Source organism: Misgurnus anguillicaudatus, chromosome 9, assembly GCF_027580225.2.
Source record: "Misgurnus anguillicaudatus chromosome 9, ASM2758022v2, whole genome shotgun sequence".
Classification (NCBI taxonomy): domain Eukaryota; kingdom Metazoa; phylum Chordata; class Actinopteri; order Cypriniformes; family Cobitidae; genus Misgurnus; species Misgurnus anguillicaudatus.
The window spans coordinates 12308137-12452315 of record NC_073345.2 but is presented as its reverse complement, the minus strand read 5'-3'; the positions used below and the strand labels follow the sequence as shown (position 1 = coordinate 12452315).

General features: G+C 36.4%; 9 protein-coding genes across 12 annotated transcripts; 6 read left to right on the top strand and 3 right to left on the bottom strand.

Moving 5' to 3' along the window:
* The first annotated feature begins 20718 nt into the window (after positions 1 to 20718).
* On the top strand, positions 20719 to 24722 carry lig4 (ligase IV, DNA, ATP-dependent). Its single transcript, XM_055180502.2, has 2 exons — positions 20719 to 20976; positions 21338 to 24722. Exon 2 carries the CDS (start codon positions 21350 to 21352, stop codon positions 24077 to 24079), a length of 2730 nt encoding a protein of 909 aa, XP_055036477.2. The 5' UTR covers positions 20719 to 20976; positions 21338 to 21349; the 3' UTR covers positions 24080 to 24722.
* A 2064-nt stretch (positions 24723 to 26786) lies between these two features.
* On the top strand, positions 26787 to 37473 carry cdc23 (CDC23 (cell division cycle 23, yeast, homolog)). The gene is made up of 16 exons (XM_055179179.2): positions 26787 to 26945; positions 27524 to 27596; positions 27759 to 27896; positions 27982 to 28024; positions 28367 to 28472; positions 30666 to 30798; positions 30883 to 31060; positions 31262 to 31359; positions 31444 to 31525; positions 31945 to 32098; positions 32180 to 32299; positions 32389 to 32464; positions 32752 to 32813; positions 32906 to 32984; positions 36800 to 36919; positions 37117 to 37473. Exons 1-16 carry the CDS (start codon positions 26836 to 26838, stop codon positions 37282 to 37284), a joined length of 1740 nt encoding a protein of 579 aa, XP_055035154.1. The 5' UTR covers positions 26787 to 26835; the 3' UTR covers positions 37285 to 37473.
* Positions 37474 to 37476: 3 nt separating this feature from the next.
* On the bottom strand, positions 37477 to 55815 carry kif20a (kinesin family member 20A). Its single transcript, XM_073871144.1, has 19 exons — positions 55637 to 55815; positions 55149 to 55329; positions 54646 to 54759; positions 51913 to 52032; positions 50805 to 50943; positions 50542 to 50717; positions 50359 to 50464; positions 49728 to 49940; positions 49487 to 49598; positions 48485 to 48559; positions 48245 to 48388; positions 47993 to 48161; positions 47769 to 47918; positions 47520 to 47659; positions 47323 to 47425; positions 43584 to 43854; positions 43309 to 43396; positions 42880 to 43021; positions 37477 to 38481 (listed from the first exon to the last, which is right to left on the bottom strand). The coding sequence occupies exons 2-19, from the start codon at positions 55317 to 55319 to the stop codon at positions 38128 to 38130; spliced, it is 2787 nt and encodes a 928-aa protein (XP_073727245.1). The 5' UTR covers positions 55320 to 55329; positions 55637 to 55815; the 3' UTR covers positions 37477 to 38127.
* Positions 55816 to 56635: 820 nt separating this feature from the next.
* LOC129423059 (uncharacterized) lies at positions 56636 to 61979 on the top strand. 2 transcript variants are annotated; one of them, XM_055179176.2, is made up of 7 exons: positions 56636 to 56813; positions 57246 to 57307; positions 57431 to 57525; positions 59355 to 59465; positions 59746 to 59972; positions 60116 to 60179; positions 61139 to 61979. In XM_055179176.2, exons 2-7 carry the CDS (start codon positions 57277 to 57279, stop codon positions 61175 to 61177), a joined length of 567 nt encoding a protein of 188 aa, XP_055035151.2. In that variant the 5' UTR covers positions 56636 to 56813; positions 57246 to 57276; the 3' UTR covers positions 61178 to 61979. The 2 variants fall into 2 exon arrangements, with proteins under 2 accessions (XP_055035151.2, XP_055035152.2); XM_055179177.2 differs by lacking the exon at positions 56636 to 56813 and having other exon boundaries at positions 57266 to 57307; positions 57431 to 57529.
* A 419-nt stretch (positions 61980 to 62398) lies between these two features.
* Positions 62399 to 75966, bottom strand: lipia (lipase, member Ia). Its single transcript, XM_055179173.2, has 11 exons — positions 75786 to 75966; positions 75130 to 75193; positions 69420 to 69790; positions 65575 to 65683; positions 65383 to 65484; positions 64649 to 64738; positions 64321 to 64488; positions 64127 to 64216; positions 63275 to 63383; positions 63001 to 63174; positions 62399 to 62700 (listed from the first exon to the last, which is right to left on the bottom strand). The coding sequence occupies exons 1-11, from the start codon at positions 75786 to 75788 to the stop codon at positions 62616 to 62618; spliced, it is 1365 nt and encodes a 454-aa protein (XP_055035148.2). The 5' UTR covers positions 75789 to 75966; the 3' UTR covers positions 62399 to 62615.
* A 668-nt stretch (positions 75967 to 76634) lies between these two features.
* On the top strand, positions 76635 to 80642 carry rbm11 (RNA binding motif protein 11). Its single transcript, XM_055179175.2, has 5 exons — positions 76635 to 76849; positions 78670 to 78826; positions 78918 to 78981; positions 80003 to 80096; positions 80276 to 80642. Exons 1-5 carry the CDS (start codon positions 76766 to 76768, stop codon positions 80519 to 80521), a joined length of 645 nt encoding a protein of 214 aa, XP_055035150.2. The 5' UTR covers positions 76635 to 76765; the 3' UTR covers positions 80522 to 80642.
* A 77-nt stretch (positions 80643 to 80719) lies between these two features.
* tmprss15 (transmembrane serine protease 15) lies at positions 80720 to 103598 on the top strand. Of its 2 annotated transcripts, none has more exons than XM_073871142.1 (24): positions 80720 to 80859; positions 81226 to 81521; positions 81636 to 81772; positions 82000 to 82067; positions 83408 to 83547; positions 83638 to 83679; positions 86160 to 86285; positions 86594 to 86702; positions 86796 to 87047; positions 89601 to 89749; positions 92539 to 92644; positions 92785 to 92935; positions 93290 to 93431; positions 93901 to 93990; positions 94120 to 94248; positions 96172 to 96309; positions 96391 to 96501; positions 96588 to 96714; positions 96831 to 96926; positions 100713 to 101030; positions 101515 to 101696; positions 102051 to 102146; positions 102374 to 102513; positions 102837 to 103598. In XM_073871142.1, the coding sequence occupies exons 2-24, from the start codon at positions 81401 to 81403 to the stop codon at positions 103014 to 103016; spliced, it is 3150 nt and encodes a 1049-aa protein (XP_073727243.1). In that variant the 5' UTR covers positions 80720 to 80859; positions 81226 to 81400; the 3' UTR covers positions 103017 to 103598. The 2 variants fall into 2 exon arrangements, with proteins under 2 accessions (XP_073727243.1, XP_073727244.1); XM_073871143.1 differs by having other exon boundaries at positions 80796 to 81521; positions 100713 to 100762; positions 100841 to 101030; positions 102837 to 103592.
* Positions 103599 to 103739: 141 nt separating this feature from the next.
* poglut3 (protein O-glucosyltransferase 3) lies at positions 103740 to 109875 on the top strand. Its single transcript, XM_055179172.2, has 8 exons — positions 103740 to 104173; positions 104401 to 104595; positions 106333 to 106616; positions 106952 to 107162; positions 107249 to 107445; positions 107534 to 107728; positions 107824 to 107928; positions 108912 to 109875. The coding sequence occupies exons 1-8, from the start codon at positions 103969 to 103971 to the stop codon at positions 109038 to 109040; spliced, it is 1521 nt and encodes a 506-aa protein (XP_055035147.2). The 5' UTR covers positions 103740 to 103968; the 3' UTR covers positions 109041 to 109875.
* A 3957-nt stretch (positions 109876 to 113832) lies between these two features.
* adrb2b (adrenoceptor beta 2, surface b) lies at positions 113833 to 118052 on the bottom strand. 2 transcript variants are annotated; one of them, XM_055180519.2, is made up of 2 exons: positions 117814 to 118052; positions 113833 to 117609 (listed from the first exon to the last, which is right to left on the bottom strand). In XM_055180519.2, exon 2 carries the CDS (start codon positions 117597 to 117599, stop codon positions 116358 to 116360), a length of 1242 nt encoding a protein of 413 aa, XP_055036494.1. In that variant the 5' UTR covers positions 117600 to 117609; positions 117814 to 118052; the 3' UTR covers positions 113833 to 116357. The 2 variants fall into 2 exon arrangements, with proteins under 2 accessions (XP_055036494.1, XP_055036495.1); XM_055180520.2 differs by having other exon boundaries at positions 113833 to 117602.
* Between the last annotated feature and the right edge of the window lie 26127 nt (positions 118053 to 144179).

Below are 144179 nucleotides of genomic sequence, written 5' to 3'. Positions count from 1 at the left end.
ATTGCTATAAATATATATTTTTTAATTATACATAAAACGGAAAAATAGACAAATTGCTAAACCAATAATTTTTTTCCATACAGATTCATTGGCAACATTTTAAATCATTGCCAACATTTAAAATCATTCCTAGCATTTTAATTTATTGCCAGTATTTTAATTTAACTGTGGATTACAGCGGGAGGTGGTGGGACTTTTACACATCAAGATTTTTTCTTTCAGGTAATGACTTGTTTGTCTATTATTCTTTGTACCTTGCATAATTACTATAAATATTTAGAAAATATATACATAAATAGTAGGGATGCACCGAATCCAGATTTTTTAGGTTCGGCCGAATCCCGAATCCACCGTTTAAGATTCGGCCGAATCCGAAACCGAATACCGAATCCTACTCGCATCCTTATTCCATTAACACAGTAAAGCACATTAATGAAGTAAACAACGTCCACAGCAATGTATTTTTCATTTTATTTAATTTTAACTGTACATTATGCCAGGATTACAAGTTGGAAAACTATTTTGACAATAACCATAAGCCTATGCATAATAAAAGCGATGCGTTGCGACACGCTCGTTTTTCCAATAAGCAAGCAGCTCCGCGCTGAAAACTATATTTAACTTTGAGTGAGAAGCTCCGCTCGTCAATGTCACAGTCTTCACACGGCCGTCCAATTACAGTGGAGGAGGGGCGGGACATTACCACAGCAACCAACCGGCTCACAGCTGAAGCATCACTGCGACCAAGCGCTCGGCTGAAAAACAGCTGGCATTTGGCGTCCTCAAGGCGTTTTCAGCCGTGTTTAAAAGTTTTGGTGTGTCCAGACCCTAAGGCTTACCGAAAGAAAAAGCTCATCTCCACGTCAGGACCCGATGTGTGTAATCAACGGCCGCGTGACGTCGACCAGCGTAGCGCAAGCCTAGGGTTCGGTTCGGTGGAAAAAAAATCTAGGATTCGGCCGAACCCGAACCCCGTCAAAAAGCCCAGTATTCGGCCGAATCCGAAACCGAATCCTGGATTCGGTGCATCCCTAGTAAATAGGAAAGATAGACAAATTGCTAAACCAAGAATTTTTTTTCATACAGATTCATTGGCAACATTTTAAATCATTGGCAACATTTAAAATCCTTGCCAGCATTTTAATTTATTGCCAGCATTTTAATTCAGCGGTGGATGACAGCGGGAGGTGGTGGGACTCTTATGCATCAACATTTTTTTCTTTCAGGTATTGACTTGTTTGTCTATTATACTTTGTACCTTGCATAATTGCTATAAATATTTTTTTTAATTATACAAAACTGGAAAAATAGACAAATTGCTAAACCAAGAATTTTTTTCCATACAGATTCATTGGCAACATTTAAAATCATTGCCAGCATTTTAATTTATTGCCAGCATTTTTATTCAGCGCTGGATTACAGCGGGAGGTGGTGGGACTCTTATGCATCAACATTTTTTTCTTTCAGGTATTGACTTGTTTGTCTATTATACTTTGTACCTTGCATAATTGCTATAAATATTTTTTTTAATTATACAAAAATGGAAAAATAGACAAATTCCTAAACCAAGAAGTTTTTCCACACAGATTCATTGGCAACATTTAAATCATTGCCAACATTTAAAATCATTGCCGGCATTTTCATTTATTGCCAGCATTTTAATTCAGTGGTGGATTACAGTGGGAAGTGGTGGGACTCTTATGCATCAACATTTTTTTTCAGGTAATGACTTGTTTGTCTATTTTACTTTGTACCTTGCATAATTGCTATAAATATATTTTTTTAAATTATACATAATGGAAAATTAGACAAATTGCTAAACCAAGAAATTTTTTCCACACAGATTCATTGGCAACATTTTAAATCATTGCCAACATTTAAAATCATTGCCGGCATTTTAATTTATTGCCAGCATTTTAAATTCAGCGGTGGATGACAGCGGGAGGTGGTGGGACTCTTATGTATCAACATTTTTTTTCTTTTAAGTAATGACTTGTTTGTCTATTATACTTTGTACCTTGCATAATTGCTATAAATATATTTTTTTAAATTATACATAGAATGGAAAAATAGACAAATTGCTAAACCAATAATTTTTTTCCATACAGATTCATTGGCAACATTTTAAATCATTGCCAACATTTTAAATCATTGCCGGCATTTTTATTTATTGCCAGCATTTTAATTCAGCGGTGGATGACAGCGGGAGGTGGTGGGACTCTTATGCATCAACATTTTTTTCTTTCAGGTAATGACTTGTTTGTCTATTATTCTTTGTACCTTGCATAATTATTTTAAATACTTTTTTAATTATACATAAAACGGAAAAATAGACAAATTGCTAAACCAAGAATTTTTCCCATACAGATTCATTGGCAACATTTAAAATCATTGCCAACATTTAAAATCATTTCCGGCATTTTGATTTATTGCCAGCATTTTAATTCAGCGGTGGATGACAGCGGGAGGTGGTGGGACTCTTATGCATCAACATTTTTTTCTTTCAGGTAATGACTTGTTTGTCTATTATACTTTGTACCTTGCATAATTGCTATAAATATTTTTTTTAATTATACAAAAATGGAAAAATAGACAAATTGCTAAACCAAGAATTTTTTTCCATACAGATTCATTGGCAACATTTAAAATCATTGCCAACATTTAAAATCATTGCCGGCATTTTGATTTATTGCCAGCATTTTAATTCAGCGGTGGATGACAGCGGGAGGTGGTGGGACTCTTATGCATCAACATTTTTTTCTTTCAGGTAATGACTTGCTTGTCTATTATACTTTGTACCTTGCATAATTGCTATAAATATATTTTTTTAAATTATACATAGAATGGAAAAATAGACAAATTGCTAAACCAATAATTTTTTTCCATACAGATTCATTGGCAACATTTTAAATCATTGCCAACATTTTAAATCATTGCCGGCATTTTTATTTATTGCCAGCATTTTAATTCAGCGGTGGATGACAGCGGGAGGTGGTGGGACTCTTATGCATCAACATTTTTTTCTTTCAGGTAATGACTTGTTTGTCTATTATACTTTGTACCTTGCATAATTGCTATAAATATATTGTTTTTAAATTATACATACAATGGAAAAATATACAAATTGCTAAACCAAGAATTTTTTCCATACAGATTCATTGGCAACATTTTAAATCATTGCCGGCATTTAAAATCATTGCCGGCATTTTAATTTATTGCCAGCATTTTAATTCAGCGGTGGATTACAGCGGGAGGTGGTGGGACTCTTATGCATCAAAATTTTTTTCTTTCAGGTAATGACTTGTTTGTCTAATATTCTTTGTACATTGCATAATTACTATAAACATTTTTTTAATTATACATAAAATGGAAAAATAGACAAATTGCTAAACCAAGAATTTTTCCATACAGATTCATTGCCAACATTTAAAATCATTGCCGGCATTTTAATTTATTGCCAGCATTTTAATTCAGTGGTGGATGACAGTGGGAGGTGGTAGGACTCCTATGCATCAACATTTTTTTTTCAGGTAATGACTTGTTTGTCTATTATACTTTGTACCTTGCATAATCGCTATAAATATTTTTTTTTAATTATACAAAACTGGAAAAATAGACAAATTGCTAAACCAAGATTTTTTTCCCCATACAGATTCATTGGCAACATTTAAAATCATTGCCAACATTTAAAATCATTGCCACCATTTTAATTCATTGCCAGCATTTTAATTCAGTGGTGGATGACAGCGGGAGGTGGTGGGACTCTTATGCATCAAAAAATTTTTCTTTCAGGTAATGACTTGTTTGTCTATTATTCTTTGTACCTTGCATAATTACTATAAATATTTAGAAAATATATACATAAATAGGAAAGATAGACAAATTGCTAAACCAAGAATTGTTTTCCATACAGATTCATTGGCAACATTTTAAATCATTGCCAACATTTAAAATCCTTGCCAGCATTTTAATTTATTGCCAGCATTTTAATTCAGCGGTGGATGACAGCGGGAGGTGGTGGGACTCTTATGCATCAACATTTTTTTCTTTCAGGTATTGACTTGTTTGTCTATTATTCTTTGTACTTTGCATAATTGCTATAAATATATGTTTTTAAATTATGCATTAAATGGAAAAATAGACTAATTGCTAAACCAAGAATTTTTTTCCATACAGATTCATTGGCAACATTTTAAATCATTGCCGCCATTTTAATTTATTGCCAGCATTTTAATTCAGCGGTGGATGACAGCGGGAGGTGGTGGGACTCTTATGCATCAACATTTTTTTCTTTCAGGTATTGACTTGTTTGTCTATTATTCTTTGTACTTTGCATAATTGCTATAAATATATGTTTTTTAATTATACATAAAACGGAAAAATAGACAAATTGCTAAACCAATAATTTTTTTCCATACAGATTCATTGGCAACATTTAAAATCATTGCCAACATTTAAAATCATTCCTAGCATTTTAATTTATTGCCAGCATTTTAATTTAACTGTGGATTACAGCGGGAGGTGGTGGGACTTTTACACATCAAGATTTTTTCTTTCAGGTAATGACTTGTTTGTCTATTATTCTTTGTACCTTGCATAATTACTATAAATATTTAGAAAATATATACATAAATAGGAAAGATAGACAAATTGCTAAACCAAGAATTTTTTTTCATACAGATTCATTGGCAACATTTTAAATCATTGGCAACATTTAAAATCCTTGCCAGCATTTTAATTTATTGCCAGCATTTTAATTCAGCGGTGGATGACAGCGGGAGGTGGTGGGACTCTTATGCATCAACATTTTTTTCTTTCAGGTATTGACTTGTTTGTCTATTATACTTTGTACCTTGCATAATTGCTATAAATATTTTTTTTAATTATACAAAAATGGAAAAATAGACAAATTGCTAAACCAAGAATTTTTTTCCATACAGATTCATTGGCAACATTTAAAATCATTGCCAGCATTTTAATTTATTGCCAGCATTTTTATTCAGCGGTGGATGACAGCGGGAGGTGGTGGGACTCTTATGCATCAACATTTTTTTCTTTCAGGTATTGACTTGTTTGTCTATTATACTTTGTACCTTGCATAATTGCTATAAATATTTTTTTTAATTATACAAAAATGGAAAATTAGACAAATTGCTAAACCAAGAAGTTTTTCCACACAGATTCATTGGCAACATTTTAAATCATTGCCAACATTTAAAATCATTGCCGGCATTTTAATTTATTGCCAGCATTTTAAATTCAGCGGTGGATGACAGCGGGAGGTGGTGGGACTCTTATGCATCAACATTTTTTTTCTTTCAGGTAATGACTTGTTTGTCTATTATACTTTGTACCTTGCATAATTGCTATAAATATATATTTTTTAAATTATACATAGAATGGAAAAATAGACAAATTGCTAAACCAATAATTTTTTTCCATACAGATTCATTGGCAACATTTTAAATCATTGCCAACATTTTAAATCATTGCCGGCATTTTTATTTATTGCCAGCATTTTAATTCAGCGGTGGATGACAGCGGGAGGTGGTGGGACTCTTATGCATCAACATTTTTTTCTTTCAGGTAATGACTTGTTTGTCTATTATTCTTTGTACCTTGCATAATTATTTTAAATACTTTTTTAATTATACATAAAACGGAAAAATAGACAAATTGCTAAACCAATAATTTTTCCCATACAGATTCATTGGCAACATTTAAAATCATTGCCAACATTTAAAATCATTGCCGGCATTTTGATTTATTGCCAGCATTTTAATTCAGCGGTGGATGACAGCGGGAGGTGGTGGGACTCTTATGCATCAACATTTTTTTCTTTCAGGTAATGACTTGTTTGTCTATTATACTTTGTACCTTGCATAATTGCTATAAATATATTGTTTTTAAATTATACATACAATGGAAAAATATACAAATTGCTAAACCAAGAATTTTTTCCATACAGATTCATTGGCAACATTTAAAATCATTGCCAACATTTAAAATCATTGTTACCATTTTAATTTATTGCCAGCATTTTAGATCAGCGGTGGATGACAGCGGGAGTTGGTGGGACTTTTATATATCAAATTTTTTTCTTTCAGGGAATGACTTGTTTGTCTAATATACTTTGTACCTTGCATAATTGCTATAAATATTTTGTTTTTAAATTATACATAAAATGGAAAAATAGACAAATTGCTAAACCAAGAATTTTTTTCCATACAGATTCATTGGCAACATTTAAAATCATTGCCAGCATTTTAATTTATTGCCAGCATTTTAATTCAGTGGTGGATGACAGTGGGAGGTGGTAGGACTCCTATGCATCAACATTTTTTTTCAGGTAATGACTTGTTTGTCTATTATACTTTGTACCTTGCACAATCGCTATAAATATGTTTTTTTTAATTATACAAAACTGGAAAAATAGACTAATTGCTAAACCAAGATTTTTTTCCCATACAGATTCATTGGCAACATTTAAAATCATTGCCAACATTTAAAATCATTGCCACCATTTTAATTCATTGCCAGCATTTTAATTCAGCGGTGGATGACAGCGGGAGGTGGTGGGACTCTTATGCATCAACATTTTTTCTTTCAGGTAATGACTTGTTTGTCTATTATAATCTGTACCTTGCATAATTGCTATAAATATATATATATTTAATTATACATAAAATGGAAAAATAGACAATTTGCTAAACCAAGAATTTTTTTCTTACAGATTCATTGGCAACATTTAAAATCATTGCCAACATTTAAAATCATTGTCACCATTTTAATTTATTGCCAGCATTTTAATTTAGCGGTGGATGACAGCGGGAGGTTGTGGGACTCTTATGCATCAACATTTTTTCTTTCAGGGAATGACTTGTTTGTCTAATATACTTTGTACCTCGCATAATTGCTATAAATATTTTGTTTTTAAATTATACATAAAATGGAAAAATAGACAATTTGCTAAACCAAGAATTTTTTTCTTACAGATTCATTGGCAACATTTAAAATCATTGCCGGCATTTTAATTTATTGCCAGCATTTTAATTTAGCGGTGGATGACAGCGGGAGGTGGTGGGACTCTTATGCATCAACATTTTTTCTTTCAGGGAATGACTTGTTTGTCTAATATACTTTGTACCTCGCATAATTGCTATAAATATTTTGTTTTTAAATTATACATAAAATGGAAAAATAGACAAATTGCTAAACCAAGAATTTTTTTCCATACAGATTCATTGGCAACATTTAAAATCATTGCCGGCATTTTAATTTATTGCCAGCATTTTAATTCAGTGGTGGATGACAGTGGAAGGTGGTAGGACTCCTATGCATCAACATTTTTTTTTCAGGTAATGACTTGTTTGTCTATTATACTTTGGACCTTGCATAATTGCTATAAATATATTTTTTTAAATTATGCATTAAATGGAAAAATAGACTAATTGCTAAACCAAGAATTTTTTTCCATACATATTCATTGGCAACATTTAAAGTCATTGGCAACATTTAAAATCATTGCCAGCATTTTAATTTATTGCCAGCATTTTAATTCAGCGGTGGATTACAGCGGGAGGTGGTGGGACTTTTATATATACATTTTTTTCTTTCATGTAATGACTTGTTTGTCTATTATTCTTTGTACATTGCATAATTGCTATAAATATTTTGTTTTTAAATTATACATAAAATGTATTTAGCGGTGGGTGACAGCGGGAGGTGGTGGGACTCTTATGCATCAACATTTTTTTCTTTCAGGGAATGACTTGTTTGTCTATTATACTTTGTACCTTGCATAATTGCTATAAATATTTTGTTTTTAAATTATACATAAAATGTAAAAATAGACAAATTGCTAAACCAAGAATTTTTTTCCATACAGATTCATTGGCAACATTTTAAATCATTGGCAACATTTAAAATCATTGCCAGCATTTTAATTTATTGTCAGCATTTTAGTTCAGCGGTGGATGACAGCGGGAGGTGGTGGGACTTTTGTACATCAAGATTTTTTCTTTCAGGGAATGACTTGTTTGTCTAATATACTTTGTACCTCGCATAATTGCTATAAATATATATATATTTAATTATGCATAAAATGGAAAAATAGACAAATTGCTAAACCAAGAATTTTTTCCCATACAGATTCATTGGCAACATTTAAAGTCATTGGCAACATTTAAAGTCATTGCCAGCATTTTAATTTATTGCCAGCATTTTAATTCAGCGGTGGATGACAGCGGGAGGTGGTGGGACTCTTATGCATCAACATTTTTTTCTTTCAGGTAATGACTTGTTTGTCTATTATACTTTGGACCTTGCATAATTGCTATAAATATATTTTTTTAAATTATGCATTAAATGGAAAAATAGACTAATTGCTAAGCCAATAATTTTTGTCCATACAGATTCATTGGCAACATTTTAAATCATTGGCAACATTTAAAATCATTGCCGCCATTTTAATTCATTGCCAGCATTTTAATTCAGCGGTGGATTACAGCGGGAGGTGGTGGGACTTTTATATATAAAAAATTTTTCTTTCATGTAATGACTTGTTTGTCTATTATTCTTTGTACATTGCATAATTACTATAAACATTTTTTTAATTATACATAAAATGGAAAAATAGACAAATTGCTAAAACAAGAATTTTTTTCCATACAGATTCATTGGCAATATTTTAAATCATTGGCAACATTTAAAATCCTTGCCAGCATTTTAATTTATTGCCAGCATTTTAATTTAGCGGTGGATGACAGCGGGAGGTGGTGGGACTCTTATACATCAACATTTTTTTCTTTCAGGTAATGACTTGTTTGTTTGTTTCAGGTAATGTACTTTGTACCTTGCATAATTGCTATAAATAGTTTGTTTTTAAATTATACATAAAATGGAAAAATAGACAAATTGCTAAACCTAGAATTTTTTCCATACAGATTCATTGGCAATATTTAAAATCATTGCCGGCATTTTAATTTATTGCCAGCATTTTAATTTAGTGGTGGATGACAGTGGGAGGTGGTAGGACTCTTATGCATCAACATTTTTTTTTCAGGTAATGACTTGTTTGTCTATTATACTTTGTACCTTGCGTAATTGCTATACATTTTTTTTAAATTATACAAAACTGGAAAAATAGACAAATTGCTAAACCAATAATTTTTTTCCATACAGATTCATTGGCAACATTTAAAATCATTGCCAACATTTAAAATCATTGCCAGCATTTTAATTTATTGCCAGCATTTTAATTTATTGCCAGCATTTTAATTCAGCGCTGGATTACAGCGGGAGGTGGTGGGACTCTTATGCATCAACATTTATTTTTTTCAGGTAATGACTTGTTTGTCTATTTTTCTTTGTACCTTGCATAATTACTATAAATATTTAGAAAATATATACATAAATAGGAAAGATAGACAAATTGCTAAACCAATAATTTTTTTTCATACAGATTCATTGGCAACATTTTAAATCATTGCCAACATTTAAAATCATTGCTGGCATTTTAATTTATTGCTAGCATTTTAATTCAACTGTGGATTACAGCGGGAGGTGGTGGGACTTTTATACATCAAGGTTTTTTCTTTCAGGTAATGACTTGTTTGTGTATTATTCTTAGTACATTGCATAATTACTATAAATATATATATATTTAATTATACATAAAATGGAAAAATAGACAAATTGCTAAACCAAGAATTTTTTTCCATACAGATTCATTGGCAACATTTAAAGTCATTGGCAACATTTAAAATCATTGCCAGCATTTTAATTTATTGCCAGCATTTTAATTCAGCGGTGGATGACAGCGGGAGGTGGTGGGACTCTTATGCATCAACATTTTTTTCTTTCGACTTGTTTGTCTATTATACTTTGTACCTTGCATAATTGCTATAAATATATTTTTTTAAATTATACATAAAATGGAAAATAGACGAATTGCTAAACCAATAATTTTTTTCATACAGATTCATTGGCAACATTTCAAATCATTGCCGGCATTTTAATTTTTTGCCAGCATTTTAATTCAGCGGTGGATGACAGTGGGAGGTGGTGGGACTCTTTTGCATCAACATTTTTTTCTTTAACCCTTAAACAGGCAAGAGTGGAAAACGATGAGCAAAAAATCATTTCATGACATTTTTTGTATCATCTGGACTTATGTAATAGATATTCATTGGAATTTTTAAAATATTTGATATATTCAGGATTTTATGAGTTGTATCTCCCGGGATACATTGCCCTATTAAGGTATAAAAAAGGATTAAGTCATCAAAATTAATTTTTTATTTGCAGCAAAAATTATGTGATTCTGACTTCCTCTCTTGCTCTAAAACATGCCATATATATTTTTTCATCCATTTTAAACTGTGTAAACAGGTTTACTAGTAACATTGCATGTAAATAACACAACTAAATGTAGGTAGGCCTAACTAAGAATGAGCAGTTTTTGAATGTCTTCATTGGCTTCGTTGGTGCTTTTTCTGCTCCACCTGCAAAAAATATATATTTTTTAGATAATACTAGTTTGGTAAATTATTTAAGAATTGATTAATTTTGCATACTACCTGAACTACCCCTCAATGTAAACTATATGTGTCTATATGTGTTTCATGCAGAGGCCTCTTATTGGCTGCAATTTAGAGGAATGCATGCCTAGCATGAGGAAAATTACCTACATTTCTTGGTTCAAATACACCACTGCACTGTCACAAAAAATTTCATCTTCATCACTTTTCTCCAAATCTGAAGAATTCATTGGTATTGGCTCTATAACTAATATTCCCTATCATTCCTTATACCATAAAATTAGCTGTTGTGAAGCCGCGAAAGAAAATGTCCAGTTAAAATGCTAAGATGCAGTCACCTAAATATACGAATATCATTTTCACCTGCAAATTTGATCATTTATTACATTTTTTCAACTCAAAATACAAAGATAGGCCATATTGTGGTTAATCCCTTTTTTATACCCTAATCAGGCAATGTATCTCAGGGGATACGTATATTTCAAAATGTGCTAAATAACAATATAAACAACATATAACCGAATTTTCTTCTTCAGCACCTTAAGACAATGCTCACAATTAATATTAGCAGTATTAATATTTTTTTTTAAAGAAGAAAAGTAAGATTAATATTCATTTTCTTACCACAAAATCTGACTGTCCTGCAAAACCGGTGGCCATGTTGGATTTAGGTCGGGCTGACCAATCAATAAAAAAAACTTGAAGAAAATAATGTTACCCACATATTCAAGACAGACCAAGGTTTGATAACTGATAGAAGGATTTGGCTGAAAAATCTTTTTTATGCCCCAAACAAGACACTGAAGAGAGCGTATCCCGTGGTGCACATTGCCCGTTTAAGGGTTAAGGTAATGACTTGTTTGTCTATTATTCTTTGTACCTTGCATAATTATTATAAATACTTTTTTTTAATTATACATAAAACGGAAAAATAGACAAATTGCTAAACCAAGAATTTTTTTCATACAGATTCATTGGCAACATTTTAAATCATTGCCAACATTTAAAATCATTGCCGGTATTTTAATTCATTGCCAGCATTTTAATTCAGCGGTGGATTACAGCGGGAGGTGGTGGGACTTTTATATATAAATTTTTTTTCTTTCAGGTAATGACTTGTTTGTCTAATATACTTTGTACCTTGCATAATTGCTATAAATATTTTGTTTTTAAATTATACATAAAATGGAAAAATAGACAAATTGCTAAACCAAGAATTTTTTTCTTACAGATTCATTGGCAACATTTAAAATCATTGCCAACATTTAAAATCATTGTCACCATTTTAATTTATTGCCAGCATTTTAATTTAGCGGTGGATGACAGCGGGAGGTGGTGGGACTCTTATGCATCAACATTTTTTCTTTCAGGGAATGACTTGTTTGTCTAATATTCTTTGTACCTCGCATAATTGCTATAAATATTTTGTTTTTAAATTATACATAAAATGGAAAAATAGACAAATTGCTTAACCAAGAATTTTTTTCCATACAGATTCATTGGCAACATTTAAAATCATTGCCGGCATTTTAATTTATTGCCAGCATTTTAATTCAGTGGTGGATGACAGTGGGAGGTGGTAGGACTCCTATGCATCAAAAAAATTTTTCAGGTAATGACTTGTTTGTCTATTATACTTTGTACCTTGCATAATCGCTATAAATATTTTTTTTTAATTATACAAAACTGGAAAAATAGACAAATTGCTAAACCAAGATTTTTTTTCCCATACAGATTCATTGGCAACATTTAAAATCATTGCCAACATTTAAAATCATTGCCACCATTTTAATTCATTGCCAGCATTTTAATTCAGCGGTGGATTACAGCGGGAGGTGGTGGGACTCTTATGCATCAACATTTTTTCTTTCAGGTAATGACTTGTTTGTCTATTATACTTTGGACCTTGCATAATTGCTATAAATATATATTTTTAAATTATGCATTAAATGGAAAAATAGACTAATTGCTAAGCCAATAATTTTTGTCCATACAGATTCATTGGCAACATTTTAAATCATTGGCAACATTTAAAATCATTGCCGCCATTTTAATTCATTGCCAGCATTTTAATTCAGCGGTGGATTACAGCGGGAGGTGGTGGGACTTTTATATATAAATTTTTTTTCTTTCATGTAATGACTTGTTTGTCTAATATACTTTGTACCTTGCATAATTGCTATAAATAGTTTGTTTTTAAATTATACATAAAATGGAAAAATAGACAAGTTGCTAAAACAAGAATTTTTTTCCATACAGATTCATTGGCAACATTTAAAATCATTGCCAGCATTTTAATTTATTGCCAGCATTTTTATTCAGCGGTGGATTACAACGGGAGGTGGTGGGACTCTTATGCATCAACATTTTTTTCTTTCAGGTAATGACTTGTTTGTCTAATATACTTTGTACCTTGCGTAATTGCTATAAATATTTTTTTTAATTATACAAAACTGGAAAAATAGACAAATTGCTAAACCAAGATTTTTTTCCATTCAGATTCATTGGCAACATTTTAAATCATTGCCAACATTTAAAATCATTGCCGGCATTTTTATTCAGCGGTGGATTACAGCGGGAGGTGGTGGGACTCTTATGCATCAACATTTTTTTCTTTCAGGTAATGACTTGTTTGTCTAATATACTTTGTACCTTGCGTAATTGCTATAAATATTTTTTTTTAATTATACAAAACTGGAAAAATAGACAAATTGCTAAACCAATAATTTTTTTCCATACAGATTCATTGGCAACATTTAAAATCATTGCCAACATTTAAAATTTTGGCTGGCATTTTAATTTATTGCCAGCATTTTAATTCAGCGGTGGATGACAGCGGGAGGTGGTAGGACTCTTATGCATCAACATTTTTTTTTCAGGGCTGCGTTCAGCCCCGACAAAACGTTGCACAACGTTGAACAACGTTTATTAAACAGAAACGGTGATGTGTTGAACGCCCTGTTGTGATGACGCAAGAGTTGCAACTACGGTAGCTGAGAGGCCATTCGTTGTGTCCTTTTTAAATGTTTCTGAAGCCTGATGAAATCGTTATAAATGTGTGTTTAATACTGTAAAAGACCCTCAATGTTACAGTCACTGACCTTGCCGTCCAGAATGAAAGACAACATTCCAACTTGAACCCATTGAGCGAGCTGTCTCTTTACTATCGCGTGGTTTTATACATCTTGCCGCTGATTGGGCCAACATTTCCGACACACCCACCAAACAAGAGAAAACGCTTCTAAAACCTGTTGCATTCCGTTGCACACCGTTTCCAGGAAACATGTCGTTCAACCCGGAAACCGTAGCAAAACGTTGTGCACCGGTGTGAGATTGAACGTGCCCCAGGTAATGACTTGTTTTGTCTATTTTTCTTTGTACCTTGCATAATTACTATAAATATTTAGAAAATATATACATAAATAGGAAAGATAGACAAATTGCTAAACCAATAATTTTTTTTCATACAGATTCATTGGCAACATTTTAAATCATTGCCAACATTTAAAATCATTGCTGGCATTTTAATTTATTGCTAGCATTTTAATTCAACTGTGGATTACAGCGGGAGGTGGTGGGACTTTTATACATCAAGATTTTTTCTTTCAGGTAATGACTTGTTTGTGTATTATTCTTAGTACATTGCATAATTACTATAAATATATATATATATTTAATTATACATAAAATGGAAAAATAGACAAATTGCTAAACCAAGAATTTTTTTCATACAGGTTCATTGGCAACATTTTAAATCATTGCCAACATTTAAAATCATTGCCAGCATTTTAATTCAGCGGTGGATGACAGCGGGAGGTGGTGGGACTTTAATACATCAAGATTTTTTCTTTCAGGTAATGACTTGTTTGTCTATTATTCTTTGTACTTTGCATAATTACTGTAAATATATATTTTTTTAATTATACATAAAAAAGAAAAATTGACAAATTGCTAAATCAAGAATGTTTTTTCCATACAGATTCAATGCCAACATTTTAAATCATTGCCAGCATTATAATTTAGCGGTGGATGACAGCGGGAGGTAGTGGGACTTTTATACATCAAGATTTTTATCTTTCAGGTAATGACTTGTTTGTCTATTTTACTTTGTAGTTTGCATAATTACTATAAATATTTAAATATGTTTTTTATAAATATTTTTTATGGAGGGACTTTTATCCATAAATTAAATTTTTCTGTCAGGTAATGGCTCATTCGTCTATTAACTCTTCCCCTGCCATTGACGAGTTAACTCGTCAATTCAGAGAAAATGCTTCCCTGCCAATGACAAGTTTTTACAGCAATCCGTATTTCCACTATTTTCCACAAGGTGGCGTTCTTACCAAACGTATAAAACACTGAATCAACCCCTTAGAGATTAGATGAGTTTGAATTGTTTGGCCTATCAAAAGTCCTTCACAAAAATACAATTATCTCAGGTTTTTGCTTAAAAATTGGTATTTTTGACGAAACCAATATTTGACAGGTGCTAAAAAGAGAACAAATTAATGTAGGGGGAAACTTTGTTTTTTGAAAGCAGAGGGTCTGTTCTTTCATTTCATATATTGTATATTTATATATATTAATCTCTATATGTTACCTTTGGGTTCTATTTTATCTAGACATGGAGTATCTTTTCATTTATATGCTGATGATGACACGTACTCCCAAAAGTGCTATTCCACCATAAGATATAGTTCCTCTTTTAAATCCGCTTAGAAAAGCGCTACGTTTTATTTTGTACCACCAAACTTGCTCGTATAACTACTCGTCTTAAATAGGAAAAACCTTGATGTGTTTGGTCTCTTCTAACTTTATCTCTAAATGGTACCATTGAATGAATGGGGCTAAGCTAAATGCTATTGAAGTGTCGCAGCGCGCTCCAGCGCTTACGTGCACGCACACAGATGATAGAGGGATGTATCAACAATTCTTAGTTAAGGTAATAACATATTTTAATATTGAAAATGAGTAGACTATTCCTTTAACGTAGGAATATCTCAGGAGAGCCGGCATCAAGACGTTTTATTGATGAACGTCGGACTGTCAAGGAGTCGCACAAATGAAAGTAATGTTATTTTCTGCAGTTCATTTAAGATTATATTATGACACTCATGTTTTTGATACTTTTAATAAAATGTTCAAGCGTTTTTTATTGTCATGTTTTTGTTTTGAACCGCTAGTTAAGGCACTAGCTAGCAGCTAAGTTATGCGCTATTTGTTGAGCTCCGCTCAGGCAATCGATACCACAACCTGAGACAACGGCATCTTCTTTGTTTGTCAACACCTGTTTGTTTACGTAGCAGCCAGTTAACGGCAAGGGAAGGTGACGCAAGCGGTAATCTAGTGGTGTCTCATTTTTTAGACAACCGATCTATCTTACCCCTTTCCCCTTTACTCGATGCACTTTTAATAAAGATTAATGTTTCTATGGGTGAAATGCTCCTTTAAGATGCGATTGTTTTGAAAAAAGCAGGAAGTAAAGCTCTCTCTTAACACTGGAACCCACCGTAATGATAAGTCTATGTTTTTTATTCGGAGTCGTTTGGTGCTTGATTACAGACAGCCCTCTCACAAGTCGTCATATTGTTTGGTTGATCTGTCACGTGCGCAGCTCGTACATTCACGTAACCCCGCTGCGCGCATCAAAAGGTTTGTACGGCGGCAGATGAAGGTGAGTGGTCGTGCAACTGACTTCTTTACCTTTTGAATCGCGCTCAGGCGCGATTGCGCTCACACCGCAGCCTTCCGTGAATGAGCCCTAGTGAACAGCGCACCGGCCCACCTCTGCAACCCAGCCGCGGCGCGATTGACCAATCCGCGCCTGGGCGTGGAACAGAGCGATCACACTTGTCAAACAAACCAGGCTTTGGGGGTCAAAAGCACCCAAGCGCGATTTGGTTTGGATAGTGTGAGTGCGCCCTTACCCACGGTTCAAAGGCTTGCAAATCTTAACACTCAAGTGATTTTAAACAATTTAAAGGCGGAGTCCACGATGTTTGAAAAACGCGTTGGAAAAGGAGACGGGCCGACTACCAAAACACACATATAGCCAATCAAATCAAATCAAATGCCTGGTTGCATATGTGTGGGGCGGGTCTATCAACAGAAGGTCCAGATTCTATTGGGGTAGGGGCGTGTTTGTTTAGGCGATTTCAAATATCAACATTGGCTTTCAAACATCATGGACTCCGCCTTTAACTGCAAAAGTTGCTAAAGTGAGCAGCTTTCTGTATCCACAGACATATATGCGGTTGAATGTGTCTGGTCCAGCTCCAATCAGAAGTGATCATCCCTATGCCCTTCAAAAATCAGAACTCTTGATGTGTAAACTTTAAAGATAGTTGCACTACTGTGTCGTATACTGTAGGCCAGGGGTCCCCAACCCAGTGGGGGCCGGTGACTTCTTTTCTAGTGCGCTCGATGCGAAGTTCGTCACAACATGTATGAACCCCGTCATGTGTGTGGTTCCTTTTTTCAAAATATGTGTTCTGCCCGTCGAGAGATCCTGTGTGCATCACGTGTCTTGTCAAAATAAGTGGCTGCTGCAGACGCATCTAAAGGGTTTATGATAAAAGAGACGCTCACGTTTGCCAGATACTTGTGTAATAATCTCATGCGTAATCACAGTTTACTGTTAACAGAGTGTCTTGCGTGTATATTGTGAACGTGAGCATCTCTTTTATCATAAACGGTTTTGACGCATGTGCGGCAGGCACTTATTTTGACAAAACACATGATGCACATGGTTCACATGACACAACAAACACATATTTTGAAAACACAAGAAACACACATGACACTCCGAACACTTATTTTGAATTAGCGCCCCACGGATGAGCAGTCACAAGTCGCCACTGCCCCTACCTTTTTTACACCTCAAACCAGTTTCAGCTTAAAAAACGCTAACCGGGGGGTTGCTGACTTTAAACAATGTGCTAAAAAATCCTCCTTGGTGAAATTGTGAAAGTTTTGAAAGGAAGAAAAGAACCAGCCATTACGAAAATTAATAATGACTTTTTTTAATAGACATGTAAAACCATATTTTGGTGGATTGTTTTCCTTTCACAAGTTTGCCTGCCCTTTTAATTAATTATTTAAAATGCTTTCCAAGATTTGGTAAGTTCCTTGTGCACCTTGGGAAAGAATGGTACTGGGGCGGAGTGTGGCTTAGCATCACGGCCCACCCTGAAACCACTCATCCAGCCTTGAATGCGTTATGAAGGCGGTGCACTGCAGCCCAATGTTCTTGGGTGCCCGAGCAAGCACGGCTGCCATCTGAGCATCAGCTTTATCCTTCACGCCTTGACCGCCCAAAAGCAGGAGCTCCATGGGCTCATCCTTCATATCAGCAGCAGAAGGTTGCCTTTTGATGCTGCAACAGATAACTCGCCCTCTGCCCGGAACAGGGACAGTAAGCCCACCCGAAGGTGAAAAGGCTGCCTCCTGCTCCGAGCCAACAGGTGAATTTCAAGCGTGGCGGGGGGCGAACAGGTTGCAGGTATTTAGCCAGCAATGAATCGCTCACACAGGTCCCCATATTAACCACACTGCTTTCCTCTGAAACCAAGGATCCATAGATGTATCCTTCACAGCCTTGGCTATCCAAGATTCACTGTGCATCTGTGACGTCAGGGTATTTTGAAATAAACATTCAAATCTGTAGTTAAATAAAAGTGTATATTTTGCAAATTAAAGGTCCTTGTGACTATTGAATTAATAATGCTGTAATATTGTGCGTGTTGCGGTTTTCTTTTGTATATTTCTAAGTTTGGTGAATTATACATATTGGATAGTTTAATATGCATCAATGTGTTATATTTTCTCAAATAAAATAAAAAATCTGCCTCCATATTTATTTTTAAAAGTCTGATCAGCAAAACTGGGGCTGGGAAAATAAAATGAGAACAAATTAAGAAATGATGAGCATATAAAAATAGAAAAGAACAAAGTTACAAATAAAAAATGATCTAACAGTATTTAGGTACATAAATAGAATCAAATAAACATTAACACTGTCTTCTTTATTATAAAAACTAAATATAATTAATAATTTTAAAGATACAGAAGTGATTTTCCTTTGTTTTCTGATGTTTAATTAATATAAATGACAGTAACATTAAGCAGATAAGAACTACTACTTTCAGACCAACACAAAGATCTGACTTCTTTATGAACTGTTTGCATTGACTTTAAAGCAACACTATGTAGTTTCCATGTAAAAATTGCTTACAGCTCCCCCATGTGGTTGAAAAGTGCAACAGTGCCTGGTATCAGACACTCTTCTGCAGGCAGGGGGAGGGGGGGGGGCTGTGTTTCCTACCCTCCACCGCCACTTTCAGAGTGTGCTTGTAGCAGCTAGGAGGCTGCTCAGGTTGCAGCAACAGTACAATTTGTCCAGTTAAAAGTTGTTCTATCACTGAAATAATTTTAGAGACATTATTTAAAGGTAAAAAAACTACATAGTGTTGCTTTAAGACATAACTGAAGGTTTTTATGAGCATAGATGCAAAGACTATGTTTCGCAATTTTATGTGTTTGCATGCTCGCGCGTTTCCGTGCGCCCGCTTATGAGTGTGCGTTCATTTGAGGATGTGTGTGTGTCATTGTCTGTGCGCACACACAACAGCTCACTTTAACATCTTGCGCTCAAATTGTTTTAAATCGCTTGAATGTTAACATTTGCAAGGTTTAAAAAACACATGCAAAAGTTAACTTTCTATAAATAGTTATTTATTTCTGAATGATGCATATTTGAGCGATTAGTATAGAGACTATAATTAGGCTATCATTTATGCGTGATTTCTTCTGCTTTCCTAAGAAAATATTTTATGTTTGCATGCTCGCGCGTCTCTGTGCGTCCGCTTATGAGTGTGCGTTCATTTGAGTATGTGTGTGTGTCATTATAGTATTATTATGATGAAATAATAGTTTGAAAAGAATAAAAAAAACTAACCTTAAAGATACTAAATATTCTTACAGTCACTGAGGTGAAAATAATCCACACGCAGACAGAGACATTAACTCGTCTGTCAATTCCTCCAGAAAACAGCGGGAGGCGCACTTTAAACATTGAGCCTTGCCTTCAAAAGGATCCAGACCCTGCATTGGGATGCATTCCATGTTTTATTTTGAAGTGATGTTTTAGTTTGCCATGTCTGTAGTCCTTTGTAGTTCTTTTGCTCCATTTGTCCTTGTCTGATTGTCTTCCCAGGTGTGTCTTGCTATCTTGTTTACCCATGCATATATTGCCCTTGTGTTTCAGCTTTCCTTTGTCAGTCTTTGTTAATATGTGTTGGTTCCCTGTTCCTAAGATTATTTTGTTTCTGTTTTATTTACTTTGTTTTATTCATTAAATGTCTGCCTTCATCTGCCTGTCCTTCCAACCAATGTTACAGTGTGAAAATAATATATATTTTTTCCAAATGAAAATAAAAAATCTATATTGAAGTAGTGGTACTACTTGTTATTATTATTATGTTTTAGTGTGTATTTATTACATTACACATTTTCTTTAGAGGACAAAAAATTCAGCAAAACAAGTAAACTGTAATTGAATATGTATTGTCAGGTATATGTTTAAAAAAACTAGACAAATGCAGGTGATGTGAATATAAACATTTTCATTTAAGCAATGATTGATGCATCGGTTAATGAAATGATTTTGTTTTATTTACTTAAAACAACATGAATTAATTAATAAAACCATCACAATAACGGAAAACATAAAGAAGCCCATAATAAGTATTTTTCTAACAAACTGTCACATATTTACTGCCGTCTCAAGACAGCTGTGGCAATTCTGCAGCTTTATTTTGATGAAACTGCTGAGCACTTTGTGGGATATCCTTGATTCCAAGGTGTGTAGGCAAGTGCTTCCTCGGGGATATAGTGGCTATCTTGTCTAACTGGACATACTACTACTTTCACGAACTGTTTTCTGCTACTAGGTAGTAGGTAAGTAGCCGGTTTCTGATGCAACTTAAGTGTACGTACGTCCGAATCTCGCGAGAAATAGACACAAATCCCGTTGATTCGGGCATACTATGCGTTCGCCTACTGCTTTTTGCCTACTCCATAGTATGGAAGTAGGCGGTTTGGGACGCAGCCGTAACCTCCGATCTAACAACAGATGGCACTGTCACCGAATGAGTGGCTTCGTCCACTAAAGGGTTAAGAACTAAAGACATTACGTCATTTCCGTGTGTTTCATTAAAAACATACTGACGTTCAACGATGAGGAGCAAATTACGTTTACCAAATTAATTTTGTACAGTTGTAAAATAAAATAATAGAATTCATGTGATAATTAAATGGTTTCATATTAAATATAAACGTTGATTTATTAAATAAACCAATGATTTAGACATCGCTTTGAACGTCGTTGTGAATAATACGGAAGTTAACTTCATCAATCGTCTTCATTCTCCCACAGGTGAATAACGTTTTGTTTATATTTCTTGTTGAATACATATTATTGTTTGTTCTGACCAAACAAAAACGATTGGGTCATTTTTAAGGAACCAGCAAATATTTCTAAAGTTGTCTGCGTGATGTTTAATGTTTGAAGCTTGTCAGATATTCTTTCTTTATATTATTAATGGTGCAGCGTAATGGCGTAAAACATGTTTGTTTCTATCTAACGTTATACGTTTAACTTAAAAATGTAAAAATCTTTCAAAATAAAAAATCTTATGATAGTAACTGCAAAATATTCGTCTCGAAAGGAACAGTGTTTATATTTCAGTTAAAGTCTTTATGTATTTTGCATTAATTAATTTATTTGATTCTCACAGCTTTCAATTACAATGATGGAAAGTTCATCAAAAAGTGATGCCACAACACCAACATCAGTTGCTGCGCAGGTTCCCTTCATCAACCTCTGCACCGTTCTGGAGAAAATCCAGAAGGCCAAACTCCGACCGGATAAAGCCACAATCCTGAAGGACTTCATTGATTCCTGGAGGAATTTCCATGCAGCACTTCACAAGAACAACACGAGCACCACTGACTCATTTTACCCGGCCTTACGTCTCATCGTGCCTCAGTTTGAGCGAGAGCGAATGGCATACGGTATAAAAGAGAACATGCTGGCCAAACTTTATATTGACGTTTTGGGTCTACCTAAAAATGGGTCTGAAGCAAACAAACTTCTACATTACAGAGCCCCGACTACATCCCAAGGGGAATCGGGCGACTTTGCCCTCATGGCCTATTTTGTCCTCAAAAGCAGGTGCACAAGTAAAGGCAACCTAAGCATTAAAGAGATCAATGACTTTTTAGATTCAGTAGCTATCAACAATGCCAGCAAACAGAAGGATCAGGTGAAAAAAAGCCTTTTACAGGTGATAACCCAAAGCTCGGCGTTGGAACAGAAGTGGCTTATTCGAATGATCCTTAAGGATATGAAACTTGGCATTAGCAAGGAAACAATCCTGAAGGTTTTTCATCCAGATGCACCGGAATTTTACAATGTCACCACAAATCTGGATAAAGTGTGCAGGGAACTTCATGATACGTCTGTGTCGCTGAGCGAGGTGTCCATTAATATGTTTTCCGCTTTTAAACCTATGCTGGCCGCCGTTGCAAATGTCGGACAAATAGAAAAGCAAATGGGCAACCGGCCGTTCTACATCGAGACCAAGCTTGATGGTGAACGCATTCAGTTGCACAAAGCTGGGGATGTATACAAATACTTTACGAGGAACTCTTACGAGTACACGCAACAGTTTGGAGCCTCTCCCCTGGAGGGTTCGCTCACACCTTACATTCACAACGTCTTCAAACCTCATGTCGTGAACTGCATACTGGACGGAGAGATGATGGCCTATAACCCTACGGCTGAGACCTTCATGCAGAAAGGCAGCAAGTTTGACATTAAAAGGTTGATGGACGACTCGGACTTGCAAACCTGCTTTTGTGTGTTTGATGTCCTTTTGTTAAATGACCAGAAATTGGGAAATGAACCGCTGAAGAAGCGTTACGAAATTCTTCACACCATCTTCACCCCCATCAAAGGTCGAATCCAGCTGGTGTCTAAATCCGAAGGTAGAACCACACAAGAAGTGGTGAACGCTCTCAATGAAGCCATTGACAGTCGGGAAGAGGGGATTATGATTAAGGATCCCATGTCTATCTACAAACCGGATAAACGTGGTAAAGAATGGCTGAAAATTAAACCTGAATATGTAGATGGTCTGATGGATGAACTCGATCTGTTGATAGTTGGTGGCTACTGGGGTAAAGGCAGAAGAAGCGGAATGCTCTCGCATTTTCTCTGCGCCGTAGCCGAGGAGCCGAGTCCTGGGGAGAAGCCGACGGTGTTTCACACTATCTGTCGCATCGGATCGGGCTACACTTTAAAAGAGCTTTATGATCTGGGGCTGAAGTTGGCCAAGTATTGGAAAATATACAACAAAAACAGTCCTCCGGCATCCATCTTGTGCGGAACGGAAAAACCGGAGGTCTACATAGAACCCCGGAATTCCGTGATCATACAAGTCAAAGCGGCAGAGATCGTTTCCAGTGATATGTACAAAACCAACTGCACTTTACGTTTTCCCAGAATAGAACGAATCCGAGAAGATAAAGAATGGCACCAGTGCATGACATTGCCTGAACTGAGTCAATACCGTTCCAAAGCTTCTGGAAAGCTGGCGTCCAGACATCTCAACTACCAAGAGGATCAGCCTGAAAAGAAAAAGCGCAAAATAGTGGTCAAACCCAAGAAAACCATCGGTGTCATTGACCACTTCAAATCTCAGGATTTATCAGCGGTCACCAAAGAGACGGATATGTTCGAAGGGGTGGAGTTTTGCGTGATCAACGGAAACGACGAACGTTCCAAGGCGGAGCTTGAGAAGGACGTGGCCCGCTGCGGAGGCATCGTCGTGCAGAACCCTGGAAAGGATACGTACTGTGTGATCGCTGCTGTGCAAAACATGAGAGTGAAGAACCTCATCTCCTCAAACCAACACGATGTGGTGTGGGCCACTTGGCTTGTTGAGTGTTTGGAGAAAAAGCAGGTTGTGCCGTGGCAACCGCGTCACATGATCCACATGTCACCTCCCACAAGGGAACACTTTGCCAAGGAATACGATAAGTATGGAGACAGTTATTACGTCGACACAAATGAACAGCAGGTCAGGGATGTGTTTGGAAGGATTGGACCCGTAGATGAATCTCCATCTGTGGCACAGATAGAAGAAAAGTTTGCCTGGGATGACTTGCTTACTAGCATTTTTAGGCCTTATTGCGCATACTTTGATCGGTGTGCCGACTTAGGAGATGCACAAACCCTCATCCGGGGTACACGTCTGGACACTCGAGCTTTAGAATTTCGATTCCATGGTGGTACAGTTGTGGAGGAACTGAAGGAAGGAATCTCGCATGTCATAGTAGATGGAGAGGGAAGGATTCTGGACCTGAAGACGCTGAGACGTCTTTATACTAAGAAGTTCAAAATCGTTCGGGAATCGTGGGTGACCGATTCCATCGAAGCAGGCCATGTAGTGAATGACATTGACTACCTCGTATAACAATGATGTCTACTTCATAAAATGTAAAAACACTTTTAAAATACAGGTTTTAAACAATTTTAAAATAATAATAAAGAGCCTATTATCATCAGAATTTCAATGACGAAAAGCTTTGTTTTCACTATGGGTGTAATTCTGCCTACATGTTGATGTGTTCTAAACAAATTGACATGCAAAATAAAATATAAATTTTATTGTATCCTGATCAGGAAAGTTAAAGTTTAATTATTAAATAAAGTAAGTTGAAGATTTTGGAAAATGTTTTAAATGTCACAACATGCTAATGTAACTGCGCTATATTACAGTACACCCTGTATGTTCCTTTAGTTAAAATTATATACAAAATTAAAGTAAATTTGATCCTTGAATCATTTAGTAGTTTTATCGTTGCTGTTAAAATGTTCTTTCTCTGTTAACTTCATGACTACTGATATCCTTGAAATTCATTCAGTTTTTCAAACAAACAAAATTTCTTATTGTCTGTAATGTGAATGACTGTGATGTTTCCTAGTTATATCATTTCAAGAGCTATTGGCGAGTTGTTAAACGCAAGCACTCTTAACATTGTGGTTGTTCCTGTAAATGTAATATCAGTATTTATGCTTGGTAATTGGAGTAAGCACTTCATAAAAAAATCTCCCTATATATGTATGGTTAATTTTTTGCTTCAATCATCAGAAAAAAGGTAAAAAAAATCCTTTTAAATAGTTTCGAATAATTACCATCATTGTGCCTTTGTTTCCGAGAGTGCACCTTGCACACTAAGTGATGCTTTGCATACAGTTTTTATTGTCAAAAATATTTGCCTACCTTATCTTGTATTAAAATATTTTATTACAAAAAGTAACATTCTGGAGGGTGTTATGTAAATGAAACATGATTATATTTTTGCTCAAGTGGTCTAATTTCCATATAATACTTCTTGGAAAATGACCTCTGTAAACTCACATAAACGTTTTCAGTAGTTTCCACAGAAATTTAAGCAATGACTTTGCTTAGATTTGGCAAAAATCTTTTCATAAAATGAGATCTCAATTTATTTCTTAGATTCTTCAGACCAAATTGATAGCTCTTGTGTCTTAGATGTTTCCTCAAGTCTAGGGACATTTCATGTTGCTTTAACTGACTTTAATATTTCAATTATACTCCACAATATCATACATATTAATTTATAATCATTATATAATTATTTAGGGCACAGTGACCATAAAAAGGCTTTTTCATTGTGTACAAAAAAACAGCAAAGCTCATTTTGGGTCATTCGTATATTCTTTATTTAGCTAATCAATGAATAAATCTCTTTTAAAAACTCTTTGTAAACAATTAAATGAATATTTTAAAGGCCAATAGTCATTTTTTTCTGTTTTAAAATAGCACACTGTCTCCAAACACATAAATGCAGCTATTGCAACAACCATTTCAATGTAAGAGTCTATTTTTATCAGTTAGTTTAGTTTTATAAAAGGCTTTCTTCAGTATTTTATTTATTGCATTTATTGGCTGATGTAGCTTGGTTTTATTTTGTTTACTAAAAGAGCTTCAGGCACAAAACTGTTACTCTTCTGCTTATTTAATCCATGTAAAATAGAAGTTATTACTAATTCAGTATTGGCATATTTATCAATACAAACAGAAATTTAGGGAAACACGATCAGTTCTGAGGATTACATATGTGCTTTTTTGTGATGGTGAATCATGAAACTGGCTTTGGAAGTTACATGCTTGCAATACAACTGATAATCTAACATCTATAAAAAGTTATCAATTAGTTACAGCCATTTTTACCATAATTAGTAAAATAACATAAGCCAAAGAAGTAGCGTATAAAAATCTCAGCTATAATATAGCCTATTGTTGAGAAACTAAAAGAAAAGACAATTTTTATCATAATATTAATTTAAGTTTTAACACTTGGATGTTAACACTTGCATTGAAACAAGCTGCATCAGTATTCATAAGGCATTTTTTATTCAAATGAATGCATGAGAATAATACTAACAAGTACCAGCAACAATAAAGCAGATATTTTTCAGCTAATCTCTTATTATATCAGAACTTCAGGGCTTTGGTCAATTTTATTATTGATTGATAAGTCACATAAATGTTTGTGTTACTTTGCCAAAACTTTCCAATGCTTTCTAAAAAACTTCTGTAATTGAAACTGTGAAGCATTCAAATAATATTTCACAGTGTGTTTTTTCCCCCAATATTGTCTGTTATGTTTCTTTAGTCTAAAAAGTAGACCTGCAAGACCTGCAAATTGCTCCATTGATGAAATATGAGCAACATAAAATTCAGTCTTGTCTGCTCCATTTTCACTATTAAGTGTGGCTTTCAGTTCATTTTCCAGTGCATTTAAAACTGTGGCTTTATCCACTATGATGTCTAAATATTTTGCTTTATGTTTAAGACCTGAGAGACAGAAATCTCGGATGAGGTTGAAACAGTAAGTAAAACCTAAAACACATGTACATGGATCACTCGTGTAAATGTTAATAATATAATTTTGATTTAAAATGAATTATATGAAATGAATGAACAAAAAACTATAAATATTTTTTTTTTACAAATTACCATGGTATTACCTCCTTAACAAACAAACAAACAAAAAAAAGAAGTAAAAGCAACAATCAATATATTTTTAATAAGGTTTTTACATCGCAAATTAATTCATTTTCTCCCAGTCTCGTAAGCCAGTCGTCTGACCAATCACGTCTTGCGCTCTGGTGACGTCCACGTGACGTATATATGAAAAAATGGCGGCTACCCGTAGCAGTGAGTTTGGTGACTTGGTTCAAATAAAAAAGCAGCTTATTTCCATCATAGCACAATGCAAGGAGAGAGGACTCGTCCACAGCGTGAAATGGTAAAAAAAGCTTTGATTTATCATTTAACGTAAGTGTTACAAATACAGTTAGTGACGTAAGTGCGTTGTTTTCTCGGTTGACAGTTAGCTAGCGTGACAGCTAACGCAATGAAATAAAGAAACAAATTATAGCAAAACCTAATTGTAATGTTAAACGAATTGCATGTTTATGTGTCATGTGTGCTTTGAAAACGTTTCAGCATTTCAGGGGCATTTTCTGTAGTCATTTGCAAAGAAATATAACGGTGAATGTATCAAAATATATAGTACAATCTGATAACATTACATGTAAGTTACCATCGTAAAACACCATAGTACTTTTTGTAAAACAAGATTATCAGCTTACTACCATGTTCTGTGACCAAATAGATTGTTCACATTTATTTATTTATTATTATTATTTTATTAACACGACTAAATTACTAAATATAATATCTTGAAATGAGGCAAGTAAAAAGAAACACACAATAAGAAAGTTAATAGTTACATACCACATCATTTAATAAATAGGTCTACATGTTAAATGTCTAAGGGAATTTATATTCATTGGTCTGATTTTTGAAATTTGTGTGTTACAGGGCATCTGAACTGGCATTTTCTTTAGACCCTCTTCCTCTGAATGAGATCCCCCCACAACCTGACTTAACCGAAGTCAGTCTTGAGTTTTACTACCAGTTTTTTGCACTCGTAAACTTGTTTGTCATGTTAATGTTTTGTTAAACTTATTGCAACACTTCAGTATTTTTTCTCTGACTTCATTTACTGCAAATGGATATGTTTTGACCTAATCGGGTTTTTTTTTCTTTCTCCAAGGAGGATGCTCAGGATTTGGATGCTCTTTGTCTGGCCAAATCATATTTTGACTTGAAGGAATATGATCGAGCTGCGTATTTTCTCCGTGGCTGCCGGAGTCAGAAGGCATATTTTCTGTATATGTATTCACGCTACCTGGTAATAGAGAAATGGCTTGTGTTTTTCTTTACTTCCTTGTTTTAAGAGGGAATGTGGAAAAATATCCTGTTTTTCCTTCTCTCAGTCAGGGGAGAAGAAGAAAGATGATGAAACAGTGGACAGTCTTGGTAAGAGAGAACCTTTAAATCTTTTAAACATCATTTCCAGCACACATGGTGCTCCTGTATAGCCATTTTTATGCGCTAAATCTCAAAATTTAATACGATAGCTGAACCCATTTGTTGACTACCTGGTCTGGTGCCCCTCCCAACCCATGCACACACACATAGATGATTCCACTATCAGTCGACTTTAAGCAAGATTTGACAGTTCTGATTTGAATATGTAAATCCTTAGTCGGTGGACACACCTAATACCTTGTAATGCACTGCAAGTCGCTTTTGATAAAAGTGTCTGCCAAATGCACACATGATATATGGTCTGCTTAATAGACTTGTATCTGGTTGCAGGTCCTTTGGAAAAGGGTCAGGTCCGAAATGAAGCTCTGCGGGAACTGCGAGTGGAGTTGAGCAAAAAGCACAGTGCAGGGGAGCTGGATGGATTTGCACTTTACCTGTATGTGAAAGCTAATGTTCATTACCCAAAAATAGGAGAAAATGTTTAATGCAAATTATAATACACAAGTAACTGTGCATCATAGCAAGGGAAGTAAAATGTGATGTACACCTTCAAATTAATATAACATTTTTTTTGTCTAAACCTAATCATGGTCTTGTTTTAAAGAAGACACTTTAAATTTTTTACATTTAGTGTAAAAAATAAAAGTAATGCAAAAAGTATATATTTTATACAAAAAAATCAGTTGTTTAGTTGTTTTACCAACAACGGCCACTAGGTGTCTGGTTTGCTGCATACTCTTGTCACAAATTAATAAATTACTGTCACTGCATTATTATAACTGATAAAAGGTTTTGAGATATGAAGACTACATTATTAGACCTTAGGCATAAAAAAATTTGTTTGGTTCCGGTTTCCGACCGACTGCCAGTTTATGTGTGACCTCAAATTTATTTTATGAGCTTGGGGAAGAAGTTATACACATTAAATAAATACACAAATAAAAAAACTTTGAGGCGAACTTTAATTTACCTTTTAGTACAGCACCGTTTTTGTAAAGCACGCGATGCAACGTCCTCCAGCGATGCTAACAAACAAGACAGCTATACGGTCGTTAAGACAATCGTTCACCCATCGTTGTCGTCACTTACAAAAGCACTGGTAACTTTTGGTGTGCATTCGAGATGCTGTTTCGTGCACAGTAACGTAATCTTTTGCCCCCGCGGAAAGTTGTAACTTACAGACCAAAAAAGACGAGCTGAACAACGTTATGCAAATGGGCTTTTCTCTTCCAGAGAGCACAAACCAAGGTTCATTTTTGCTGACAGTAAGTGAATTATAATATTTGAATTTATGGTATTATGACCAGGGCTTGACATTAACACCCGCCAAATGCGGGTAGATTTCAGCCGTGGCGGGTAAGAATCCCACTAGCCACTTTGGCAGGTTGAATATAATTTTTTAATTGTAGTTTTCTTAAAAGTTATGCGAAATGATAAACAATACGCAATGCGACACTGGGAAACTACAACTCCCATGAGCACTCTGCACCCAGCGCAACGCACAGAGACCGTTTGTTGAGAGACGCGCACGCGATGAGCATTTGAAATTCAGTCTGCATCTAATTTAGCAAGTAAATTTGCTCGAATTAAAGTCATTTTAGGATGCCAAAGTCAAGTTTAATCATATAAAATTTATTTTACCAGCAACAAAAATTTGGCCAGTGACAATGCTGAGTGGCTAGTAACTTTGAAAAACAACTAGCCACTTTGGCTGGTGAGCAAAAAAGTTAATGTCAAGCCCTGATTATGACATTTGTTAAAGAGTTCCACTTTTATACTTTAGCCACAGACTCACGTACGATATTTTTCATATCATACAGTGTTTCCCACACATAAGTTAGACTAATTCTAGTTAGACGGATTCAACACCGGCCTTCATATTTGCGTTTTGTTATTTATTTATTTGTTTTACTTTAAAACACGCAGTGTATTCGTTCAGCTGCATTTACTGTTCCTGCTCTCTCTCGCTCACTCGCTCTCTTTCTCTCTCTCTCTCTCTCACGCACGCACGCACGCATGCACACACTCTCACACACTAAAAATAGATAATCCGTGGAGATGTGGCTCTGCGCTGCGTGAGACAAACGCGCAATATAGCCAAAGTCACCTCAAATATATCCGTTATTCAATTGAAATATTTAACAATTTCCTACCTATCCCTTGCTGCCACTGGAAAAAAATAAAATAAAATAAAATAAATTCCCTACCGACCCATGACCTAAACTGACAACCAACCAGAACCAAACTTTTTTTTTGCCTTATCAACAATATATGAAGAGTTTTGTTGCAAAACGAGATAACTCCGTTTTTTTTTCCAGAAATCTCGTTTTTTGGTTGTGTATTCCAATTAATATCAATTCAACTGCAGTTGGTTTGTTTTGATTTAAACCTTCATAACTTAAGTAGCACCAAAAAACAAAATAATAACATGATGACATAATAATAAACATGTTTTGACAAAAATTTTTAAGATTTGCAACAAAACTCTTCATATAGGTTGTTGTGATAGATGAAAATTTACATGCAAAATACTAAATTTAACTCTGTTTTCCGGAATCCTAACAAAAGATCTACAAAAAAAAGTTTTCTCCCCAAAATAAGCTAATGCGCATCCTTTATTTCACGGCAGTTATGGTGTAGTTCTACGCAAACTAGATTTGCTGAAGGAGGCGGTGGAGATCTTCGTAGCCGCAACGCACGCTCTCCCTATGCACTGGGGATCGTGGCTGGAGCTTTGCAACCTCATCACCAACATTGAAATGGTACGTCTTTATCAATCCCATCATGCCTCGTATGCACAATAAGTAGATGGATTTTCATCAGCTTCTCCATTGTGTCTTTCTCAGCTGAAGTCCTTGTCTCTGCCAGACTGCTGGGTGAAGGATTTCTTCATGGCACACATGTACACTGAACTCCAGATGATCAAAGAGGCACTCCAGAAATATCAGACTCTTATGGAGGCAGGGTTTGGCAAGAGCACCTACATCATTTCACAGATCGCTGTGGCTTACCACAACATACGAGGTACTTACCGTGATGGAAAGATTTCAGTTATTTGTTAAAGTCATATGAGACTGAGGCTGTGATGTTTTAATAAGGCTTTATGCAGCAATAACACATGTGTATCTACTGTAGCTTGAAGGAATTAATGGGGAACATAAAGATTTGACTTGAATGTGTCCGTAATATATATACAGTATGGTAATAATGATATTACCTCCCCAGATATCGATCAAGCATTATATCTGTTTAACAAACTGCGGGAGCAGGATCCGTTCCGCATCGAGAACATGGACACCTTCTCCAACCTCCTCTATGTTCGGGTGAGATCACTTGAATGCATTTATGATGATGTTTTTAAATACTTCAAATGAGTGTTGTAGGTAAATGAGAAACTTTTCTTTCGGAGCATGAAGCCTGAGCTCAGCTACTTGGCCCATAATCTGGTGGAAATCGATAAATACAAAGTAGAGACGTGCTGTGTCATAGGTGAGTATTTAACTTTAATGCAGAACATCACATGAACAAATGTGAACAAATACACTTTAAAAACATTGCATGTTGTTTATAGTACAGCATATTTATATTTTTAGATGTGTCAGAGTAAAACGGTCAGTGGACCATTGCCTTGGTCGTAATATATTGATAAGTTATCGCGATGCTAATGGTCTAATCAGATTCACTGGATTATGCTAAGCTATGCTAAAAGTAGTAGCGCCAGACCCGGAGATCACCTGAATGGATTCCAAAACTTAAATTTAGGGGAGCTTGATGTTTTTGGCATAAAAGAAAAATCGATAATTTTGACTCATACAATGTATTTTTGGCTATTGCTACAAATATACTTGTGTTACTTAGGACTGGTTTTGTGGTCCAGTTCACATATTTGTTTTTCTTTTAACCAACAGGTAATTACTACAGCTTGCGGTCGCAGCATGAAAAGGCTGCTTTGTATTTCCAGCGTGCACTGAAGCTGAATCCACGCTGTCTGGGTGCCTGGACCCTCATGGGTCACGAGTACATGGAGATGAAAAACACATCCGCTGCCATTCAGGCCTACAGGTACAGTACATCTAATTTACAAGTCTCTCCTCGTAATGTGTCTCTAAACCATATTCATCAACAAATACCTCCATCTTTTAGACACGCAATTGAAGTGAACAAAAGGGACTACCGCGCCTGGTACGGACTCGGTCAAACCTATGAAATCCTAAAAATGCCTTTCTACTCGCTTTACTACTACAGGAAAGCCCATCAACTCAGGTGAGCACAACAACGTGTTAATCTGTCAATTCAAAACAGTGTTTGTAATGGACCTGTTTTACATTGAGTTTACGTGTGTTTGGTTTCAGGCCAAACGACTCTCGAATGCTTGTGGCTCTTGGTGAATGTTATGAGAAACTGTCTCAGCAGGTCGAGGCCAAGAAGGTAATTGGCTATGATTTTTTTTAGCACAGTATATAGACCCTAGCTAAAGTCGTTTTTTTGTGATTTACTGTTTACTACATGATATTCTGTAAAAATATAACCTTGATATCTTTAACATTGACTGAGTAAGGCCATGTCAAAGATTGAAATCAATCAACTTTGATGCTCCTAATCTCATCATTATATTTTGAGATGTTAACCTGGACTTCAAAGAGGGTCACATTTTAAACCAATAGCATTTTGGATTGTATCTACAGTTTTATTGTGGTTGTTTTCTGTGTGTACAGTGTTACTGGAGAGCATATTCTGTTGGGGATGTTGAAAGAATGGCTCTTTTGAAGCTGGCAAAGTGAGTGAATGTTTGTGTCCTTATGTCAGCAGTAAAAGTTTTAAGTGCGTAGGCTTTTATTTTGTTGTGATCTGTTGTGCGCTTGTTTTTAGGCTTCACGAGCAACTGACTGAATCTGATGATGCTGCACAATGCTACATTATTTACATCCAGGATATTTTCTCAAGTGGAGTAAGTCTTTCTTATACATAACTGGGGGGGCAGTTGTGGCCTAATGGTTAGGGAGTCAGGCTTGTAACCCGAAGGTAGCCGGTTCGAATCCCATGGCCAGCAGATTGAGGTGCCCTTGAGCAAGGCAGAGGTCACGTTTCAAGTAACATCTTATCAATGTTATCTCACATTCATAATCATAACTAATTATTTGGAATAATTACTTTAAAGCTTAAAAAGATTCCTGAACGTGGCATTGCGTGGTTGTTTACACACATTTTATTCATCAATATTTTATTGGATTATATATGTGATCCTGGACCACTAGTGTTGTAGTCAAGACCACCTAAACCGAGAACAAGTCATGACCAAGACAGGTCGAGACCAAGTCAAGACGAAGACCAAGTCAAGACCAGTGCAAGTCACTGCGTTAAAACACTTATGATAAATAGTGGAATATGCATATGATTAGGCACTTCTTGTCTGTGTGTGTGTGTGTGTGTGTGCCATCAGAGAAGTTGATAAAATAATCACAGGCGTTGCAGATATGTGGGAATTTAGTGTTTGTTCACTTTTATTTGCTTATAGACAAAGATAATAAGCTGAAATCAACTTAACCATTTATTCTTTCCATGGCTTGCCATCCACTTAACACAATGCAGGTGTTTTTAGTAATAAAATTAGAAAAATTGTCATTTTGAGAAACTTAAACAATGCTTAAACAATGCCAACATCATATGCCAAACCTGAATAAACTGCATAAAATTAATTATAAAAAAATTAATTTGTGATGTGCCATCAGTTGTGGTCTTGACCGGTCTTGAAATAAAGTCCTCTTTGTCCGAGACGAGACTGAGTAAAAATGCGGTCGATTCCAAGACCGGTCTCAAGAACTACAACACTATGGACCACAAAAGCAGACTTCAGTAGCAAGGGTATATTTCAAAATTATTTGATTTTTCTTTCATGCCAAAATCATTAGGATATTATGTAAAGATCATGTTCCACGAAGATATTTTGTAAATTCAATTTCCTACAGTACTTTTATTTTTGTGAATGGATGCAGTTGCTAAGGACATAATTTGGACATCTTTAAAGGCTTAGATTATTTTCAAATAATTGTCTATATATAGCCAAATATTGCCCTATCCTAACAAACCATACAACAATGGAAAGCTGATTTATTTTTATTATACTGCTCATTGAATGCTTGATTCTGATTGGCCAGTCGCGACATTTGCAGGTTGGTTATTCCCAGATAACAAGCACTCAAAATTAATAACACACGGAAACACGGTTGCTGGAAATCAATTCGATAGGTACCGTTTAATATTACACAAAAATATGTGTAATTTTAGTAGCATATGTGACATTATATTTACAAATAATTCAACCTAATAGGCATTTGAATGTCTTGTCTTATTTTTATTTTTCCTTGCGAAAGGTCTGCTTTCGTTAAAATTGATCTAATAATATATTTCAAATCAATATTTTAAGGGACACTCCACTTTAAAACAATAGGCTCATTTGTCAGCTCCCCTACATTGAAATGTTTGATTTGTAACGTTTTTGAATCCATTCAGCCGATCTCTTTGGGTCTGGCGCTAACACTTTTAGCATAGCTTAGCATAATCAATTGAATCGGATTAGACCATTAGCATCTCGTTAAAAAATAACCAAAAAGTTTTGATATTTTTCCTATTTAAAACTTGACTCTTCTGTAGTTACATCGTTTACTAAGACAGACAGAAAATTAAAAGTTGTGATTTTCTAGGCAGATATGTCTAGGAACTATACTCTCATTCTGGCGTAATAATCAAGGACTTTGCTGATGTAACATGACTGCAGGAGGCGCAATGATATTACGCAGAGCCTGAAAATAGTCCCCTGCTATTGAAAGTTACCAAGGGGACTATTTTCGGGCAGTGCATAATATCACTACGCCTGCTGCACCCATGATACAGCAGCAAAGTCCTTGATTATTATGCAACTTCTAATTATCTGTCGTACACGATTTAACTACAGAAGAGTCAAGTTTTAAATACGAAAAATATCAAAACTCTTTGGTTATTTTTGAGCGCGATGCTAATGGTCTAATCAGATTCAATGGATTATGCTAAGCTATGCTACAAGGGGTTCCGCTAGACCCGGAGATCAGCTGAATAAATTCCAAAACAGTAAAAATCAAGTGTTTAACTCTAGGGGAGCTGGAAAATGAGCATTTTTTTTTTTTAAAGCGGAGTGTCCCTTTAATGTTCCTAACCTTAACTATGAAGTAAATAGCTATGTAATAAGCAGGATAATGTATAGGCAGCTTATTGGGAAATTTAATGATGATACAACCTCTGCTATGCGTCGGGTTCTGATCACATGGTCTTATTGTCAAGGCTTATTTCTGCGTTATGTGCAATAACTACTATTATCCCTTACATATGGGTACATTTTTTTTCAACCAAAATTTTATATGACTATTGAAGTTTTGGGGTTACATATAAAAAGAACTAGAGTATTAGTGCATGTGGCCTTATTTAGCAGAAAAGAAACATTCGCAACTAAAGCATTCTTAGATTTTTAATAAAAAGTGTTTCTTAACATAATTTATTCAAAATATTAGTACTGATGTATTGTGCATTATGAAAGCACTGAAATGTTTTGAGAAAGTGAAATAGTTATTTTCATATTATTACATTTCACAAGACTTTTTAAGATATTAAATAAATCTTTGGTGTCCCCAGAGTACATATGTGAAGTTTTAGCTCAGGTAACCCATATATAATTTATTATAACATTGACACTTTGTTTGTTGAAATTGAAACTCTAAAAATTGTGCTGTCAATTGTTCTCTCTTTGCACTAAATGGCAGTGCAGTGGTTGGATAGTGCAGATTAAGGGGCGGTATTATTATAATAAGAACCCCTTTTGACATCACAAGGGGAGACAAATTACTGGGTTGATCTTTTTCACATTTTCTAGGTTGATAGAAGCACCAATTATAGCACTTAAAGGAATATTCCATTTTCTTAAAAGAAAAATCCAGATACTTTACTCACCACCATGTCATCCAGGATGTTGGTGTCTTTCTTTGTTCAGTCGAGAATAAGTTGTTTTTTGAGGAAAACATTGCAGGATTTTTCTCATTTTGATGGACTTTAGTGTACACCAACACTTGACTCAACACGTAACGGTTTTTTCAACGGAGTTTCAAAGGTCTATAAACGATCTCAAACGAGGCATAAGGGTCTTATCTAGCAAAACGATTGTCATTTTTGACAATAAAAATAACAAATATGCTCTTTTAAACCACAACTTCTCGTCTAGATCCGGTCCAGCGCGACCTAACGTAAATGCGTAGTGACGTAGGGAGGTCACGTGTTACATATATAAAACGCACATTTGCGGACCAAATGATCTAGACGATCTAGACGAGAAGTTGTGCTGTAAAAGTGGATATTTTTTATCGTTTCGCTAGATAAGACCCTTATGCCTCGTTTGGGATCGTTTAGAGTCATTTGAAACTCTGTTGAAAAAAACTTACGTGTTAAGTATTAATTGTTGGTGTCTATTAAAGTCCATTAAAATGAGAAAAATCCTGCAATGTTTTCCTCAAAAAACATAATTTCTTCTCGACTGAACAAAGAAAGACATCAACATTTTGGATGACATGATGGTGGTGAGTAAATTATCTGGATTTTTCTTTTAAGAAAATGGAATATTCCTTTAAACATGGAAAAGTCAGATTTTTACGATATGTCCCCTTTAAAATGGCACAATTTTTAATCACATGTTTAAATGTATTCAGACTTTAGAGTAATCTGATGAATATTTTTGTTATTTAGGAGCAGTTGGAGCACGCTGAAGTGAGCACCGCTCTAAGATACCTTGGCCAATACTACTTCAAAATCAAACTCTACGATGAAGCATCCCTCTGTGCTCAGCGCTGCTGTGACTACAACGACGTATGTTTCTTTTCACATTCACAAAATGTGATTGACAGAAAGGATTTGTTAGCAAATAAGATTAATTAGAACATGTACCTCTGGTTTCACAGACGAGCTTTAAGGCTACAAGACACCTGTTTGAGCTGTCTGGAGTTCCACGTCATTCATAAAGGTTTATTAGTCGTCTAACTTGTTTGTTAATCGTCTTTTCTCAGGCACGCGAGGAAGGCAAGGCTTTGTTGCGACAGATCTCTGCTGTACGAGAACAAGGAGAGCCTTCTTCTACAGACCTGACCTTACCCTGCGTCTTTAATCCTCTGTCCAACAACACGACTCCAGTCAGAAGAGTTTCTCCATTAGATCTGTCTTCTGTTACACCTTAACAAGTGTGAATCAAGGATCACATTTGTCCCGTTAGATGGCCAGACATCGTCAAATTCTGCATACTGAAATTTTTGAACATTGTATGTGGATGTCAGCGATCAGATATGAAAGCTCTTCATGGAAAATGTAAATAACTTTTGTATAGACAACCGTACACATTATACTAAATAAAACCAAACTGAAGCGAACCATAGCATTGAACATGGTTTATTGCAAAGATCACACAAGTAGTTCTGGTCTAGGAAAGACAGACATTTAAAAGTGACAAACCAAGAGACAAAAACATGCAACCTTCAAACTCATGCAAAATGTGCAAAAGAGCAGCCAAAGCAATAATGTAGTGCTTTCACTGATATAACCCTATACATACAGAGAAAACATGCCAACAAAAAGCATGCATGTTTATTTGGTCACTGCCAAAGAAAAACAAGGTTTTATTTTAAAATTAAACTGCAAAAACATCACCCATGTACATGTTTTTAAAAGAATAACAATGAATATTGTTTGTATACACACACACACTAGATGTATGAATGGAGCTATTTTCTGTTATACGTACAGTCAATTTTAATTTGCATAAGTATAACATGCTTGAGTATGACAGCTTGTCATGTATCATACAAGTCACACCTAAATTACAGTAGTGCATTACCATAACAGAGCTTTTACTGTAAATACACAGGTATGCAAGCAGTTAAAAAACATCTAGACCAAGAGAATTCTTATCAAAATAAGATGCACTTGTAAGTAACAAGGCCACCTGATTACATTATAAAGCTTGTGAATAAAACAAGTATATACAAAAATGTAAAAAGATTAAAACGGTTTGATCGTTAAAGCTCTTAATATTTGGCCCTGCGTCCGACCGGAGTGGATGGAGGTGATGGCTGCCGCGAGCGCAGGATGCGAGTGTAGGGAGTAGTGACCTCGGGCCGCAGGCGTGTCTGTCGTACTGGGGTCTTTGAAGGCGTGCGTGTGGGGAACAGGGAGCGGAAGAAGGCTCGTTTCTCAGGAGGCTGGTTCTCTATGCAGGCTACAGCTGTTGCTCCACAGCCTCTCTTCTTGCAGGAGCCAGGGGTCATGGAGGCCTGGGGTGGCATCTTAGATCCCTGCAGTTGCGCCAGGGTCTCGTCTTTCCTGCGCAGGTCTGCTTTGACCAACTGCAGGCTGGTGTGCAGCTCCACCAGCATTTGGTCCTGGCAGATAGAGAAAGGAGAAGGAAAGGGGAGCGGACAGGGTTAGAGAGACCTGAGGGTAAAACGTGAGGCTGGAAAGTGGAGTTGATATGAGCTATCTCAGTGTTTTTAATTCATTCACAGATTAGATGAGAAGAAAATAGCACCGAGTGGAGGATTAAGAAGAAGAAACAGCATAACAGTATGAGAATAGATCAGAAGTAAAGCATGCGAATCAATAAGCTGGGAATCATTCTTGTGTTACTGTGCGGATTTTGTACTTTGTATAACTTAAAAAAATCTAAATTAGTGTAAGAGGCTTTAGGGTTAAAGAGAGAATATAGAAAGAAATAAAGACAGGAAAAGATGTTTGTGCAGTATAAACTTAACTATGCAAGCAGCACATGAACGTCAATAACTGTAAGAATGATAACTTTTACTTTGATGAACGGTCATAGTACACTAAAACAAAATCACATGTGATCACAAATGTAAGTTGTTTAGTCTATTAGGGAATCTGGGCTGAGATAAATGGGGTTGGGAATCGAAAATCAATCCTTTAAATGGAAATGTAAAAAAGCATGTTCGCCGTATCAATTTTATAGAGTGGTCGTGTTTGAGATACTGTGCAGCTAGAGTCTGTTCTGAAAACACACGCCGACACATTGTTTTTTGTATAATAAATATGCAAACTTTCCTATCCACCTTTGTCTCGAATGCGGAAGTAAGTGATGTAACGCATTTCCTTTCCGGTGCGAGACTTTCAGTTCAATAGCCAGCCGGTAGAAAACAGTGTAGTGGGAGCACGCATAAAACATCATTTAAACAGTTAATATTTACTACACCTGCCATGTATGAACCAGTGTAAGGATGAAATTACGAAGTGGCTTGATATATGAAGATATATTCAATCATTAAGTGTTGTTGATGAGGTGACGGGTCTTCAATGCGCAAATATAAAAGCACAGAGACATACCAGTATTTTTACAATGCGAAAGTCAGTCGAGTGTTTGTGCATGGATTTTACCAAGACTTCGTGTTTTTAACTTTTCAGGGACTGGTTTAAAATCTCACAACTGTCCCTCTGGTGTGAGTTTTTTTTTAAAGCCAATTTTTAACGGACTTGTTTATGGCAACATGTCGAGTCTCACGCGGTCCGACACAGTCAGAATTATCTTTCTAATTCAACACACTGTAAGTTATTTGAACAAACCATAATAAACATATTAAACTACTACATGTATTGAGTATCATTTTTGTTTTATGAAAATATTATTACATTGCTTCTTACGCACTAAGTTGAGACATGAGCTTATGAAATTGTTTGCTTACTTTTTAAAGTATTTGCTTTTTCATTTAAAAGCATAAAAGTACCCGCAAACACATTACGAACTATTATAAACATTAACTAAGCAGGTTATGTCATATATAGTCTGTACTGTAATCGCATTTTGTAATAATATTCAGTAGCAGAAAAATAAATCGGCATATATTTTTATCAGCATAATATTAGTTGTTTTTAAACAATTATTGTATTTAATGTTTACTGCCATTTTCTATGAAAGGTTTTACTGGATGTATTTGTAAATACAGATCATGATTGCATGTGCGCCACATACACATTCAATTCTTGTGCATGTATTATGGTTAAAAATTTTTTTTGTAGAGATTCACTGCACTTGTATTATGGCAACTCCTAACTGCACAAATTATGTCGGTCTTCCTGGATTTCATAATAAACATTAAAGGACAAGTTCAGTATTTTACACTTAAAGCCCTGTTTTCAGATTGTTTATGATGAAATAGAACGGTTTTGACTGAAATTTCGAAATATGCGGCTGCCCCGAGAATTTTTGGGTGTTTGTGTTTCAGCTCCTACCTTTACAATGGGTTTAATGGTGCACTGGAACAAGCCTTTCTAAAATGCATTAAACTTGTGTTCACAAAGACGTGAAACTTATCGAGTGGTCAGGGGTGTTCACTGATATACTCAGACAAAAATCGCTGCAAAAGATGCTTTCCAACAGGTGTTTTAGCATTCGTTGTTAACTTGTGGACCTATTTTTACAAACGCCCCACACTCGTATATTCTTCTGCTTAGAGCTTGAATAATAGACACTCCAGCCCAGGTGGGGGCGCTAATCCACCTTTACCAATTGCAAGAATAGAAACAAAGTTCCCGGCGTGGAATAATATCGTACCTCACAGCACAACTAATACAAGTCAATGGAGTTGGCAAAAACTACGATAAAACCTGTTGGAATGCGTATTTTGCAGCGATTTTTGTGTGAGCATATCAGTGAACACCCCTGACCACTCGCTGAGTTTCATGTCTTTGTAAACGAAAGTTTAATGCATTTTAGGAAGGATTGTTCCAGTGCACCATTAAACCCATTGTAAAGGTAGGAGCTGAAACACAAACACCCAAAAATTCTCGGGGCAGCCGCATATGTCGAAATTTCAGTCAAAACCGTTCTATTTCATCATAAACAATCTGAAAATAGGGCTTTAAGTGTAAAATACCGAACTTGTCCTTTAAACAGCCAGCCAAAAGGCACACTTGTGTCCTTCGCAATAGACTACCATTAGTTTTAGTGGCTCACCGTAAGTCATAAACCAGAAAAACATTTACGTCAAGAAACAGGTGGATAACAAGACTTTGGTTACTACAAGTATTTACTTGCCCATGAATGTACTATTTTGCATAACTGTCAGCAACAAGTACACCGTAAAACATGCCTTTTGGACCCAGTGCATTTTTATTAGTGTACATTTATGAGTAGTGTTTTTACAAGTATATACTTTTTATTTCAAATTCTAAGTTATTGATGACTTTTTTTACCACATTTGAAAAGAGTCTGAATCGATACAATTTAAGCCCAACCCTAGATGACCATCAATACATGACCAAATACAGTGCCTTTCAAAGGTATTCATACCCAATTATCTCTTTTTTTCACATTACAATCACAAAAACATATTTTTCAGGATTTTAAAGGGACACACCACTTTATTTGAAAATATGCTTATTTCCAGCTCCCCTAGAGTTTAACATTTGATTCTTATGGTTTTGGAATCCATTCAGCTGATCTCTGGGTCTGGCGGTACCACTTTTAGCATAGCTTAGCACAATCCATTGAATCTGATTAGACCATTAGCATCGTGCTAAAAATGACCAAAGAGTTTCAAGATTTTTCCTATTTAAAAGTTGATTCTTCTGTAGTTAAATTGTGTACTAAGACTTTTCTGGGCAGATATGGCTAGGAACTACACTCTCATCCTGGCGCAATAACCAAGGACACCGCCGCCGTAACATGGCTGTAGGAGGCGCAATGATATTACAGTGCTCGAAAACAGTCCCCTGCTATTTAAAGTTACCAAGGGGACTATTTTCGGGTGCTGCGGAATATCATTGCAGCAGTACGGCAGCAAATTCATTGATTATTACGCCAGTCTGAGAGCATAGTTCCTAGTCATAATCAGCCTACAACATCGCAACTTTTAATTTTCCATCAGTCTTAGTACACAATGTAACTACAGAGGAGTCAAGATTTAAATAAGAAAAATATCAAAACCTTTTGGTTATTTTTTAACGAGATGCTAATGGTCTAATCAGATTCAATGGATTGTGCTAAGCTATGCTAAACGTGGTAGCGCCAGAACCGGAGATCAGCTGAATGGATTACAAAACAGTAAAAAATGTTTAACTCTAGAGGAGCTGGAAAATTAGCATATAAAGTGTCCAATATTTTTTACAAAAAAAATAATTGAAAAGTGTTGTGCATTTGTATTTAGCCCCCTTAACTTTGATACCCTCCAACTAAAATCCAGTTGAACTATTTGGCCTTAAACATTCACCTAATTAGTAAATGGAGTCCTCCTGTGTGTAATTTATTCACAGTATAAATACAGCTGTTCTGTGAAGCCCTCAGAGGTTTGTTAGAGATCACGAGTGAACAAACAGCATTATGAAGATTAAAGAACACACCAGACAGGTCACAGATTAAGTTGTGGAGAGGTTTAAATCATTATGGGGTTACAGAAAATATTCCAAGCAGTGAAGATCTCACAGAGCACTGTACAAGACATCATTCGAAAATGGGAAGAGTAGGGCACAACTGCAGACATGGTCATCAACCTAAACTAACAGGCAGGGCAAGGAGAGGAGAAATACCCCAAAAGATGTGCAGATGTAATTGCAGCAAATATTGGTTCTACAAAGTATTAACTTAGAGGGGGCAAAATACAAATGCACACCACTCATGTTGGTCGATCACATAAAATCCCAAAAAAGTCCATTTTTGTTTGTGGTTGTAACGTAAAACCTTGAGTTGGTATGAATACTTTTGCAAAGCACTGTATACCTCACCTAGTACTACCTCTCCTCAACATTAACAGCATAATGTATTTGCATGTTACCTGTTTGGCGAGTTTACTGTCGGCAGATGAAAGTGCGTGACGCAGCTTCTCGCCGTCTGTGTTGCGGCAGCAGGCTCTCTCTCCAGACTGCAGCTTAATGCCCAACATCTGTAACTCGACCCGCAGCTGCCTTAGATTCCGCATGCGAAACACAGAAACATTGTCTAAACACACTGTCCACTACATCTTAAAAGAGACCCTGAACCAAGTCTATAAAAAAAATCTGTTTTAATTGTGTAATAAAAGAAATGCATTCAGCAGGCACTTTAATCCAAAGCAGCTTACATTTCATTACAAGGTATACATTTTATCAGTATGCGTGTTCCAAACTCACAACCTTTTGTGCAGTTAACACAATGCCACAGAGTGAGCTACAGGAACAGTATGGTCCAATGATTGATCGATTGATCTTAAGTAGTACTCACCCGCTGACCCTCCTCTAGTTTTCGCTCGGCTGTAGTCGTTACATTGCTAGTGGTGCCAGTGAAAGGGACGTTTTCTTGGCATCGCTTCAGTTCTACAAACACATATTTTGTCCAGTTATTCACAGTTTTCCACTTCTGAGTCAATAACCATTGATAGAGTTCAAAAACAAAACTGATTTGTAAAATGTAAGCGGCTCTGATTTGTCGTGTGAACTAAATTAACCTAATTATGATACTTAATGTCAGAAAGACTTTTCGTAAATCGCATGCAGAATTTACCAAGCGTTTTGAGACGCAGTTCTGTTTGCTTGAGGTCCAGGTCAGATTTACACTGCTCCAGTTCAGTTTTACATTGCTCCAGCTCAGTTTTACACTCCATGAGTTCTGCGCTCTCTTGATACGCCTCGTGTTTGTTTGTTGAGGCCAGGCGGCGGGAGCGACGTGGAGCGTTAGCTTCCGTCAGAGGTGGGAACATGGGAACCGGGGCTATACTTCCGTCTTCCTTCTCCTTAAGAGCAGCAGCAAGTTCTTTGATCTCTTCGTCTCGTTCCTTCAAGAAACAAAATTGAAAAAATAAAACTAGGGATGCAACAAATAATTGATAAAATCAACAATGAAATTTCTTGTCAAAGATTAGTAGGTCTGTAATATCACATGCTTCCCCACCATTAGGCAACGCTGGGAATATAATAGCTCAAGCTGAGCGCTTATAAAGTTAAGCACTTTTTCTTCATACAACTCCAGCTTCACATTTATCAGGCGCTGCTTTTTCTTACCATGCAACCAGCTTGTTTGAAAGCAAGGCAGTGTTGCCAGGTTTGGCTACTTTTAAACGGTTTCTGCAGGTTGATGTTTTCTGCGAGCTAGAGTTAATTAGTTGTTGGTATTTAGGCTGTAAATAGTCATTGGGATGATTTTGGACTAGTTTTAAATAGCCATTGAGCTGGTTTTGTTACATGGATCTGGTAACCTGACAGGACAATGACGGAAGCAAAAGCACAAACGAACGCTGGTTAATAATGGTTTAATTAAGTAAGTTTGTATGCGTTTAATTTATTTATAATTTTTTTAAAAGTATGAACCACAAACTAAGCATCTAATGCTGCGTTTACACCAACCGCGGTAGAGGCGTGAAGCGCGAGCGATTTCAATGTTAAGTCAATGTGAAGATGCTTTGACGCGCGTCTGGAGGTCCCGCGGCGCGGATGAGGCGTTTGGCGCGGAAGGCGCGTTTCCGACTCGCTCGCGCGAATTGACCGTTGTGCGCGGTATGTGCGAATAGTGCATTTCGTGTTTTACAAGTCTTGGCGGCTGACGCCCAAGTTGAAAAATTTGAACTCCGGCAGAAATTTCGCGCTGCGTTAGCCAGTGACGTTTAACGACCCGTGCCGTTTATTTTTCCCCTATAGTAAGGTTACCATATACAAACTGGTAACTCTCTCGATAAATGCACAATCAACATCGGTCATCTTGCAAACAGACAACTGCATAGCACTTGCCCCACCCACAAGAAGCGGATTTTGCCTCTGACGCGCGTCAAATGCTTGCTTTTCCCGCGCGTGTACACGTGCAAATGCATTCAAACTGTTAAAAACGCGGCATACTAGGCGCGGTAGACACGATTTTGACGCCTGAAATGCGGTTGGTGTAAACGCACCATAAGGGGGAAATCCATGTTTTTATTAATGTAACAACGCACGTATATACATTTTAATATCATAATGGCTTATTTATTTTAATAATAATGAATAATGTTAATTCTCATTAAGGTCTAAAGTTGAAGATTGAGATGAGTTTATCAATCTGTGGCAAAGTTTCCTTATCAGCACATCCTGAAGGCTCTATGGGTTTTGTTTATTTATATTTTGACATTTAAAGATGTTTTACTATTCGAAAGCTTCACAAACTTTATTATTTAAGGCTAACCAGACTCTCGTACATTCATTTCATTTGTACAGAGAGTCTGGTCACGATCCATTGCAAAGCGTTACTTCCGTTAAGGAGGGTCCTCTTTTGAAGTTTAAAACTATTGGATCTGCCCAGAGTCGCTATGAATCTGCCAAAACCAATCGCTAACGTTTGGTCGTGACGTATGTCATGCGCCGAAACCAGCCGGAAACAACAAGTCCGAATGATCAGACCAACAAAACTTAGCAAACATTGTTCTTGCTCCGGCTTTAACTTCTGTATATTCGGCAGCTTTGCAACAACGGACCAAATAGCTTTTTCGCACTTCTTTCTCCGCTGCCATTACTGAACTACAACTCAAACTGACGCACAACGTCATCGTCCTTAGCCACCCACCTCTGTTCGCTGATTGGACCTACAGATTTTTGCAGGAGAAAACGAAACTCTACACAGCAGTCCCAGACGTAGTGCTGAAGCGAAAATTAAGCGGAAGCACGTAGGAGGGCGGAGCCAGGCTAAGAGCCGTGCAGTTAATCGTTTTTGGATTTACACATTTCGATGGCAAAAACCAAGATAATCTTAGTTGCTCAAAAATGCATTTCAAAAAAAGGAAAAACATATATAAGTCACACTGGACTAAACGTCGCGTTTATTTAGAAAGTGATTTCACAAAATCCAAGCCGAAGAACAAGCATTTAATCTGGAAAGGCAAGTTATTCAACTAAACAATAGCACACAGAACAACAGGCTGAATAGGTGTCCACACGTTAAAGGCGGAGTCCACGATGTTTGAAAAACGCGTTGGAAAAGGAGACGGGCCGACTACCAAAACACACTTATAGCCAATCAAATCAAATCAAATGCCGGGTTGCGTATGTGTGGGGCGGGTCTATCAACAGAAGGTCCAGATTCTATTGTTGTAGGGAAGTGTTTGTTTAGGTGATTTCAAATATCAACATTGGCTTTCAAACATCATGGACTCCGCCTTTAAGGTAACATTTATTCAAACACAATAGCCTATTATTGAACATACCTGGGAGGCTGAATAGGCTAAATTAACACGACAAGCCAAATCAAGTTTAACAAGCTCCCGAAGTCATTCGACATCACTGAATCCATTGTATTACATAAATACAGGAGCAGCATAGAGCAGACTCTCACAGCTGTAGATGGTAATGGTTTCTCTTGGTTAATATGAATTAATTTTGACACATAAATCGCACCTGACTAGAAGTCGCAGGACTAGGCAAAAAATATATATATTTTTCGATTCTCAAATAGCAGAATCGATTTTTTCTTTCATATTTATTTCCGCATACATGAAAAGCAATTCCCACACACTATCTGCTTGCTAAAAAATCTAATAAATTGTTGCGTTGCAACATTTCGATCGACTGATCTTCCTCAGGCAACTTTTATTTATTTCCGCAAACATTGAATGTAAGATTAACGTTAATCTAATTACTAGTCTTCTTCACTAGATGTCACCCTCTTTTTTGCCTTGCGAGATGTTACCAAGGAGCAAGAGGCGAGCCTGTCATTCATTCATTTAATGTTTAAAATGGTGGTTTCAGGTGCTTCATCGACGTTGATGCCACCCTTCACATAAAAAGTCAGCGATATGGAAGCATTTCAGATTTCACAAGCAGGACGACGACGATAGTATTATGGCTTTTAATTTCTTTTTATTAATTACCCACTTGTAAACTGCGGTTCACTGTTCTTTTTTATTAATATAGTATTTGTATTAAAACTATATTCATGGAGTTGAATCGAGAATCGAGTATAAAAACTGACCCGAGAACCAGAATCGAAAATTGAATGGAATCGATTTGATAGCTTGTGAATCGAAATCGATCTAGAACATCTGAATCGATACCCAGCCCTACGCAGGATCAGCCAAACTATGAAAAAAGTGTGACAATTTATAGTCCGGAAAATACATTATTTATGTCTTTATCAGATTAATCTAGCGAAAAAAATATAAATAATAATAATCCAATTAATTCATTATGAAAAAAATAAAACCACCACGGATCATTCACTTAAAAGACACAAATAACAGGCATTACTTTACACAATTGTTTTGGTTTGTTGACATGTGACTGACCTCTAACTCTTGGCTGTAGTATTTTTTCAGGCTGTTTTTCAGGTTGTTAATCTTGTTCTCGCACCTCTTCTCCATCAGCTCTCTCTCATTCTCCAGCGTCTCACTGCACCACAAGGGAGAAGTTAAAAATATCCAACTACACAAACACAACTTCACAGTGATAGTACACATGGATGTATATCACTTCGGTTGGCTACCTGAAGTCGTCCTGCATACGGCTGATGACCTCCATCATTTCGGTACACACCTCATCTCGAACCTTAGCCTCCAGTTCTTCTTTCTCCTGCCGCTGACGCAACACCTCACGCTTGAGAACATCGATGGCCTTTAGGAGGGCCTGTCCAACACAGATACAAATACATTTTAGAAAGTGCAAACAGGAAGCAATGGTAAACTCCCACACAATTACTGTTGATGTGTTATGCACCTAACTGAACTGGATTTACCTCGGGATCAAACATGGTGATATCTCCTTCCTCGTCACTCTCCTCCTCTTCCTCTTCTAGCAGAGTTGTGTCATTGTGGTGAGCTTGCTGCTCATTGAGCAGGGACAAGATGTACGCCACACGCGTCTTACTGCACGGGCCGTGTACCAGCTGAAGGAAAGATCATCAAACAGTTGAGTACTTGCGTGCTTGATTCACAGGAAAACACAAAAGCGTATTTTTACCTGTGTGGCAATGGCCGAGAACTTCAGCGCTTGGAGAGTCTCGTCATAGGTGGAGGCACACGGGTTAATGTTGACCACCATGCATGAGCGTCCACGACCACAGAAGAAGCTCTGGAGGACCCTGGTTAACTTACTGTCTCTGAATGGAACGACCAGAGGAGGGCGTGACCTGTGGAGAAAATTTTTTGTAAGCAAGTGATGACACTAAACGGGTGTGTGATGTTTCAGATATGATAGTCGGATGGCACTCACTTATTGGTCTGATTGTGTCTCAGAGCGGTGATGCAGCGTCCCAGCGTGAGCAGGGAGGTGTTGATATTGTTTGCCTCTTTCATTCGCTCTCCATTCTGTTGGTCTTTACAGCGCTCCGACCCAGCCAGATCACACACCGAGAGCCTGTCGGAAAAGAAAGTAAGGCATTTAACATGACATGATTCTGGAGTATTTCAAAAGAGTAGTTTTAAAAAGAAATCTGAATGGACTGAGACTTACTCGCTGACTCGGGCTGACTGTTTCAGATCTGCTTGTGGATGGACTTGCAGAATGCGGATGGTAAAGATACTATGACTAAAAAAAACAACAAAATATAATATGATCATGCTTCTATTCATTTTGTTTTAATACAATGCTAACCTTATTTTTAGTCAGCTATAATACACTGTGTTTGTAAAATAGAAAACATCTTTTACTTTACATCCTCACAGTTCTGACATTTCCTTGCACTAGAGAGGTTGTTCACGCACAGAGGGTTAAAAACAGCTAGTGTGTCGATCCCGCTCCCTGGCATGCAGGAAATTTTAGAGTTTTAATGATGCGCTCGGATTAATGGCATCAGTTTAAAGAAGGTTGCGGTCATGACAGTGTCAAAAATGAGAGAGTCAAAAATGAACAAATAAATAAATTAGTAAACTACTGCCCCAGCCCCAATACTATTGTGTATCGTCAATCTCAAAGGCTGACTATTGGATCTCAAAATGGGGCATATCGTCCAACACTAGTGGACATTATCGAGTGCACTTATTCAATCCCATAATTCACCGTAAATTAATGCATCTACAACTGATGTATGCTCATTGGACAGCGCTTCCGGCGCTTAGTGTCCGAATTCACTCATTTGTAGAGAATAGTGAAAGAGGGTATAAGGGGCTATTTCGGACACATCCTTTTGTTACTGCTGTGATACAACACATGTAGAATGCTTGCTTATCCGTTCACACAAATCTTGCTCACCACAGACAGATGTGTGATATAGGTCTTGTATATATATATATTTTTTTTTTTAAGCATTAGAATGAAAAATAATAAAGAATGACTTCTGTGCGCTCGCTTTTGCTTGCTTTGTCACTTTAGTTTTTCTTCTTGTGCACTGGTTTGCTAAGCCAAACAGCCAATCAGAATTATCCGACATGGTAAATCGGCAAAAACACTCGGCACAAAAGCCGACCGTCAGCTTAGTGTGTACCTAGCTTTCTAGTTATAACTTTTGTCAGGTACCTGCGGCTGGAGTTGTGATTTAGTTGAGTGCTGGCAAAGCTTTGGTTACGTCGTCCAACTTTAAGTACTTTCCACGCCTCTTCTGCACTGCGCACGTGAATCCAAGTCAAATCTAATAAGAGAAGGTGAATTATTCAACTGATTTCCATTTCTCTACATGTATTCAAAATAAATAAAATCAGTCAGATGAAATTAATGTAAGAATAAGTGATAAAATAAGCACTAAAGTGTGCAAACCTACCCTTCACGAAGGGGTTTCCGTGTTTGTCATCGCTGAGGCGTAGGGTTGCTCTCTTGTGGGATTGAAGAGAAGGTGGAGCATCAAGGAGATCGTAAAGAAATTCGTTGTAGATCTCGTAAAACGAGACCCATACTGAGAACTGCACCCCGTCTTCAAGATCCTCACCACCACTTAGGGATAAGCCGTTGGCCTCCAGACAAACACCATCTGAATCTGGAGAATAAAGACAAAGTTGTCAAATAAATTGTCATTCTAGTAAAAAAAAATCCATAATTTGAAACAATGATACTAACTAAAGACAGCTGAATAGAAAAACCAGGCTAAATCCTAGTTAGAGGCGGGGTGCATGATTTTTGACAAACACTTTGGAAAAGGAGTCGGCCAGAGTACCAAAACACACTTGTAGCCAATCAGGAGTAAGGGGCGTGTCTACTAACCGACATCACTGCCTGGGTTGCGTATGTGTGGGGCAGGGCTATCAAAAGAAGGTCCAGATTCTATTGGGGTAGGGGTGTGTTTGTTTAGGTGATTTCAAATGTCAACACTGGCTTTCAGAGATCATGCACCCCGCCTTTAACTTAAGAAATGTTAAACATGTAAAGTGAGATTATGTATTAGCTCAGATCCTCACCTTCCAGCTGTGTTGCTATGTGACTGGTAGCTGAGAGTCCACTAATACCGCTGTCCCAAGACAAACCACCACGCAACCTGGACTGATGTCCACCTGAGCTCTCATCCTAAACACAAAAGTATAAAAATACAGTAAGACACAGATAAATGATTCATCATTCTAATTCATCGTTTCTCCTTTTACCTCTTTTAACAAAGCTTCACGGCGTATTTCCTCAGCACGGATCTCACCGCTGCTTAGTTTACGGATCTCCTGGCTCAGTACAGGCTTGAGGTCCATGGCAGAGTAAAGCCGACCGGACAGCTTAAGAAACACAGATACCAACGCTCGTGGCAACAGACCTGCTTCTACACCTGTGCCTGTTCAATGAAAGCAACAACAATACAGGTTATCTCAAAGTACAGCACAGATCAAAATGAAAGCGAAGGCAGTTTTGCAATTCGTACCCTGTATGGTGTAGGTTTTGCCCGAGTTGGTCACACCATAGGTATAAAGGAGACGATTCTCTCCACGCAGAACATCTCGTATCATCTCTCGTATGGTGTGATCATAAACTTCCTGCTGCAAAGTTTGTGGTCCAAAAATCTATAGGGACAAAACACTCTTCTTTAGTAGGGGAGTATTAGTATTTTACCAAACCCAGCTCAAAGTCATTTTTATTTACTACATAAAATATGACCTTGTTATTTCTAATATTAACAGAGTAAGATCATGTCAAAGATTAAAATCAATGTGAAATCAATCCAACTTTGATGCTCTTAAAGGCGGAGTGCACAATGTTTGAAAGCCAATGTTGACACTCGAATCACCCAAACATACACACCTCAATAGAATCCGGACCTTCTTTTAATAGAGCCACCCCACACATACGCAACCCCGACAAGGATGTCAGTTGGTAGACACGCCCCTTACTGCTGATTGACTACAAGTGTGTTTTGGTAGTCGGCCTGACTCCCTTTTCCAAAGCGTTTTTCAAACATTGTGCAATCCGCCATTGTGCACTTTAATCTCAATATTAGATAATGAGACTTCACATTGGATTTCACAGACGAGGTCACAAATATGTAACAAACTAAAAAGATTTCTACGGAAGTTAGAATGGTGTCATAGATTTTAAAATTTAACGCCGATTGTTCATTGTTATGCATCTAATAATGCTAGTAAATGCACGTAAAAATCATATAAATGCATTACACTAGGTTTTATTTATGTTTACATTACATTAAAGGCGGAGTCCACAATGTTTAAAAACGCGTTGGAAAAGGAGACGGGCCGACTACCAAAACACACTTATAGCCAATCAAATCAAATCAAATGCCGGGTTGCGTATGTGTGGGGCGGGTCTATCAACAGAAGGTCCAGATTCTATTGGGGTAGGGGCGTGTTTGTTTAGGTGATTTCAAATATCAACATTGGCTTTCAAACATCATGGACTCCGCCTTTAACATTGCCCTGCTAATGCAATGCTTTACCAGTTGAACAACATAAATACAGCTTTTAATTCCATCTGTAAAATGCATCTAAGCCTCAGTTTAACTTGGGTGGATGCATTACCTTAGTAAAAGTAAACTTGTGCAGGCTTTGAGCGACCCCTCTCTCTGCGTTCTTCATGTTGTTGGAGTCTTTAGGCGCTCGAAGAAGCAGACTGTCCTCAGACTGCACGTTTACACAGCCCTAAACACAACATTGGAAATTACTAAATTAATAAAAATTATTGATTGACCGACATGTTTAATGGATGATGTCAGTACTGATGGCCGATATTAAGACAAATGTAGTAACAGTAAATGAGAGATAAACAAAAATATTAACAAAACATATATATACACAGATCTGACACCTCACAGTACTGTTTTAAAGACACAATATGTAGGATTTCCACCACAAGAGGTTGCTATTTCACAATTACAATTTCTGACACTAAGCTGTATAACCATCTGCCACTTCCACATTTGTGGAAACTGAGGATAGCAGAAATGAGAGATGAGTTTAAGGGAGTTTAATCCTCACCCAGTCAGGTCTCAAACATTAGAGGAAAAATCTCAAGTAAACCTCTGTCAAGTCTATAGAAATTCATTGTTGCAGAAAAAAAAAAATCAACAGATGTATGTGTTATGGATGACCGATAGGATTTTTTTAGGCCGATACAGATTTAAAAAGACAACTTTTGACCGATGCCGATATTAAACACTTGTATAAAATACTATACAGTTGGTCTGCTAGTTTATTTCTGCATCAAATTATTTTTACTGAACATGGATTAAATCTAATTAACATTCAACTGACCAACATAATAAGACAGGCACAAATTAAGCTAAAACAAATATAATAAGACAGCCTGACAACCTTCAAAGGTGGTTTTTGCTATTCAGCATTTATTTTATTAACATCATTAACTCATTTTTTACATATAATGGATTTCTTTATGCAGTTAATTAATAAACAATCCTTTCTCGTGCTATTGCCGATATGCCGATGGTTTCAAATTCATAAAAAAATCGGCCGATAAATATCGGCGGCCGATACATCGGTGCATCACTAGTATGTGTTATACTGTTCTGTATTTTCACATCTAAAATTAATATTTAGTGTATAGCTGACACATTTGGCAGTAACTATGAGAGATTATTTTAGTATAGCAGTCATAAAATGACTGGTTTCTTAAAGTAGTGTTACTGTAAAAATATTCTTGTAAAAAGTTATTAATCATTGTTATTATTGTATAATGTAAAATGCAAATTTTCAAGAAAATATATTCTCTGCTGTCATTATTTCCAAACCTTTTATGCCTCCAAACATGTTAACAATGTTCATGTTAAGTATAATGAACATGACTTAAATATTTTGAAATACATGTTGGAATAGTGGATTAAGCAAAGGACATTGTATAGAAGTGTTAGGGGCCAGTCACACCAAAAAGCGCTTTAAACGCTTGCAAACGCAAGGCGCGACGCACTGCCTTTAAAAAAAAAAAAAGAGCAGTGCGACGCGGCTTTTCATATTGCTAAGCAACCACCGAGTCAGCTGTCTTGTCAATCAAATATTGAAGCGTGAGCGCTCTTTTGCTGTTAACTGTCATATTAGCAGAAACTTTAAAAAGAGGACGCTTGCTCTGACCTTGTTTGAGGGTGAGAGGTGCACAAACACACAGGAGAGCGAGCGAGTGGTGTCCGGTTCTTCAAAGCAACTGTTAACTTCCCTCCCCACAACGTAAGGCCCGCCTCTCCCGATTGGACAATGGAAAGACGCGAATGACGTCGGGCGCTTCTCCGCTCTCAGCGCTCCTTCAAAAACGCGTGCGCGGCAGGCGGCAAAAAACCGCAAGGTGCTTGGCGCGCATAAACAGCGCGCAAACGTGTCCTGTCCATAGAATATCATTCAAAAAAGGCACCTGCAACTGCCATAAACGCTTTTGGTGTGACTGGCCTTCAAAAACGTCAGAAAAAAATAGGGGGCATGTGCCCCAGTAGAGCTTTATATCTAACAACGCCCCTGCTGAGTCCCTTATTTCTAATTTTATGTAAAATTTCCCTTTTTTCAATGACAGACCTGCAGTACAGAAGGTTCAATTAAGCCTTAAAATGTAAAAATTCTTTATTAAATTTTATGTACAACAAATAAAGTTACTGAAATTGTTACTATTATGAAATTTTATCTGAAATGTAAAAAATAACAGTTTAATTTTTATTTGAAACCCACCCCCAAAAACCGTGATGTGTATTGCATCGCGAACCCAGCATCGAGATACAGATTGAACCGTGAGTATAGTGTATCGTTACACCCCTAGATACAATACACTGCGCTACCGTGAGCGAGACAGTATATTGGGATATTCCTTGTTTTGGGAATAGAATAGGACATAATTTTAGGAAAGCTGTCATCAAGAACAAATCACCATATGCAAACCTTGGGAAGTACTTTCTGTCACTCTTGAAGTTAAGAGATAAGACGACAGCTATCTTGCGGTCAGGATGTAAACTCAAACTAAACAACTGCTATGAATCATACGAATCGATATTGTTTGCAAATCGATACAGTATCGACAAGTAAAATAATCTGATATGCATGTATATTTTCTGACACCCCTGTATAATACAACAGAACATAACAGAAAATTTGTTGGCTGATTGAAAAGATTTATAAATCCAAATATCAACTGATATATCAACCACTGCAATTAGTCTATCACTAATAAAGACTAATCCAGAGACCAGGTCACAACACCCAAAAACACCCCACCCAGTTTTCCTCACCCATACAGGCGTGCCAAATTCCTCATGACTTTACCTGTTCCTCTCCCCGCTCTTTCTCAGCTTCGGTTAGAGGACGAATCCGCAGGAAGACCTTCAGTTTCTCTGATCCATCATCGGCGCTTCCTATTCTGCTCACATCGCTCTTGATCTGTACAGAGCAAAAATAAACAACAACCAAGAATATAACGGCTGTGAAGTCATCACAGAAGAACTATTCATAAAGCAGTTTGTTTTACCAGAGGAAAACTACATAGCTCACAGCAACTTGTTATGAAAAGAAGAACTGTCAAGTTTAAGCCACCAGGAATGACTTTGAGTAAACAACAATGCCAATGCCAAGTGTCAAGGCATAATGTGACAATTCAGCAGAACTGAACATTGCAATGATTACTAGATACAGCCTGTAATACAGTTAGATAGATACCACTTGCATTGATGTTTGGTTAACTAATGTAACGTTAATAGCATTTATACATTTACAAGTGTTACATTTATAAGCTTGACTATCCTCATGAGAAGTCATAACAGCAATCATACCACTTTAGTAGAGTCTGCAGCAGGGGCTATGACGGAGATCTCCGGCAGGTGAGACACAAATCGCTGAGATTTCACGAGACCTCCGATATCAGCAGCCGTGGATTCAAATACAGCCCCACATTCATCCTCATCGGACAGTATTCCGCACGGTGACGCCAACGTCAGGGCCATTACAACAGATCTAGACACGAAAACATGAACGATTGTCCAATCACGACATAGGCATTACATGAAACGTTTCAACTATTTATAAGCAAATACAATAGATTCAGGTAACTTCAGCCAGCTAAGTTAGTTGCACTAAAAATTAAACCTGCAAACAAGACATCTTGACATTATTAATAATAACAAAATACGTAAATACTTTAAACAATCCCTTTCAAACTGAAGCAAGAAAGTAAAGTGTACGTTATTTGGCTGAATAGAAGTTAGCAGATTAGCAGTTAGCATAGCATATCGTTAACGTGATATATATTACAAAACGTTACCTTGTTTGATATCCTCGGGCGAAAACCACGATGCAAAACGCAATTTAACGTATATAAAAATGACCGCGTGAGCTGAGCTAAATTAATTTAAAAATCTGATCATGTAAACTGTACGGTGCCTTACTGAACGCATCTGATCTGTTCACCTGTATTACACACTAACCGTTACTGAGACGACAACAAATTCAAAGACAGCGCTCTACCCTCTCCGCCAATCAGCGTGTAGCAGTGCTCCAGCTGCTGACCAATCAATCACTTGCGAGAAAAAATGTACCTCTGATTGGCTAATATTGCAACGTCGCCCCTCCTTAAGAGGTGTTCCGGGGACGTTTAAAACATAGGGCGCTGCGCAGACGGATCTGCACATGCATCAGATACCGCGAGAGCGCTTGGAAAGTACAGATTACACAGACAGCTTTTGAATCGCTCTCGCGGTACTTTGATGTCATACCGGTCGGTCTGCGCAGTGAATCATGAAGTCGAACACCACTCATGTCATCATGCTACGCGTTTACGTTCTTTTAAAATCCAAACTTTCAAAAAAAAAAAAAAAAAAAATTCAAAACTTTCATTTAACGTTATTTCTTTAATTATTGCACCTTTATTCCACGAATGTACATTTATGGATTTACACAACATCTATATTTACTTAAAACATTAATATTTTTATTAAGTTTGTTTTACTTTCATATCAATGTTACGTGGTTATCCCTGCTGACATTAATGTACTACTACAGTGTGTTGTAATTGTCCATGTCTTGGTTTATGTCCAAGTCCAATCCTAGCCAGCTGTTTTTGACTTATTCAACATAACATATATTTAATAATATAATAAATATAAATATAAATATAATGTAATGTAATATATAATTTGTACCCTCTATGTACACATACATTTTTTTGAAAATTTGTGGGACATATCCAAGAGACAAATGTTTGGGGCATGTGCATGACTCTTGTCTGATTGGTGTTTTGGGGGGCTCCATAAAAGGAGTGAGCATTTAGATAAGCTCTTGAGAAGCAAAGATACAGCCCAGTGTCAATACAGAAGAGCTGAAGAAGACCATCAGTGTGAAAGAGAGAGTACATAATAAACCACCATTAAGTATTTTGGAGGAAATTCTGTGGAGGAAGTTTAAAGAGCTGTTTTGTTTTTATTGCACATACACAATCACAGGTGAGTTTACAGGATGAAACCTCTAACCTTAGTGTTTATGTTAGCCTTTAGATCTAACTATTTTAATAACATTCACATTTTTACATGCAACTGCATTATAAGCAAATTCTCTTTATTGCTTAAGATTGTTTGTATTTCTTGAGTTGGATCAGACCGGAGTGTGAGATATTCTGTCCCCGACTAAACTTAGTCCTGACAATAGTCTCTGTCATGGTGGTGTACAGTTTCAACACAGTGAGAGCAGTTGGTGGACATAGGAGCTATATATAAATACATGTAGTGACTAAAGTGCTGACAACAAGGTGACTGTGTGTAAGCTGTCTTAAAAATAGTTGGAATCAAGCACCAGTCGCTTCTTATTTCAATAAGCAAATGCCTTTATGACAGACAAGGCATGACATTTCTAAATATCTCTCTTTTTTATTTTCTTAGAGATCCATGAGTCCATTCTTTTCTTGTTGCCATGGGCAACTACAACTCTTCACTGATTTCTGGTAAAAACTCTTTTATCTGTGATCTAAGGTTTATTTACTGACCATTCCAATAGCAAAGAATTGCATTTAAAAGCTATAAAATGTACACACTGGATAATTCTTCCACATTCTGTATCTCATTAGAAGTTGAAGAATTCAAGTCCATCATTTCAACTTTGGAGAGCCAGCGTACTCTTATTGAGCAACACAGACTGGAGAGCACACAGACAATAAATCATGTCAGTAAGTAAAATCCTCCATAATAAAAGATTTAGGCTTAATCATTTTAAATTTCAGTCTTACAAAACATCAATATTTTATATTAAAAATGATTATATTAAAAGCAATTCTGTAAAGTTCTTTATTGTTTACATTGATACAAAGAATATATTTGTAATCCTGTATGTGAAATCCATGCTATATGTCTCATAATGTAATGATAAGATGAGAAGCATCAAAGTTTTATTTCACTCTTTAATTGTACATTAATTTGAATCTTTGACATGACCTTACGTACACAATATCAAGGTTATATTTTAAATATATAGTTAAATAATTTAAATTGATAGAGCAGATACTAAGATTACTGCAATTGTAGTATGTAATTGAATACCATGCTTGAATACCATGTTTAGGATTTAAAATGTAACATAACTGTCTATAACAATAAGCGGAGTTTTACATTTGTGCTTGGAGGGCACCTACCGGCAAACAAGGGTACTGCATAATGTGAGATCAGTGCGGCTTCATTGTTTTTTAAATGCTTTACATGGATTAAAGATTTTAACCATTTTAATAATCATACACAGCAAAATTTATTTTCAAAAAGTAATTTTCATATTTCTATTTCATTAATAGCCATTAATGGGGTGGCAGTTTATGTCTATGGGTATTTCTCAAATTAAGGGCCAAATTGGGTTGCTGCAATTTTGAAAATCAAAATTCCAAAATTGACTTATTGGTATACATCAAATTATCATTCCTTAAGTCATTATGAGCAACATTATGAGATTGGTTGAGAAATGTATGATTTTTTTCCAACTATCAGTGCTTTTAAAACATTTTGTGGTTTCACATGGAATCTAATTTATCTTGAACTTAGTCATTTACGTATCTTCTGATTCATCAATTTACCCTGGCTTGGAATATAAGCTTATTTAAGTGAATGCCATATATCAAAGCTTTTTAATAGTGATCATTTCGACTGTCCAACATTGTCAGAAATGTATAATTGTAGGATGCTTTTGTAATTTATACATAATTTATTGGCAAAAATATGTATGGTGCTGGGAATGACAGTGCTGGTAATGACATTTTTGTCAAAAAACTAGCCCTACTAGCTAAGATTATGACTAAGCAAGTGTAGCTTTCTACATGTAATGTACACCATTTAAACTATTAAAGTGATAAAAAAACATTTCAAAAACGTTTAAAAATACAGAAATACAACACATATGGTAATGACGCAGAATAAGTGTACATGCCCAACACAAAGAATAAAGAGTAGATTTACTTACTTTTCTGGACATCAAGCCATCAGTCCATGTTCTTCACAATGTCAAAGGTTACCATGGCTACCAAATAAACTTTTGATGAAAAACAGTGGGAAAGTCCCTTTATGCAGAGCGTGTTGGTACTGACAGCTAAACCTTGGGACAGGTAGAAATTAAGCAAAATAAAGTACAAAATGCATATATATGCTTAATCTGTGCATGTAGTTTATTATTTCAAGTAACATTTCATTCATATGCATATATTTTTTATTAATTTGTGATAAATAATGTTTGATATGGCATAAGATGTGAAAACACTCAAAACACAGATATTGTACCATAACACCAATAAAATTATTAGTAAGACCAGCCATAAAAAAGTCTAGGCTTATTTTTGTTTATACTAATTAATGGTGCTCAAATGTATTAGATTTGATTAGTTTTTAATAGAATTACACCCTGAGGACATAAATAGGCCCGAATTCTGGGAAATACCCCTATAACAACATGTCATTCTGAGAACCTAACACGTAACTCTAGAAATAAACAATCCTCAATTCAGTCTTTCCCTGCAGGCCATTGCTGAGGAACAAAAAGGACAGGAAATGAATGAAGTGAAGCAGGAACCAGACCTGCTGGCCCTCAAGTTTCTCTTTATTAACACAGACACACCTGATGACATCACAGTAAGTCAATAGCAATCTGATTCTGAGACAACAGACAATGACAACTCTAAATAGATCACTCGGTCAGATCCTTATGTGATTACCAACACACAGAATTCATATACATTTTGGCTGGTGTGGTCGTTGTGGATGAAAATTATTTATGGAAATGCAATCAAACATTTGTTAACCTCCTGATCCAGGTTTTTTCTAAACTGTTGGAGCTAAATTCTGTAGGACAGTGGCCCTCCACGATCACATCTGAATAAGTCTAATATGATTGTTGTCTTAAATGATTCAGGAACCTGTCCAGAATGGGAACCCTGCTCCAAAGCCAGTGGATGTATCTTCTTTATCTCCTGGCAGTGATATGGCTTCATCCCTGCCCGCTCTGCTCTCTGCTGCTCTCTCTGGATCATTACCAGCTAAATCCAGAGCAGCCCCGCAGGGCCCTGTCACAGTGGAGCAGATGAAAGTGCAGCTTCAAAAAATACAGGATGAACTGGACCTGCTTAAAGCTCAGCATAAGTAAGTGCAATATAAATGCACATATGAACTAAATTAAAAATTTCTTGATTTTTTGTAAATAATTGCTTATATGCTTATACTATGCATTATTTTTCGGAATGTGTTTCTCCTCTCTCTCTGTAAATGTACGGATGCTGATTCAGAAAAGAGATCAGACTGTTGATGAATGAACTGGATGAGGAGAAGAAGATGCGTTTGTCACTGCAAGTAAGGGAGATGTAAATTCTTTATATAGAAGTATCTATCACTGTTTCAAAACAATAATCTATCAGAATAGCACTATCAGAAAAAATGGTCCATATGGAGCGGTACACGTTCAAAAACGACACCTTTGTACTTAAAGAGTTAATATTAGTACAGAATGTATACATATCTGTACACTGAAAAAAATTATTCATTGAATTTAATCAATTTTTTTAAGGTGAGTGGTTGCAATCGGTTTATTTAAGCTACATTTAAAGAAAAAAGATTAGTAAAGTAAAATAAAATATAAAACTTTTGTTTGAATGTAGCTTAAATAAATTGATTGCAACCACTTACCTTAAAAAAATTGATTGAATCCAATGAATCATTTTTTTCAGTATACTTAAATGGCACATATAAGGACCTTTTTTAAAGAGTACCGCCCCAGGAAGAGACCCATTTTGGCCATGTTTTTCTGAAAGTGTGGCTGCCTCCACAAAGTATTTAGACACTTACTCCACACTTAATGTATATGTAGTATAATATTGCATTAGATTGGGATCTCAAGGACCCTTTAAGATAATACAGTAAAATACTGAGTGTTGCATTTAAAGCCTAACCAATCAAATCCGACCATTGTAAGTGTATGTGTAAAGCTATTTATTTATAAAACCATTAAATTCATGTAGTTACAGTTCCAAAGTTTTGAAAGCTTTTTTGAAGTAAACAGTATATGTATTGTTCAATAACTTAAAACCTGCTTTTGCTAAGTAAAAAAAATTAATACAAATTTGTAATATTTATAAATTAATACAGGTTAAAGGGTGGCATAAATGTCCAGATGCTTTTTGGGGCCACTGACTGTAAAAATATAAAAAAGCTTCAGAATAGGACTGTTTTTAAGAAAGAAAAATTATACCTTAAAGTTTGGTGATACTTAAATAGCGTATGTCTTTACTAAATCTTTGCTCTTTTCACCTCAGATTGATGTAGAACGCATTAAGAAACACTTGTCCAAGTGACCCAACAATTTCAAAGCAAAGTGTACAGATATGCTACTGCATAGGCGGAGTTTCAAGTTTGTGATTGGGGGCACCTACCGACAAACTAGGGTACTGCAATACTTAGCTAAAGTGCTGGTTCATGGTTTTTAAATATGTTTTAAATTAATTTAAACTATTTTAGCCTTAAGTTACACAGTCTACATATTAAAATATAAAGATAAGACAAATAAAATATGAATTCGCATATGTTTTTATTTCATTAATAGCTCAGACAAAATCAAACTCCGGCTATGTGCTACTGAGACTCTGAAATGATGGCAAATGGAAATGTGCAAATAGAATATATGAAGATTTTGTAAAACACGTTATGTTAATGCCTTACATTGCATTTTATTTATATGCTTTTTGATGTTTTTGACAATGGACAATGACACGCAGACATTAGGCTTGTTCGACTTCATGCGGCGCCGCTAGAACTGACAGGCGGGTGACGTCAAAGTGCCGCGAGAGCCAGACGAAATTACACTTTGTGTGATTTCTCGAATCGTTCTCGCGGTACTTCGACGTCATCCGGCTGTCGTTTGTTGTAGCGCCGCATAAAGTCGAACAAACCTAATAATAACCTGAAGCTGATCAAATTCATGCATTTTCTTTATGCTTGAACTACTTATTTTAAACTCTAAGTTTCATTTATTCTGTGTTTTATGTCTAATTTGTTATAATGGAAATTTAACGTAATATCTATTTTTAATTTATGGTGTGGATAAGGAAAAATGTATAACATATGAAGCAATACAATTAAATATATTACACAATTTTGTTCATCTTTGTTTGACATTGATTATAAATCTATTTTACTCTGTGTTTTATTACGTTTAAATTTACACATCATATGATAAGGCCTGTGTAAAGTCATTTCAGATAATTGTTTCTAAACACACTATAAATGTTAAAAATAAAACGAAGAATGTTACAAAGAATCTCGAGAATCCATTCGGGTTGTATTTGGAAGTTGAGAGAGCCAGAAGCTTTTGTGGGCGTGGTTTCAGCGCCACAGCAGACACTTTTTTTCACAGCAGACTAATTTCTTTTATTTCTTTTAATCGTTCAAATTTGGCAGGGCGGTGTTACAAACTGAGAACTCATTTATTATCAGCCTTTACACTTACTTTTATAGCCTATGTGAATCCATAAATATTATTAATATAAAGTTCATATCACACAGTAAACAGAAAAATGTATATTTACAAAAATATTTATTTGCATTACATAAAAAAGCATCTCTTCTGTATTTTCATTAACAAAATAAAACACAAAACATGAATACAAAGTATAAATCTGAAGACATGACCCTAAGAAAATGAACACTTTTAAGTTAAAAACTATAAAAGTATCAAAAAAACACGTGTGTCATGCGAATACATGGTCTTCACACATCTACACTGTTGTATGTGGATCAGAAGTTTGAGTCTTCACAAGGAATCGGTCTGAAAGTCACATCTTTATTCTCTTCCAGAAGAAGATCGTAGCGACACAGAGGCCTGTGCAAAAGCAAAGCAACCATTTTAATATCTGTTCTGTTAGATGAATGAAACCATAAAGCCAACTTTCTCATGCCAGGAGTCGGAGAGCGGGGTATAAAAGGTGCATTAAATGATTTCATACAAAGCTGTGATATTCTGCAAAACAGGTGCAAACAGTACCCGAGATAAAAATGAGTACTATAACGATTCCTAAAAATCAAATTAAATTAAAATCTTAGATCCACAGCAATAACTTAATTTAAATTAACTTTAACATGCATCACACTGTAGGCCGTCCTAAATAAAGGAAAAACTGACCTAAGCTTGCTCTGTAGAGGAGTGAGACGTATGCGAAGTATCCGAAGTTTGTTTTTTGGACAGAGTGCTTTCGCTGTACGATACTTCACAGTGATCTGTTTAACAGACTGGATCTCTCGATCAAACTGAGCATGAAGACTGGTCTCCACAAATGTTTCAAACATAAAGGCCTTACTAGAATAGAGATGACAAACATTTGCATTGTTTAACAATTATCGTCATCGGTATAAATAATGTCAGATATGAGAGTGGAAGAGAGATCTCACAGACTTACTGCTTGAGTTCAACTTGTGATTCTTCATTTCCATCTTGTAATTTAATTGTTAAATAACCCCAATGTGTTTTCTGGTTCCATATCACAATATCAACCTTGTAACCGAACCCTGTTGGAGTCAAAGATTAAATGAGATACAGTTTCATAAAACATACTCGAGCTCTCAAAATCTAGATTATGTCTTGTATAAAAAAAGTAAAAGCTTTTTATAACTACTTTTAACAAATAAGGAACACACAAGTCTACAATTATTATTAATGCATTTTATGAACATTTGTACTTTAATTTTTTTTATCACTAGTAATTTGTTAAAAGGGACATGTCATGAAAGTCTAAATTTTTTCCATGTTTAAGTCCTATAATTAGGTCACCAGTGCTTCTAGAAAATGTGAAAAAGATCAACCCAGTAACTTGTGCTAAGCATGTGAAAAAAATAGGTCATTGAAATTTTGCTCTCCTTGTGATGTCATAAGGGGATAATACCAACCCTTAATCTAACCACGGCACACCCAAAACCAGCATATTTTTGCCCACACCTATAGTGGCAATTTTATCATGCTATAATAATGATCTATATGATATTTTGAGTAAGAACTTCACATACATACACCAAAGATTTATTTGACTTATTAAAAAAGTCTTGTGAAATGTCTCCTTTAAATTCATTTTTTTTCATGTCATGTTCTTTACACAGGAATTAATCACAAAAGGCTTTAAAAAGTAACAAAAATTGTAATGGTTTTCAAAAAAAAGGAGCAAAAATGTAAGTAAACAGATAAATTAAATTGTTATACTGTACATATTCTTGGAGTAATGCTTAGTAATGCTAAATGTAATCGAAGAGATACTCACTGCAATACGGAGAGGCGGCATTTGTTTGGAAATATGTCCGTGTTTGGTTATACTTCACCAGGAACTCTTTCCAGTTGATAGAATCAAAACCTGGACAATAATAAAATATTAAAGTTTCAGAGATGAAAATGAATCAAATTATACACATGCAAATTGATTGCATGAATACATGTAGTAAGAAAGTTGAAGCTCACCAAAAACAGGGCATTCGTCAAAGCCAAACTTCCTACAATCCATGCACTTCCCATCCAGGAAGTCTGTGTAGGAGTCACAAGGGTAGGCAATGATGGGACAGGAACCATTTATAGAGCTCATATAAAGAAACACTGACCTTTGGTGGTCACACTTGAAATATCCTGATCCTATAAAACAATTGGATAGGAAATAGTATATTATTCTATGCAGTGATGCAGTTTTATTTTTACAACATTACCTACAAAGGCCATGTTTCTTAATCTAAATGGACATTTAATGCACAGTATGTGGGTCATACTGTTCAATACTATAATGCTATAAGCGGACCTGAAAAGATGGTTTTGGGACATCCTGGCTGATCCGCTCCACCATTTGCATAGTAATCAATGTGACCCAGCAGATTCCTGTAACCTAATGCTGCAAGATGGTAAAGACAATAAATTATTATTATGATTGACCCTTAAAAAAAATGCATGCACATTTTCTTTAAAGTCATTCTCAGAATATGAGGACAAACATTTCCTTGCAATAGTTATTTATATTTAGGGTGCCAGTTTCCCCGGACACGTCCCGAACATGTTTCCGGGTTCGTTCTCCGGAAGTCGCGTTGCTCGACCGCATACGTCATCCAGGTTCTCACATTTCAGTTAAAATACATTAGAAAATTAAGATTTATTTCTTTTAAGACATACAATCATTGTAGTTTCATTCTTACCTTGAAATGTAACGGTTGCTTTGCTGAAATTAAACCCGAAATATTAAACCTTGATGACGTATGCGGTCGACCAACACGACTTCGGGAGAACGAACCCGAAAACATGTTCGGGACGTGTCCGGCGGAACTGGCACGAATGGCCACCCTATTTATATTATATTGCATTTCTGTCAAGAGATCCTTCTTAAAGTTACACAGTGCACCTTTAATTCAAAGCATGAACATTTTGTAGATCAAAAAGTCAACATCTTTTGAGAATGACAGTATTGTCATATTCAGTCCTCTGCTGTTTTTGCATGAATGATGCATAAAGAACCAAATAAAAGAACATGTGACAGACACATACCATCCATATCTGTGTGTAGAGCCTCCACAAACTTGGCATCAGATGGGTCGAGACGATCACTGATTGGCTTATGATTAAACTGTGGCCCTGCTGGATCCAATGCTGATAACATGCACATGTTTTTAGTTTACAGTCTCATAACCAATTACTGAACTGATGACAGACTGGTTTAAAAAAGCAGACATATCCCACCTGTTATCCTGCCAATTTCACCATTAAAATTGGCCCCAATAAAACCTGAAATATGGGCTCCCAGACTAACACCAATCAGGTGTATGGAACTGAGGACGGTCCCGTTTCCCTGCAATGACACACACATACACTATTGTTCAAAAGTCTTAGGCCACAACCACCAGCTTTGTTGTTTTAGTAAAGTTTTAATGTCCATCCATAGTTATTATTTACTATTTTTATTGAGATACAAATAGAAGATACTGCAATTATAAAAAAACAAAATGCTCAGAACTAAAATGTCTTCTTCAAGCATCAGTCAGTATTTAGTGTGACGTCTCTTGGCACGTGCACATCTTGAGCTTGTTTAAGGTGACTAAAGTCATTTGATTAGAATTATATATTTAATACTACATATAAATGTCCTGTATTTTCTGGTTGTATTTTAATAAAAAGACTGAGAAATATTTATATTATGATCACTATACCATTGCAAAAACAACAAATCTAATGGTGGCATAAAATTTACATTTTACACCAAGTTATGAATCAGAAAAATAATTTACAGCAAGATCATTAAAGATAGGTGGAAACGAATAATGCAAATAACTCCCTTTGCTTCTTTTCATGGTCTTAGATATTATTAGGTTGTCACCCCTCCACATATTATTATTATTACTATGTCAACATAATAAATAGGCTCTGCAATAAAACACTTTGAGATTGAACCTTGTGTTTTTTTCCTATGCAAGTCTTCACGTGGGTAAGTTAATTATAAACAAATGATTATAAAATGTCTGCACACTTTAACTGTTAACAGACAAACTGCACTTGGTTATTGCAAATTTCTACAGATACCCTAAAGGGGTCATACTGTATATTTTTCCCATGATGTCTACCTAAGATTAATACGTTTTTGCTTCACAGCAGTTTTCCACTTTCTTGATCCATAGATTAAAACACCCCTCTGCATGTGAATGAGCTTTTGTCTATAGCCCAAGATAGTTGATGTAACAAGAATGACCACTGCTATTCCTATAAATAGGGGACAATGACTGCGTCCAAACACCCACACTTGCGGTCTTGGCCACTCGAAAGCGCGTGCATGCGATAGGAAAGGTAAGAAGTGGGCAAGACTGTCCCATGTCTTAAAATTGGCAAATCCCTTAACCCACACTACCGCTTCGGAGTGTTATTCAAGGCTAAACGTATCCCATCATGCATCATGTTCTGGTTGTAAATTGTGAGACTTTTGCCCAAACCTTGCGATATGTCACGGAAACTTTTAATTGCAAGTTAATAAATAGATATAACATATTTTGGTAGTAAAACGAAAAATATTGCACATTTCTTTGGTGCAAACATTGTTATGTATTTTGTAAAACATCTGCAACTGCTTTTATCACATAATTAGAAACAACATTAATTGTGTCATTCTTCAGGGACTACTTAATAAACAATGAACTTTAATAAAGCTACATTCACAAAATGAAGAGTTTTTTTACAGATGCATCTTCTTATTTGAAGAAAATTTAAAAATATATAAAAACAAATAAGTGCAAATTGCTGCCACTACCTGGGTTGACATGTTTACACTTGCTAAGTATGTTCAGTTTTATGAGAAAAACATTCCAGGATTTTTCTCCATTTAGTGGACCTTAACAGTTTTACAGTTTCAATGCAGTTTAAAAGTGCAATTTTAATGCAGCTTCAAAGGGCTTTAAAGGATTTTTCTATTTTCTTAAAAAAAATCTAAATAATTTACTCACCACCATGTCATCCAAAATATTGATGTCTTTCTTTGTTCAGTCGAGAAGAAATTATGTTTTTTTAGGGAAAACATTCCAGGATTTTTCTCATTTTAATGGACTGTAATAGACACCAACAATTAACACTTAACTCAACACTTAATTTTTTTTAAACAGAGTTTTAAAAGACTCTAAATGATCCCAAACGAGGCATAAGGGTTTTATCTATAGCGAAACAATTGTCATTTTTGACAAGAAAAATAAAAAATATGCACTTTTAAACCACAACTTCTAGTCTATCTCTGGTCATATGATGCGCTAGCACGATGACGATTGTGGTTTAAGTGCTTTTTTTGTCAAAAATGACAATCGTTTTGCTAGATAAGACCCTTATTCCTCGTTTGGGATCGTTTAGAGACTTTTACAACTTTGTTGAAAAAAAAAACTGTTAAGTGTTAAGTGTTGGGGTCCATTAAAGTCAATTAAAATGAGAAAAATCCTGGAATGTTTTCCTCAAAAAAAAAAAAAAACAATTTCTTATCAACTGAACAAAGAAAGACTTCAACATTTTGGATAACATGGTGGTGAGTAAATTATCTGGATTTTTTTTAAGAAAATGGACAAATCCTTTAAACGATCCCAAACGAGGCACAAGGGTCTTATCTAGTGAAACGATTGTCATTTCCCCCCCACAAAGTACTTTTTAACCACAACTTCTGGTCTTGCATTAGACATGTGACGCGCAAGTGCGTATTACGTAATTGCGTCGAAAGATCATGCACAACGTATACGAAACTACCGCTCCAGTGTTAACAAATCCGGAGATAGAGGACCATTCCGATGTTGTTGTATGTGAAATGATACTAATTAATGTCTTTGTGTCAGTATATTGTTTAAAATGGTCTGCAAGTGTGCATTTCATGTATGTAACACGTGACCTTTCATTGAGATTACGTAAGGCCGCGCTGGCACGACACACGGCTAAAGTAATAATTTTAAGACGGGCTGCACGATCTCTGAAAGCCAATGTTGACATCTGAAATCGGTTAGTAGACACACCCCTTACTGCTGATTGGCTACAAGTGTGTTTTGGTACTCGACCCGACTCCCTTTTCCAAAACATTTTATTTTAAAAATCATGCAGCCCACCTTTAAGGCCAAAGTATAGTTCACTTTTCACAAGTACGCAAGGGTTCGCATACAGTGCATGTAACAATTTTGGTCATCAGAAGAGTGCACACGTGCTCTTACAGGAGAATGTAGTATGTAGCCCAGAAGTTGCACTGCATTTTGTCACAATGCGTATGCGTCGAATGTCTGTGTACACGTATGAGTCAAATAAACTATACTTTGCAAGGCTGTGTGTTCGACCGTGCGCATACATTCGTGTACACTTAAAAAAAGCGACTATACTCGGGGCTTAACACCGTAAAAAGTGGATCTACTTAAAAAAATTTTTTACGTCATGTTTCTACAGTAGCCCTAAATAGACAAACTGTTCAATAGAGCGCGTTTCATCCCTACACTGTCTCAGATGGCGCCATGTTTGTCCTGTGGCGGCTACCATATGTTTTGAAATTGAGGGGTGAGCTGTTGGTTGCAATTCGCAATCTCACCACTAGGTGCCACTGAAATGTACACACATCACCTTAAAAAATGAAGTTTTATGAACCTATTTTCACACTTTCAATTTTCTCATTTTAGCTTAAAGGAGTAGTCCACCCTAAAATTGGGGTCTATTGATTGTTAATAGTAGGAAAACAATTACTATGGTCAAGTCAATGGGGGCCATTTTTGGGTGAACTACTCCTTTAAAGTGAGAAAATGTGGTGTTTCCAATAAAAGTATTTTTTTTAAGTTTATCCAACTTTCACTTTTTACAGTGTAGTGACAACAACTGTAGGGACAGATATGTATACATTTGTTACTAGTATGTATCTTTGAGATACTAATATAAACTCTTTAGGTGAAACCATCCCAGTGACAGCTAGGGACCATTTTTTTCTGACACTGTAGAGACAAGCATCCCATGATGGTGACCAGCTCATTCTGAACATACTATAATGATCCCAATCCAAAAAAATACAAAATCCCACCAAAACAAAATCATAGCATTACCTTCATTTTATTGATGAGGTCTGTAAGCTGCTTTGCCACCACACGTGTGTTTCTCACCACTCTCAGATAGTTGACGTTGGTTGCACCGCGGTTCCAATCCACCACGATGGCGTTCACATCACTGCGCATCAGAATAAACTCCACAAACTTGTACAGCCAGACCGGGGGCGAGCCGGTGGGCCGGTACCCGTGTATGAGGAAGGTGGTGGGGCGGATGGGGTCAAAGTGAGGATTGTTGAAAGGGTTTTCGTGAGAGAGCAGCTGACCGCAGGTGACATTGGCCCGCGTGTAAAGCAGCAATCGGACATCCACAGCCGTTCCGGCAATGGAGTCTTTAAGATCAAGGTCTGTCATCTGCAAACATTCCTCAGCTGTAAGAAAAAAGGTAAGCTATTTCATGCATTCTGACTTATTAACACTGTTAAAGAGTTGGATTGCTCATGCTAAACATAGGCAAAGTGTCAAAAAAGCAGTTGGACGTATGACATGAAGTATTTCTTTGCCTTAATATGCACTTTACCAGGGGTTCGTACAAGTTTCGGAAATTTTCGTAAATGAAAGATTCATACGTAACAATCTTGCTTTATTTATCTTATGGGCAGTTTCAGAGCAGGAAGTACAGTGGAAGTCCTTATATGGGCACTTCACCCATAATAGCGTACACACACACCAACCAAGAGCTAACACGAAATCAGCGTTACCAGAGAAGTGTGTTGTTGTTTGTGAGAGAAATTCAAGCTTGTTCAGCTTCCCAAAGAACCCAACATTATGGAAACAAGGCGGAGGTTTTGTTTATTTATGTGTTTGTTTATGCGTGTGGGTTTGTTTAATGCTGGATTTCATTAAAATGGGGTGGTGACTTGAACACTGGGAAGTTGTCCACAGATAGTGGGATAATGTTTTGTGTGTTGCTTGTTCGGGACTCGATCCAGCCGCGGTACGCCTCCAGGTACAGCTAATCTGTCTTTTATAAATCTGATCAAATTAAAGACTCTTCAGACTCTTCACTACAAGGAGGTTAACAGAAGATTAGCAGAAACACTGTGGGCTCTATTTTACACCCGGCGCAATGCGCGACACAAGTGTATTTTGCTAGTTTCCACCCTGCGCAATTATCATTTTCACGTTTAACGCTTAAATTCTTTCAATTCTTTATCTTTTGTTTGTTACAAATAAAGTATTTTTGGAGTACAAACCTTTTCTTACAAACTTGTAAATTATTTTTTGATGATATTGGATAGCCATACATTTAAAGCAATTACAAGTCTGCTTTTTTACTTCTATGACTAAAAGAAAACGGGTTTTAAAGGTTTTAATAAAAAAAAAAACAATTTCAATACAAGTGAAAAACAACACAATTATTTAACATTAATCTTAAACTGGGGATCTTCTTCCTCTGCTTAGTTTTTCAGTTTAGAAAGTCCGTCATCTAAATAGGGATTAGACATAGCGCCAGCGCAACTGGCTTTTAAAGGTGATGAGAGCTGAGACTCTCATTGGTTTATTGCACGTTACGCCCAAAATACTCCCATTACTCATTAAAAAATAAGACCAACCCTTTTCTACCATGCGCTCGGTGCACAAACCATTTTCCCGTCGTTAAATTAGGAAAAGTGGATTCGGACACGCCCATTTAGACGTTGCGCTGTGCGCTTTAGACAATACGTTTAGATCGTTAAAATAGGGCCCTGTGTGTTATGTGACCTTTAAAAATGTTTTAAGGCTGGTTTCTAGCTAGTCCTTGAGTAAAATGTATTGTTTTATAAAATGTATAGGTTCTTAACAGCAATGCCATGGAAAGCTACTTAAAATCTTCGACTGAATGCTTCTACACCGCATTCCAAATTATTATGCACATGCCATTTTTGTTTATTTTTTCAATACAGTCAGTTTACAAATTTTATTTTACCCTCAGCAGTTACATGACAGTGTGGATGTTATTCTATTTAAATGAAAGATATCTTAAAGGTGACATAGAATGATTGAACAGAGTATTTATCCTTGTTCTGTGATGTGACATGTAGACAAAAATCTTTTTGTTTGGGTCTGTAATGCCTTAGAAGCTTCCTAAAAACCTCTCTCAGATAGCTCTATTAGGGTGGGGGATTTTAAACAAGTGGTTTTGCACCTATTTGGCTCCCCCTACTGGCTTAAGTTGCAATCTCATTACTGATTTGCTGACTTTGCTGCCACTCAAAAAATGTAGCCAATTATTTTAAAGTGGAGGGGCAGTTAGATGCCTGTGATGTCATAAGCATCAGTTTTTTAGATTGGGCCGTTTTCTGGCTGACATTTCTAAAAGAGGAATTTCTATGAGACTGAGATGTTTAGCATGTGTAACACTTTTTGTATGTTTGTGAATGCGGGTAAACTACCATTATTCAACAAAGACAAGGTAAAAATGGTTTTTCATTCTCTGTCCCCTTTAATACTTTGAAAAATATGGTTTCAAATTATTATGCCGAATGCACTTTAACCAAATTTATAATGATATAATGGATTATAATCAGGTATCTGTCAAATGTGCATCTGTCAAATGTGTAACGTATTTACACAAGTTACAATATATGAGCATATATTTGAGATGACTTTAACTCTCCCATTCATTAAACTTGTAAGTGCAAGTATAGGTTTTGTCTTTATTTCACTTGAAGACGCTAGTATTGCATAAGTTTGATGTTTCAAATTATAGTGCTGCCTATTTCACAGATCTTTCATATAATGATGCACCACAGTCTCTTAATAGGACTAAAGAGAATCAGAGGATGATGGAGGTCACACCTTGATTTCTTTCTTATTTTATGCCCATATGAATTAAAATAGTAACTTCCCAATATTCCAGTCTAAATCATTACTCTGGCACCTCTCCCTATGTTACGATCTTATTTGAATATAGTGGCTATTCACCAACAATCCAGAATGACATTTATCTATACTATTCAGTGTATTATGGCATGTCAATGAATAAAACTGTGTGAAAATAGTCTTCTTGTATTCTGAGCTCACAGCAAATGCTTTATTTTTGCAAGTTTTGGTTTGGTGGAGGGGTAAAAATACAGCTTTATGCACTAAAGGATCCAGAGGGATTCTTGTGATTCCAGAGACACCAGCAGGTTTAAATACATGTTTGCTTTTTAACTGTGGCTTTTTATTGCTGCCTTTTCCTAATATTTACCTAAAAATATTTTTATATAGTCAAATCTTTCTGTACTATGAATCACTCATGAATCTTATAATAGTTCAATGATTTCTGTTTATGTCCAAATATAAATTGTTACAGGAAATCATTGCTTTTTTAAGATAATGCACACTTTTTATGTCTTTAGAAAGATATTTTTTCACACTCAAATTGCTTAATAATTTGGAACAGCATATTTTGCATATTTTTCAAGGTATTACAGTTTTGCTGCGTTTCTCACATCACTATTTACATTTGCACAACAGTAAGTTCAACCTCCACAACATTTAGTCATTCGTGCACATCATAGTAGCAGTTTCTCAATCCTTCGAACAAATTGCAGATGCTTTTGGACATGCCTCAATAGCTTTTATACAATTCTCTGCTGTTTTATAACATTATAATTTGCTTATGGCATGTCAGTCAAAATTAACCATACTTGTGAATGCTGAATAGTCATTCCATATAAAGGAAACTGAACAATTTCTGAAATTATGTGGCCAGACAGAGAGGAATGTCTGGATGTTGTTGATGTTCAGTTTTAATATGTACTGCAATATTGTTTACAGTTGTGCACAGCTCTACCCAAAGGGAGTTTATGTTTGTTTTACAGTTTTTTACAGACGCTAGGACACATTTCTCAATACTTAGGTCACTTTTCAAAAACTCTTCACACAGTGAGCACAACAGAAGTCTACGTGGGCTAAACTGAGGATCAATTATCATTGCTTTGGCACAAAATGCATTCAATGACTACATCTCTCAAATTTCATGAATTCTTTTCTCACTCAGACACAACAACTGCCAAAACTCTTTATACATACAAGCCAATTTGCACATGCTTACATACTGTTTTCAAAACTGCTAAACTTACGTTCAAAACAATAACATAATACAAAACTGAATAAGACCGCAATTTGCTACATTTCAACAGTTATATTTAATGAAATATATTTTAAATCTTAAAATTAAATGCTATAAAAACAATTGGACAAGCCACAGCTGTCCAGAGCCGAGAAGATTAGAATTACTATCGTATCTATCTGTATCAGTGGATGGTGTGTATACAAATTCTTGCATTTTGGAATTATGCAGTGGAAAAAAATAAACTTCTTAAAATATTAACAAATTCTGCATCATGTCTGATTCATTCCAGTAACATATATTGCAGTGAATTATAAACAGAGATGTGTCCTTGTATAATGCTACATGTTGTTAGTGTTTTTTAGGTCATTGTTTTGTGGGTGATAAAGTGTGTTTGTCGTCTGTCAACCTTTGCTAGAGTTGATTTGAGACCTGAATAAAGTGTTTTGGTAGTTGAATGTGAAATGAACTGCTTTGTCAAGCTGAAAGTTTGTTAGAAGAACTGTGTGAAGAGTTTTGCAAAAGTGACCTAAGTATTGAGAAATGTGTCCTAGTGTCTGTAAAAAAACTGTAAATAAGGGTGTATTTACAATGCTGTGAACAAATTAGAATTGCATAGAGCATATACAGTAAAATGTGAAACATACATATTCAGTGTCTTGTACTCAGTTACCACACTAAATACAGTAATCTGTAACTTTACTGTATTTTTCAAATAGCTGTGCAAACAGTATATAGTGCTGTCTTGAGCATTTTCAGGTAGTGTCACCAAGATCGTACTTTTGCATTGAAAAACATTTATAGAGTTAACTGTCATAATGAAAACATGACAAAGCCATTTGACTATCTTGTTCATAAACAATGGTGTCCAGACTTTTCATCTTGATGACACCGACACATAAATACTTTTGAGGAATGACTTATCCATTTAGCAGGTTATTAACTAGGTTTTGTAGTTTGTACTATTTGTTTTGAGAACTGTTGTGCATATAAATAGTGATGTGAGAAATGCACCAAAGCAACTGAGAAAAACTGTAAGGTATCTTTTGACATTTTTATTTCATTTAAATATAACAACATCCACACTGTCGTATAACTGTTGAGGGTAAAATAAAATGTGAAACTTACTGACTGTATGTGAAAAATAAACAAAAATGGCATGTGCATAATAATGTGGAACGCTGTGCATGAGAAACCAAAAAGAGGTTTTCTTATCTTTTTATATTAAAAAAAACTGCTTGCACTAAAAATAACCTTTTGTGAAACAGAAAGGTTTTTCAGATGTCAAAGGTTCTTTATGAAACCATGAAAATACAACCCCCTCCTCCGGACATCCTTTTTGGCCACTACTGTACTTCTGTTACGGTTTAAAAGTTTGACTCAGTGTTATGGTTAACCACTGTGTGGGATAAATAGTGGACACAAAATCATTTGTCAGCCTTATGATATGAAGAATGTCACATGGTCAATGTGGTACTCACTTATGACATACTTAATGTGACATACTTAAACAAAAAATACTTCATGTTTCTTTAAAAGATTACATTTATAGATTTGGCAGACGCTTTTAATCCTTACAGTGACTTACAGTGCATTCATATCTAAAATACAGAAAAAAGATCAGAAAAGGCAACAAGACATTTTGATATACATAAGATTCAACATTACCTGTGTAAGTGTCAAACGCCACCAGCATCACATGTAAGAGCCCCAAAAACATCATCTTACGGACCTATAATAAGAAGCACAGAGAAAAAAGACAGAAAGTCTTCCTTCAAAAGCATTCCTCTTCATTTCTCTTTCCTTTATATATTTGCATCCATTATTGTTTTTCTTAGTCATCTAAAAAACAACTTTGACATTTTTAAGTCATAACGAAACCACAGGTCTTCAGATGACCCCAGCTCACACATTACCTTCAGTTTCTATATAACTCAGTATTGTGCAGTGTGGGTGTCATTGTCTGGTTATTTACATTTTGGGGACTACGGCATATTCAAACCTCCCAGCAGTAAAAGAGGACAAACTGGTTTTTCCCTTTTGCCACAGGGAGTGTATACAAATGTGCCTTCCGAACAAGCCGAACAATAACATGAAGCTTATTTATCTGAAATCTTCAAAACTGATCGTACAGTATTCACATAATCTAATAAAACAATAATGTAAACAGCCAGACAAACACAGTCATATCCTCCCAATGGCCATACATGCAACATTCCAACAGATAAAACGCATTTTATAGGTAATATATATGCATCAAACCGTAAAGATTTTGTTCCCAAAGCTCGAAAGGCTACTTTCCAGGAAAACAGGACACATCTTACCATGGTGGATCTGGCAGTGTGGTTTCAGCTGCTCAAACTTCATTTAAAGACACCAGGAAATAACATAGACTACTGAAGGACAACTCCTCCCTGACTTTATCAGGACAAGCTCCACCCATCAATCCGACATACTTTCACCTACAGGTGGCACATTCCTGAAACCGGATACAGACTTCAATACCTGTTGTGAAGAAAAGCAAGACAGTCAAGCAAGCAGATGAGCAATTCACAATAGGAGACCCACACACACTTTCTTAAACATGTGTGAAAAAAACAACACAATCAATGTTAGTTTAGGGACAACACAATAAATGTGTGAGATATAAATGTGAGAATACACACATCTCTGTTATTATTGGAACAACACAGTTTGTTTTAACACAAAATCAACACAAAATGTGTTTAAATGACACATGGTGTGTTAAATAGCATAACACAAAAAAATGCATGAAAGTACTTGAAATGAATCATATAAAATGCTTGTCTGTTTCTTTAAAGAAATATTTTATATATGAATAATATAAAATGCTTGTCTGTTTCTTTAAAGAAATATTTTATATATGTGTGTGTGTTTTGTCAGCTGCAATTTGTACAGTGGTAACTAAAGTGTCCTGCTACAATTACATTTATACAAATACCATGCTTTCAAATACATTTAGACATTTGACAGACAGCTTTAACCAAAATGACTTAAGAGTGCATTTAAGTTATAAATGTATCTGTGTGTTTGCGTCTTGGGAATCGAACACCTGACCTTACGTTGCTAACCGGTTGTGACCTACGCCAAGTGTGATCATTTAAGAGCTTCACTCTGGCGCCATCTGTTGGATCAGTGCGTCACTGCACTGTCGCAATTTGATATAAACTAATCACGACATACATGCTAAACCATCTTTTCAAAAAGAGGGATTGAAAAGCGAACATCAGCCAATAATAATAATAAAATTTAAACTAAAATCCTGTAAATCCGCGATGTAAAAATGAGCGAGGTGGAGAGGAGCATCTTTGTGGGAAACATACACAGCTGTGTGACGGAGGAAATCCTGTATGAGTTATTTCTGCAGGTGAGCTCAATCTCATCTCATCTCAGTCATCAAACTGTTCAAAGTCCTGCTGTCATCACTAATAACTAAATATTAGTGTTTTTTTCACTAAATATTATATATTTTGTTTTGAACATAGGCTATATATTGATGACATGTATGAAACAAATCAAATCAACCATAAAATCTAAATGAAGATTTTTGGCTTTTAGTATGAACATTTTAGCCTTGAAGATATTTATCAACTTGTGTGTTCCAAAACATGTAACAAATTCACTTTTAGTAGATATAAACATTCAAACCTGACAGCCTCTTACTTTGCCGGATTTATGATTTATGACGTCATTCTTCACTTCGACTCCACGCTCTTGTCAAAAGTCACTTAAATTGTTTTTATTCAATTTTTTATCTGTGAAAAATTTGTAATAAAAATCCTAGATTTTAAATTTTCTCTGTATTCCTTTTTTTCTTTTTTCCTTCACACCCTTACATCGATACTCTTTAATATTTTGAACAAAAAGATGTTTGGGTTCAAATGAAAATCAGCCCACTCACCCCCAAACCATCCTAAATGTGTGTGACTTTCTTCTTTCAGCCAACCACAGTCAGATGTATATATTAAATAGGCCTAATATCCATATATATTCATACAAATACAAATATTTATATAATAATACAAACAAATCCATACAGTTATTAAAATGTCTTATAAGATGAAGCGATACCCATATGGCCATAGTTTATAACGTTTGATCCATCGCTTTATCTCAGAAGACATTTAATAAATGTATGGATTAGTTTTTGATGGATTTTTTTTACTTTAAAAATGGGGCACCATCCAGTGCCATCATAAAGCTGAAAAGAGCCATGATATTATTTAATATAACTCTGACTGTGTTTGGCTGAAAGAAAGTCATATACATCTATGATGGCTTTAGGGTGAGTAAAATGAAGAATAATTTTCATTTTTGGATGAACTATAGAAATAATGTGTTAGAAATAATAATAAAGTCCACATAAAATCAAAACAGACCCTACAATCTCAGAATAAAGGGACAAAAGCTGTCACTGGGGCATTCCCCTTAACACAAAACAAAGCACACCTTGGTAACTGAAGAGTGCATATTGGTACCATATGTGATATCTGTACCTAAATGGTCCAAACTAAGGACCTTTTTGCCTGTCCTGGTGACAGCTTTTGTACCTTTTCCTGAAAATATTACTCTTTAGTGCACATTACAAGTTTTATGGTAAACAATTTATCCATGCAATTCAATTCAGTTCACAAAAATGGTCTTTCGAATATGTATTTTTTATTAAAGCTTAAAGGGACAATAAATAGGATTTACCCCCATCTATTGGTGAAATTATATTTTGCATTCAAACGAACAGTGCCCTCTAGCGCCTCGCCTTTCCAAATGCGTGTTGCAACTACGGTAGCCGTTATGTAATCACTGATCTCCTTGCTACTGGTTCACGTGTTCTGAATAAAAACGCGTTGTGGAAACGCGTTGGTATATGCTAGTGCTTTTTGTCCCTCTCTGCTATTATAGTTTATCAATACGACAGAACGATATGGATGCCTCTTTGGACTTACTCGTTCAATGTAAGTAAAGAGGAGAAAATCTAAGCTTACAAAGAAAAGTCAGATCACTGGCAGAGGTCATTTGACACCAACGAGGACATATTTGTGAATAAAAACATTGATTTTGATTAATAAAACACTTAAAATCCTACTTACTGTCCCTTAAGTCACTTTTGTGGAATAAATTAATCATTTCATTTGTTTTCAATTTTTCTGTGTTATTATAAAATGTTGAATATTTGATTTTCCCCATCAGGCTGGGCCAGTAGAAAAGGTGCACATATTCAGAAATGGACACCAGAAGCCCTATGCATTGGTTTACTACAAGCATGCTGAAGCGGTTCCCTATGCTGTTGAACTCCTGAATGGCATCTGGATTTATGGGCAGCCAATCAAGTTACAGTGTACATTTGGTGGGTAACTTATAACGATCAGCTTTAATTTGAAGGCAAACTTGTTATCTTGTTTCTTAACCACTGAATGTTTCTACTGTAATAATTATAGGTGGCAGTTATCAGGAACATGACATGAGATATGCAGGCATGAACAGTGGAGTGATAGCAAACAGGTGTGTCAGATTACAATAAATATTACACTGTCATGTCATAAGTCACATGACGCTTTTCTACATTTTTGCTGTTGCTATCCCCACTTTTTAAATTAAACTTTTAAGATAGCAACCTTCGGGTTAAAGGCACAATATGTAATATGCTAAACAACAGCAACGGCTGCAGCTTGATGATGCTGTCGTGAAAAAGTGTGGAATGATGGGAGTTGTAGTTTTCATTTTGACTGTTAATAAGAACTGATCTGATTGGACGCACAAATCATGTTTATGGATAACATATTGAAAGTTTTGAAACCATGCAGAAGAAGCGCTATATAAATGTAACGAATTATTATTATATTTTTAACAGTGTGGTAAGTGCTGTGCTAGATGTTAAAGGTCACGTTCATTCTGATCCAATTTTTTAAACCCTGCCAGGCGATATATTTTCTTTAACAGAATTCGCCTTTCAAAGCCTACAGGGAACGGCCGGTTTGGACTACAGTCAGTAGAACAGTTTTTTGACTAAACTCCGCCCACAGGAATACGTCAGTCGCCAGCTAAGCTAACGGCAAGCTAAGCTGCTATCGAATCACAACACACTAAACTAGGGTGACCATACGTGCCATTCTTCCCGGACGCGTCCTGGCCAGGATTTCGGTGCGTCTTTCGGAAGTCGTATTTATTGACCGCATACGCCATTCAGTTAAAAACATAAGACATACAATCGTAGTTTCATTCTTACATTTTCTGTAATAATAATAATAATAATCCTCTATGACGTATGCGGTCGACAAATACGACTTCCGGAAGACAAACCAGAAATCAAAAAAACTATAATTAAGTTAGATTTCAGATTTCAGCAAGATGTCAGATTTTAGTATATTGTCAAACTCAAATACCTCTGTAAATCTCTTGTGCATCAAAGAACTATGTCTTACCCTAATGTTTGTTTTGAAAGTTAATTATATTTCATCAAATGTTGTGTTATTTGTTGATTCAATATATTTTTTCTTATTTTCTCTGTATGATTTCTATAAAGCAAGTGCGCTGTCTTCATGGACAATATGGCTTTGAAAGTAAATAACAGTCCCGGTTTGGAGAACCATAATACAACACCCAGCTGGAGTGATACGGTAACCCATTTAAAAACTCATAACACAGGCTTTTCTGAACTTAACGTCTTAAAGTAAGGATAACAGAGTACTTTCTTTTGTGGGGTATTATTTGTTCTTGAGATCCCTTGCCTTGTCCAACAATATCTTCAAAGGTATTGCAAGATAAGTAACCAGTCTTTTCATTTTCTTTGTCTTAGCCACACTACAGACCCTATGATATGTGCCTTTCAGTTGTGCCACCATCTGTCTGGTACAGTCCTCCTTTCCAGCAGTGGATTGAGTCGGGCTACCCACCTTGGACATCGTACCAGAATGATCAGTCTCTGTTCTTTAGGTCATCCAGTCCCACAGCAGGTTGCGCAAACGCCAGTGTTGTGGGTAACAAACATGGCAAACACAGAAAAATGGCCAACTTTACTGTAAATGGCTCAGATTTATGTTAGATTTAAATCTATAGCCTGAACGTCACACTGATATTAAATACATTAAACACATTAAAAGCAATGCACAAATGCAAAAAATACTGTTATGTCTGTGCATCTCTAATAAATTACTCCAAATGCAGGCCACTGTCTCTTTAATTATTTAAAGAGATAGTTCACCCCTAAATGAAAATGTATTATTTACTTGCCCTTATGTCAACTCGCCCTAATGTCTTTTTTGTTCTTCAAACCCCAAATTGTTTTTTAAGTGTTGTTTTCTGGTTACTTTGAAAGTGACCATCCACCTCGGTCACCATCCACTCCCATAGTAACCAGAAATGCCTTCAAGCTGTGGGCAGGTAAATTATTTCTGTTTTTGGGTTAGACTTTGCATCTGTTGTAGCTGCAAAATCCAACGTGTAATTAGAAAGTCAATAGCAAAATGATTGATTGGTCTCACGATGACATATTTATGAGGGAATAAAATGACAAATGTTATAATGGATGATAATTCAGGGTCATTTAAACATCAGAGGTCACTTTCTTATACCATGTTGCAATCTTACTGTATTCTGCTGTGTATGATAAAATAACGGATAATAAACTGTACTACCAAAATTTCATAGAAAGATGGATTTTACAGCCAAATGCAATGATGTGATTTGGGAAGTATGTTTTGATATAAATAGGCTAGTTATTAAATAGGCCTTGTTATTTATTTACAGGCTTCCCTACTGTCTTGGGTTACACCTCATGGAAATGCTGATAAAAAGCACTCAGTAATGCACGCAATATAAGTTGTTGATCAATAAAAAATTATTACGGGCTATATAAGAGAGACACAAGGCAGACTAGAGACAAAGTCAATGAGACACGAGTAAGTTGTCTGTTTTGTAAAATATGTCTCGGAGAGGTTGTCGTCTGTCATCCGTGGAGGGTCTGCTGTTGACGGTGTTGGTTGTTTTGTTTGTGGTGTGTGTGGGTCTAATTATCGTCACTTGGCTTGCGCTGGACAAGAACGGTATGAAACTATATTTTCATAATTGAAAAATAATGTAGACTGTATATTCTCACCATGAAAAAGTAGCATGTTTATGTCATTTAAAAAAATGCATAAAGTTTTGTTTCCTTATAGGGGATCGAGGAGAGGAGGAAACGGGTTCGGGGTTTACGGGACGGTTTGTTATCTCTCATGGAGCCATTTTTACATCAGATCTCCTCAATAGAAGCAGTGTACAGTTTAAAGCTTTGGCGTATGACACTGAACAGCGGGTACATTAGACATTCATTTCTTATTTAACAGTTAACATGTTAACAGTTACAACTTTTGATTTTATAAATGTATTGGTGCTGAATTTAACATGAACTGAGATTAATAAATCCTGTTGAAGTATTGTTCATTGCTAGTTCATGTTAGCTAAAGCATTAACAGCATAATACAATGCAGTGTTTTACTGTGTTAAAGTAGATGTTGTGTTTTATGTGATTGTTTCTTGCAGATAAACGAAGCCTACAGTCATAGTTCCCTAAAGGAGCAGTTCAAAAGTTGTAAAGTTAATGAATTCAGGTAAGACAAAACCAACAAAATTGTGTTGTGTAGAATTTAAAAGAGTGCACTGCAAAGATGATTTTGGTGTTTTTGTCTTGTTTTCAGTAAAAATATCAAAATTGTTTTCAGTAAAAATATCAAAAAGTTCTTAAATTAAGATGCCTTTTCATGATGAGCAGAATGACCCAAGAAAATAAGTCTAGTATTTAGACCAAAAATATCAAGTTTAAGTGATCTTGTGCATAAAACAAGCAACAAAATCTGCCAGTGGGGTAAGCAAAAAACCTTGAACATTTTTCTTAAACACTAAATTCAAGAAAAAATCTAGAACAATGTGCTTACCCCATTGGCAGATTTTTGTTGCTTGTTTTATGCACAAAATCACTTAAATTTGATATTTTTGGTCTAAAAACTAGACTTATTTTCTTGTGTCGTTTTGCTCATTAAGAAAAAGTATCTTAATTTAAGAATTTTTAGATATTTTTACTGAAAACAAGACAAAAATACTAAGGATTTTTTTTCTTGAAAATCATTTTTTGCAGCGTGATTACAAAAAATATATAATTTTTTAATGATACAAATAATATATCATTTTTTTGTTTACTTCCCATCTATACATTAATGCTGTGTTTTGGGAGATATGAAGTACTTTTGTACCTGTTTACCACTAAATTTCTCAACATTATACATTTCCATTAGCTTGCCTGTAAAATATAAATTTTTATGAAAAATGCACTTAAATTATGATCTAAATTTGATTTAAACTGTTTTTAGATATTGATCTAGATGTTTGTTTAGAAAAAAAAACATAAAAGAATTTCAGTTTAAAAAATAAATCACTTTGACCAGCAGAGGCCCATAGAGACCCATTCATTTCACTGGATGTGGCCAACTGCTCACATCACTACTTTAGTGATACATTTTGTGAATTTATGTTTATATAAACATTAGAAAGGATATTAAAAATAAAAATTATTTAAAATAGTTTTTTTTTGTAGTTTTTGATGCATTTTGAAATGTCTATTTTTACAAAAATGCCACAGAAATTTGACTGAATGTAAGTGTGTGTGTGTGTTTGATTTTGTCTTTCTGTGTTTGTGTTACTGTGTCTTTGTGTGTGTGTGTTTGTGCGTGTGTGCATGCATGTGTGTTTGTGTCTTTGTGTGTGTAAGTTTTACTGTGTCTTTGTGTGTGTGAGTCTGTGTGTGTGTGTTTGTGCACGTATGTGTGTGTTCACTTCTCACTACGATGGGTTAAATGCAGAGCTCACAATTAATTGGGTTACCGTACTTGGCAATCACATCACTTTCACTTTACATTATGGAGACATAATTTCTCATTATATTGTTTATTTTCAGTGAAGGAAGTGTTGTTGTGCACTTTGATATCTTCTTCCATGATGTTTTGGATTCTAACACGGCGCAAGAAGAATTAATAGATGGTTTGACTGAATCAAATGAAGGACTCATAATAGACAGCGGCAGCGTGCATGTCTCGGGTATCTGTACAGTTTGTCTGAAGACTTTCATGTTAATTTTTAGTTTACTGATGTACTTGATTGTGTTAAATGACTGTTATATACTCTTAGACCAAAAAAGTACAACACAGAGGCCACCTACAACCAATCCAGGTGAGATTTTATGATGTTTGACAGTGTTTGGGGTCACTCATTGTAATGTAATCCGTACACATGCCACATTAGGGATTTTATCGATGCATTTATCAATTTGATAATTTTTTCAATGATTTGAAACAGTACCGCTAAAAAGATCAAGGTCACCTGACTAAAACGTTTTGATGACTTTTTGATAATCTTTTAATCACAAAATATAGTATTTCCTATAGTTACATTTGTGTTATTCCATATAGTACTAAACATTACCCCACTATCTCTGGGTAACTTATGCTTCATGTCGTTTACATTATCTTAAAGGTACAATTTGTAAGATATTTGCAGTAAAATATCCAAAAACCACTAGTCCGGTGTTATATATTTTGTCCAGCAAATTACTAACAATATCTATAATGTTTTCAACTACTTGTAAATTATGAGAAAATTGCTGCCCTAAACATTGACACGGGGCAGTGCAGTTGCCTGTAAATGACGTTAATATCTACGTTACCCTTTGTTACCGCCTTTACTGACGTAAAAACCACATGACAACAGTGTCGTGGACAAATGCGGAAGTAATAGCGTCTGTCGGGCCACTCGCTTTTTTATGGTAAGTTTGTTCATCTGAACACTTAATTCTGTGCTATGTTAACAAACCATCGTATTGGGCTAATACTGTAACATCTATGAGTAACAATTGCGTTTTTGAGGGAATAGTCTACTCATTTTCAGTGTTGAAGTATGTTGTTGCCTTGGCTGGGAGTTGTTGATGCATCCCTCTGTCATCTGTGTGCGTGCACGTGGGCGCTGGGGCGCGCTGCGACGGTTTGATAGCATTTAGCTTAGCCCCATTCATTCAATGGTACCATTCAGAGATAAAGTTAGAAGTGACCAAACACATCAACGTTTTTCCTATTTAAGACGAGTAGTTATACGAGCAGGTTTGGTGGTACAAAACTATGTTTGGTGGCGTAATAGCACTTTTGGGAGTACTTAGACTCGGCGCAGTAACACCCTACCTCTCCCATTATGAGAGTGAGACGGGGTGCGGACTTTTCAGGCGAGTCGAAGTACTCCCAAAAGTGCTATTACGCCATAAAATATAGTTCCTCTTTTAAATCCGCTTAGAAAAGCGCTACGTTTTATTTTGTGCCACCAAACTTGCTCGTATAACTACTTGTCTTAAATAGGAAAAACGTTGATGTGTTTGGTCACTTCTAACTTTATCTCTAAATGGTAGCATTGAATGAATGGGGCTGGGCTGGGTGCTGTCGAAGCGTCGCAGCGCGCTCCGGCGCTTGCGTTCGCGCGCACGGATGGTGGAGGGATGTATCAGCGGTTCTTGGTTGGGGTAGTAACATGTTTTAATGTTGAAAATGAGTAGACTATTCCTTTAACATTAAATGGAACCTTACATAATAAAAAAAAACGATGTCATCAAACACAACATTTATAAAACTTGATTACTTTACCTCATGTGTAACATGATTTCTCGTTCCCGTCTGATTGATGGCCATCAGCTTTGAGTTAAAGACAACAAATCCCATCAGTCCACGCTGCTTCAGAGCATCATTAATCTACGTCATTGTTATTGATTTGATCTGGCGCCATCTAGCGGCGCGGATTATACAAATTGCATCTTTAACTCATTCCCCGCCATTGACAAGTTATCTCGTGAATTAAGAGAAAACATTTGCATGAAAAACGTGTTCCTGATGAGTTTTTATGGGAATCTGTAATACCCCAATTATCCACTAGATGGCACCTTTAACACATTTATAATTTATTAATTCTGTGTATGTTTTGATAATCATTCTGAATCTGATCTCTAACAAAATTCCTTCACAAAAATGCAATTATTTAAGCTTTTTGCTTAAAATTTTGTATTTTTGAAGAAAAATACCCATATTTAAGAGTTTATAAACAGAGAAAAAAAATAAAGATAGGATGAAAAGTTTTTTCCCGTTTTGTTTGTTTATTGTTTGTTTGAAAGCAGAGGGTCTGTTCTTTCATTTGATATATTTGTATGTTTTTATATTTTTAGAAGAAAATTTTCCTGGAAGGCATTTTGTGAAACCTTTGTGAAAATCACAAAAAATTCTGGGGGACAACTTTTAAAAAGAAAAAGGCTGGCAGGGAATGAGTTAAGTGCCGATTTCCAACAAAACACAGACATATGATTCAGTTTTACTTACCGCCTGCGACTTATGACCCGGTTAGGACCGCCCCATTTCAACAAAATTCTGCCATAAACAAACACACACGCACAACTCTGCTGCTGCCCCGCATAAACAAACTATATCCATTGTTTCCGTAGTTCGTTGGGAAGCTAAACAAGCTTCAATTTTCCTCACAAACAACAACACACTTCTTGGTGTTGTTGATTTCGTGTTGGCTCTTGGTTGTGCGCTATTCCGGGTGAAGTGACCATCTTTCCAGCATTTGTTATGCAACAGATTCAGTAGTCGAAAAAAACTTGACTAATGATGTTGTGTCAGTCACTTCAGCGAAGTGTCCAGATAAACAGACGGCGTGTGCTGATGGTACCTGTATATTTACATTTCAATTCTGTGATGGAATAAACAACTGTCCTGATGCTTCAGACGAACATCACAGTGTCTGTGGTATGTATTTGCAACTATAGACCATTTTGCAAGATGTAAACAACACTGGTCCAGAAGCACTTCCTGTTTCAGTTTTTTTTTTAAACTACATAAACGTTGGGATAAAATACAACCAACAGAACATATAAAACTGAATCAAAAAGTTAAACAAACATCTTTAAGATGTTTTCTTATACCTGTATGTGAAATAAAGAAAACAGTTACAAACTGAAACAGGAAGTGTTTTTGGAAAAAAATGAAGCAGTCAGGTAATGGCTGTAGATACAATATATACTATATATGCATTATATCGTTTTTCTGCCCCATAGCAACAGTGTGTGATGGACAGTTTCTTCTGCTTGGTCCGACTGGATCCTTCCACTCGAAAAACTTTCCACAGGAATACGACAGAGAGACGATCTGCCGCTGGATCATACGGTACTTAAGTACTTTATACTAACTCATAAATGGTGTAATATTCAATATTATACCATTAAGATAAAGCGACTTTATCTTTCATTCCACCCACAGAGTGAATGACGGCTTAGCCATAAAAATCACCTTCCATGCTTTCCATACAGAAGAGCAGACGGATGTTCTGAATCTGTATGAGGGAACCGGATCTATCAAAGAATTAACATACTCTCTCTCAGGAGTGGCATCTGGAAACATCTGGCTTTTATCTCATGAAGCCACGCTTGTATTTCACACAGACTACTACAACAACTTTCAAGGCTTCAATGCAAGTTACAGAGCTGAGAACGTTAGTCATCTGTCCAATGAGTATCAGATCACCATTAAGGGTATTCAATGGGTATTCAAATATAACGACACGCCTATAATCCCTCCCACTGCGAAGTGTTACTAAACTCGATGGAAAAGCTAACCACGCCAAAGTGAGGTGAGCTGACCCGACCCAAACTTAACTAAACCGTGGGGTACAATGCAATGGAAAAGCGCCATTAGTGACCTGCACTTTTTTCTCTTTTCCCATTATCTCGTCAATTAAGAGAAACACTTCCCTGCCAATGACGAGTTTTTACGGCAATCCATATTTCAGATATTATCCACTAGGTTGCGATTTTACCCAACTTATAAAACACTAAAGCATACATGGGTTCAAAAACAGTTCAAACTGTGTGTATGCTTTGATCATCATTCTGAATCTGATCTCTAACAAAAGTCATATACAAAAATGCAATTATCTCAGCTTTTTGTTCAAAATTTGACATTTTTTAAGAGACCTAACCATATTTGAGAGGTTATTAACAAATAAAGATAGGATGAAACTTTTTTTTATTAAAAGCAAAGGGTCTGTTCTTTCATTTGATATATTGTATGTTTATATATTTAAAGAAGAAACATTTCTGGAAGGCAGTCAACTTTTGTGAAAATCATATAAAATGCTGGCACTGGTTGGCAATTTAAAAAGAAAGGCTGGCGGGGAAAGAGTTAAAGGCTACCCTGACTATAAACACATGTATGGCATAATAGATTAACACTGAGATTGGCTATATGAATGTGAAATTTAAAACAGTACAAATGTCATGGTTTTAATAAACTTTAAAATAATCACCGCTATTTTGTTTACATCACAACACATGACGTCAAAAGGTTGCAATCAAAACCTGTTGTATTATCAAGTCTTCAATCAGTAGATTATATAATTATGTGAAACAGAAAATGAGAGTTATAAATGCACACAGACAGTAGGTGGCAGTAGTGTGGTCTTGACATCTACATGTCATTTAACTCTTTCCCCACCAGCGTTTTTAAAAAAGTTGCCATTTTTCATGATTTTCACAAAAGTTTATTGCCTTCCAGAAAATTTTCTTCTTAAAATATATAAACATACAATATATTAAATGAAAGAACAGACCCTCTGCTTTCAAACAAAACAACCCATTTCATCCTAGCTTCATTAATTCTCTTAGGGCAATACTTCCGGGTTTTATATGTTGCAGAAGAGTGCCACCTGGTGGATAATAGCGGTATTGCGGAAAGCCAGAAATACTCGTCATTAGTCCCTTTCACACATACAGTCTTTACTGGTAATTTACTGGTAAATTGCAGTTAACAGATCATGTGTGAACAGAACCTTTCCGGTAAATCAGTGCTCCCAATTTACCAGTAAAACAGGTTGTAAGATTACCAGTAATTTACCGGTAAGCGCTGTGTGTGAACGAAAATTATAGGATTACCGGCATTTAGAACGGACGACGTCAGACCGTGCTGACAGCTTCGGGCCAATCATAGCGTTTTAATACAGATGACGCGTTTACCCCCGCACTATTTACTGACGTTTCCACACACATGCTGCTTGAAAGTTGAGCACACCTGAAGTTTACGTCCACATTTCTTCACCAAAGTTGTTTAAAACAGCTTACCGCCGAATAGCCGACGTCCTTAGCACGCCCTCTGTGAAGCCTAAAGTGCAAACAGTACTGTTGTTAAAAACGCATTTTCGGTTTGACGTCGTCTTATTCAATGTTGTTTGGTCATGAGCAACTTCGCGACTGTTTACCACAGACGTGAAAACAACAAAATACGGACCGTGGATATGAACGACGTGGATTGTTTACAAATACAACACTGAGCTCGCCGCGTGCTACAGGTACTTCCGCTTTCTCAACGAATTTACCGGTATTTTGAAACTGATGTGTGAATGATGTCTTACTGGTAAAATAACGGAACGCCACTGCGTGTGTGAACAACACATTTTTGTATTTACTGGTAAATTTATTCTGGTAAATTCATGGTAATTTACCAGAATTACTGTGTGAGAGAGGCTATTGGCAGGGACTCGTTTTCTCTTAATTGACGAGTTAACTCGTCAGTGGCGGGGAAAGAGTTAAAAATACAAGAACATCAATTTCTTGTTCAGCTCTTTTAATATGAACCGGAGAGTACCATAAATGATGAATAATACAGAAAACATAAAATTAAAAGGATGATCAAAAATAAAGATGATCTGAGAGGTGAGAAGGAGTGGGGAGTAAAACATTCTCACATTAAAAACTATACTACATGCCATAGTATATTTACTATAGTAAACTGTAGAAAATTTTTACAATAATCATTACACATCATCAATCCAGAATGGACCATGCGTAAAACATAATGGCGGCCTCCATATGTTAAAATGAGTATTTCAAGTTGAATTTTTTAAGGAATGAAAATATTTAATGTGTTTCTGTATTTTAGTAGTAGACGGCAAATGTAGTCAAGGTACTTTTTGAAAATATAGGTTCTGTCCTGCGATGCCTTTAATGGCATTGTGTAGCACCTGTCATATTTAAGAGTGTACTTAAGTGAAGTTTGTTCTTTGGCAGATGAAGACAAGATCAACTGTTCATTTGAAGAGGACTTCTGTCTCTGGAGGCAAGAACTCAAAGATGATAATGGCGACTGGTTAAGAGTTCGAGGTTCTACTCTTCCACCTGAAACTGGCCCGAGCTTTGATCACACGCTGGGCAACCAATCAGGTGCAATTCAATAATGCAACCATTCAAAATAATAAAGATTAGGCTAGCATAAAACTAAACTGAAATTTGTGACGGGAACTAAAAACAGCATAACCATCTAAACAGTAACAACCATAATATTATATTCAGATATTAAAGGTGCATTGTGTAACTTTTAGAAGAATCGTTTGACAGAAATGCAATATTACATAACTATATTATCAGTGGTGTATGAAGAGATAAAAAAATTAACTGTTCTGTTTTTATTACCTTAGTATGGGCCGTTTTTATCTAAATACACTGCGGGGTCCCCTTACATGAAAGTCGTCATCATGTTTCTAGAGTAGCCCTAAACAGACAAACAAATATATGTCACGATCGGTTAAACACCGGAAAGTAAAAACTAAAGAGAACCCAAACGCAGACGATAAATATAAATAATTGGGAGTTTATTAAAGTAACAAACACAAAAAACCCACGAGGGGGTAAAACAGAATATAAATAAACACAGTGACGTGAACGAAACACAGTAACAAAACACTGGAATCAAAGTATAAGTCAGAAACACGAAATACATGAACTCACTGACTTACAACAACTGTAGACAATGAACGCGCACACGACAGACAACGAAAGGGCATTATAAAGACACAACATCAATGGGGAACAGGTGAACATAATTAATCACTTAAGACATGATTACATAAGGGAGTACGGTAAAAGTGACAAGACACTGGGAACACGTGTTACACATACATGATGTGAAACAACACGTATTCCCACATAAACACAATGCTGCCCTGGTCTTGCCCTCTGGATAACAACCAAGGTCAGGCAAGACCATGACAGCCACAAGACACTGGGAACATGTGGAAGCCACACATATAATATCACTCCACATGTCCCTCACACAGAACATAGTACTGTCATGGTCTTGCCAGATACACTCAGACCTGAGTAAAATACAAAAGATCTGGCAAGCCCATGACAGTACCCCCTTCTTTAATGACGGATACAAGACGTCACAAAACAAAACATTAAACACGAGGAACGAGAGACTGCACAACAGAAGACAACCATGACAACATCACAATAAACAACAACGGTAAACAAACATACGTGACAAACGGGTTGGGGTGATTTAACAAAAACAGAACATCATGAAGGGGTGGTGGGGCAATAACAGGGGGAAACAAATGTCCAGAATGTGGAAAATGAGTCTTAAACCTCTGCTGAAAAGCAGAGGAGTGGAATGTCCTGGATTGCGCGGTTGACTGCGCAGACGGCTGCGCCGGCGGGTGACGTGTCTCCGGCTGCGCCGGCGGGTGACGTGTCTCCGGCTGCGCCGGCGGGTGACGTGTCTCCGGCTGCGCCGGCGGGTGACGTGTCTCCGGCTGCGCCGGCTCCGAAGCTCTCTTCGTCCTCTTCTTCCTCCGTTTAGAGGCAGGGAGGTCAGGACGGAGACTGGCCGCGGAGTTAATCTCCCGCACCGGGGGAACGAGAGCAGGCTTCCCCAGCTTGATCGCCCCCGTAAGGATACCCCCTAGCTTAGGTGCGGGTGAAAGGGGTCGGGCAGTCTCAGCTGGGCTCTGTCGTTGAGCGAGGCAGTCTACCAAATCCCAGTAGGACAGCTGGAGTAAACTACCTCGCTCCTGAATCGGTGGAGGGTCATCCATTCCCGCCACCAGATAAGCGCTGGCTAAGAACTCCGGGTAGCATCCCTTCCTCTTCTCAACCGCCCGGGAGTAGTCATTAAGGGGAAGCCCCTTCTGCGGTGGGAAGGGACTACTGCCGGAGAGAGTCTGGCTGGCGATCGAGGACCACCATTCCGGGTCCGACACACACTGCATGCTATGTCCGCTGGGTTCAATGTGGCGCGTTCATTCTGTCACGATCGGTTAAACACCGGAAAGTAAAAACTAAAGAGAACCCAAACGCAGACGATAAATATAAATAATTGGGAGTTTATTAAAGTAACAAACACAAAAAACCCACGAGGGGGTAAAACAGAATATAAATAAACACAGTGACGGGAACGAAACACAGTAACAAAACACTGGAATCAAAGTACAAGTCAGAAACACGAAATACATGAACTCACTGACTTACAACAACTGTAGACAATGAACGCGCACACGACAGACAACGAAAGGGCATTATAAAGACACAACATCAATGGGGAACAGGTGAACATAATTAATCACTTAAGACATGATTACATAAGGGAGTAGGGTAAAAGTGACAAGACACTGGGAACACGTGTTACACATACATGATGTGAAACAACACGTATTCCCACATAAACACAATGCTGCCCTGGTCTTGCCCTCTGGATAATAACCAAGGTCAGGCAAGACCATGACAGCCACAAGACACTGGGAACATGTGGAAGCCACACATATAATATCACTCCACATGTCCCTCACACAGAACATAGTACGCTCATGGTCTTGCCAGATACACTCAGACCTGAGTAAAATACAAAAGATCTGGCAAGCCCATGACAATATATATATATATATATAGAGTGCATTTTGTCACTACGTTGCCTCAAATGATGCCGTGCTTGTCCTATGGCGGCTATCGTAGCTTCACTATGCATTTCGAAAAGGGTGAGCTTTAAACTGAGCCGTTGGTTGCAATTCACAATCTCACCACTAGATTCTAAAAATCTACACACTGGACCTTTAAATGCTCTGTGAAACTATTAGCTGCTTTATACTGCATTTGGTCCTTTTCTTTAAAAAATAAATAAAGACTTATTTACATAATATACATAACTGATCCGGTTGCTATTTTCCTCTAATCAGGGTTCTACATAGTGACCCCTCGGAGTTTTGGAAGTGGGGATAAAAATTTTCGCCTTTACAGTCTTCCACTTGCTCCTACAAATCAATTGATGTGTCTGCGATTCTGGTTGGTTTTTGCTGTTTTTCACTTTTTGTAAAACCTTGCACTTTGTTAGTGCCTATAGAGATATCTATAAACAAAATATCTATAAGTTGGGTTTGCATTATCCTCTTCTGAAGACATCTGATAATGGTGTTCTCTTTGAGGTATCATATGTTCGGGGCGGACGTTTGGCGTCTGACAGTCATGACAAAGGAACGGTCTGATGTCACCGTCCTCTTTCAGAAAGAAGGGAATTATGGTGACAACTGGAACTACGGGCAAGCCACTTTAAACCACGCAAATGCACGTGTTGTGGTGTGTTTACTTTGTGTATAACTTATAAAAAAAATGTATCATTAAAAAGTTGGTAACACAGGTAATGCATTAGCTAACATGACAATGAACAATAACATCATTCATTTATCTTGGTGTTAATGCTCATTTCTGCATCTACTAATACATTTAAAATCAAAAGTTATGTCTCTAAACATTAGTTAATGCACAATGAACTAACATCAAAAATGCATTGGCATTAACAAAGATTAATACATGCTAATTAACTAAAATGTTCATTGTTATTTCATGTTAGCTTATGTATTTACTAATGTTAACAAATACAACTCTATTGTAAAGTGACTATTAGGATAAGTGTTTATGTTTATTTCTCAGGTTATCTTTGAAGCACAGAAGAAAGCGGGCATCCTGAATGATATTGCTATAGATGACATCAGCATAGTGCATGGCTCCTGTGGGACGGGTCCACCTGAACCAACCCCCGTCCCCCCGCCCATGACTCCACCTCCCATGCCAGGTAACTAACAAATTATAACATATTATAATTACCAACAATAAGATTGAATTAACAGCCCAATACCTGAAAGCTACACTTGTGCAATTAATCATATTTTATGTCAAGCGTCTCACTTTAACATGCATGCATGTTCTGTTTAATGCCAATATTTTATTGTATGTATTCAAACACATTAAAACTCTAATTAGTGCTTCAATTCTCTTAAACTTTTGCCATTTGCATTTAGTTCAATCTTTACTGTAGCTCAATTGGTGGAGAATTGTATTAGCATCACATTGGTTCGATTCACATTATTGCTCTAATGAATAGCTTGAATTCACTTGCATAATTGTAAAAGTAAATAACCCGTATAATATCACAGCTGTGGGGTTAAGATGATCGTGATCATTTTTGGAATACTTAAAAGGGGTGATTTATAATTATATACAATTAAGTACTCTTATGACCCGTTGTTCTTCTGTTATAATAGCTGACTGTGGAGGACCATTTGACCTATATGAGTCAAACTCAACATTCAGTTCTCCAAATTACCCACTTGGTTATGGAGCGGATGCTTCATGTAAGTACTAAACACACACTAGCAAGTTAAAAATCAAGAAACGCAAAATAATTGATGTAATATTCTAGTGGAAAAATAGAAACAGCTTTAAAAACTTGGACTTATAACAGTTGAATTATTGTTTATTAGGTATGTGGATTTTGCATGCTGAGGTAGGACAGAATATCCAGCTGCATTTTCAAGATGTTGCTTTGGATGCATCTTATGACATGTTAGAAATTCGAGATGGAGTGGATCCCAATTCAGAATTGATAGCTGAGTCTGTTTGGACCAACATTTTCTAAAGTGAAAAACCTACAGGTCAGGAAGCTTATGACCAGGAGCTAAATGTTTTTGCATTGAAAGTGATATAACATATAGATAATATCTATTAAAATTAGAGATGCATATCTCTATATATTGGCCAATAATCAATATTGGTTGATAAAAGCAATTTTCACACTATCGGCCGATAGTTTTAAACAGCCGATAGTCATGGCCAATAAAAATGTAAAGAAAATGTAAAAAAAACATCACTAGTTTAATGTTTAATATTAAAGGTCATTATATGAATGAATAACATTCAGAAAATGTAATCTTCAAAATTTTGTTAATGCAAGTTAATATAAACTATCGGTATAGGCAGATATCACTCTGAATAACCGGCTATCGGTATCGAAATTTAATATCGGTGCATCCCTAATTAAATTTTTATGTTTGTCTATAGTAATTAGTGATTTTTACAAAATGTTTATACCAAAAATTTTGTTTTTTCTGCCTGTGTGATTTTTCAGCCTAATCTCACGAGAATTTGTACGTATTATACGAGTTTTGTACTAATTTGTATGTATTTGCACGAAGTGAACTGTCCAAAACATACTATTAAAAAGGATAGTTTGGCCAAAAATGATATTAAACCCATGATTTACTCACCTTCAAGCCGTCCGAGATGCATATGTTCATCATTTTTCAGACGAACACATTTTCAGTTATTTTAGAAAATGTCTTAGATATTTCAGTTAATCAAATGTAAAGTTACGGGGTCCACATCCTTCAAGTCCAAAAAATGTGCATCCACCTTTCACAGAATAAATCCAAACGGCTCCACAATGATAAACAAAGACCTTCTGAGGGTAATCAGCGCCGTTTTGTTGTAGAAATATCCATATTTAAAACTTTATAAACTAAAATAACTAGCTTCCAGTAACGCCGCTCACAACTTTTAATTTTCGGTCGGTCTTAGTACATGATGTAACTAAAGAAGGGTCAAGTTTTAAATAGGTAAAATAACGAAACTCTTCGGTTATTTTTGAACATGAAGCCAATGGTCTAATAAGATTAAATAGATTGTGCTGAGCTATGCTGAAAGTGGTGGCGCCATACCGTGAGATCAGCTGAATGGATTCCAAAAAAGAATCAAATGTTTTACTCTAGGGGAGCTGGAAAATGAGCATATTTTCAAAAAAGTGGAATGTCCCTTTAACGTACGAATTAGCCACCTCGTAAAATGCGTACAAATTGCCCTGAGATTGCATTGAATTTTTTTGTGTTTTAAAACACAAAAGGAGACAGGTTGTCCACCTGTATGTTTCTGTACAGATGTAATGAATGGTGACCAGGGGATGCTAAGCCGCAAAAATGCCAAAAATAAAAGTACTCCATACTGTAGTCCATACTTTTCAAGTTCCCCCAAAACCTTACAATTTAAAAAAACTTAGTTAACATTTTGATTATATTTGTTAACAGTAGTTAACGAGACAAGTTACATTTAGTTCATGTTAATTGCAGCATTTACTAATACATTTTTAAGATCTACAGTTGAAATGGTTAAAAAGAGTTAATTCACATTAAATTAACACGAACAGTTGTATTTGCATTAACTAATATTAACAAAAACATTTTATTACTGAAATACCATATTGCTCATAGTTTGTTAATGTTAGCTTATGTATTTACTATGTTAACAAATACAATCTTATTGTAAAGTGTTATCGTATTTTGGTTTTAACTATTGGTTGTAGGTCTGTATCTTTTTGTAAGATTAAATGTGCACCTGTTTAAATTTTGTCACAGACCAGCAAGTTTTTGCAACCTGCTATGACAATGCACTTCATTTGAATATATTTTTAATTGATGATTCATTTCTTATGCACAACAATACAAAAAAGCAGACTATATAATATAAAATTATTTTCACAGCTGTCCTAACAGGGGATCGTTCCTTTCCGGATCTATTCTCCAAATCTTCCCAGATGACCGTGCTACTTTTCACAGACTTATCGGGGAGCGACAGAGGCTTTCTAGCCAACTTCAGCACCGGCTTTCACCTGGGTCAACCGGGTATGTTTACCTCTATGCGTGAGCTACTACTCAAAATTGCTATAACATTAAAGTCTAAGTGTTTGCAAAATCTACATACAGATCCTTGTCCCACCGGCCACTTTCAATGTAGCACGGGCACATGTGTCTCTGCTACCAGCGTGTGTGATGGGGTAAAACACTGTCCTGATGGATCAGATGAAGCTGACTGTGGTAAGTTATTGGATTTAACAACAAAACCACACAAACAGGTTTATAGCAATTGCATTATTAATCTCAGTTTTTATTTGTTATTTTAGTGCATCTAATAACAGATAATGAAAATAATCGACTTCGCATTCAAGTTCAGGATAAAATTTACACAGTCTGCTCTCAGAATTGGACCAGACCACTATCTAGATTCTTTTGTCGCTACTTGGGCTATAGGTAGGTTACTTAATGCCTAAATACTAGCTCATGTGTTTAGTTTTACAATTATGTATAATACCATAAGGATGTAAGGAATTACACAGCTTAAAATCATGCTTGTTTTATATTCCAAGGGCAGGATCTTATAAATCATCACAGAGTATGGATGGAGATGCTCCCTTTACTACAGTTGGTCTCAATGCTAATGGCACATTGGAGCTGAAACCCAGGTAAACCAGAGTCCAATAGCTTTAGGTCACTGTAGTTTTAATGTATTCATCTGACAGAGGCTTTTATCCAGAGTGCATTTATGGTACATTTGATCAATATCACAGTATGTGTGATAACCGGGAAATACACCCATGACCTTTGCGCTGCTAGCATATTGCTCGACCAATAAAGCCACAGTAAAACATTAAAAATGTTTTTGAATTGTTTGCTTATTGAAAATATGCTATGACACACAATAAATAAATAAATAAATATAGAAATCTTTGAATAAAAAATACAAATAAATTAAAGGTGCAATGTAGGAATGCACCAAAAGGTAAATTCTTGGCCGAAGCCGAATAAAATTAAAAACTCCAAACAACCAAATATATATTTTTTATGTTCCTAATTATTTAGCTGATTTTCTCACCATTGCATGAGTTACATTCAGAATGTCCTTTTTACTATATTTACCGTATTTTCCGGACTATAAGTCGCTCCGGAATATAAGTCGCATCAGTCAAAAATGCATTTTGGAGAGGAAAAAACATATACGTATAAGTTGCACTGGTCTATACGTCGCGTTTATTTAGAAAATAATTTCACAAAATCCAAACTGAATAACCAGGGTGCGATTTGTGAAAAAAAAACAGAGGGGGGGATGTTTTCATAGGCATCGATTTCGGTATTTCGTCATGAGTCATTTTGTACCCGCCACTTTTAACTTCCGTCCATAATAATTTGACTTTTGGTTTGATTTTTTGACTGTTTTCAGTGGTTATGAGGAGCAATATGAGAGAGAAATTTGGTAATCATTGTCCGACCTAACAAAAATCCATTATTATAATAATTTTTTTTAAAGCAACACTAAAGAGTTTTGCTCTTTGCTCCCCCTACAGGTTGGAAGCGGAATTGTCCATTATCACTGTCGTAAATAATTTAGCCTACTGCAGCAAAGCTGGCTCTGATTGGATCGTAGGTCTGTCGTAAAGCAAGTTTTTGTAGTTTTCACTCAAACTACAGGACCGCAACCCAACGGTTGGAAACTTCTTTAGTGTGGTTTTGGCCGATATAGGGCTGCAAAGCGAATTTGACAGTGCCGTTCACCCTGTTTCGAGTGGATGAACGACTGAAACTTTTTTGGAAACGTTATTTTAAGGTTAAAAAAACCTCTTTAGTGTTGCTTTAAAATTTTCTAATATTCAGAAATGCGCTCTCCGCTGACGAGCTCTGATCAGAACAAACCCCGAACCTCACTGTCTGCTGAACTTGCGCAGAAACATCAAAATATAACCAGCTTTTTAAAATGGTTTTAAAAGAAACATTTAGACTATTAAATAAACCATTACTGTAGAAACAGTTTTACTGCTGCTTTTAAAGTAATAACGTTAACTTGACACCGCGATGCTGAGCTACAGTGAAATGATAGAAAAGACAGATGCATTATGTGTTAGTCAATTAGCCTAATTTGCGCAAACTGGAGATGCCCGCGCCTCGCTAAACGCCTCATTGGCATTTATCATATGTGTAACTTCGGCTATTCTCAGTGGTGTGACTGGGACACTAACTCTGCTTGTGCTGCTTTGTGATCTGTCTCACCACTAGTGAAGTAGCACTGATCACTTTGAGGGGGGAATAAAATAAATTAAGCAGAGGCAGGGATACATTGACCAGAAAGGGGGTAATCCTACACATCCCCCCGGCATGCGAATAACAGACATTTAGTCTGGATAGGCAAGTTATTCAACTAAAAAATAGCACAGAACAGCAGGCTGAATAGGTGTCCGTACATGTTAAAGTAACATAAACAGTTATTTACACGATACACAATAGCATATAGAATATACCGTAGAAGCTAAATAGGCTAAATTAACATGACAAGCCAAATCAAGTTCAAAAAGGTCCCGAAGTCACTGAATCCATTGAATTACATAAATACAGCATAGAGCGGACTCTCGCGGATGTAGATGGTAATGGTTTCTCTTGGCTCATATGAAATCTTTTTGATGTATAAGTCGCACCTGACTAGAAGATGCAGTACCCACCAAACTATGAAAAAGAGCGACTTATAGCCCTAATAATATGGTATTTCACATTATTTAACAATGACTTATGCCTTACACCTGGTTACTTCTCCGATCAGACAGCTATAGATAGGCTTGTAAAAACTGTTTCGACCACATAATTGAGTCTTGGCTAAACGGAAATTAATCTGATCTTCTATTCCCACGCAAATAACCTATTCATCACCTTAAGAAAGGTAATGCCTTATGCCTTAAGAAACTTGCAAAGGCACTTATGCAGCACTGTGTACTGTATGTTGAGCAGCGGACGCGCCTGCATGCACGGTCAAGCACGAGCAAAGAGAGAGAGACAGTGTCAAGATTGACAGAGGAAAAAGAGCTTAACAAAGCAGTCTAACAAAAAGCTTTTGTTAATAAACGTTTTATTTCTCGTTTGTAGGGCTGGGTATCGATTCAGATGTTCCAGATCGATCGATTCGATTTCGATTCACAAGCTATTAAATCGATTTGGTTCTCGATTCAATTCCGATTCTCGGGCCGATTTTTATACTTAATTTTCGATTCAACTCAATGAATATAGATTATATATTATATTATATTATATTATATTATATTATATTATATTATATTATATTATATTATATTATATTATATTATATTATATTATATTATATTATATTATATTATATTATATTATATTAGAATATATTAGAATAAAGACTGACAGGCTCACCTCTTGCTCTTTGGTAACATCGCGCAGGGAAAAAAAGAAGGTGACATCTAGTGGAGAATGCTACCAATTAGATTAACGTTAATCTTGCGTTCAGTGTTTGCGGAAATAAATATGGAAAAAAAAATTGTGGGCTTTAAGGAACGATTTTGAATCGACCAAATAAAAAAAGATTAATCGAAAAATCAATTTTTTGCCCAGCCCTACTCGTTTGTCATTGTAGGACTTTTAGGTTTGGGTTTTAGGAAGTTTTTATTACATACTGCTGACCCTTTTGTCATTTTATGACATGAAGAACTAAAGTCTCTCGTTCTCCGTGCTTGTACATGCAGCAGACAAATACCCGTCGCCGCTGATGAATGAATGAAACTTGTAGCGCTAAATGTTTTCGCGTCTTTCTTGGACACTTTAAAATGCTTTCACCAACATGTTTGCTGCATTTGCACATCTCTTACTCTCCGCTGCTTGCTATTTGATTGGGTCATCAAAGACATAATTATTCAGTCAAATTTATTCAGCCTTTTCACTTGTTCGGAACACAGAAAATTAGATTTTTGTTTTGCTATTTTCGGCCGAAAAATTTCGATTTCAAGTGCAATGTGAGATTTTTAGCGGCATCTAGTGGTGAGACTGGGAATTGCAACTAACAGCTCAGTCCACAGCTCACCCCTCCCTAGAAATGCATGTAAGAAGCTATGGTTGCCACCACAGGACAAACACGTCATTGTCTTATACAACATAGTGACAAAACGCAATCTATAGAGTAGTTTGTCCGGTTAGGGCTACTGTAGAAACATTTGCGGCGTAAAATACCGTATAAAGGTGTATGTAGATAAATGGCTAATTCTGAGGTAATAAAAACAATACAGCTCTTTAGTAAGGTTTTATACACCACTGATAATATAGTAATATATATGTATTATATTGCATTTCGGTAAAGAGATCCTTCTAAAAGTTACACATTGCACCTTTAATTAAAATTTTTATTGATAAAGACACTTTTATTTCCAAATCTTATAAAATCAAATTTCATGTTTTTGTGTTTTTCACAGTGAGAAATGTCTCGACGAGAAGATTGTATTACTTTGGTGTGATAATATGGGTAAGTTTGAAACCTGCGGCTCACAGTACATCAGACTCACAAACAATTCACATAAACAACTCATCATGTTTGTTTTAGTATGCGGTTACTCCAGAATGAATCCACTACGTGCCCCAAACAATGATGCAGGCAGGGTGGTGGGAGGACAGGATGCTAAGAAAGGGGCATGGCCGTGGATAGTGTCTCTGCGATGGCAGGGTACCCATGTTTGTGGAGCTTCATTGATTGACAGTGAATGGTTGATTACAGCCGCACACTGTGTTTATGGGTGAGTGCCGATCAGAGTTGTCATTAAAGGGGTCATAGCAAGAAAATCTGACTTTTTTCATGTGTGCAATAATTGGGTCCCCAATGCTTTTATCAACCTAGAAAATGTGATAAAGAACAATCCAGTAACTTATTTTTGGTAAACCATTTTCTGAAAATTAGGTCGTTCAGATTTTGCCTGTTTTGTGATGTAGAGTTTCATGACAATTGAGTTTCAATTTCAACAAACCACCATTATTGCGATCAGTGTTTGCATTTTAAAGTTTGCAACAACGGCACATTTTTGCTCACACATGTGGCAATTTTAACATGCTATAATAAATTATTTTGGGGTATTCTAAGCTAAAAGGGGACACCAAATATTTATTTTACATTTTAAAAATATCTCATAATATGACCCCTTTAATAAAACACTGTCATTGTGACTGTAAGTTATACAGGAATAACAAGAATGAGCATGCAATGAGGATCTCTTGATCTTTTAGGAAGAACGTTCACCTGTCAAGCTGGGTGGCTGTTTTGGGTCTTCATGCTCAGTATAATACGGAAGAATCAGACAAACAATACCGTACGATAGATCAGATTATTATGAACAAACACTACAACAGAAGGACAAAGGAATCGGACATCGCCCTAATGCATTTAGAGACACCTGCCATCTTCACAGGTAAGTATTTATTTAATAAAAAATTAGGTGTTTCAATATAACTTGATATTAATGTCTGTGGGCAGGGGATAAACATTATGCAAATGCTTCTCTATTGGTGGAATTTAAAAGCTTGTAAATTTATAAATTAAAACAATAACATAAGTGAATCTTACAGAACAATGTAAATTCTCATGATTGCACATATTATTTTTTACACTAAAACTAAAAGAAAGGAAAGAAATTATATTTTAAGTAAAGAAAGTTAAGTGTGTAATTTGGGAATATTTTAAGTATCTACACATTTCTTTAATGTGATTCACCTGTTCGTTTCTTCTGTTATTTTATTATAAGAAGTGTATTATTATCTTTCAGATTATGTTCAGCCCATCTGCCTACCAGAACTCAGTACGATATTTGAAGAAGGCGAAAAGTGCTTCATTGCTGGTTGGGGAAGACGGTTTGAAACCGGTCAGATGAGCACATCTTTGTGCTTTTTTTTTAAAATTCGATCTTTCACCCAACTTTGTATGAAAGAATTAAATTATGCATTATGCAAACTAATATTTGAGTTTTTTCATATTATCTTAATATATGTATATTTTTTCCTAGATTTATGTTATGTTGAGATTTTATGTTATTTATTTGGTTGTGAATGTGCTATTTTTGGTCTAAATGTTTCTCTTTGTGATTTCTAGACACGATAGCTAACGTGTTACAGCAGGCTGTTGTGCCGCTGGTAAACAGGACACAGTGTCAGCAATGGATGCCTGAGTATAACATTACAGAGCAGATGATATGTGCAGGATATCCTGAAGGTGGTGTGGACACCTGTAAGGTATGTACAGGTTTCAATAAACCCTTAATAAACTTCTTGTTTTTTTATTTAGCAATGTGTATTGCACACCTTTCTTACAACATGGCAGTAAACAAATATGTGTTTGTTAATACCATGCAGTACATAAGGTGTCTTCTTTTGGATATTACTATTGATATTACTTTATTAATATGTGTGTCCTTCATTTTATTATTAAATAACAAAATTGGGATGTGTATAATCTTAAAACTTGCAGAAATGCTGCATGTATTTTTTCATAATGTAGAATGAAGAAAATGAATCTTTTTCTCACACATTTTAAAGTCTAATCTAATATATGACAGGGGGATTCTGGAGGTCCACTAATGTGTAAAGAGGAAGTCTATTGGGCCACTCTTGTGGGAGTGACATCTTTTGGTGTAGGCTGTGGACGACCCCAGCGGCCCGGTGTGTTTGTAAACGTCAATAGGTTTATTGAGTGGGTGGCGGAGACACGACGTCTATACTCAGACTGGAAGGGTTAAAGTAAAGTTATGTCTTAATAAATGTTTCATGATTCCTCTGGACTTCTGGACACCATGTAACATAAACATAATACTGTACCTGTCTTGTTAATTACTGTGACCTGTACACTTTACTAAGGGTCTTTTCTCAAAACGTCAACATACTTGTCTTGTTCAGATGCCAGCATGTATATTTACCTGAATTTAAATAAATTAATTTCTTTCTTGAACTTTTATTGAAGAGCTCAAATGCCAAATCCTCTAAATGCATCTGACTTGTTTTCTTGTAAATTAGCATTTATTTTTTATCCGACATTATGAATTTTGTCAACAACCAGTATGACCTGAGTTAAGTTTTAAGTGAAAGCTTTTGTATCCGAGCTCCTCAATTGTGTACTAAAAAAATGCATTTTTGCTAAAACGCAAATCAATCCTTAATAAAGACTTTGTAATGTATAAAGACTTTGTGTATTTTTTTTAATATGTAAAGTTTTTCAGTTTTGTGATAGCTCTGTCAGATTTTAAAAAATGTATTAGTCAACGAATGCATAGTAGTAGTAGTAATACAGTTTTTAGTATATTTGAGAGACTATATTTTTGTAAGATGTAAGAAAACTATTTTTGTAATGAATATATTTATGTATGCCTATACCATTTTTTTGCATTACTAATAAAACATCTAATAATAATATAAAAATTGTACAGTTTATACTTATGAAAAGATGCGGAACGGTATATGTGCAGTTTTTGAAACAGGCCGGAATTATTTTGAGGCGCACCGCAACATAAGCGCCACGCTCAAAATCTGCATAGTTATCTTTTTCTGTACTTGATTTTTTATGTGAAAGCTACATGTGTGCGTCAGAAATGATTTATGTAAACGACTCAATATATTCGCAGATATTTTAGCATTTTTGTTGTGATCTTTTGCTGTAATTTATCGGCGTTGCACCGAAAGGCTGGAACAAACACAATGATCTCTCAGATAAACATTATAAACGCACATGTGCTCATCATTATTGCACTTTTAAACTTAGGTTTTTGTAAAGACATTGCCATTGACCCGGGTAAATGTGTTGTGTGGGGTCCTGGATTGAATCCTGATGTTGTGTTGCCTGTCAGATATTTCTACATTCAGACTGTCGACTCGCAAGGAGCAAACATCACTGTCTCGCCTGGTAATTTATCATTATGATGCGATCATTACACTACACAGTAGCATAATGTTATGTCAACGTTATGAACGTTTTATACAGTATTTTTTAACAGGTAAAGTTACCCGTTTAATTACATGAATAATAAATGTGTCTTCCTAGTTTCTCATTTAATAGCAGTACTTTGATGCTAGTCCACAACTTTCACATTTTGCTCTCTCTCCCTCTCTATTCTGTATTATTCATGTCAGGTAACGACTTATTTAAAGTGAAAATAACCTCTTTGGAAAAGGAATATCTTCGTATTCATATCCAGCCACCTTTGGATCGGGGTGATGGTTCTCTGCTTGTTAGATATCGTCTCTATGGAAGCTCTACAAAGGGTATAAATATTGAAGTGTTGTATAAAGACCAGCCAGTGGCAAAATCACCATACACTCTTAAAGGTAAAATAATGTTTTTACTAAGTTTATTATTATTATTATTAAATTGAATATCCTCTAAATAAAGCTGAGAGTGTGCAGTTTAAAGAGCACCTATTGTCAGATTCACATTTTTAAATTTCCTTTGGTGTGTAAATGTGCATTAGTTCATGTTAATGATATGCAAAAACTACATACACCAAAGTAAACGATAACGCGAGATATCGTCTAAATCTCTTTTCTTGGACTACAACAAACACACAGATTGTAGGCGACAGTTTACTTCCTGGGATTTGTGATGTAGGCAAGACCGACATCATCACAATTCATCCCGCTTCGGACTCACAGCCTGTAAGTTAACTCCTGTTAGCAACTAAATATTTCAAACATTGTAAGGAGCGTCACATTTCCGGCTGATGTCAGCGGTATTCAGACCAATCACAACGTACAGATTAACTGGCCAATCAGGGACACAGCGCTTTTCAAATCTGTGCGTTTCAGAAAGAGAGGGAAATCTGAAGCTACAAAGATGTACGGTATGTGGAAAATAATGTTTTTTTAACCATAAACCATGCGAACACATTGGCTATGTTTACATGCACAAAATTTTGTCAATCCGACTGAATTTAATACGATTGAAGGTTACGACGATACAGTTTACATGCACCCTAAACATTGCTATCTGATTTAAATGTTCGTTTACATGTACATTATATAGAATCCGAACCCAAAGTCTGGGTTGCCAGACTCGCGTATCAAAACCATCCGAATGGACGTTCAAAACTAGCCCAAAAGCATCCCTATGACTATTCACAGCCCAAATACCAATAACTTAGCAACAAAATCATTTAATCGTTAACCCGCAGATAAAAACAACTGGTGGAAACACTTTAAACAGTATCCCAAATCGAAACTCGGAAAAAAGCAGAGGGCTTGGCAACGCTACGCTGCGTATGGCATCTCTCGTTGGAGTTCACGCTTTATCTCTATATAAAAGTTAAAACTGAGTTGGAGAAAGTTGTTCTTAAGAAGTGTTCAGATATAGGTAATGAAAACACACTTTTCAAAAGGCACAACGCTATTGTATTGCTTTAAGTAGCCTAATGTTTTATAGTACAGCGCTATCCCATTAACGTTACCTTAATTATGTGTGATTGGTTACCTTGTTGTTGCGTGTTTCTATGACGAGAATCATGTGATTTAAGAGGTAAATATAATACGTGAACTTGGAGCACGAATGTTCTGAGCATGTGCACAATGTATTTTTTCATCCGATTTAGAAAATATTACGATTCACGCGTTTACATGCATACTTTTCTCCTGCTGATCAGATCACAGATTGGAGTACACCACTCCCTTCAATACGATCCAAATTTGCATCCGATCGTCCTCAATCGTATTGATTAAGGTCTTTACATGAAGGCTTTTCAATGTGATTGAGCCATCAATACGATTACAAACGGATTATTTGGTTGCATGTAAACGCACCTGTTGTATTAGACCAAATACACAAAATAGTGTTGTTTTTTAGCAACGAATTAGGTGCTCTTTAAACTAATATTTATTATATGACTGGAAAAAATTTTGATAAACCGCTAAAATAACACAAAATGTGCCTCTGTCCCAATATTTATGGAGCTAAATGTATATCATTACAATATTGATATGCAAGAAAGATTATATAAAGTCATCAAAATAAAGTATTGCAATCCATGATTAGATTTGGCAGGCAGGCTCACTTTTTCTCCGTTTTATTTCCAGGTCCTGTTTATCACGAATACTGTGATTGTTCACAGTCAGATGTGTCAGCCTGGCAGAAGACCATGCAGTGCCCTGAGGAAGACCCTCAAATTCAAATGGATTTCAGTTCATTCCCTTCTATTGACCTCGAGCGACTCGCGCAGGAGGTTCCACAGCGATTTGCAAAGCGGGGTGGACTCATTCACTACACCATCCTGAATAACCAAGTGTATCGTCGTTCACTAGGCAAATACACAGATTTCAAGATGTTCTCAGATGAGATACTCCTCTCCTTGGCTCGGAAGGTAAGCCTTATTTCAGTTGTAAGTGACATTAACAACATGCATTCTGGGTAACAATATGTAATCCAGTCTGTGAAAACCCAGCCAAAGTCATTTCTTTATGATTTACTGTTTTCTACATAAAAATCATCATACATAAAGAACGTTCTGTAAAAATATATGCTTGATATCTTTAGATAAGACCATGTTAAAGATTAAAATCAAACTTTGATACTCCTAATATCATACTTGGGTTATGAGACTATCACAGACAGGGTCACATATATTATATCAGATAGCTGGTGCTATTCAATTAACTCTGTTCTTATCATTTCTATCATATTTTCTATCACAACCAGGTAAAATTACCTGATGTGGAATTTTATATTAATGTAGGCGACTGGCCGATGGAGAACAGAAAAGTGGATGACAAACCAGTGCCAATAATCTCATGGTGTGGGTCCACGGACACACGGGACATCATCCTTCCCACTTACGACATCACACACTCCACTCTAGAGGCGATGAGAGGCGTAACAAATGACCTGCTGTCCGTCCAGGGGAACACAGGTGCTTCTTCAGTTCGTGTCTTGAATACCAATGTTATCTGCAAAATCCGTGTCTCATCGTGCTGTACTTGTTTATCTGTGTTCTAGGTCCTATGTGGTCAAATAAAACAAGCAAGGCCTTCTTCAGAGGCCGAGACAGTCGAGAAGAACGCTTAAATCTGGTAACCATGTCCAAACAAAACCCAGAGCTGCTTGACGCTGGAATAACGGCGTATTTTTTCTTTAGGGACCGGGAGAAGGATCTCGGCAAGGCTCCGCTGGTTGGTTTCTTTGACTTTTTCAAGGTAAAAAAAACCCTTAAATGTTTGTCCGAAGAAGTTTTTTCTTGAAAATACAGGTTTTTAATGATGCATTCTTCTGCAATCTTTCTAGTACAAATACCAGGTGAATGTAGATGGGACGGTTGCTGCCTACAGGTTTCCTTATTTGATGCTGGGCAACAGTTTGGTCCTAAAGCAGGATTCACCGTATTATGAACACTTCTACACACATTTAAAAGCAGGTGTGCACTACGTACCTGTGAGGAGGAACCTTTCTGACCTCATTGATAAGATCAATTGGGCTAAGGTACAAAACTGTGTCACTAGCTACACTGACTATGTGACGGCAAATTTAAATTTCACAAGACTTTTAACAAAGTTTCTCCTGTCTAACATACACAGAACAGTGATGCAGAAGCAGAGGTCATAGCTAAGACCGGCCAATCACTGGTGAGAGATCTGCTCCAGCCTCACAGACTTTACTGCTACTACTACTCAGTATTTCAGGTAAGACTCTGAAGTAACTAAACAATGAATCCTTAATTATTTATTGAGGTCAGTAGTCAAATAGAGTTATTCATAAATATAAATAGCATACATAAACAACCATAAACAGAGTTCCCACCGGTCCTTGAAAGTTTGTGAATTTGGGTAAAAAAATTCAAGGCCCTGGGAAGTTTTTGAAAATATACATACATAGATACAGGTTAGTAAAAGTGCTTGAATCTATTTTATGCAAGAAGTTTTCTGAAAAAAAAAAATCCATATTATTCCCTGTGTAGTGTAGGATAATATCATAAAGATTCTAGACTTTTTAAGCACACGTGCTAAACTGTTCACTTTAAATGCTTATATCTTCTGTATGCGAATGTTGATTTATACCAAAATGATTTTTTGCATAGTTGTATTTGGCACATGAAAACGTCTCGGGTTACGTATGTAACTGTTGTTTCTGGGAAGGGAACGAGACGCTGCGTCTCCCCTGCCATACTTCCTGCGTCCCTGTAACGCCGTCTTGGGGAATATTTCAGATAGCTATATACTTCCTGGTTCCCGCGTCACCCTTACTTTGTCGTTAAGCCTCACCATTGGTTGAATTTGATATACACATTCAGACACACTTACCCCTGGAGGCGTCCCCAAAGTGTCACCGCAGTGACGCAGCATGAGTTTCCTCGAAAGGAACTTTAACAATGTATCTTAAAAAGTAACACGATGTAACCTTGTGCTCTCACTTGAAATGTGTCCCCACATTTAGTCCTTGAATTTGAGGGTATTGGACCTGGAAAGTCCTTGAATTTGAAGTTAACTAAGGTGTGAGAACCCTGCATAAAACATATGTGATATGGTTAGAAAAATTATAATACAACTGTTTAAATGCTGTAGACACAAAAATGATAAAATACAATACGATTATATACATTTATTTATACAGACACATTTGCCATCAAGTGATAAGCAATAATATTTGCACTTGTGTCTTTTTGCAGACGTATGCGAGCCGTCAGACCTCTCAGCCTGTAGTTCATCCTGATATGGAGGCGGTTCATCAACCGTCTGATCACACAGCACTGTGTAACTGTGAGAGGAGATCAGTGGAGCAGAAAGATGAGCTCTGACACAATCAGCTTAACAACTTCAATCCATCACTGTTACACCCAAAAAATCCACATTGTATGACACAAAGTCGAATTGAACATTTTTAACACAAATTCATTCAAGCGTTAAAATTGAATAAGCCCACGTTTATTTTTTGTGTGGTCTCCAGAGGACAAAGATTTTGGTATGTACTTGTGGTGTATTTGCATTATTCCTAATACTTTTGTGTTTATTTTCAACTTTCCTCATTATATTTAAAAAAATACCTCTGTGCTCACAGATATGCATTACAATATATAGTTTTCCTTAAAATGTATAGGATTAAATACGTTTCAGTTGGTTGGTCAGGTGAAAGGGGGCATGAGCTCTTGAATCCTGTGAATGCCGTTAGTCTTGTTTTTAATAGTTTTGTACTTCAAACTGTATTAAAGTGAACACTACATGACTACAAGAGGATATAATGTATGTATTGCAAATAAACAATCTGAATTTTTTTTAGTTTACACTAAATTTGCAGCTAATATCAAACGTTGGTGTGTTTACAGTATGAATCTGTTGTAGGTAAAATACATTACTTAAAGTGCTCTTATTTAAAAAAGGAATCGTACACTTTGTGCCTGCAAGAGCAAAGTCTTGAGTTAAATCATCTAGTGTGTTTGCCTTAAATTGCTATTCATTTGTGCCAAACAGGTGGTCTTGTATTTCCTTATGGTCAGCTATTTTCCATTTTAATGATTTACGGAAATTAATAAAATGGTTGTTTCGTAACCATGGCGTAACAGATTAACACTGGGAATGATGTGAAATTCAACACAGAACAAATGTCACTGTTTTAATAAACTTTGATCAAATCTATTTCTCTGAGTTCACCATGTTTTTTTAACATCACAATACATGACTTAAAAATATGAACCGGAGAGTAACATAAATGATGAACAATACAAAATAAAATAAAATAAAAGATGATCAAAATAAAGACCTGAGAAGTAAGAATGTGGGAGTAAAACATTCTCACATGAAAAACTATGGTAGATAGTAATTACTATAGTAAACTAGTAATATTTCATAACCAATACACGTCATCGGTCCAGCATGAAACATAACGGTGGCCTCCACAGCTTAAAATGAGTATTACATGGGTCTTTTGTAATGAAAATAGTTTTTAGGATTTCAGTAGTAGGAAGCTAATATAAAGCAAATGTTTGTAATTTTAACGGAAAATAAATTATTGACTAATTCTAAAAAACCTTGACATTTACAGTTAAAAACTGTAATAGATTTAACAAAATATAAGATTCGGTTTTTTGGAGAAATAAAGTAAAATGTTGGCATTTTTACGGTTGAAGTCGTTGTAATTATTGCAGTAAAATATTGTTAAAATTACGTTTTTTGGTAAGTTAAAAGTCACCGTAAAATCAACACTGTAAAAAAATTCATGAGAAACTACAATGTTATTTCAGCTGGGCCGCCGGTCATCCACCGTATATCCAAATCCATGTTATTTACCCGCAAGAGTTTGCTCAAAGTCAAATAAAACTTAAACATCAACAAGTCTTTATCTTCACAGAATAAAACTATACAATAACAGCCTCATGCAAAGCATTCTGGGAACCAGAAATCATCATCAACCTTTTTCTGTTTTTTGCTTCAGATTTTGTTTCCCAGAATGTTTTGCTTGATGCTTTTTTTTAGTTTTACTCTGTAAAAGACAAAGACTTGCAAATGTTTAATGTTCATTCAACTTTGAACAAACTCCTGCCAGCAAATATCACAAATTCAAATCTACAGCAAACCACCGGCAACCCTGCAGCTACAATAACACTGTAATTTCTACAGATTTTTTTTACAGTGAAAACTAAAATTACATTCCCACAATTGCCTGTGTGAACCTTCCAAATTTGATGACATTTCATTTAAATAATTATGTATAGGCTACTCTTTTTTACTAGTCATGTACATTTGGGGGTTTTATGTTACAGTTTTGTTTCATGAATGTTTATAGCATCATTTACATGTCACATGCATTACCATAATGGTGTTTTGTGTTTGTGTAAATGACACTACGCACCAACAATCTTTGCATGTTTTGGCAACGATCTATGGAAAGGCCACTTGTGATCAACTTTGATTCAGCACGTGGCTGTCCATTTTACCGCCTGTGTTATAAAATACAAAGCAGATTTATAAAAACAGACACGTATATCAGTTAAATAAGCACACGGATGAGAATTGTGCAATGTACAAAACTTTGCTGTAATGAAAAAGTAAATGCCTGTTTTTACCCCTTATAGTTGTTTACGTTTTCCGTATTTTTACTGTGCCTTTCTGCCAAACACAGCTGCCATTTTTTTGCCGTAAAAACGACAGCAGTAGTAAAATGGCTCCTAGTTTATGTCACAGGCAGCTGCTGTGTTAGTAATTTTACATTTTCTCTTTGTGCATACACAGTGTGTAAAAGCTTTTTATGTGTGTGGTTATTGTGCAGCTAAAAATATTTTTACGTTTCAATCAAGAATTCGTGTTTTTGTAAATAATCGATTTGATGTGGTCTAAAGGAGATAAGGCCAAGTGGGAATAGTGCACAGGTTTTATCCGGCCCTGTGGCAGATTGGCTCTTTATGTCCCTTTCATTGATTTTCAATGACCAGGTCTTTGAATTTTGCCACTGATCGTCCCAGTACTAATGACAACTAAAGATCATCTCAATGGTAATTGTGTATCACAGTCCTGTGCTTTTCTCAGTCGTGAAGACTGAACTCAATAGACACAGGCACACACTGATTAGCATAGATTGAAGTGTGCAGGTGGTCATTATATCTCATTCTTCAGAAATCCACTTACTCTAACCGGTCTAAAGATGTTATTTATCTCTTTTGTATTACAGACCATGGGGAACAGCAGCAGACAATATAGCAAACAGGATTATTAAACTGCTCAATTGCACTGCCGATTGAATGTATACTTTACATTATGGCCTGGAGTTGGGCCCTTGGGAAAGTTTGGATTAAATCTGCAAATAACGTCAGATATTGACTAAAAAAATATCTTGTTTGTATAGAAACCCTGTAATTGGTCTATACTCCTTATTTAATTAAATCTTTTACTGGTTTTTCCTCTTTATCTTCCTTATTGAGTTGTATTGAAGACATCAAAATCCACATAAATAACACAACCATTTAAAAAAATATTACCATACAGGTTGAAAACTTATAAAATCTGTCAATGCATGGGACGGTACCCTTTTAAAAAGTACAACTTTGTATCTATACGGTGAATGTTGCACTAGTACCTCAAAGGTACGTATACGTATATGTAATGTAAAATACAGAAAAAATGTATTTTTGTATCACAGAAAATTTCTGTAATTTATTGTGCCTGTTATTTAAATTACAGTGTTACTTGCAGCTGGATGCCGGTAACTTACCGTATATTTAAATTTATGTTATTTACTGGCAAGAGTTTGTTCAAAGTTAAATACATTTTAAATATTAACAAGTCTTTATCTTTACAGAATAAAACCCAAACAACAGCCCCAAGCAAAGCACTCCGGGAACCAGAAATCATCATCAACCTTTTTCTGTTTTTCCTTCAGATTTTGTTTCCCAGAATGCTTTGCTTGATGCTGTTATTTTAGTTTTACTCTGTAAAGACAAAGACTTGTAAATGTTTAATGTTCATTTAACTTTGAACAAAATGTTGGCAGTAAATGTTGCGTTCACAAGACGCGAATAAATCATGCTATTCGCGCGCCTTAACATTTTGAATTGACTCGCTTCATTCGCACGTGAAATTCAGACAGGAATACGCTCAATTTGCCAGCTTTAGCTAGCTTGTAGTATCAATATGCACATATATAGCTCAAATTGAGGAATTCGTTTTTACAATGTACTAGATTGCAGTGTTTCCCATAGATCTGAAAGCGCTATATAAAAGAAAAAATTAAATTGAATTGAATAAATAAAATAAATGTAAATCTTTTTACAGTGCACCCCAGCTGCTGGAATATTACTGTTTTTTTTATGGAAAGTTTTTTTTACAGTAGGGCATTTTTAAAGGGTACCACCACAGTGACAGCTTTTGTTCTCTTTCTTCTAAGAGATCTTTGCCTGCGCTGCTGACTTCAGCGCTGATCCGGCCCAGAGTCTGCTGGCTTGGTAAAAACCTGAGAAAGTTGGGAGAATGGGTTAACAAAAATATTTCAGTACAGTGTCTATAAGCAGACTACATGTGAAACAGTGAGTCATTTAGCGTGGATGAATTTAAAATGAGATAGTTTTGAGTCCTGCGGGCAGAAACAGTGAGTTTTCGATCAGATGTGACCCCGTCTACAAAGAAGCCAACTCTCTATGCTCAATTTCCCTTAAGATCTGTGCCTTTGACATCACAATGCTATTTCAAATCCACCCACTCCTGTGTTTCAGAGGTTAAACTTTACATATGACTTTCTATACAGTGCATTTTAATGGCTGAGATGCCCTTAAGCATTTATGTTAAACACGTACATTACTTTTTATGGGTGTAAGAATAACTGCTACCATTATTCATATATTGTAATTGAAATATGCTGTTGTTTCATTGACTGCTTGTCTGTAATCTGTGTCTGTATCTACCCATGCGCCCATTCATTAATTCATGCATCTGTGTGGACAAATCTATTTTTTTCTCCTTTCGTCTGTATTTCATCAACCTGGAAATAATTAGATTTACGTTTCATTTAAGAAAAGTATATTAGTCAAAAATATTGAGTGTTGACCTCATGTGACCACTAGAGAGAGCAAAGTGCCCACAAGCTTCACACAGTGGCAACTACAATTACAAACAGCCATGTTTAATTCTTCACGTGTACATTCAGCAGCAGGTTGGACATACAAAAATAAATAAACAAAATAATACACTTTAAAACGAAACATATAGGAGCATAGACGAAACAGTCGCTCTTGTTTCGTGGAATGACACAAACTAAGTTTAGAGATGTGTCGTCATAACATGACACAGTAACACATTAGGCAACATTCACATTCGTGGAAATGCTAAATATCTAGTACATACTTTTTGCCACGTGAGCCTATAAGACAATCAAGACTTTAAAAAGTTATTATTACCAATAAGCTCAAAATGAAACGTATGACGTAACACAGTACCCACTACAAACCTTAACGAAAATTAACCATGGTTTTATTGTGGTTTTACTATATTAACCATTGTTTAACTAGGTTTTTTGAAAACCATGGTTGTCAAAACCATGGTTATTTTGTGGTTACCATGGTTTTACTACAGTAACCATGGTATTTTGGTTTTAACTCTAGTAAAACCATGGTTAATTTTCGTAAGGGAAGCACCATTAATGCTTTACAAAATGAAAGCAATTCAAGCCTCACAGATTTTTACCCAAAGAACAGATTTCACAGAACAATACTAGATAGATGTTGAGAAATACTTATATTTAGAAATACAAATCTTGTTTGTGTATCACATCACACACGCACGCACACACACAAACAAACAAACAACTGTACAGCTCACTAGTCAAAAAGTGAGGACCAGCCAAAATGTCTTCACTTTAATCCGAGGATGATAAATAATTGTAGTACACGTCTTAAAGTGCTCTATTTTCACACCCTAAATTTGTACTTAATATACAAAAATTATTCTTAATAATATGGTATTATAATAATATGAACTAAAATGTTAACATATTTAACACTATTTCTGTTTAAATAATATTTAGTTCCCACTTGTATTAAACTTGAACCCATCTTTCATACAAATACAGGTTCAAGTTTACAACAAATGGTACTTAAATACATTTTTAAATACATTTTAGCACAATAATCATGGCGTTTTGAAATAGCACAGATAAATACACTTAAGATTATCTTAAGAAGTACTTAAGAAGACTTTCTTGTATATTAAGTAAAACATTAGTACATTATTGAAGTGTACTTCTTTTTTACCTAGGAGCTGTACCCTAAGTACACACACACACACACACACACACACGCTAGCACGCACGCATGCACACGTTAACCCCAACCATCGTAGTTAAGTGCCTAACCCCAACCTTAACCTAACCCTAACCCCCAACAGGCCTTTAAAGGGATGCCAGAAAGTGAGGACCGGACAAAATGTCCTCACTTTACTGTCTTTGTCTTCGCTCCGATGCTTAATCATTTGGTTATGACAAAGATAGCTGTACAAGTACACGCACACACACACACACACGAACACTGACTTAAGCTCATAAATGTATATAACAACACGTGCACCATCAATAACATCAACACAATGTTATTGAGCAGCTGTAATGTACATTTGAATCTGCTATTTAAATCATAACCTTCTTTTATAATGTCAGATATTTTCCATTAATATCCCGGCCATAATCGGATGCGTTACACAACCTGTGGTATTAACACGAAACCCGTGGAAATATCTGCTGGATCATTATCAGGAGGTTTGCCCTATGGACAGTTTGTTCCAGTATCTGTAAACAGTCCGACAACAACACAAACAGCACGTAAAACATACATCCAATAAGTCGGATTTCTGAACGAATGTAACGAATAGGGTTACATGCGAACATTATTCAAATCACTGTGTAATAATGAACGTTTGTTTACGCCGCCCTTTTAATTTGATTGCAAATATTGACGGGTTAAATTACACCATCACTATTCGTGCGAACCAGCCTGCGATGTGTGTTTATATAAACCTTACCTACGATAAACAAAGACATAACCTCTCAGCTGTAACCTTAAAATGATTTCCCAGTGGAAATGTTAAAGTGTTGGGGGTCTGAGAGAGAGAGAGAGAGAGGGGGAACTGCTAGGCTCTTTCGCTTTCTTGCTTTTGACAAGAACAGCTGGTTATAGCACAGACGGCAATGTGCACCTGTTGCGTCCCATCAGAGGGTTAGATTTCACCTCTCTGGAAAGGGTTCGTGCCGAAGATCCCAGACTAAAGCTGAAGCTTTATTGGAATGTATTGAGTCCAAAGGTACAACACCCCTTGGCCATGGCCCTTTAAGTCAAATATTATTATGCACATCCAAATTTAGAGTGCATTTAAATATATAAGTTGAGTTTTTTTAATAAATACAAAGACTGCACAGGTTTGAGATGTGTCGTGAGGTAGTTCCAGAGGTATCCGGTGCAGAGGTAGACTGTTTCTGTCTTTTCTTTAAGATTTCACATGCAAAATCCGATCCAATGTCCATACTTTCTATTCGTTCTGTCCTGAAACATCACAGTATGTCAGTAGTACATCATAAACATAATTTCGACACCGGAATTTGTCTGTAGTGCTTTAAAACTATGTACGGTACATGTGGGACGGGGTTATAATTGTTCAAAAATGTCTACGTGATTGTTACAATTCCCATTTGTGTTTTTAACATCCTCGCTCAAACAGTCAGTACCCATCTCTGTTTCACAGTTAGACGAAGAAGGTTCTCGTTGTCTGGTGGTTTTCGTGTGACACCTCCAACTGTCGCCGCTGTAGATGTACCCCTTGTTTTTCCTTGTGGCGGGTGGGCGAGAAGTTCTCAAGCGCACGATCTCCTGAAAGGCGCATCTGAACTCGGGACTCCTGCAGTAGATCAGGGGGTTGAAACCAGAGTTGGCATAGCCGATCCAGTTCAAGATCCTGAAGGGCAATCTGATGTTGTCCATCTTCCAGATGGCCGCCACTACGTTGAGGACGAAAAATGGCAGCCAACAGAGGGTGAACGTTCCCATTATGATCCCCAAGGTCTTCAGAGCTTTGTGGTCCTTTATGCCGAACTTGGTCCTCCGGTTCTTCACCTCGTTTCCTTCTTGGGTACTAAAGCTCTGCGTCCGTATTCGGCCCTCGATGCGGTCGATTTTCTGAAGCTGCCGACGGGCCTCCTGGAAGACCCTGCAGTATACGAAAACCATGATGACCAGCGGTATGTAGAAGGAGACGATGGATGAGGTGACGGCGTAGGCGGCGTTGGTGTTGAAGTCACAACAGTTGGGGTTCTCCATGCAGCTCAGTGCCACTGGATCATCAGATACCCACCACTTCATATGAATGGGTAAGAAAGAGATAAGGGCGGCTACCGCCCACACCCCTAACAACACCCCCCAGGCCTTCCGCTTTGTGAGCATTGACTGATAACGCAAGGGCCACATGATCGCCACGTACCGGTCCAGGGCGATCACGCACAACGTCTCGATGCTCGCGGTCACGCACATCACGTCCGTGGCCGTCCAAAACTCGCAGAAGAAGTTTCCGAAGTGCCACGTGTTGAGGAGAATGTAACTCCCCCCGAAAGGCACCACCAACAGGCCCATGACCAGATCGGCGCAGGCCAGAGAACTGATGAAGTAGTTGGTGACCGTCTGCAGCCGTTGAAACCGTACAATGGCAGTGATGACCAATACATTGCCGAAAACAATTCCCAGGACCAGCAGGGCCATCAGGATGCTTATTGAGACCACCTCTGCGTCGCTGTACTCCGAGCCGGGCCGAGAGAGCGGAGAGGAGTCATTTAAACCCAATGTAACGTTCCCGCGCATGGAGACATTCTCAGTGCTCCACGTATATTCTGCCTCCATGAGCTGTGACCTCAATAAGAACCAAAGGAGAGAAAGTCAAAGTGAAGAATAGAAACTAAGCAAAAAAAGAGACTTTTAAATGGACTAATAAATATTGAACATTTTTAGATATGACCAGCATTGCTTTTGAAGTATGAGAACTGTGCTTACTTTTTGATTAAAAATAGTTACATAGAAAAAGACAAACAATAAAGTTTATAGCAAATGCACTTACTGAAATCACAAGAGTGTTTAAGAGTCGTCCAAATGATTTCCACTGCTCTTTTTCTCCCGTAAGATATCCAAATATAATCCTTTTGAACTGTGTTTCTCCTGTCCTTACATCTTCACTAGCGTGTGTTCATTGAAGATTTTATCTCACCCTGTCATGTTTTCTCACTGTGTTTTCTCTACATGCTCTCGCAGCACACTTTGTTGAACACACGCTGTGGACTAAATGTGTCTCTGTGTATCAGCTGGACTCTTATAGTGGTTGGTGATGACATCACAACTCGCCCACAGCCAATCAGAAAATGTCTACCATACACTGGAGAGGAGTATGTTTGTAAAGAGAAGTAGCAGCTCTTCAATGTGAAACTAAAAGGTCTTCTGTGTGACTTGTGTGACTCAAAATAAATATATTTAACTAATTATATATAGAGATATTTAAATGTATGTATTAATTTACACACACACACACACACACACACACACACAGACACACGCACACGCACACACACACACACACATATTTTATGTATTATTATTATGTAAATTATATATATAATTAGACAGACAGAAAGATGCTTTAATGTGAATCTGCATCAAAACTAATTTGTGTTTTAAAATGAAATCTAAGCCACATTACTGAACAAATTTAATCAAATATTAATTATATTATATTAACTATTAAAGAAATATATTTAAACAATCATACAAAACAGATACAGACCGATACAATCAGATATAGACAGACAGATGGGAGACAAACATACATACATAAAGACAGGCAGAGAGACAAACAGACAGACAGGCAGGCAGACAAAGTGACAGACAGACAGACAGACAGGCGGAGAGAAAAAACAGAAAGGCAGAGAAACAAACAGACAGACAAAATGAAAGACAGACACACACATGCAGACAGATACAGACAGACAGACAGACAAAAAAAAGAGAGACAGATGGATTCCCAGGTGAAAATGTAATACACTTCCATAGTGTACTTAAAGTGCTTTATTTTCGCACACTAATTTTGTACTTAATATACTTAAAATTCATCTTTAGTACTTCTTAAGATGTTTTTCAGATCATCCAAGTGCACTTCACTGTGCTATCCCGAGACACCACAAATACGAACCAAAATGTGCTAAAAATGTATTTAAAAAATGTATTTAGGTACCACTTGCAGTAAACTTAAACCCACCTTTGTATAAAAGTTGAGTTCACGTTGAATACAAGTGTTAACTAAATACATTTTTTAATACAGAGATAGTATGTTAAAAGTGCATTTTAGTTCATATTCATGGTGTCTCAAAATAGCACAGTAAAGTACACTTAGATAATCTTAAGAACTTTTTAAGAAGTACTAAAGATGTTTTTTTAGTATAATAAGTACAAAATTAGTGTGTGAAAATAAAGCACTTTAAGTACATTATGTAAGTGTACTACTTTTTCACCTGGGTTGACAAATAGACCGACAGACATACAATATGAAGACAGTTACAGACAGGCAGGCAAACAGACAGACAGAAAGACAGACAGACAGGCAGACAGAAATATAGACAGACGGACAAACAAATAGACACATCCAGACAGATACAGACAGACAGATAGACAAATAGACCAACAGACATACACAGGCAGACAGGCAGGCAAATAGACAACTTGACAGACAAATAGACAGGCAGAGAGACAAACAGACAGACGAATAGACAACTTGACAGACAGATACAGACAGGCAGAAAGACAAACAGGCAGACAAATGACAGACAGACAGACAAAAAAGAGACAGACAGATGGACAAATAGACTGACAGACATACAATATGTAAACAATTACAGACAGGCATGCAAACAGATAGACAGACAGACAGATTGCCAGAAATATGGACAGGCAGACAAACAAATAGACACATCCAGACAGATAGACAGACAGGTGGACAAATAGACCAACAAACATACGCAGGCAGACAGACAGACAGACAGACAGACAAACAAACATATGAACAGGCAGACGAAAAGACAGACAAACAAATGAGACACATCCAGAGAGATACAGACAAACAGATGGACAAATAGACCAACATACATACGCAGACAGATGGACAAACAGACAGACAGACATATTGACATAAATATGGACAGGCAGACAAATAGACAGGCAAACAAACAAATAGACACATCCAGACTGATAAAGACAGACAGGTGGACAAATAGACCAACAAACATACGCAGGCAGACAGACAGACAGACAGACAGACATACAGGCAGGCAGGCAGGCAGGCAGAGAGACAAACAGACAGACAGGCAGACAAATAGACAACTTGACAGACAGATACAAACAGGCAGAGAGACAAACAGGTAGACAAAATGACAGACAGACAGGCAGACAGACAGACACATGCAGACAGATACAGACAGACAGACAGGCAGGCAGACAGACAGACAGACAGACAGACAAAAAGAGAGACGGACAGATGGACAGACAGACAAGCAGGCAAACAGACAGACAGACAGACAGACAGACAGACAGACAGACAGACAGACAGACAGACAGACAGATTGACAGGAATATGGAAAGGCAGACATACAACATGTAGACAGTTACAGACAAGCAGGCAAACAGACAGACATGTAGACAGACAGACAGACAGACAGACAGACAGACAGACAGACAGACAGACAGACAGACAGACAGACAGACAGACAGACAGGAATATGGAAAGGCAGACAAATAGACAAATAGATGGACAAATAGATCAACAGACAGACAGACAGACAGACAGACAGACAGACAGACAGACAGACAGACAGACATTCAAATAGACAGACAGGGAGACAGATAGACAAATAGACAAACAGACAGACAGACAGACAGACATTCAAATAGATAGACAGGGAGACAGATAGACAAGGAGACTAATAGACAGGCGGAGAGACAGACAGACAGACAGACAGACAGACAGACATTCAAATAGATAGACAGGGAGACAGATAGACAAGGAGACTAATAGACAGGCGGAAAGACAGACAGACAGACAGACAGACAGACAGACAGACAGACAGACAGACAGACAGACAGACAGACAAACAGACAGACAGACATTCAAGTAGACAGACAGGGAGACAGATAGACAAGGAGACTAATAGACAGGCGGAGAGACAGACAGACAGACAGACAGACAGACAGACAGACAGACATTCAAATAGATAGACAGGGAGACAGATAGACAAGGAGACTAATAGACAGGCGGAAAGACAGACAGACAGACAGACAGACAGACAGACAGACAAACAGACAGACAGACATTCAAGTAGACAGACAGGGAGACAGATAGACAAGGAGACTAATAGACAGGCGGAGAGACACTTGTTTTGTTCTGTTTTAATCATCTCTGCTGTGAAATGAATGGTCTATGTACCCTGTCAGAACCCCCACTGTTTTTTTTCACTTCTGCTGTGCAGGATCAATACTTTTATCCCTCAGTGTTAAACTTTGCCTTCTGACCAAAGAAATTGTGCAGTTTATAATGGTTTGCTCATTTAAACTCACACACAGCAAACTAGTTTTTACATATCTTATATTATTATTTTACTTGCCCCATTTCATATAAGGCATCTTTAACTAGTATGTACGGAAGCCGAGAGATTTTTGCTTGCTTGTTTTCTCGTGATCATGACTTAATTTCTCATGATCTCGAGATAACAAAAGTTGTTTTCTCGTGATCACGACTTAATTTCTCGTTATCTCGAGATAACAAAAGTTGTTTTCTCGTGATCACGTCTTAATTTTCTCATGATCTCGAGAAAACGATCTCGTTATCCTGCCATGATAATCCAAATGTCATAATGTAATTTCCTGCTCATAATATTTATTCTATTTTGAAGTGGACTGCTAATGTATATGAGTTGGGGTCTTCGCCGTTACCACACTAATGTGTAGATAGACTTAATATATAAATAAAGTTGGACGTTCATGTTTGTGAATTTAGGGACCATCTCTAAAGTAATACTGTACACGTTTCTATCGTCAATAGTATTTAACAGTTTATTTAAATAAATATCAACAATCTAAAAAGTGTGCATTAGCTGACAACCACATAAACACGTTGGTTTTGTGACTGTTTGTTGACTTTCAGTCATTCCATTTAAATGCTATTAAATGTAGAAACGTGTATTGAGTAACTTAAAGACGGTCCCTAAATTCACCACTGTAAAATTGTAAATATTGACAAATCTATTTCAGCTTGAGCGATCTCTGATCCAAGTAAAATCTCATTTGTTCATCCATGCTAATTTAGCAAAATATGCTTTTGCTGTTTAAAAACAAAACAACACGTTCTATCAAGTACACGCAAGCTTTAATCACATCTCAAGAATACAACTTTTGTTATGTCGAGATCACGAGAAAACAACTTTTGTTATCTCGAGATAACGAGAAATTAAGTCGTAATCACGACAAAACAAGCAAGCAAAAATAAGAATAGTGCATGGCCTACATGAGTATGTACTTACATGAGAAAAAAAAATGTAACTACTGTGTAATGTACATACATGTTGTTAAATTGACAATTAAAGTATCTTGACCCTATACCTAACCCTAAACCCAAAACTCACCTTCTAACCTACATGTACTGCATATATATATATCATAAGTACAATGTATAAAATACTCTGTTCTCACTGTACCTAGTAGATAAAGACAATTAACATAAAAGGAGGCTGGGATATATATGAGAACAGCACATGAAATCAAAATGATTATTTTCTTTAAAATATGGCTACATCCAAAAGCAATGATGCTTGTGAAAAGCACAGTTCATTTCAGGGTTTCCAACTAAAATCAGATAAGACAACATGAAAGCACCAAACTCCAAGTGACTCCTAATGCTGAGTCAAACGTCCATGTGATATATCACAGCATGTGTTTAATCATTCACCAGAAACAGCAGCTAGTGACTTCTGTGAGCATGTCGTATCGATTGTAAGCATGTTCTGCTGACAACAAATCATGTTTAATGTCACCCAAATGCTTCCACTGCGCTTTCTGTTCAGAAATGGAGAGTGGCTGCATTTGCATTTTGACTGCATTAAGAAACCTCACAGAATGCACTATGTTAACCTTTGTTTCAATTATAAACGCGGCTAAACGTGGTAATGAACACGCATGCATGAAAAGTGTCTCTTTAATTGTAAATGTGCTACAAATGTTCTGTGCCGCAGCCGGTTTTAACCTGTCAAATAGCAGGTTGAACATACTGTGCTGCCATGAAGGCAACATAAATGTTCCACCTATTAGGATTTTAATGCATCCTAATTATTTTAAGGCCCAAACAATTAAGCCAGTGTACACAATAACACATTCATCTTAGTCTTTCTGGTAATGCGTCAGCTTGACTTTGAAGGCAAACGGGGGACACATTTGACATCCGAAAAACAATAATGCCGTCGGTTCTATGGAGATTGAGGAAATGGTGTTAAGCATAAAGTATCCCCATGAGGGACATCAACTACGTCCAGACAAACGCTTACGTATGGTTCCGAAACCATATCCTTGCCAAAACACAGACAGGCATACTGTAAATACCTGCACACCCCATCGCACTTGAAACTTTCGGTGAAGAGAAGTGAGAGCAGTTAAGGAAGTTACATTTTGTGAAGGTTTTTCCACAGGATGCCCTTCCAGCGGTTTTTCTCATGCAATGCCAAAGATTTGACGGGCCACAGATCGCTGATTTTCCTGGGGAAATGAGGGTGGAGGGGGAACTGGATGCTTGTGTGTTTATGTACATGCAGTAAATGGATATGCATTCAATTCATTCATAAACAAAACACTAAATACAATTTTTGCACTAAACAAACATTGATCAAATCAGTAACCCTTTATTATTTATACTGTCTGTGTATGTAATTTCTATAGTAATAGCAACAGTAAATACTGCATAAATACATGCGACACAGTAACACATTAATAAAGTGTAGCCATAAACTATTGTTTTATTTTTACTCTCCTCTTTACAATAAGCAGTACTCTCCGTGTGCCAGCATGGGTTTACTTCACTTAAACATGCAGGTTAGGTGAATTGGATATGCCAAATTGCCCCTCCCCCAACTTGTGTATGGATTCATTTGTGTGGATTAACTTGTGTTTGGATTAATCAGTTCCTTGCTATGAATATCAACATAGATGCTGAAATTGCATTAAGAATAAATAAACAATAAGCAGTACACTGTAAAAAAAACTTTATCCAAAATAAAAAAAGTTACAGTAAAAACCTGTAATTTGCTTTTTACTGTAAAATCAGTGCAGGCTTGGTTTTTTGTGTCTTAAAAAGACCATTGTGGTGCACAGTGCTCTGAGATATACTGTTTCAGTATTTAACATTCTTAAATTTTCAATTCAGTTAAATTCTAATTTATTTAGCACTTTTCACAATTGTATATTGTTTCAAAGCAGCGTTGCATGGAATAGAAACAATAAAGTAACAAAAGCATGGCAATTTTGGAATATAGATTAGAATTACTTTCAAAAGGTTTGTAAAGATAAGTGTATAATTTGCAAACTTACATTTAAGATTTTAGTGGCAGACTTTTACAAGGTTTCATCACACCCATGCAGCAGTCGACTCCGGCGCTGATGCGTGCTCCATTCGCACCAAAGTAGACAGCTCAGGGGTCTCATTTATGGATCCTTACTAAAAGTCTACGTACGCACAAAAGCCAAAAATGGCATACGCCTAAAAATATTATGACTTATAAAACAAAGCAATGTTCCCTTTATAAGTCACAGATCACCTGCAAGTGTGCGTACATGAATCATCCCCAGATTTCACCCTGCAAGCACTATTCTCCTATCAAATTAGTTTTTTTTATAGATCACAACCTTTGCGTGGGAACTGACGCTTTATAAATGAGACCCCTGGTGCGGAATTGACTGCTGTCTGGGCAGTCTTGTTCTGGTCTTGTTTACTGTCATTTAATTTGAAATAAAATGTAAACCACTATTGTAAAATTTACTGTAAAGCAACTAGTCATATATGGTAAAGATTTTTTACTGTAACTGGTATTGGCTTCACCTGCAAAGTAGTTTTTTTACAGTTTTTTACTGTATTTAAAGTAACAGTGTAGTACTACAAATACCTGTGCAGTTGATTACTGTTTTCTTGTAACTAGTCATATACGGTAAAGCTTTTTACTATAACTGGTAGTGGCTTCGCCTGCAAAGTACTGTTTTTTACAGTTTTTTACTGTATTTAAAGTAACAGTAGTACTACAAATACATGTGGAGTTGATTACTGTTTTCTTGTAACTAGTCATATACGGTAAAGCTTTTTACTGTAACTGGTAGTGGCTTTGCCTGCAAAGTACTGTTTTTTTTTACAGTTTTTTACTGTATTTAAAGTAACAGCAGTACTACAAATACATGTGGAGTTGATTACTATTTTCTTGTAACTAGTCATACACGGTAAAGCTTTTAACTGTAGCTGGTAGTGGCTTCGCCTGCAAAGTACTGTTTTTTTACAGTTTTTTACTGTATTTAAAGTAACAGTAGTACTTCAAATACATGTGGAGTTGATTACTGTTTTCTTGTAACTAGTCATATACGGTCAAACTTTTTACTGTAACTGGTAGTGGCTTTGCCTGCAAAGTACTGTTTTTTTTACAGTTTTTTACTGTATTTAAAGTAACAGCAGTACTACAAATACATGTGGAGTTGATTACTGTTTTCTTGAAACTAGTCATACACGGTAAAGCTTTTAACTGTAGCTGGTAGTGGCTTCGCCTGCAAAGTACTGTTTTTTTTACAGTTTTTTACTGTATTTAAAGTAACAGTAGTACTACAAATACATGTGGAGTTGATTACTGTTTTCTTGTAAGTAGTCATACACAGTAAAGCTTTTTCCTGTAACTGGTATTGGCTACACCTGCAAAGTACTGTTTTTGCAGTTTTTTACTGTATTTAAAGTAACAGTGTAGTACTACAAATACCTGTACAGTTGATTACTGTATTCTTGTAATTTGAGAACACGATACTGTATTAATTGTTTTGTCTAAATTACTGTAAATTACTGTATATTAATAGTTCATAGACTGTTTTTGAATCTACAGTATATATTCTGTAATTTCATGAAAAAAATTATTCAGGCTAGCTGTTATACTGAATACAGGCCAAAATATGTTCACAGTACCAATCTATATTTCTAGCACATATCACAAAAATAACATTCATAATTGAAACTGATGACTTTAGGCAACACACTACCTGTCTGGCAATAAAAGGGTCAAGAAAATATTCCTTAACTTGCTTCATTAATTGGTTCTTCTGAATTGACTGTTTAAAGAGCAGGATAAACAATAGCCCATTTCAGCTTCTGAAAGAATTCAAAACCTTTATCGGGGACGTGGACGAACGTTCAGCCCTGCTGACCTGATCCATTTATTAAGAGACAGCAGCAGGTGCATTGTCAGAGCAAGAACCAAAGTAATGGAAGCAGACAGCGATGCACTCCGGTCAATTATAGATAAAAGCTTACTGTCCTAAGAATCAGCGAAGAAGATCAATCTACAGCACTTAAAGAATTCATGATAGACACATCTCCAATTTAGGATATTTTTGTGATGGATTCGTTTTTTCTATTTCTCTGTTTCTCGTTTCATTTTAATATTTTGAAGATAGCAGAATGCAAATTGAAAGTGAATCTTAAAAGGAAAAACTTATGCATCATTTTTGAAAGCTATACTGTACCACAGAGAAAAGCTATTTGGTTAGGCAACCTAAAGGTATGTTTCAATCTAAACTGACTGGTGTGATATTTAATATAACCTAAATACATTGTTATGTATCAACAAGGGTAATGTTTAAGGGTCAAATCTCGTAAAAAAATTTAACAACTGCATATTTTCCGATGTGAGCCATTATGCATCCAACATGATCTTTATCCACACTATTTCCTATTTTATTTTCTTATCATAACCCAGTACTCACACACTGATGGTTATAAATAGCAAAATGCATTTTGAGCTTATTCCAGATTTACTCTAATTAAAATCAACGATTTACCACTTAAATAAAAAACAAACAAGCAAAGCATAGAGATTAAAAAAAATATCTGCTTACACTAGTTTCTGTTGTTTTGATCTTTGGTTTCCAGGATGTGATAACCTGTTTGTGGAAAGGTTAGTGAGGTTTAGCAATGTGTTGCTAAATCCCTTTCTCAGACATTGTGTGTCATACCAATTAATGCATCTTCCTCCCATCAGAGGCTTCAAATGCCACTCATGGGTTCACAGCTTTATAAAATAAGATCTTGGCCCTCCACACCAAGTCTGATCAAGAATGCAGTGTTTCGGTGGGATTGGACTGAATTGATCTTGGATCTTGCCATCATGCATGGATTGATTTTCCGTGACGCTGAAGAAAACAGGTGCAAATCAGGACACAGTTGGCTTTGTGTTTATTGTTGCTTTAGTGAGAGCAACAATAAAGGTGGGCTGTTTCCTCTTTTAAGCAATTTAAACAGATGAGATCAGTGTTTTGATGGCAGACTACTACTTGCAGTTATTGTACTTATCACCAGACTAAAGGTTTATGGAAATCGGCCGTGCGTACTCACAGTGTGTTATAAATAACATTTTTTGAGTTTAAAGTATGGATTATTGCAGAATGTCTCAAAAGGATTTAATTTGGCAATGGAAGCTGTAAAGTTTGACTCACATGTCAGTAGTTAAATGGAAGCTAAATAAATACAGTCTTGTTTTATTAATCTGTCATAGTTTCACAAAAAGCGGCAATATATGAGAAAAAAAGCCAGTGTTATTAAACAATGAACAGCATTTATTAATCTTTGTTCATGTTAATTTCAGCATTTAATACATTTATAAAATCAAGTGTTGTACCTGTTAAAGGAATAGTCTACTCATTTTCAATATTAAAATATGTTATTACCTTAACTAAGAATTGTTGATACATCCCTCTATCATCTGTGTGCGTGCACGTAAGCGCTGGAGCGCGCTGCGACGCTTCGATAGCGTTTAGCTTAGCCCCATTCATTCAATGCTACCATTTAGAGATAAAGTTAGAAGTGACCAAACACATCAACGTTTTTCCTATTTAAGACGAGTAGTTATACGAGCAAGTTTGGTGGTACAAAATAAAACGTAGTGCTTTTCTAAGCGGATTTAAAAGAGGAACTATATTTTATGGCGTAATAGCACTTTTGGGAGTACTTCGACTCGGCGCAGTAACACCCTCCTTCTCCCATTATGAGAGTGAGAAGGGGAGCGGACTTTTCAGGCGAGTCGAAGTACTCCCAAAAGTGCTATTATTTCCTTAAATAGGAAAAACGTTGATGTGTTTGGTCACTTCTAACTTTATCTCTAAATGGTACAATTGAATGAGTGGGGCTAAGCTAAATGCTATCGAAGCGTCGCAGCGCGCTCCAGCGTTTACGTGCACGCACACAGATGATAGAGGGATGTATCAACAATTCTTAGTTAAGGTAATAACATATTTTAATATTGAAAATGAGTAGACTATTCCTTTAACATTAATTAACGCATCATGAACTAACATGAACTGTACTGCCGGTACCACTTTAGCATTGCTTAGCATAATCCATTGAATCTGATTAGACCATTAGCATAGCGCTCAAAAATAACCGAAGAGTTTCAATATTTTTCCTATTTAAAACTTGACTCTTCTGTAGTTACATCATGTACTAAGACCGACAGAAGATTAAAAGTTGCGCTTTTCTAGGCAGATATGACTAGGAACTATACTCTCATTCTGGCGTAATAATCAAGGACTTTGCTGCAGCAGGCGTAGTGATATTACACAAAAAATTGCCAGAAAATAGTCCCCCTAGCAAGATAAAATCAAAATAGTTATATCTTCAAATCTGAATGTCATGGCGACATGGGGGTTGGTTTATAACATTCATGCTGGCAAGTAGCTTATGGAGAATCATCACTGGCCACTCCCAAGCCACGCCCTAGCAACCAAAGATAGTCCCCTAGCAACCGATCCCATAGACTGCCATTATAAAATGCTCAGAAGCATATCTTTGCACCACAGTGTTACTCATTTTACTCATTACTCCTTACAGAGGTATTAAGCGACGCCCCTAACAACCAAATACATTACCCTAGCAACTGAATAAACAAACCCTCAGAACATCGTAGAGACACGGGGGTTGGGCCGTTTTACTTGTGACTCGGAGTATAATCACTAGAGGATGCCAATTTTCTCCCTAGCAACAAAATACAGTACCCTAGCAACAACATAAACGAAGCCTTATAACTATGCATTGTAGACACAGGGGTTAGATTGTTTTACTTGTGACTCGGAGTATAAGTATCAATCTTGAATGATATTGTCCCCAGAATTTAGCCACAGCAAGCACCACTTCACATTTTTATTTAGTGTATAATTACAATTGTACTATAGTTATTAAATAAATAACATGATATAGGCCTAAAGATAAATACAGAGTGGTCTGTTTGAAATAAAATAGGGCTGCCATTATTGGTTATTTTGGTAATCGAGTATAGTTTTTATTAACGATGGCTCGAGTAAATATCAAAAAATGACTTAAGTGAAAAATAGGCCTAAAGGGTTTATATTTTACATGATAACACCAAATCAGTCTGTAAATTAAGGTGTTAATTTACCACTATGGAGATATAGAGAGGAGGAGAGAGAATGATTGACAGCTTGATGTCCTCGTGTACCATACAAAGTTACAGACATAAAACATGCTGTGTCTATATTTTTTTATTATAGACGGTTTCATTGGACGCACGTGTGGTGAAGCGATTACGTGTCAGAACTTTACTTCCGGTTTCTGTTTGTTAAAATGGTCTGAGTAGTTGCTAAACTGAACAAATACCTTGTCGAAAATAACAAATGATTTGGTTTCCTGGTAATCTACGTGTTGCTTATTTTACTACTTTAAGAGGACTTTGTTGTTATTTTGTTCTTAGCGGAATTTATCGGAAGTAATGTGTGTTCCTCGAAAGCCGCTTGTTTATGTTGTTACTGCTAAAACGGTCTATAGAAGTATAACCAACTTAAACTTGACTTGTAATATAACTCACTTTAATAGGCTTTAGGGTTTTTGGATATTAACTTTCTTTGAAGCCTTATGGTACCGATGAAAGCGAAAGCGAGTATTTTACAGCTGTTGTGCCCTAGTGTTGCCAGATGTGTGATAATTATTGTATTTGTATCATAATTTTGACCTTTGTTCGATATACGATCAATAATGAAAAAAAAATCCCATGATGTACAATAATTTCCAAATTTTGTAACACTTCAAATGGTCTTTAAGAGCATGGGGCTTCTATACTTATTGTGTCATGATCCTGCCAGTCTGTCATAGTATTCCTAGTTGTTCATAGTCATGTGGCAGGATCGTGGCGGTACCCATGTTTTATGTGACAGCACATGGCCTTTGTTTGGGTAGTGTGCTGCCATGTCTTGTCTCTGCCCCGCCCCCTTGTCTCCTCGTTAATTATTCGTTATTGGTTAACTCCCTTCACCTGTGTGTCCTCGTTCCCTAGTTTAGTTTTCCCCTATTTAATGCCTTGGTGTTTGCTGTCTTCTGCTGATTTGTTTTGTCCCTACGTTTGTTCCTAAGGCTCTGTTTACACGTACATGGTTATTTTTAAAAACTGAGAGATTTACCTTCGTTTGTGCCCCTCGTTTACACGCAAACGGAGAACTCGCCTCTGAAACCGATTGTTTCTAAAAACTCCGGCCAGAGTGAAGATCTTGAAAATCTTCGGTTGCACGGTTGCATGTAAAGTGAGACAAACGGATGTTTAAGCAGGCAACGTCACAGAGTATGCGCCAGAGCTCGCACCTACGTCAAAAGTGCGACCCATGTTTACATGTGACTGCTACTTTGAACGCTTCCAAGATCACATTTATGTTCATGCAAACTCGTTTCGTGTGTTTGTATTTGCAAATACACCTGCTCCATTATGTCGAGGAGCAGAGACGAGTGCTCGGAGGTCAGCAATTTTACGCGTGTTTGACTCCATGCGGCGCTGCAAGAACCGACAGACGGATGATGTCAAAGTACCGCGAGAGCGATTCGAAATTAGACCTCTACGTGTGATTCCTCAACTCGCTCTCGCGGTACGCTGACGTCATCAATCACTTACTGCAACAACTCCTCCCTCCAACATGAAGAACCAGTTCACGTCACCACCAGCGCTGCCGGTGATTGGCTTACGTGGGCTTGACGGCAAATATGCACGGGTACGTGTAAATAAACACTTTTCTGAAAACTGACATGTGTGCACGATATTATTTTTGAAACCGGAGAGGTTGAAATGTCCGTTTATGAAAATAGCCGCCCACGTGTAAACATAGCCTAATTGTATAAACTAGAAGTCAAGAGACAAGAGTCAAGTTGTTAGGAGTAGTGTTCCAGTTAGTTGTTTTGTATCCCAGTCTTGTCCCTGTCTCAGTGTAGTGTAGTCTTGTATTTTATCTGTCTTTGTCATTGCCTTGTTTTACCCCCTCAAGGGAGTTTGTTTTTCTGTCATAATAAAAGTCCTTAGTTTACTGCATATACTGCATCTGGGTCCCTTTTCCTGTGAAACCATGACACATTGATCCAGCTGTGGATCCTACGTCTACCGCCATAATTATAAGAAGAACTTGCATGTCTTCCATCCCTTGGTTTTGGCTGGAAAAGATACAACTATGGCCTTAATCTGGTGGGATGTTGGGTTTTAGCCAGGGTTAGATTTGGGAATATGATTAGGATGAAAATAACAGTCCTGACTAGATGGAATACTACGGCCTAAATCCTGTGAAATGTTGGGTTCAGGGGTTAGGTTTGGTGGTTGGATTAGTATAAAACCAGTGCCTTCTCAAATATGTCTTCTAAGCCAGTCATCCTGGAGAATGACTCTCTCACAAGTTAACATTCTCGTTGTGATGTTTATGTCAGTAGTCAGTTGTTTAGACCATTTTAAGTACACCTAGTTATTTATCTACTGGCAAAATCTGCAGGCTATCAAAGTGTTGATCATTGGTTCGCAGAATTATTCCTGGAGGCCGATTGCTCTGGACATTTTGAATGTCTCCCTTATTTAACACACCTGATTCATATCATCAGCTCAGAAGTAGAGATCTCCATTAACTGTCGGATATAAGAGACATACAAAATGTGTAGGCCAGTGGGTCTCCAGGAATGGAGTTGAGAATCACTGGTGTAGATAAATAGCTGTGTTCTGCGCATTTGACTTTCTTCCAAATACCATAATTTTGAGCTTCTGGTTTGATCCTTGGACATTTCCAATCTGGCAACACTGCTGCGGCATTCCTCATCTTGTCAAAGGTGTTTGTATAATGAGCGAGCAGCGCATCAAAACTACATCATGCAATGTGGTTTAAATTACCAGGACATGCTTTATTGCCTTCATGCAGGTGCTGAGAGAGAGAGAGAGAGAGAGAGAGAGAGAGAGAGAGAGAAAACACATTGTCTACATTCTTGGCCTTTTTTATGGTCTGAATTAAAGCTCAAAATTCACTCTGTCAATGACGCTTATACACGTTACCAAAGTTACCCTGTAAACAAAGCATGCCGTATGCGCTAATAAACAGCGCTTTATCAGGCATTATACTGAGATAAGGCTTAAAGAAAATGCTATCGAGACTTTTCTCAAAGTAGTTCCCTTCAGAGTGGCATTCTTTGTGTCTGTAAGACACATCGGCAGAAATTAAACACAAAACTGACTTATGGCCGGACAATCTGTGCAGTTATTTTAACTTAAACAACTTCAACTTGTTTTTGTAAGTTATGTCAACTCATCACTAGTCAAAACCTAAAATATTTGATTGAATTGACTTGCATAACCAAATTGATTAAACTTAAGGCAGCATTTTTACAGTGTTGCTTAATATGATTTGAACCCAATTAGTCATTAAAGCGTAACTAAACCCCTGGTCAGAGCCTGACTCCACCCACTGGCAATATTTGAAAAATGCAAGAAAAGTAGGCAGATCCCAACTGAGATAGAGGGGACGATCTAAGCTCGTACCAAGTGTGTGGTGAGATCGTAACAAGGGCGTGGTGAGCTTGAACCTGCTTACGTCACAAGTTACTTTTTGGACCCAAAATCCAATGGGAAAATTCAACTGCAGTAGCCACCGTTCAACCTGAAGAGGGCAGCACTCAAACGTTTTTACACCATATATTATAGTATTGAAACACTTTATATCCAAATGTCAAAAAACTTACTAAAATCAATGAACAGCACTAATAAAGCTCCGTTCTTACAGATCATTAACTAAAAAAAGTTGGTTTAGGGTTTAGTTACTCTTTAAATTTCACCAAAATGTCTTCATAAGAAATCAACAAAAGCTTATTATAGCAATGCTGACATCGCACACGCGTCAAAATTCTGTGTCGAAAAATCTGTTTCAGCCTACGTGGTACTTTTACAATGTGTGTCATGCAATATCCACTCCTTGTCGCATGGCTGTAGTATGTTTTTACTAAATACGACAATAAATATGTCAAGTTTGACCACCGGAAGTGTTTGATATTTTGAGCTTTCAGCCCAAAGGTGCTTTTTAGTTCACAGCAACTGTTGGAAAAAATGTGTCACTTTCAACCGGTCGGTGTGCTTTCACTAAACTCTGGGCCCTTATGAAGGGTAGGTGGATATATCTTTTATCTTGGAATTTAATTTGAAAGAACTAACAAAATTCTACCTTCTGTTCAAATTTCATGCAAATATCTGATAAAATAAGAAAGTTACAAGCAAAAACATGTGAATAAGCAGCATTTTCAGTCAAACACCTTCCATTGACATTTATATAACTTTTTCCTCTGATTTCTAATATTAAAAATAGCATAACTTTCTCAATCCTCAACAGATCTTTAAAATACAGGTCTCTTTGTAAATGGTAATGTCTGCTCTGTCTAAATTTTGAGCATTGGTGTTTTCATACCTACTTATTATAAAAATTTCCATAACTTCTGTACTTTTAAATGTATTTGGCATTAAGGGGCGGTTTCCCAGACATAGCTTAAGTCTAGTCCAAGACTAAATGCTTGTTTGAGTTGTCCTCAACTACCCATTCTCACCAAGATGCGTACAAATGACGCAGTGTGATTATCGTGCAATAGATACGCCAAATTCCGCTTTTGCGTGCATATGATACGCCAGTCCTTCCCATTCACTTATATGGCGAATCATTTCGTGTCGTTTTATTTATTGTTTTCTCATTTGATTTCTGTTTTTTTACCATTGTTGCTTGGGTTTAGGGTTAGATTTCAGATTTGTTTAAGCAGGTTATTTAATATACAGGTTTCTCTATGTTTTTGCCTATATTTAAGCCATGGTCGCTTGGAGTTGGGGTTAGAGATGGGGTTTGGGTTAGGATGTCATTTTTATATAACAAAAAGTTGTTCTAACCCTAAACCCAAGCGACAATGGTAAAAAAACAGAAATAAAAGGAGAAAACAATAAATAAAACGACACGAAACGATTCGCCATATAAGTGAATGGGAAGGACTGGCGTATCATATGTATGCAAAAGCGGAATTTGGCGTATCTATTGCACTATAATCACACTGCGTGTCATTTGTACGCTTTTTGGTGAGAATGGGTTCGTTTGCACTGACATATCTTGACCTAGTTTTGTCTTAAGATGCACAGCTGTAATGTTTTTGTTTGTAAAAACTACTTAAATGTCCTAAAAAAACTAAGGCCTAGTCCTGGATTAAACTAAACCCTGTTGGGGAAAAGTGTTTTTAATAAACAAAGTCTTCGAAGCAGCTTCTGGACAGAGAATGGCTTCATCAGTCAAATAGAAAGTTTCTCTCAATTAATTCTTGACGTATAGAGGCATGAGTCAGATATTTCTAAAAATTAAAAGTATAAATAAAAAATTAGGACTTTTCCGGCCGATGGGCAGTATATCCTTATGTAAAGGGAGAACAAAGCAAAACAGATTCCTGCCTCTACCAGTTTGAGTTAATTGCATGCCAAAACCCGAGAACAAAGCTAACAGACATTTCCATTGCATGCTTGTTTCATATTTGCTCCAGAGTTTGTTTATATGGGTGGGGTGATGTTAAAGAGTTCATGCAGCATTTTAAAGGATCCTTAGGAATTTTCATGGGACTTTTCTCCTACGTTGTTATGACTGTATTGTAACGTCAGTAAGGATTTCATGTTGAGATTACACTCATAAACTGAGATAAAATCTTATCTTAACCTATAATAATAATAATCACGGTATTTAATGTCTGATTGCTTCTGAAATATTGACACTGCAAAGCATCTTTATTGAATACTTGTACATATTTACCCAGTGGAAAATTGTATTGACAATTTATTAACAGTAACACATGATCCACAGCATGCAATTTGATATGCATCAAATAAAGAGCTCAGATGAAAAACCCTGACGTGCATCTGACACGTTTTCTTGTAAATGAACATTTTAATCAGACTTTTTTGTTTAGTTTCAGTAATTTCACTTTGAATAAACGAATGAAAGTTTATTCGGTTCCTGAACATAGAACAAAATATATTTACAGCAAATTCATTACAAACGCGGGGGGTAACCGAAAAGGTGTAGACTTATTACGCCTACCCTGCTAACCCATTGTAATTTAAGCATAAGTAATATACCTGCATAAACATATGGGTACATACACACATCTGTATATACAAACTGCATATATATTTGTATACATACACATAAACATACATTCATACCTACACACATATGCTCATAATTACAATAGTTTTTTATATGTGTTGTTTCAATTTATGGATATCAATTATACATAAACTTATCTTGGACTTTAATGGCAATTAAATAATCTAATAATCTTTTCATTGCCATAAAGTCCAAGATAAGTGGACTTTAATGACAATGAAAAGATTATTAGTCAGTAAATAAAATGCCATTTCCCCCCACAAATGTCTTTTAAGTCATTTAATTGTTATTTAACACATTTGACTGCGAAAATACTTTTTGAATAATGCTTCGGTCAATATCGTAATATATTCAGGTAAAATACTCTTGCACCTTGACGTCATCCAATTCTTCTTCCGTGCACTTTGAGGATTTTGCAAAAAAAAAAAAATTTGTGACCAATTCTGCCAATAAACAGGTATTACTGAATGGCCTGAGAGCAGAATTAAGTAGATTTTAATCGAAAGTATCAGATAAACATATAATATATGCCGAAAGCATTCAGTCAATATCATTACAGTATTTAATGTTTGACCGAGGTGGCGTTTAGCGGCTTTGCATCTGAGCTTTTCAGTTATGACTGTAAACATCCTGAAGGTTCAAACAGACTGATGCTCTTTCAGTGATGTAAAGCGGATGTGAACAAAGTATGAAAGAAGGGTCAGGGCTAAGGCATGGTCACTTTGGGACACATCTGTCTTCCTCTAATGTATGTAGGTCAAAGGACTGCCAGGAAACTGCTGTAAGATTTCATACACAAGGACGGGGAGGCCTGTTATCACTCACTGAAGAGGACTATTAGTTTAAAGTTATACAAATTTGATAGTTATATCTTTTTTTTAGTTAAACCTTATCTTCTGCCTCCATTTGCAGCTATTAGCAAGACTACAAAGCAAATAAGTAAATAAATAAACAGTAAAGACATCCATCACCATTAACATTAGCATCAGTCAAAGTCAAGCTGGTTTGGCCTCTAAAACCCAATGACTGTATATTAGTTCACAGCAAATATGGCCCGAGTCCACTTCAAGCAAATGACAAAATTTAATGTGTCTATTACCATGCAGTGTAATTCATTTCACTGCCACTTTAAACAGCATCCCATTTGTCACCATCATACGCACAACCTTCATATCAGCCAAGAGCGTAATTGGGCATCCAGCAGGGTAAATCTTCTCAATACAGACCAACTGCTACTTTATCAAGCATACCGACTAAATCATTACCTTAAATGCTCTTATTACACTGCATACTTAAATGGTACTGGGAAAAAAATGCAGATTTAATGATTTTCTGTGCATTCCTGCAGTGAAAATAATACAAGTTGAACTTTTAGTTTATAATAATTTATTTCTACTTTAATTTCATATTCAGAATACCATACATATACGTGTCCAGAATCACTTTCTACCTATTTCCTGCACAAGGACAACATGAATTTGGCACACACACAAAAAATGAGTAAACTCCTGCTAATGGTTTAAAACCGATAATCCAACATCAAAATGACCACATGATATGTCTTTCATCTTTCAGTCGAACAAATTGGGAGTTATTTTAGTAAATGTCCTTCCCTTTCCAAGCTTATAATGGGAGAAAACAGTTATAAGCTTCTGCAGGTAATCGATGCCATTTTGTAAAAATATCCATATTTTAAACTTTATAAACTATAAAAAGTAGCTTCCGGTAACAACGTCATCTTGGACTCAACCAACTCTGCTAAAACTCGTGAGTGAATCGTGAATCCAAGATGGCGTCATTACCGGAAGCGTAAGATAACCTCTGTGAAGGATGGATGCACTGTTTTGAGTTTCAAAGTCAGAAGTTGTTCCCTGATCCTTGTTTTCCCCCATTATAACCTTGGAAGAGCAAGGACATTTACTAAAATAACTCCAAATCTGTTCGTTTGAAAGATGATGGAGATATCTCAAATTGCTTGGGGAAAGTGAATAATGGGGTAATTTTGATATTTGGCCACCATATTCTGCCATATTCACGAACACATTAATTTACAGTAATACATCTGACTGACGGACTTTTTAAAATCGTTCAAGCTACACATTTTATTGGTATGTGTGTTCCCAGTGAATTTAAACCATGACCTTTGCACTGCTAATGCAATGCTTCATCAGTTAGGCTATAGGAACACAACATACTGCAATAAAAACAATAAACCATTGCTACCAGCTACTGTAGGGACTCAAGTCATACTCCCATGTCATAAAACAAAAGGAATGTTATGTTTACCACCTCCACCTTTGATATATTTGTGTTGGTGCAACATTCAGATTTGTACCTGCAAAGGAGTATTAGCTGGGAGTGAAGGCATTTTATGGAGTGCATACAGTATGTGACCGCTTGATATGAGAGACACATCCTGTTTTTAAAGGTGATGTTTGTTTCTTTCAAAGTTGACACCCTCCCCGCATTTAAATGGGTAAAAACATTTTGGAGTGTGTGTGTGTGTGTTCTTGTTTTTGTCTGTTGTAGATGGATCATGTGTGAAGCTCTGTAAAGTTGGAATAGCCAGGTCGGCCATTGGCTTGTTATAACAGTGTTTTATGTCAATTTTGTGATACGTTCAAGAGTGAGTGAAACGTCATGGAAATTTATGAATAAATCATTCACCAAGCATTCACCAAATAACTGACAAAACAGGTAACTCGACCAGTCGAATCATGTTTTACATGTGTAAGCAAACTCTAGGCTAATATTAACTTGTTTTGTCTACATATCTTGTCCTTTGACCCACAACCAACAGACCCATCTTTGGTTTGGCCTGAGGCTCAAAGTTGTACAGTTCACCAATTAATGACTGTATAGGCAGGTGATGGGAACCTGTGGTAATCACAGCCTGGGGGTCTTAAGATCAATGGCAGACCCTACTTATATCAGACCAAATGCTCAACATCATTGCCACACAAAAGATCCAACAAACAATATAATATGGACTTATAGCGTCTACAAACAGTGACATGGTCCTATTGATTTTTATTTTTACAGTTAGTAATGTACATTTTATTGTTAGTGTATTTAATATTGAAGCAGTTATTTAAAGTTATTTAAAGCTATTTCATGCATTCTGACTTAACACAACTAAAGAGTTGGATTCCTCATACTAAAAATAGGCAAAGTGTCAAAAAGTTGGAGGTATAATGGAGTATTTGAAGAGTTTGGTTCCAAAACGCAATAAATCCATTTTGACAAATTTCGGTAAAAACGTGTTTTCTATACCAAGAAAGTGACAAGATGAAAACCACTATTTTCTATTACAAACTTAAACATAGCATCTTTAGGTTGAAAAAAAAATTCAAATCCATAACTTGATTTCCAAAGATTTATTATAAAAACGAATTATTTTTTCCACAAAATGCAATAAATCCATGACAGTTTTTGTTTCAAAATGCTAGAAATCTATTAATTCAATGTACAAATGTGCATTAGTCATTGCCATTTTATATTAATTTAGTTGAACAGTTGTACACACTGACTAAAAAAAGAAACATTAATGGCATTAATCAAAACACTTACTTTGTTATATTAAGAACACTGTCATTGCTGCGGTTATACTTGACGTCGTTGCTTAGCATTTTTCACAGCGATCAGCTGTAAAATGTTTTGGTCCTGCTCGATTTTCGTTGACTTTGAGTAAAATAATGTAAAGATCCCCTGGGGTCAATGTGTTAGCATGAGAAACTTGAGTCTCCCGAGTGTTTCGCGTAAATTATTAGATGTTGATGGCGTTTCTTTTCCGTCACAGAAAACCATCACAAGTTATTGGATTTTGTGTAAAATTAAGAATTTACTTTTAATTACTGACCTGATATAATACTGATTTTGGCAGTAACAAATTTTTTTCAAAAATGGCGTTTATCGCGTTTTGGAACCAAACTCCTAATTTCTATGCCAAATGCACATCGCCAGGGTTCGTACAAGTTTCGGAAAGTTTTTATGAACATAAGAGATTCATACCTGTACATAACAATCTTGCTTTATTTCTTTTATGGGCACTTTCAGTGCAGGAAGTACAGTGCAAGTCCTTATATGGGCACTTCACCCAGAATAGAGGGTATGCATTGACGTCACTTTTCCACGTGACCACGCCTGAACTCGCCCTGTTGAGTGGCAAATGATTCAACAAAATGGCTGGTTATCATAGCGGCTGCTGCGAAAAACGCCAGTAAAACTGACTTTTATCAGCTTAAATTTAGTTGGACTTGATAGCAGAAGTGGACAATATCTAGTTACATTAGTTATATTTTCCAAGCATCTGTGCTTTATTAGGTTGTTTGTATTGCATATTAAAATTTATTTAATACCTAATTACATGAAAATTGTGTACTTTTACTTGAGTAAGTCATTTCAATTTAATTTCGACTTTAGAAGATTTTTTAGCTTCCCAATAAACCCAGCATTATGTAAAGAATAGACATACTAGAGGTCTTCTCGGGTCCAGAGAAATGTACCCAACCCGAAATGACCCGAATCACTTTATACCCGAATACTTTATAGCGAGCTGCCCCATCAACGAAAATTAACCTACCGCCAGCCACACAATGTCGCAAGCGCTCTTTGCAAGCAGATGAGAGGTTTGAAAAGGACATTGACGCACACACGCGAGAGAGTTCGGGTCTTAACGAGTCCGTTCAGCAAAAACACATTCACTTTAAATTAGCCGAGACCCGATGCCGCTATTATTGTACCGGACTCGTGTCTGAGGCGCATGTGAAACTGCATCAAATGTCTGTGTTTTGTTGACATTCGTTGCGTAAGTGCATATAATGTAAATGACACGAACATGTAGGGGATGATGTTTTGGTGTGTTGCTTGCTCGTGACTCGCCCCGCCCGAGGTACGACTCCAGGAGCTTGCCATTTTTTTTCGGGAAAGTAGCTGTACAGCTATAGTTGTACAGCTTTGGAAATGTCTTTTATAATTAAAAGTAAAGACTCTACGGCGATATGAAGGATTCATTACTACTCTATAGACGGTTTCAGCAGTAACAACATAAACATGCAGCTTTCGTGGTCATCACTTAACTTCCGGTAAACTCTGCGAATAATACATAACAACCAGTGGCGTAGCGTCTGGGCATGCATGGAATGCAAGTGCAAATGGGCCCGGACCAATAGGGGGCCCGCCCCAGCTTTTAATAAAAAAAAATTTTCAATTACATTTTTATTTGTGGACGCAATAAATATATTTTTGTATGCATATCATGTGTAGTGATTACTTATTTCTACATAATTTCAAATTTTTCCGTCATTTCTTGTTTGTGTTTATAATTTTTTTTGCACTCCGCGGCTGCTGTAGACTACTACGCCATCGTTTTTTTACATGACGCATCGCCGCGCCAAAAAAAAGAAAACAGTGTGAAAGGTTATTATAACGGCTATCTACATGAACATTAAGGATGGACAAATATAAACATAAAAGTGGGGCCTTAAAGAGAAAAGAGAAGGCGGAGAAGTTAGTCACGAGTCAAAAACTACCCAAAACATTTCATTTTTCTTTATTTAAATCTACCCTTTAAAGTAAAAAAGTAAGGTAAAAATATTTGACTACCTTATTAAAAGTATATGTTGTTAACAGACCTGCACACCACAGTTAACAGTGCCAACGGGCAAGGTTGGGGGGGGGGGCTTTGGCTTAAGGGGGCCCGCAATTTTTTTTGCATATGGGCCCGGGACTGACTTGCTACGCCACTGATAACAACAAAGTCCTTTTAAAGTAGTTTATTTATATAACAAGCAAAATAAACAACACGTAGATTACATAGGAACCCAAAATTTTTTTTATTTTCGACGAGGTATTTGTTTAAGTTTCAGCAGTCAGACCATTAAACAAACAGAAACCGGAAGTAAAGTTCGGACCAGACGCTTATCGCGTCAGCAGCGCACATGCGCCTGATGAAACCGTCTATAGGTACTCAAGATTAAAATGAGATTAACGAAAACACTGAGTGAGTTTGAACACTTTTGTTATTTAGGTTTTAGAATTCAGTCTGCACTGATCAAGCATCACTGTAACTGGGGCAGTACCCCTTAGTAGCAATATGCACCCTTTGAGGTACTTATTCATATGAAGTGCAAAGAGTACATATTTTTGCAAGTGTATGGGTTAAGTGACAACCATTATTTTGACCATTTTACCAACTGTGTCCATGCATGCAACCTTTTATGTTGCTAATAGATAATGGCATTTCACAGGTTGACAGGGTAAATTGTGCAGTTGTCTTATTATCAATTGTGTGTAGCCACTGACAGATCACTGCTGTCAGCTGAGAAGTTTAATCTCATTCCTGAAGTGCATGTTACAATGATTGTGCTTCCAGGAGGCCTTTGACGTTTCTGCCTATTGTCAGTGTTGTGGCAAAACTGAAGATTTGATAAATGATTTGTTATACAACTTTAACATTCGCATGTGATGTAGTAGTCACACCAGCACCTGCAGCACTACTCAAATTCTCAGTGCATACAGTACCGTGACACTGACATGTTATGCATATGACATGTAAATGTGTTATTTTGTATATTCACTGCAAGTCTGAATAAAAGCAATTTGGAGCGAGACACAGGAAGCTTTGAAAAGATGAGAGATGATTTTTCTCCCTTGTTATGTTTCCTTTTTGCAAGCACAAAAAGAAATGAGTATAAATCAATATGCAGACAGATGAAAGCGCCGAAACGCATTGTAATTGATTAGGCTATGTGCAGTTGTCAAATTAAATTGATCAAATTACTGTGCACATCTGTTAAAGTTGAATTAAAACAAATGTCAAAAGCAAGCACCTTAATTATTTACACAATAGAATAGCAGGAATAGAAGAAGTTATAACAAAAAATAATGGATTGATTTATTCAGAATATGATCAATAGGTAATAAAAGAATACTCAAGTTCATATTTTTATATGCGCTTGGAGATATAAAGACTAAAATATACACCTTAATAGATTGACAGATACTTTATTGATCCTACGTGGGAAATTGAGGACATAGGAGGTGCATGCAAACTTGGTCAATGGTCAATCACTATTACATTGAATTATCAATATAGATAAACTCTCTCTCTCTCTCTCTCTCTCTCTCTCTCTCGCACACTCTTTACCCCCCCCCCCCCTTTGTTTAAAGAGGATGTTTCCGTTTTTGGCACACTCACAATTACTTTAAATATAAAATGTAATACATTATGAATCAGACATTGTGCTAATGTAACCTACTATAAACAAAGTTAATGAAAAACAGGTCTTAACTGTGTTGTTTACGTTGTGGATTTCTAACACAATGAAGGTGTGGCTTTCCGTTAGGATATTGCCAAACTGTAGAAGAACTGAGGAGTGGTCTGCTGATGGGATATAGTGTAAAACAATGAAGTTATTGCTAATGCAATCATTTCTTGGCTATAGAAACAGAGTTTTGATACTATGAACTCAAGACATTAGGTGAAAGGTGACTTGAAGTAGGCTACAGTATGTTACTGTAGTCCTGCCATGTACACTGTTTAATGCAGTTCTCGATGTGATCTGTGAGATCCTGTCAGGCTTTTGTAAATAAATTTGGTATTACAAAGGCGTTTCTCAAACAAACTCAATCTTCCACTGGTAAGAGTCCTGCTATAGGATTGTGTCTGAGCATTAAACTAACAGTACCCTTGGGAATGTTCTGGCTATTTTTATCCTGACCAGTCACCAAAAGATTTATATTTTGTATTTGCATTCAGCAGACAATTTTATCTAGATGCCTTTTATATGACTTACAGCACATTTATGCCATACATCTTATAAGGATATTTGTTCCTTGGGAACTAAACTCATAACCAAATGCTTTACCAGTTCTACAGCAAGAAAATACCAACACAATCTTGAACTCAAATTTACATTACATTTAGGCATTTAGTAGATGCTTTTATACAAAAGCGAAGAAAACAGTAAATCAATTTGTCATAAGAAAGCAGTAAGTGTCAGGACTCGATGGCAGTGAATGAAGTTTATTAGAAAATCTTCAAAGGAACAAAAGGGTGAACAGGAAAAATGAGGCTGAGTGAGAGACTCAGAAATGAAAGTCTTATGTTCTCCAAACACGTATCAGCTGATCCCACTGGCTGGGGAGAACGCTGAAATAAGAAAAGGCGGATAGCCAAATAATAAATCTGAGTACAACAAGACAGATCGTCTTGGTGCTAACTTATCGTCATAGGGTCCTAAGCACAATGAAAGCAAACAGATAATTAACTGAACACAATGATACACTGTAAAAAATCCAACTTTAAAATGTTCATTCAACAAAGAACATTAAGTAACTTGAACAAAGATTTCTTTGATGAAGGGCGTCAGTTGATTATTTTGTGTTCACTGAATGAAAAGAGCATAATCATTCAGCTAACAAATATTATTTTGTTGACTGGACTTTTTGTTGAATTCGTTCACCCAACTTGCCAACCTGAGTAATCTGAACATGCAATTTAAAAAAAAAACAATGGTCGGAATGGTTCCCAGCATGCATTGCGACATGTTCACTTCTTTGGTTAATATTTACTAAAAAAGATGACTGTTTTAATGTTTGCTGGATTTATTTATGTTGTTATGTTGTTAATGTTAGTTATATGTTGTATTTAGAGTAATTTTTAAAGAATTATGTTTGTTCATTGTT

Coding starts and splice junctions, on each gene's coding strand:
- cdc23 (XM_055179179.2), top strand. CDS start 26,836: ATGGCGGCTACCCGTAGCAGTGAGTTTGGTGACTTGGTTCAAATAAAA. Junction 28,473..30,665: donor GATGGATTTGCACTTTACCT/GTATGTGAAAGC, acceptor ATTTCACGGCAG/TTATGGTGTAGTTCTACGCA. Junction 31,526..31,944: donor AGAGACGTGCTGTGTCATAG/GTGAGTATTTAA, acceptor TTTAACCAACAG/GTAATTACTACAGCTTGCGG.
- LOC129423059 (XM_055179176.2), top strand. CDS start 57,277: ATGGGCAACTACAACTCTTCACTGATTTCTG. Junction 57,308..57,430: donor CAACTCTTCACTGATTTCTG/GTAAAAACTCTT, acceptor GTATCTCATTAG/AAGTTGAAGAATTCAAGTCC. Junction 59,466..59,745: donor ACACACCTGATGACATCACA/GTAAGTCAATAG, acceptor TAAATGATTCAG/GAACCTGTCCAGAATGGGAA.
- lig4 (XM_055180502.2), top strand. CDS start 21,350: ATGATGGAAAGTTCATCAAAAAGTGATGCCACAACACCAACATCAGTT.
- tmprss15 (XM_073871142.1), top strand. CDS start 81,401: ATGTCTCGGAGAGGTTGTCGTCTGTCATCCGTGGAGGGTCTGCTGTTG. Junction 93,991..94,119: donor TTATGGAGCGGATGCTTCAT/GTAAGTACTAAA, acceptor ATTGTTTATTAG/GTATGTGGATTTTGCATGCT. Junction 96,927..100,712: donor ACATTGGAGCTGAAACCCAG/GTAAACCAGAGT, acceptor TGTTTTTCACAG/TGAGAAATGTCTCGACGAGA.
- rbm11 (XM_055179175.2), top strand. CDS start 76,766: ATGAGCGAGGTGGAGAGGAGCATCTTTGTGGGAAACATACACAGCTGT. Junction 78,827..78,917: donor CAAGTTACAGTGTACATTTG/GTGGGTAACTTA, acceptor TAATAATTATAG/GTGGCAGTTATCAGGAACAT. Junction 78,982..80,002: donor AGTGGAGTGATAGCAAACAG/GTGTGTCAGATT, acceptor ATTTCTATAAAG/CAAGTGCGCTGTCTTCATGG.
- adrb2b (XM_055180519.2), bottom strand. CDS start 117,599: ATGGAGGCAGAATATACGTGGAGCACTGAGAATGTCTCCATGCGCGGG.
- kif20a (XM_073871144.1), bottom strand. CDS start 55,319: ATGGCCCTGACGTTGGCGTCACCGTGCGGAATACTGTCCGATGAGGAT. Junction 50,718..50,804: donor CAAAACCTACACCATACAGG/GTACGAATTGCA, acceptor TTCATTGAACAG/GCACAGGTGTAGAAGCAGGT. Junction 49,941..50,358: donor CATAGCAACACAGCTGGAAG/GTGAGGATCTGA, acceptor TTTATTCTCCAG/ATTCAGATGGTGTTTGTCTG.
- lipia (XM_055179173.2), bottom strand. Junction 69,791..75,129: donor GGCGTTTGACACTTACACAG/GTAATGTTGAAT, acceptor TTTTTCTTACAG/CTGAGGAATGTTTGCAGATG. Junction 65,684..69,419: donor ACCTCATCAATAAAATGAAG/GTAATGCTATGA, acceptor GTGTCATTGCAG/GGAAACGGGACCGTCCTCAG.
- poglut3 (XM_055179172.2), top strand. CDS start 103,969: ATGATCTCTCAGATAAACATTATAAACGCACATGTGCTCATCATTATT. Junction 104,174..104,400: donor AAACATCACTGTCTCGCCTG/GTAATTTATCAT, acceptor TATTCATGTCAG/GTAACGACTTATTTAAAGTG. Junction 104,596..106,332: donor ATCACCATACACTCTTAAAG/GTAAAATAATGT, acceptor TTTTATTTCCAG/GTCCTGTTTATCACGAATAC.